Consider the following 111,601-nt stretch of genomic DNA (forward strand, 5'->3'; position numbering starts at 1 on the left):
GATTTGCAGAAGTGCGGAGCAGTCACCGCTGCATCGGAAGTCAATGGGAGCTGGGCTTTGCACACACAAATGCCATATAATGCTAAGTAAAAACCAGCCACTATCTGTCTCCACTGGGACACCCAACATTAGTGGAGACTTTTGCCCTTCATCTCTCTGTGCCTCAGCTTGCCCTGTGGCACACAGGGGTAATACCCCCTCTCACCTCAGCAGGGTCTTGGGAAGACAAATTAATGTGCAGGGATCTTGGCTTCCTGTCTGGGCTCGGAAGAGGTGAGTACTTCAGTGGGCACAGACTTCTGTTTCATCCCCTCCAAGGTGTCCCAGGCCTGTCTCTTTCCCAGCCTTGGGTCATCATTCCCCTACCATTCTTCTCAGCGAGCCAGGCCCAGTCTCCAGGTATCAAGCTTCCTATCCTAGTCCCCGTCAGAACCCCCAACTCCCAGGCACATTTTCATTTGCCCCAGCATGGTGGCATCAAAAGCAGGAGTCATAAACCTATGGCACCAGGCCAGTCCAAGTCCCAATCTGCATCCTACCAGCCTCAGCCTTCTCCCCACCACCCCAGCTCATTGGGGCCAGGCCAGTGTACTACTACTCTCTACCCCACCACCACTCCAGCTCTTGGCCCCCTCTGCATTTGAATCAGGCAGCTTCCTCTTCTGTGGTGCCTGGGGAGACTGGTGTGTGTGTGTGGGGGGGGGGCGGCTCATGGAGAGCACAAGAAAGACAGGCCCCCTGCTCACAATTCCAGCACCCAGCCTGCAGCAGCCCAGAGCTGCAATTCCGGGGAAAGCCCTGCACCCCAGGCTGGAACATGCTCAGGGTGGACAGAATCTGCCCAGAATGTAGCTGGAAAGCTTCGAGCAAGTTTACTGTGCGAACTGCGATTCTTCAAAGGTTTATAACTTGGCCAAATTCGGGACAACGTTGAAGGGATGGCAGAAAGCACAGCCCTGGCACACAGGCCAGCCCCTGGCCAAGTTTCACTGTGCAGAGTTCCTCTCCCGTTCCATCCTAGCCCCACTGCAATCCCATTCCACCCCACATGCTCCGCTGAAACCACTCTCACGCAGTCTCTAATGACCTCTTCTTAGCCAAAGCTCAGAACCGGTACTCCAGCCTCATCACCCTTCAACTGGCAGCTGCCTTCAACACCATTGGCCATGAGCCTCTTCTTGAGATCTTGTCCTCTCCTGGTTCCCCTCCTAACTCTCTAATCATTCCTTTAGTGTGTCCTCCAGAAGATCCCCCTCACCCCCACCTCTCCTGCTTTCTGTGGGTGTTCCACAGGGCTCTGCCCTTGGGCCCCCTTCTCTTCTCCCTCTTCCCCTTAGTTCTGGGTAATCTCATCCTCGAACACAAATTCAACTACCATCTCTATGCTGCTGACTCACAGATCTACCTCTCTGCTCCAGCCCCGTCCCCTCCTGTCCACACTGAAATCCCAGCCTGCCTCTGCCATCACTTCGTGGCGGTCTAGCTCAAAATGGCTAAAACAGAGTTGGCTACCCCCTCCCTGCTTCCTCCTTTCTAAGTCACTGACGACACCATCACCATCTAGTCCAGGGGCGGGCAAACTACGGCCTGTCAGACCATTTAATCCAGCCCTCAGCTCCCGCCGGGGAGCGGGGTTGGGGGTTTGTCCTGCTCTGCGCGGTTCCCAGGAAGCAGCCGGCATGATTGCGCTCCGGCTCCTACGTAGCACGCGGAGGCGTGACCAGGCGGCTGTGCGCGCTGCCCTGTCCGCAGGCGCTATCCCCACAGCTCCCATTGGCCGTGGTTCCTGGCCAATGGGAGCTGCAGGGGTGGCGCCTGCAAACGGAGCAGCGTGCACAGCCGCCTGGCCACACCTTAGAGCCGAGGGGGGGACATGCTTCCGGGAGCTGTTTGTGGTAAGCACCGCCCGGAGCCTGCATCCCTGATCCCCCTCCCACCCTCTGAACCCCTCAATCCCAGCCCATAGCCCCCTCTTGTACCCCAAGCCCCTCATCCCCAGCCCCACCCCAGCCCTCACCCCCCCATGTCCCAACAGCCTGCCCCATCTCTGATCCCCCTCCCACCCTCCGAACCCCTCGATCCCAGCCCAGAGCACCCTCCTGCATGCCCAACCCCTCATCCTCAGCCACACCCCAGAGCCCACATGCCCATCCGGAGCTCTCACACCCCTTCCCCGTACCACAACCCCCTGCCCCAGCCCTGATCCCCCTCCCACCCTCCAAACCCCTCAGTCCCAGCCTGGAGCCCCCTCCTGCACCCCAAACCTCTCATCCCCAGCCCCCCAAAGCCCTCACCCCCCCGCACCCTGACTTCCTCATTTCTGGCCCCCACACCCCTACCCCCAATTTCATGAGCATTGATGGCCCGCCATACAATTTCCATACCTTGATATGCCCCTCCGACCAAAAAGTTTGCCCTCCCCTGATCTAGTCTGGCCTCATGTACAGCACAAACCAGAGAATTTCACCATTACCCCTGTATTCGGCCCAATCACTTGTGTTTGACTAAAGCCTCTTCCAGAAAGGGGTACAGTCTGAATTTGAAGACACCAAGAGATTACTGATTTGCACCACTCACTCCATCAATCACCCTCTGGTTCCTTATTTCTAATGTGTCTGCCTTCAGCTTCCAGCCATTGGTCCTTGTTCTGCTTTTCTCTGTTAGGTTAAAGAGCCCTTTAGGTCCCAGTATCTTCTCCCAGGAAGGTGTTTATATCCCATAACCAGTTCACTTCTCACTCACAGACTGAGCTCTAAATCCACAGGCAGCTGTTTTCTCCAGCCCGCAAGTAATTTTTGCAGCTCTTTTTTGCATCCTCTGCAATTATTCAACATCCTTTGAAAAATATGGTCCCCAGAACTGGCCGCACTGTTCCAGGATGGGTCTCACCAATGCCGTAGACAGAGTAAAATCCCCTCCCTGCTCCTACTCACTACGCCTCTGTTCAGGGCCGTCTCCAGGCACCAGCCCACCAAGCTTGTGCTTGGGGCGGCACCTGGAGGGGGGCGGTGTGGTGCTCCGGCTCCGGCAGCCAGGGAGAGCGGAGCCGCAGTGGGCTCGCCGCCCTCGCCGGCGCTCTGTCCACCGGGGAGAGCGGAGCCCCGGCCGGGTTCTCTGGCCGCCGGGGAGAGCGGAGCCCCGGCCGGGCTCTCTGCCCTCCTCCCGGGGCTCCAGCTGCCAGCGTAGCTGCGGCGGGCTCGCCGCCCTCCCCCCGGCACTCTGGCTGGTCGGGGAGAGCGGCCCGCAGCCGGGCTTGGCACCCTCCCCTGCCGCGCTGGGGGGGGAGGGGGGCGGCGGGAGGCTTTTTTGCCTTGGGCGGCAAAAAAGCCAGAGCCGGCCCTGCCTCTGTTTATACAGCCTTGGGTTGCACTGGCCTGTTCTGCCACAGCATCAGTTTGTCTATTCTGCTCCCATGATCACCACTGTCCAGGATACAGTCGTGTGTGTGTACGTGTGCATGGGAGCTATGATCTAGGCCTCTGGCTGCAGTGGCTAGGGACAATTACATCCCTGATGTAGCTTCCTGAACTTCAGTGGCATTGTTGGTGCACCCAGCAGGGTGTTTATAGAGCTAGTTACCAATGGTGAAAGCAGTTTCTTGTCCCCACAGCTGAATTATCGGCACCCAGGTAGTTTGTCTCTCTGGCAGCTCCCTATTCACATGCAGGGGGCTAGTGTGATGGTAGAATGAGCCAAGATGCAGAGGCCAAACTGGCAGACACTAGGTCCAGCTGGCACCGATGCTGCTCGGAGCTGGGACAATGCAGGTTGCAGCAGCTCCATGGGTGTTTTTCCATACATGGCCTGGCAGGTGGCATGGTCTGGCTGGCGGTGGGTTGCCACTGTATGGTGGGAGGGGCAGGCTCTCTCCCCCACGGAGTGGGGTGGGGCATCTCTCTCTCTTTGGCCCAGAGGGGAGCATTTTCCCTCAGCTGCAATTCTCCACTGCAGCCAAGTTTGAGCAGCAGCCCTAAGACAATGGACCAGGTAACAGGACCCAGCAAGAGAATGGTGCTTGAATGGTGTAGTGTCCACCATGGGGATGGGGAGGGCAGGCCAGGCCCAAGGCCATCATACTGACTGGGGCAGGGCAGGGGCACTGGCGCTAGGGGTGAGGCAGCACCCCCTAGCTTGAATAATAGCAGCAACCAAATGCCTGGCTCCCATCATATAGAGCAGGGGTCGGCAACCTTTTGGAAGTGGTGTGCCGAGTCTTCATTTATTCACTCTGATTTAAGGTTTCATGTGCCAGTAATACATTTTAACATTTTTAGAAGGTCTCTTTCTATAAGTCTATAATATATAACTCAACTATTGTTGTATGTAAAGTAAATAAGGTTTTTAAAATGTTTCAGAAGCTTCATTTAAAATTAAATTAAAACGCAGAGCCCCCCAGACCGGTGGCCAGGACCCAGGCAGTGTGAGTGCCACTGAAACTCAGCTCGCGTGCTGCCTTCGGCACGCGTGCCATAGGTTGCCTACCCCGATATAGAGGGTTCACAGTTTAGTTCAGTGGCTTCCAGCACACCTCCCCACCCCAAATAGTTCCAGTGCCCCGGGGAAGGGGCTTCTTCATTCTGCACGAGTCCGAGCAACCCTGCAATTCCAGCTTCCTCCTGGCCTGTCCCAGCAGGGAAAGCAGTGGGAGTCTCTTGTGAGCAGTGTCGAGACAATGGTCCATGTCACACAGGGTATGTCTACACCACAATGAAACACCTGTACCTGGCCCGTGTTAGCGGACTCAGGCTCACAGGGCTCGGGCTCCAATAGAACCCAGGAGTCCTGGCTCCCAGCTCTGACTCCCTGTGGACTGGGGAGCCCCCTGCGGACTGGGGAGCCCCCTGCAGGGTTCAGGGTGAACAGACACGAACTGATTAAATAAAGAAATGACTTCTAAGAAATAACCACAGTTTAATGAAAAAACTCCAAAAAAAGGGGGGACAGCAATTCCCCCAATAAAATGTGTCAAATACAACAGGGGTCTCTCCCCAACCCCGGACAATGATCCCAACGTGGACGGAGTGCGCAAACCAAACGGGAGAGGCACGCACTTATACACACCAGCGGGCTATGTACACAGTGCCCTGGGGGGGGACAGATGGAGATTCCCAGCCCACATAGGCCCTGAGGGCCGGCCCAGGCCCCTTCCGGCCCCTATGTACTGGACCAGAGTCCTGCTGGGTGTTCGTGTGGCTCCAGCCTGGAGCCAGAGATCCCTGGGGCCCCACGCAGCTGGGGGAGTGCAGGGAGTTTCTGGAGTGATTTGTGGGGACACAGACCGAGATGGGTACCCCACCGGCTCTCATAGAGATTGGGGTGGTCTAGAATGTTCTGATGACTCTGGCTGTGGAAATGTGTGTTGGGATCATGTGGGCCTTGGGTCCCTCTACCCCCAGCCTGAGGGGACACCAGAGCTTTGCTGAGATCTCCTGGGGGCTCTGGAGTGCCTCAGAGCCCAAGCCTAGTGCGCAGGCCTGGGAGACACCCTGTGCCCAGCCCACTGACCTCCCCCTGCCTCATGCCAGAGGCAGCTGCAAGGTTCGGAGCACAGAGGGACAGGGAGCCCTGGAGAGAATCAGGACTGAACAGGCCACGTTGGAATGCAAAAGGCAGAGAACGCCGAGCAAACATGAGACCCCTCTGTGGGGCCAGCGCTGGCTGCAGCTCCTTGTGCTTGGGAGAAACTGCAACCGGGGGGCCAGGCTGCAGCGAGTGAGACCAGAAGATGGATGGGACACACTCGCTCAGCAGGGAACAGCTGGCCTGCAGGGGCTCGCAGTGGGGCACCAGACTGCGCTGGCGATTCGGCTCGGGACTTCTGGCCCCCCAAGCACCAGTTGTTCGGCGCTCGCCCAGGCCACCTGAGCAACCCTCAAAAGGAATTGCCAAGCCCAGGTGAGTGGCCCACAGTGCAGGCAAGCGCTGTTACAGACACTCGCTACCCGGCTCTATCGCTCGTAGCTCCTCTTGGAGCAGCCAGTGGCCGGGACTCAGACACAGGGACCATCCTGCAGCCTCCCTGTGACTGCAGGGGTAGCAAAGCAGCTACTGACTCAGCCAGCAAATAAACATCTTCCTGGGGAAGCCGGGCAGGCCCGTGGGTGCCACCTGTCACAGCCCAGTGACCTTCCTCCTCACCCAGCCAGGCTGGCACAGAGGACAATGGGAAATCAATGGAGGCAGCATGGAGCGTGGTGTTTGTATGTGTGTGTGTGTGTGCGCTTGCGGGGCAGGGGGCTCTGCCAGGCTGCTAGTGATGCAGCTGGCTTTATTGCTACCAGGTGGGTGGGGGAAAGCATCTGGAGTCTCATGCTCTCTCTTCTGCCTGCTGCACTGAGCGATCAGGGCTGGGTGCTGGGGGAAGCAGGGTGTCCGGGATGCCAGAGGGCTGGACTGCGGCTCCCACCTGCTCTTTAAGACCCCCCCACACCCCGAGAGCGTGGATGCCTATTGTCTGAGGCAGTAGCACTCCAGGCCCATCAGAACAAGGCCCAGGGAGGCACTTTACTGCCCCCTCCTGATAATTGTGGCTCTTTCAGAGCTGGGATCCGGGGCATCCTGCTCAGGGCCCAGGCAGGATCCACAGGGCCCAGGACGCAGCAGTGACCAATGGGAATTATTGGACACATTCCTGGACCCACCAGACCCCACTTCCATGGACTGCGGCTCCCCGGCAGACGTGTGGGGAGGAAAGAGCGGAGCTCACAGTGAGCCTGCATGGGAAAATCCAACTGCTTGGCTGCTGCCTGCTTGGGGCCGGGGGGTCAGAAAGACAACAGCTGCGGGGGGAAGGGAGAAGCAGCCCAAACCTGGGGCTTGGTTTAAGGGGGGTTCGTAATGAAGGTACTGGCTCGAGATGGAGCGGGAGGGATGAAGTGCAGCCAGGAGGGAAACTGGCGTGGGATGGCCAAATGCCGCTTCCTAGCTCCTGCCAAACCTGGGTGCTAAAGAACAGGGTCGGGAACTCAGTGCTGTGAGGGGCTCAGGGCTGGGACCCAGCCGCCTGCTGCTTCACTCTTAAAAGCCCAGCCGTGGACTATACTCCCGCCCCCACTACACCCAGGATCTCCGTCTGCCAGGCTCACAGCTGTAATAAACTGGGCCAACCCCAGTGACCTGATCCCTATTGAACCATCCTACTCTGGGCTCGGAGCTGGCCCGTTTGGAGCAGACGATATTCGGGGTCCTGGCTTTGGGGAAAGAGACACCAGCTGAAGCACGGCAGCTTTCTAAGCAGCCGCTGGCAGCATGGGGCAGGGCAGAGCTGAGCGTGGGATGGGGGGAGGGGCAGTGGGAAAGCCAAGCCTGCAGCGACCCAGAGCTGGTTGCTGGCCTGTGGTGCCTGGCTAGGCAGCGTGATGTGGCAAAGGTGACAGGCACGGGGAGGTTTGGGGGGGGGAGAGGGGAGCACTGATGCAGTGGGGCAGGGATAAATTTAAGCAACTAGGTCTTGGCAAACATTTAGGAGAGAGACAAACACGAGTGCCCAGGGGATGGTTACACAAAGCTGGAGGGCGGAGCACGCCCCTGCCGCAGGCCAGGCAAGGCAGACACCCCTCCCCCACCTCCAAACCCCACTGCCCCATCTCTGGCTTCACCAGCAGGGGGCTCCCCTCATGGGCTCATCTTCCAGCTAGACACAAAGCCACCAGTGGCTAGAACAGCTGCAGCATCACATACCAGGGCTCTCCTCCGCTTGCGAACACGTTGCCTGGAGTGCAGTGGCCCTGGGCATCAGCGAGTGCCCACTGCCTCCAGGAGGGGGCAGGCTGTGCTGGAAGGGCCCCTGTTTCCACATGCTATGCCAGGGCAGATGGCAGTGGGGACCCAGCCTGTGGCCTGGCTGCTTGTGCTTTTGGAGAAGGGCTACAGCAGGGGGTTAGGGGTGTGTAGGCCACAGGCGAGGGCAGAGCCGCTGGCCAGCTGTCCCAGGCAAGAGCCTTCGCACACACTAAGCACTCCCTGGCTTGGCTGTTCAGGGAGCCACGGCTGCTTCGGGCTGGAGGGGGGAGCGTGTCTCGGGCCGGCTGGGGTCCCTCCCTGCTGCGCACGGGGATCCGCCCAGACACAGACACACACACACACACGCACACGCATGAGGAAGCGGTCGGTGGCAGCTGGAGACAAAGCTGGTGATGGGGGGATGACAGGTTGGCACTGGAGTGCTCCCTCCTCCAGCCCTCCCAGTGCAGAACATACCAACACAGTTACGTAAGGAGAGTGGGATGTAGCCGAAGAGGCTTCCCGCTGGCTGAGGGTTCGGCCTGGCAGGTGGGCGCTGCCCAGCAGCAGGGCAGGCGCTGTCACACTGGCTTTGAGCCAAAGAGTCCGACGGGGAAGTGCTTGACGTGCGTGGGCCACTGCGCGGCCAGCTGGAAAAACTTGATGTCGCTCCACTCCACCCCGTCGATGGACACTGCAAAGGAATGGGGCAGGTTAGAGCAGGGCCTAGCAGCTGGCTCGGGGTGCAGGGGGTGGCCTGGGGCAGCTAGCCCCTGCTGAGCTATAGCTCCGAGGCTCCTGTGCCCCTAGCCCGCCTATGCTGCCCCCACTGGATGGCAAGTGACACTGTCCCAGCCCTGGAACTGAACAAACAGACTGGATAATTCCCACCTGCCTCCCCAACACTGGTATTGCGGGGTGGTTGTTAAAGCGCTGCCCCACCCCAGAAGTGGCTGCATTTCCACGCTGGACAAGAGACCTCTGGATCAACAGCTGCCTCACCTCAGAGCTGGTTGCATTTCAGCATCCTTCTATAAATATCCCTGCGCTCCCACCCAGAGGTGGCTGCATCTCAGTGAGAGACGAGGGACTCCTGTATAACCAGCTGCCTTGCCCCAGAGGTAGCTGCACTGCAGAGGCAGGCCTTACCTTTCATCATGGTTTGCTGCTGCTTGGCAGAGCAGATTAGCCGGCTGATGCCCTCAATCACCTGGCTCTTGGAATCCACTTCCTTTTCTTTGGGTTTCTTACTCAGAAAGATGGTGGGGACTGGAACGAGAGGCAGGGGAGCCCGGATTAGCGGGCGGTCAGCACAAGCCTTTAGACGGCAGTGCTGAGGGGAGGGCAGCTGGGCAAGAGGCAGGATGTGGCATCCCAGAGGCTGGTGGTGACACATGGACCCTGCACTCAGTGCCCAGCCTCGCCCCAAGTCCTGCCGTGGAGGGATGGAGGAACCGGCAGCCACAGGCTGGGAATGGCAGAGAGAGAACGCCCCCGGCTGGGTGCAATTCGAGCACTGGCTGTTAGAAGTACCTTGGGGCCCTGTGCTCAGCCCCCCAGAGTCTCTGAGGGGTCAGTCAGGAGCCCACGTGGGTGCTAGTGGGTCACATATAGCTCTCAAAGCACTTACAGAGTCTGCGCCCCATCGCGTGTGTGTGTGTGGGGGGGAGGATTGAGGCACAGGGGTAGTGATGCGCCCAAGGTCACGCCGTGAGTGGCAGAGCCAGACCCAGGCATCTGGGGCCCCATCTATTGCACCCCAATGTGTTTCTTAGGGCAGTGACTCAAACCTGGCTCGACTCTGGCTCACAGCTCAGAGGACAACAGCTGGTAGCAGGGGGGGGGCTGGACACCCCAGGGCCAGAGGGCAGCTCCAGAGAGGGGGCTGGAAGCTGGAGTTGGCTGAAGGGGCCTCACCTGACTCCTTCCTGCCAAGCTCCAGACTCGAGGCAGGGCCCTGCACTGCAGCAGCAGGAGCAAGGGGTAGGCTAGGTTTGGCCAGGGAGACACTGTCCCAGCCCAGAGCTGCCAGGAGGGCTGTGGGGGAGCAGAACTTGCCCTGGGAGCCAGAGCAGGACTGAGCTCAGGGCCCCATGCAGAGATGCTGGGAAAGCCTCAGAGACACACACAGGTGCCAACTTCTCCTGGCGCCGGTGGGTGCTTGCCACCCTGACTCAACCCCTGCCCCGCCCCCATTCCAAACCCTTCCCCAAAGTCCCCGCCCCAACCTGCCCTTATTGGACCCCTTCCCCAAATCCCCACCCTGGCCCCGCCTCCTCCCCTGAGCGCATTCCCGCTCCTCCCCCCTCCCTCCCACAGCTTGTTGCTGCGAAACAGCTGTTTCGCGGCAGCAAGCGCTGGGAAGAGAAGCGGGGACACAGCGTGCTCAGGGGAGGAGGCGGAGGTGGAGGTGAGCTGGGGCAGGGAGCTGATGGTGGGTGCAGAGCACCCACCAATTTTTCCCCATGGGTGCTCCAGCCCCAGAGCACCCACGGAGTCGGCGCCTATGGAGACACATAGCTGCACACCACCACCCTATAGCCATGGCCCCACTGTGAGTCAGCGATGACATGGGGAAAGAACCCAGGAGTCCTGGCTCCCAGGCTCCCCCTCCTCTGGCCAAGGTGGGAGGGGCATTTCAAGGACCTGTAGTGGTTAGTTCAGCAGGCTGGGGGCTCAACATAGCCCAGTAGGCCAACCCCCCCGCTCCCCTCTCCAGCTCCACAGAGCTGAGGCCCATTTCCCAGGCAGGGTGCCCCATGTCCCTGGCCGAGCCTGGGATTGAGGACAGATGGGTTTTGCCTGGGGCGGGAACAGTCTCTGGACTGGATTGTAAACCCTGCACTGCTGGAGCTGCCCCCACATCAGGGAGCCCTGGGGTTCATTCGGCCCCTCCCCAGCCCCGGACGGGGGAAGGGAGCCCTTCTGCCAACACCAATGAATGGTAAAGATGGATTAAATTGTACTAGAGCTGTCAAGGGCCAAGGGCGTAGCCTGAGCCCCCAGGCCAAGCCGCCCCATCACTCAGGGAGGGCCCCCACGCCACGGCCTTCCCAGCCAGCCTGGGGCTAACGCCTTCCCTCTCGACTGACAGACAGCAGCCGCCCGCCCGTCTGCGCAGTGGGAAAACTGCAACCCAGAGCTGCACCTTCAGCGAGCCTGAGGCCAGAAGGGTGTTGTGAACCTTCAGCCTGACCCCTGCCTCGCCCGGCCCAGGGAGCCCTGCCTCATGTCAGGCAGGAGTGGAGCTTTTACAGAGAGACGTCCTGTCTGGATTGGGAGATGACACGTGCTGGAGAACCTCCCCACCCCCGTCCCTGGGGCAGTTCTTCCAAGGGCGAATCCCCCTCCCTGTTAAACACTGGCCCCTCGGTTCCAGGCGGAATGTGTCGGGCCTCGCTCCCAGCCCGTGGCCTGCGTCTGCGCCATTAGAGAGCTTTAGCTTATCATCATGGTCAAGAGACGACTCAGTCCTGGGTCTGAGTACCACCTCCTTCCTATGGGGCATCTCCATTCCTGGCGCCTTGAAGCCACGGCAGCCCGTTCGGTACCATCCTCTGCTGGTCCCTGCGGACGAACAGCTCCTCAGATCCACCCAGGAGACGCATCATCCAGCCAAGAGCTGCTTCCTGCTCTTCTGCCACCAGCTCCCCTTCCAGCGCCCGCACACAGGCAGCGCCCGCTGATCTCGTCAGATGTGCCCTGCAGACCGAATCTGCCTGCCAGAGGTAGCTAATGGCTGCTGAGCTCCAGTCGTCTCCAATACTTGTCTGCTGGTCACTCAGTCTACCCGTCCTGTCTTCAGAATTCCTCTAGCGCCGTACTCGCGGGACTGTAAGGACATTCCCAGGAAGAAAACCCCAGGCACTATCGGGCTCTTTAACGTAGCAGAGAAGGTGGAACGAGAACCAAGGGGTGAGAGCTGAAGCCGGACCCATTCACACTGGAAATGAGGCATCAACATTCCTAGTGTGGAGGATTAACCATCAGGGGGTGTCTCCGCATCCACCCTGGATGCCTTTGGGGCAAATGCTTTTGTCAAACCCACACGCCTGGGCTCAGGGCAGGAGGTCACCCCTGGGAGTGGGGTGACGTTCTCCGGCCCGGGCCATCCAGGAGGTCAGACCAGATGATCTAATGGGCGCGTCTGGCCTTAGTGTCTATGACCGCACTGTCCGAAAGCTCCTCCCCACCCACGGAAGTACTCGTAGCTGTGAGTGAGTCTCCTCCGAACTGCTTCTGCCCACGTTCTTGCCATGAACTAGACTGCGTGCATGTTCCATTTCTCGCTGTCGGCCGCAGTGAGAAAGGCAGAATCCAGTGCCCAGTGCGAAGGAGCAGGGGCCTGTTTAGACTGACAGCCTCCCTGTGACACCCCCGCTCAGTCAGCTCCTCCAGAGTATGGGGTGAACAAGGGGGCTGGGAAAGACGTGGCAGTAGCAGAGCCGCCAATGACAGAGAGTGGGGAGAGAGGGGCGCATTTGCCGCTGCCTCCTGAAGAGGGAAGGCAGAGCTGGGTTGCAAACAGCAGCACCTTGCATGCTTAGCCCCGGGCACCCTGCAGAGGGCAGCGTGGGAGCGTCCTGAGGACACAGCCTTGCCGCTTGCAGCCCCTGGCACTTTTTGTGGGGAGAAGAGGGGCTGGCGGAGCCCCTAGCTCAGAGGAGGTTCAGAATGGGCTTCCCCCTTAGCTAGCAGGACTTCTCTGCGGCCCACACACAGGGCCTAGACAGTCTGCTGCCCCTAGCATGTCCAAGGGATGGGCCAGTTAGTGCCAATTCCGGAGACGACACATGGACAATGTTCCATGGGGACACTGTGATCAGAGGACTTGAGGTCATTACTGCCCTGGGGCCAGATTGGAGGCAGCACCCCTAGAGGGAAAAGGCCCCAGCTTCCGTTCCCCACCCTGTCACAGGGGGCCAGTGCTACCAGCCTGACGCCCGTCCATCCCCCGCGCACCAACCTTTCTTGTTCTTCTCTTTGGTGACGACTGTCATGGCCATGGTCCCCGAGGGCTGGCTCTCCCCGCCGCTGGGCAGCCGCGACACTTGCACCGAGCGGAAGACACTCTTGAGGGTGTTCTTGGAGCTGGCATCTCGCTTCTCGCCCTCCTTCCGGCGCTCCGTGGGATGAGCAAGCCAGTAGTCCACCTGCAGGCCAATGACGTCTCCGTACGGGCTGCTGGGGGACCTGAGGACAGTTGGGAAGCATCATCAGCAGCTGGGCAGAGCAGGGGTTCACCCCCAAGGGGCAGGACAGTACCATCCACATCACAGAGATGGGAAACTGAGGCATGGTTGGGAGGGCCCTGCCCAAAGACCTATAACAAGTCAGTGGCAGAGCTGGAAGAGAACCCAGGAGTTCTGGATCCCAGTGCCAGGATACTGGGGGCCCAGCAGAGCAAATTCAGTGCCAGACTCCTGGGGGATCCCAATGCCCCCTGCAAATGGTAACTAACTCTGATACATTCAGGAGGCGAGTGAACGTCAGCCTGCTTTGCCGAGGGCACAGGAAGCACAGAGGTAGTGTGACTTGACCCAGAATTAGGTACAGAGCCCATGTCCCCCTCCTCTAACCCACTAGACCCCATGCCCCACCCAGAGCCAGGGACAGAACCCAGGAGTCCTGACTTCCCGTGTTCTTGCTTTAAGCACTAGCTCAGAGCGAGCCCCAGATGTAGGACTCAAGAGGACTGCCTCACCCTGCATGAGTGGGGGCACGGGGGCACCAGCCACTCAAGGGCACTCATAGGGAAGGGATCTGCCAGCACCAGGAGCTCCAAGAGCTGGACAGCCCCGACCCCACGATGGCAAAGGCTATTACTGAGCACGTGCCCACAAATCCACTCTACCACGATGGTCTCGCACACAACCGGGCACCCGGACGCCAGGGTTCCCCCAGCTGCTGCTGACTCCCTGTGTGGCTAAGCTCGTCCCTTCCCCCAACCAGGCCTCATTCTCCCCAGCTGGAACATGGCAGAAATTATCTGCCCTGCGGGATGCCCAGTCGCAGCCCTGCCCCAGCGGGCTAGGCCCTGCACACACACGGATGGTGCCAATCTGCCCGCCGGGGCATGGGGTTCCTCATTAACGACCACGGGGCCGGTGGCCAAGGCTGCCTCACCCCACGACAGCGAGCCCACTGCTCATGGACGGCGAGGATGGGGGGGTGGCACAGACGTCCTTCACCAGGCCGGAGGAAGAGGGTGGGGACGTGGAGGGAACCGTCAGGCTGACCACGGGCGCATCGTCTCCGTCTCCTGCCAAGAGAGCAGAGGGGGAATCTGGGGTGAGGCAGGTTCCAGGCCGTGCCACTCAGACTAATTTCTCCCCCAGACCTTCTGGTTCCCCACAGGGCGCCTCGGCCTCACCACAGGGGCTCCCTCCCCACCCACAGGGGCTCCCTCCCCTGTCTCCCCACAGGGGCTCCGTGGCAGGCACCAAGTCCGCAATGCTGGTGCATTCCTCTTCCCCAAGTTCTCGTCTCCAGCCATGCCCCAGTTGGAGCAGGCCCAGGCCCTATTGCAGGTGTGTCAGCCAGGCCCCTACCCACTCTGGGCTGGTGGGAGATGAGCTCGCTGCTGCCGCCAGCCGCCCAGTCACTCCTGTGGTGTGAGAGTTCCCAGGCCCTACCCAGAGGAGGACCTGGGGACGGGGGCACTCTGGGGGTACCAGGCTAAGGAGCGTCCTGAGCCACAAGGTGCTGTCTCCTCCCTGGGCAGGTTCCACAGCCCTGGTGACTCCCCTTCAACACCTGAACTCTTGCATTGCATCACCCCCCTGCCCCCCAGCCCAAACGAATTCAGCCCCCAGCCTCCCTGCGGGGATCCGGCCGTCACTCCCTGTCCAGCCAGAGCGAGAGGGGAACAAGCCAAGTAGCAGCCTGGAGCTGAGGGAGGGGGGATCCCAGGGGCAGATCCCGTTGCTTGGACAACCCCCCACTCCAGTGGCAGCAGGGGGTAGTAAAAGCCCAGCTGGAAGCGGGTCCCTTGAGCTGAGGCTGGGCTGTGGGCGGAGGGGGAGAAGGGGGAGGATGGGGGGGGGGGAAGGGGAGGGTGTCTCAGCCAGATGGGGCCTCACCCTGCCTTTAACCAACCAGGTTCCTGGCCCTGCTGACTGCGGAGGGAGCCCTGGGCCTGCCCAGCTCAGCACCGAGCCTAAGAGCAGCTCAGGGAGGTGGGAACTGTGCCCCCCGACTCCCGAGATGGCACCAGTCCCAGCTGGCCTGGACCCTGGCAGGGGACGTACCTATGGCTGCAGGGGAATCTTCGATGAGGCCCACTTTAACCACCTGCAATGGGGAGACAGAGATCAGCAATTCAGGCCGCGCTGGAAATCAATACTGCCAGCCCGCCCAGGAGGAGCCATTTGAGCCTGCTCCTCTTGGAGCCCCAGAGCCGCAGGGCTGAGGTTGTCGTTAACCCTTCCTGCACCATGGGAGAAGAGCGTACATCCCCACTCGCGCTCCACCAGCTCCGTGCAGAAATCTAGGTGGACGGGACCCCCCAGGATCTTTGCATCTGGGCTGCCCACAGGCTAAGCACCATGCACCCCTGGGGTGACAGCGAGTGGGGGATGCCCTCTCCCGGCCATCAACCCTAGCTGGCATCCCAGTGCCCAAAGCAATGGCAGCCTCACCCTCTGGGACATTGTGTTGGCGTGTTTACAATGGTAGGGCAAAGAGCCGCCCTGTCACTCCAGTGCGCTGAAAGTATCCGGACAACAGCGAGCCCCTCCAGGCACTGGGGGCTGCCCTCCCCCTTTGTTCCTTCGCTCAGAGAGCATCACCCAGCCAATGCCCCAGGACACTCTATGCAGAGCCAGTCAGGCTACAGCAGAAGCATTATCCCATTTTACAGATGGGGAAACTGAGGCACAGAGCAGGGAAGTGACTCGCTTAAGGCACCCAGCAGGCCAGTGGCAGACCTGGGAATAGAACTCAGGATTCGTCACTCTCAGGCCAGTTCTCTATCCACTAGGCAGCAGCGAAGGGCTGGAAACACTAACTCCAGTCCTGCAAGCAGACCTCTGTGGGGAAGGACACAGCAGAGAGGCTCTGATCACTGTTGATTATTCCCGAGGTTTAACCCTCGCAGGCCCACGCTCCTAGAAGAGGCCCAACCCTGGCATGTCTCTCCTCTGGGCAGCCTGGGGCCTGGGCGGAGGCCCTCGGTTTCGGCCGGCCTGCCTCAGGGCCCAGCGAGCTCGGAGCAGCAGTCCCAGCGCTCTATGGGGAGAAGGGACTCTCGTGCAAAAGTCACTGCATTCCCTGCTCAGTGGGCGGATGGCGCCCCCTGGTGGCCAGCAGAGCTCACACCCCTCGCAGCCACTGCAGTGAGTCTGGGGCTGAGCAGCGTGATCCAGGCCCTCTGGGTGTCGGAGATGCAATGGGGCTGGCACACCCCGGAGAGCCTGGCTCTGGAGCGGTTTTGCCCGCGTGGATCCCACGACAGCAGAAGTCCCGAGAGTTACCTGCTTACCAGGGAGTGGGATTAACCCCCAGAAGAACTGACCCAGGGCCAGGGCAGGGGGGTTAATTCCAGTCTGCTTTAGCACCAACACTGATGGGCTGGAGGCAGGGAGCCCTACCCTGAGTGAGGCAGGGCTCAAACTGGAGGGTCACAATGGGCCTTGCCCCACCCCAGCGGTGTTCCTGGGCCCCCACTGGAGGGGCCCCAGGGAGAACTAGATGCCCAAGGGGGCAGCCTTACCCCAATGAAAGGAATGAACTTCTGATAGGAGTCTTCATCCGGGCTGCGGGGAGAGGAGACGAGTGTTAGGGTCTGCTGGGGGGTGGGCAGTGAGCCGGGGCCCATCGGGCAGGGAATGCCTCACCTGGCATGCATGAGGGGCATCCGAAGCTCGCCGGGCTGAACGATCCCCCCCGCCCCACCACATTACTGACAGTGACCACGGTACAGCTCCCACCTGATGAGGCGGGTAAGTTCCCGTCCCCATGCCAGAGGGGCTGGGACACAAAGGGAACTGGCACTCCAGAAACACACCCACAGTCGGGGCAGCCTTGAGAGAGGTGGAAACAAGACAAGGCACGGAGAGGGGAAGTGATGTGTCCGAGGTCACACACTGAGTAGTGGCCAAGCCAGGACGAGAACCCAGGAATCCTGGTTCCCAGCTGCCTGCTCTAAGCACCAGTCTTCACTCCCCTTCCCACTCCCAGAACAGGGACCAGAACCCAGGAGACCCGATCCCAGCCGCCTTGGCAGTGATCTTTAACAGCTTTGCTATCCCAACTGAAAGGGTCTTTTGGGTGCCTGTAACGTGCGACCAGCCCCCTGCCGCAGGAGAGTCGCCCGGGCGACACTTACAACTTATGCTTGCAAGTCAGCATGGCCTCGGCCACAGGCAGCTGGTGGGTCGTGCTGGCTCCGCCCACATACTGCACGATGCGGCCCACCACATCGAATGGCTCTGGGGGCAGAGGGGAGAGAGGGGTGTGACCAGCAATCCCCACAGAGCCCGCTCCCTGCCTCCTTGTCCCCGAGCCCGCAGCAGGGGTGAGCCGCACAGCAGAGCCAGGGCACCCCCCGCTGGCTGAGTGGCGGCAGAGGAGAGGGTGCTCTCGTTGCAGTGGGGAAGGGGGTGTGTGGGTCAGAGGGGATTCTGCCCCAGGCAGGGGCGGCCGAGGGAGAAGCAGGTGGCCAGGCAGCAAGGCTGGAGGGCCAGAGCTTATGCTGCAGTAGGAAGGGGGCAGGACACGTTCTCACCCAAAGCTCCCGCTGGCCCCACTGGAGACACCCCCCTCCCCCTCACTGCACACCGGGCTGGAGCTGTGACCCCTTCAATGACCCCTGGTGCTGGGGGCAGGCCCCAGGGACTAAACCAGGGCTCAGGAAGTAATTGGCCAGGCCTGCTCTGTGCAGACAAAACAGCCATTGCCATAGGGGAGCCCAAGCCACATCGCAACAGCCGGGCCCACCCCTACCCCACAGACCGTGACCAGCTCTAGCTGCTCCCTCGCTAGACCCTGGGGAACAGCGACCCAAAGCCCTCCCTGTCCAACAGCACGGGGGCCATGGACACAGTGCTTGGTGCTGCACGGCCCCTCACCTGTCCCGGGGGGCTCGGCCCTGCCGAACAGCTCCCTCCAGGCGGAGTCCAGGAACGTGCAGCTGTACCTGCTGTCCACCGAGCCCAGGTACTTGGCTACGGGGTGGGAGCCTGAGGAGGAGAGAAAGGGGGGTATTGTTCTAGCGCCCCCTGTGGGGGTTCTTTGCTGTGCACTACAGTGCCCACAGGAGGAGTCCTTCAGCCAGGTGCTTCCGAGGGGCATGGGCAGCGCCCCCTACAGCCCCAGGGATGCTGTTACAGGAGCGATGGTCTAGCTGTCCTGTGGATGCCATACCCGAGATTCCCACCCATCCTGACGGGCCTTTACGCAGCTCCATAGCAACGCAGAGACCTTTCCCAGCTGCTGTGTTGGTATCCCCAGCAGGAGGCGGCCACCACCCAGCGGGCACCCGCTACAGACCCAGATGTGCTTTGCTCAGCCCCCCCTCTGTGCACCCCTGGGTGTCAGCATCGGACCCAGACCCGTGGCTTAGCCACACTAACAGGGAGAGGCTAGAACAAGGCCTGCGCCGACAGCCTCACTCTGGCTTCAGGGGGGTCAAGTAGGACTCGCGCCAGCTGGGCGGGGTCTGGACAGAGGCACCTACCCAGCGGGACGATGAGGAACCGCATGTAGCTAAGCCAGTCTGGGGTCTTGTTCGCCAGCTGCTTCACAAAGAAACGGAGGATGGCACTGAGGTAACTCTGCCCCCCCACAGCCACCACCTTCACGGGCCGTGGCACGGAGGAGTTGCAGTTGCAGCTGGAAAAGAAAGGACAATGGGAATGTGTGTGCTTATTGCACCCCTCTGCCTGCAAGATACGACGCTTAAACAGCTAGGCAGTGAGTCCTCGCCTGGCACTGAGACCTGATCATCTCTGGGCTGGGGCACCGGGGCCGTTTGTACAGGGATCCGTCACCCTGTGCTGAGATGCAGCCAGCTCTGGGGTAGGACACAGGGGCCATTCATATAGGAGTCCCTTGGCCAGCGAGGAAGACAATGAGTGCCCCTCCCCATACACTGAGGTAGGCAGTACAGGCACGGAGGGCTGGTGCTCCTGCCAGGCTGCAATGCACCGAGTTGATGAGCGGCTGCTATCTCCGGCACTGCCGTGCCCAGCCGTAATTACCATGCCAGGGAGCAGGCAGTAAATCCCAGCAGAGTGCTCCAGCGGGACTCGCAGATGAAAAGCTTTGCCCTGAGCAGGGCAGCAGCCCGTGGAGCAGTGACGACAGCAACCTGCCAGCTAGACAGAGTGGCTGCTGCCCGCACTGAGGAAAGGCCCCTCTGAGGGAGGAGCCAGCAGAGTCCGCGCAGCGCCTGGCATTGCTGCTCTCTGCCACATGGAGCATCCTGGGGGTCCTGACGCCGCTCCAGCCTCTCTCAGCCCTGGGACCCAGCGTGCCCCCACCAAGCTGTGGAGGTGGTTCTGGGAGCAGTTCCCGAGGGCTCAGCCCCCTGCCAGGCCCAGCACATGTGCTCAGGACCAAGGACCCCTCCAGCATTGCTAATGCCCAGCTCGTCCACGGGCCTGGCGTCCTACAATCCAGCCCAGCACTGCGCCTCTCCCTGCTGATCTAGGGCAGCTGCAGTTAGACGTGCCACATAACAGCCATCACTAGAGGGCACCAGAGAACCACCAACGTCCTTTAGGCAGCTAATAGGGCCAAAGAAAGGAGCTACCAAAAGGCTTGGGGAAAGCCTGTCCCCAGGCGAGGGAAGAGATCAGCGCTACAGTGCAGTGTCATGGGCCCTCCCAGCTATGCCATCCTAGACCCCCTCCCTGTATTTCACTAGCCCCTCTGCTCCCCTTTTCACCAGCATGCAACTGCTGGTGCAAGAGCCTTCTCCTCTGCAGTTCCTCCCCATCTCACCTGCCTGAGCTGACAGCGTCTCCTCTCCCCTCCTCCGCCAAGCAGAACAATGCTAGACCTCTTCCTTCAGGAGTGTAAGTGGCTGTGGGCATTGCCAGCCTCCACGCCCTCAGTACTCAAATCCCCCTTCGTGGGGGCCACCAGATTCAAGGCCTGGACCACAGGCATGAGAGCAGGGGAGTGATTTTGCTGGAAGCTGTGACCCCAGGGGGTGCAGTGGATTCTGTGACAGCCTGCGATAGCAGGAACAGGACTTGATGGCTCAGGGGGCCCTTTCTAGTCCTATGTCCAAATGCAAAGAGGGCAGGATGTTCACGCTCACACAGGTTGTCCTCTCCCGGGGAAAGGAGCATGGGCTGAGGTTTCCCAGTCAGACAGACCCCTGGGGGGGAGGGCTGCAGGCTGACAGGGTTTGGGTGATCTGTAGAGGCAAGCAATGGGCTTCCAGCCTTTCTTGCATTTTTCTGATCTAACCATCCAGGTTTGCTTTCGGCACCTGTCCCTGCAGGATCTGATGCACAAAGGCAGGCGGGAGAAACAAACTTTCAATTATCTACTTCAGAAGAATGTGAAGTCTGAGTGTTCCTGAAGGAATCCGTGGGCGCGCTGGAGAGGTGGATTGGGAACTCACTCCCCTTTGGTGATGGGAGGGGGTGGAATTGTTAGGAAAGAACATTTCTCCCAGCTGTCTGTAAAGCACCTAAGGCCTTGTCTACACTATGAGGGGAGATCGATCTAAGTTACACAACTTCAGCTACGTGAATAATGTAGCTGAAGTCAATGTACTTGGATCTACTTCCTGCGGGGTCCACACTATGCAATGTTGATGGGAGACGCTCTCCCGTCGACTCCTCTTGCGCTTCTCGTTCAGGTGGAGTACAGGAGTCGACAGGAGAGCAATCTGCGGTCAAGACATGCTAAATCGAACGCTGATGCATCGATCACCACGCATCGATCCCCCAGGAAGTGTAGATAAGCCCCAAGTTGCAGGTGTTACTACGTCCTGCCCGTCTGACTCAGCCTGCCCCTTTTTTGGTACCTGGACTGGTAATTCTTTTACTAGCTCTCCAGTTGCCCATAGAGTCTCCTGGAGAGAGACAAGGCCGATGGGACCTGACTTTCTAACAGGCACATTTTGGCTTGGTTTTTTCAGGGAAATCTTTCATATCTTTCTACATCTTAAATAACCCCCAAGCTCCTGTCTCTCTGCCGTGCAGGCGGAAGGAGAGATGGCTCTATGGAACAGTTAGCCGCCTGCAGTACAATCGGCTCACCTGAAAACAGCCCCAGGGAACAGACAGCATTTTAAGTGTGAAGACGGGCAGAAAGAGTGGGTAAAAATAGCCCGGCTACATCCCCAGCCAGCTGCTGCTGAGTCACGCTGCGGCGGTCACTGAAAGGCCTGTGTACCTACACTGCTGGCAGCATCTGCAGAGCACCTCTGGCTGCAGGGAAGCAGCCCTGTGGCGGATCTGCTGGCAAGGCACGACCTGGGTTAGGAGCAGAGCCGGCTGGGGAGCAGTGGAGATTGCAGACTGTAGGCAAGGCCTACGCGGCTCCACCTGTGCATGAAGCAGGCTGGGGTTTGTCCCTCAAATACCACAGTATTCAGAGTCATAGGCAAGAGAACCATGGGAAGACTCCAGCCCTCACGTTCCTGCACTATGAACTAAGCATCTTACACATCTGTGGCAGCCTTCACCCTGCAGGCCCCTGCTGTGCTATACAGCACCGCACGAATCATCCACTACTGGAATGCAGCCTTCTCTGGGGTGGAACACTGCAGCTATTATATAGAGATAGTTCATCTAGCAAGGAAATGCAGCCAGTTCTGGAGAGAGATGCGGGGAGGGAGTAATACAGGGAATGTTTGCCCAGCAATGAAATGCCTCTGGGGTGGGGCAAGGGGCTGTTTATAGAGGGATCCCTTGCTGAGGGCTGAGATGCAACCAGCTCTGGTGTGGAACACAGCAGTCAGGGATGTTTTAAATGGGTGGAATATAATTACCATGCTGGACTCTGGGCAGGACCCTGGGAGATAATGGGCAGGAACATGATACCGTCAGGAGCCCTTGAATGAACACAAATGGCCAGGATCTTATTTCCCATCTGAAAACAGCATCTCAAGTGGCACAGGACTAGCATCACCCTGGGTCAGTGGTTCAGTCCTGGAGCCGAACGAAGAGCTCCCCCTACTGGAACAACAGCCCTTCCTCCTACTTTACCACACTCCCAACTACTGCCCAGTCACTGGCACCAGGAGTAGCGTGGAGGAGAGCACCCCTTACTCAGGTCCCCACCCAACTCCCTGCGGGAAGCCGCAGCCAGCACATCCCTCGCCCGCGCCGCTTCCCGCCGCCCCCATTGGCCCGGGACGGCGAACTGCGGCCAGTGGGGGCCGCGATCGGCCGAACCTGCTGCGTCAGCAGGTAAATAAACTGGCCCGGCCCGCCAGGGTGCTTACCGTGGCGAGCCGCGTGCCAAACATTGCCGACCCCTGTCCTAGTGCCATGCTGGGGCCTGCATTGACTGTGAGGGAAGAGCACCCCCAATTGAGCTCCTGCCCCACTCTCTGCAGCACAGCGCCCCCTAGCACCACACTGAGGCATTGGTTTGGTATCAACTCCGAGGGGAGAGTGCCCTCTAATGAACCTCCAACATCACTCATGCCACACTTTGGTTTTGCCTAGAGGCCTCACATTCCAAGCACTGACCTGGCCTCACCCTGCTTAGCTTGCGAGAGCTGACTCATAACCCCCAGCAGGGTTAGCTAATAGAGCAACTCCACCATACTCATATCGATGGGAACCATCTGCCCCCAGAGCCGGGACCAGAGGGCCACCGTCCTTTACTCACTATCTCTGGATCCTGGTGAGGACAGCAGACAGGACGGCCTGTACCTCCACAGTGGAGCACGTGCACACGACTGGCTTCTTCTGATCCTGAAGCAGCTCGGCCACATACTGGCAAGGAGAGGAGGAAAGGTGAGCACAGCATGCCTGTGCGTATGGGAGCAAAGGGATCGGTTACAACACCTGCCACGCAATGCTCCTCCTCTGTGCTTAGCAACCAGAGTTGCTGGGGAGAGGTGGGTAAGCGTGCACCTCCCTGCGCCAGCTGGCTGTTCCTGCCGAGGGCCGGCAGGCTGTGGGGGCACAGACAGGACAGGTGGCAATGGCCACGGGGTGTGCGTTCATTCCAGACTGCCAAGGGCCGGAAGTGCTGTGCCTGCCTAGTGAGTGGGAAGTGGCAGCTGTGAGGCAGCAGAGGCTGGTTTGCTCGGGGCTTGGCAATCTCAGGTGTGAGATCAAGGCAAGTCAAGGGTCACAACGACAGTGCTGGAGACTCCCCTTCATGGCTTGCAGAGGCATGCTGCTTACAATGCCCACACAACAGGCACCGGTGAGGGACCCGCCCGAGGGCAGGGGAGAGGAGTCAAGGTCTCTCCACAGAGTGTGCAAAGAGGAGTGGGCCTGTCAGCTGCAATTCAGAGGGTGCTGTGTACTCTGGGGGCGCCTGTGCAGGGCGGGAGGACTGGGCCTCGACAGGTGCTTGGTATTGCAGTGAGGAGGGCTGGCGAGGGACACGCAGAGACCCAGAGCCGTCGGAGCCCACGCTTGCCCTGGTCTGGACTGGAAAAGATCAGCATCCGCGCCAGAGCTTCCAGCCCACCTATAACCACAGCTCGGGGAGACTCCATGCCCAGTCAAGGGGGATGCTCAGATGGGATTCAAACTCTGCCACCCAGTCACAGCAGCAGCACTGATGCTCACCTGTGGGGCAGCCAACCCAGCCCCTCCCCCTGGCATTTCCCATTCAGCCCCTGCCCCAGCTCAGCCCAGGCAATGCCCTGCACTTCCATTGCTCGCACAGACCGGAGGACCACCTAACAGGCTCCCCTGCCGGCACCAGCTCCCCGCAGAGGCTGGCTCCAGGCGCCGGCCCCTCTGCGGAGCAGCCAGTTCCACTCCCAGGGCAGCAGGGCTCCGAGGGCCCGGGTGACCCGAGCTGTCACTCAGTTTGCATTGGACAAGGCAGGCACTGTGATGGCAGCAGAGCCCAGAGACTGGCAGGGAGGGAGATAGGCCCCATCCCCTCGCTCAGGGCTGAGGCACGTCAACGGAAGACAGGGAAAGAGAGGGGCTTCATCTCCATGGGTCATTGCCACCCCTGCCCAGCAGCACTTGCAGGGTCCCGTCCCAGGGCCGGCCTCCCTACCTGGCCTTGCCAATCGGCCGCATTCACCAGGATGATGTTCTCGGGCAGGGCCGTGTCCGACACCAGGATCTGATTCAGCTGGTCATAGACGATCTTGCGAGGAATCTGTTGGGGAGGGAGGGCAAGGGGAGGGCTAAGTCTTGGCAGGGCACAGGTGACACACACTGAGCTGGGCCAGAACCCTGGAGGTTCCCCTGGTGAGCAGCTGTTACCAGGAGCCCGGCTCTCTGCCTTTCCCTCAGCTCTGCATATCCAGCCACCTGCCATGAGGCCCCTGCCGCCCCCCAGCACAGCAGGGAGAGGAGGGAAGGCGACTCCGGCAGGGGGAGTTCAGGGAGGGAGATCCATTAGCTGAACTAGAACGTGGCCAAGACACATTCTGTTATACACAGTGCCTGGGATCTGTGCGGGCACGACACAACGGTACAGATCATCTGGAAGATGGAAAGCTACAGCACAAAGCGTCCCCTAGTGCTGTGCTGGGGCATTGGAGCCAGGACTGACCCAAGGGAGAGTGCCCCCTACTGAGCACACACACCCCCTACTGAGCACTGCACCCCCTAGTGCTGCACTGGAACCAGCACTGACCGAAGGGAGAGCACCCCGTACTGAGCATCCCCTCCACCCGCCCCAGCACTGCACCCCCAATGCCATTGCTTCAGTACAGTTAGAGAGAAGCTCCCCATTGATGTCGCTCATTGCAGCCCCTGGCCCTCTGTACAGGACTCCCAGGCAACCGACCGTGTTTGACTAGATCTGTGATGAGCTCCCAGCTGTAGGTGGTGCAGGCTGGGATCACCTCTCCATGGAGCAGTGCCTGGGGTTGCATTCACATCACCTGTGTGCTATGGCCCAGGTCCGGGGACCTCTCGCTGTCCGAGCTGTTGGTCCGTTCGCTTAGGGGCTTGGAGAGCTGTCTCTCCTTCAGCGGGGTGCTTCTCTTCTGCCGGGGCGTGTGCGCGGCACCTTCCATTTTGCTGCAGCAGACAAAGGACAGTGCTGTTGGCCTGGTTCCCTGGCATGGCACAGCATCCAGCTCGGAGAGCAGGGTCCTTCCCCCACGCACCAGGGTGTCTCATTGCAGATACACACACAGGCCCCGCTCAGGTCTGAGCCACGCCCTGGGGCTTCTGTGAGCGTTTGCACCAGGACAACGCTTGTCCGCTGGCAAGGGAACAGAATGGCATGGCCAGGTGACGGGTTTCCTGGCACATTGTCAAGAGTGGGAGCTGAGCAACACTGCTGGGTACAACCAGGACTGGGTGGGCTGGTCAGACACAGGGCGAGCCCACGTACAATCTGTAGCCAGCACAGGCTGAGAGGGAACCCCAGGGGCGGGCTGTCCCCCCTCCTCTACCAGCAGATCCAAGGCGGGCTCCTAGCCAGGAAGGTGCCCACCCTTTGCCAAGGGTTCAGAGGGCAGTCTGCCATGATCCGGATTACTCCAGCAATCCGAGAGCAGCAGAGGGGGCTGTGCTAGGTGCTGGGGCTCGATCACCACAGGAATGCAGAGCCCACCAATGGCTGACGGGTTTGGCATCTCTCCTGGAGCACCGAGACCCTGAAGGGGTGAGGACCATGCTGTGCAAGCCTTGGACATACGAGCTTACAAACCAAGACAACAAAGCAACATGGGGGGCGGGGGACCCAGAACATGGCCAGTTTAGAGCACAAAACTCCACGCTCCTGCCCACACCCTCCTCCCTCAGTAGGGCAAGACGGGCATGCTCTCCAGCCCAGGCCCCTGTGGGATGAGGTTGGCATTCACACCAGCTTACACTCCCCCCCACAGAGCCGGGGATAGAACCCAGGAGTCCTGGCTCCCAGCCCCCCGCTCTGACCCAGTAGACCCCACTCCCCTCCCAGAGCTGGGACAGAACCTGGGAGTCCAGATCCCCAGTCCCCTGCTCTAACCATTAGACCCTGCCACTGCATTGCTAAGGGATATTTGCCAGTTCCCCCATTAGAGAATGCCACTCCCCTGAAACGTGACCTTGGTTCAGATGGCCCCACCTTACTGCACAGCCCAGCTTGGGTACTGGAGTCCCAGCTCTTCCTTCACGGACTAGAATACCGTTTTAGTCCTTGCTCCTAGATTCAGACGTGTGAAGGCCAGAAGGGCTCGTTCTGATCGTACAGTCTGAGCTCCCCACCAGGGGCCAGCCCAGCCAGCTGATCTCCGTTAGTGCCCGAGAGCCAGCCAGCTCCGGGGGGAAGAGAGGTGGAATGTTATCCAGCTCATGCCCTCCCCGCCCCCAGAAGTTCAGACTCTCCCCTGCTGGAGGTGCAAGTGCCGGGAGCTTGCAGTGCTGGCAGGCAGGAAACCAGAGCTTTTTGCTTGTAAGCCTAGCAGCAGCGCTCCCAGGAGCCCGAGGACACAGCCCCCTCTGCTGCCACCTGACAGCAATTAAGCAAAGGCATTAATTCCAGGACAAAGCAGCCTGGCGCTTTGCTCCAAGAAGGCACTGCTCAGCGTCAGAGTGCAAGCAGCAGCTTCAGCACTATCAGGGAGACTGGGGGGCGGAATATCGATGGCTAAGCGCTTCCCCCCACATAGCATCTGGGAACGGGGCCGGCATGGCGAGCCTGCGTCACACACTGAAGATGCACTTTTGGCAAAGCAGGAGGCAGATGGGGCAGGTTTCCACGGGGAACAGAAAGGCCTTTGAACACACTAGGTATGTGGATCCAATCCTTCACTCAGTGCAGCTCCAGTACGGCCCCACTGCCTTCACAGCGGGAGAGGCCTAGTACCCACAGGGGATGGGGGCCCCACACCATGCAGTCAAAGGTTCAAATCCAGCCACGTTGAGATTGAGCCCCCAGCACTGGATGGTCTGTGGGCAGAGCCACGAGGCATCACCGCCCTCTCTGGCCTGGGATGGAACGGGCAATAACAGACCAGACCAGAAAACTGGCCAGGGGAAGATGCCTAATGCTGGGAACTGGATGCAAAATGCCACACAGTCCTCTGAGCGCCCAACATCTGATATGCGAAACTGAGGCGACATAGTGAGAACCACACATTCCAAGGGCAGAGCCAGAGATGCAACCCAGGCCTCTTGACTCCTGCAACATCCCCTTTCTCTCTGGGAGGGTCTCAGGCAGTTCAGGTGCAACACACCAGGTTGTTCTGGCAGGGAATCTCAGCAGGGCTGTAACCAGCAGTTTGCTTTAAACCTCTCCAGTTCAGGGCCAACTCACTGGAGAGCACAAGGCAGGGGTTGCCTCTGGGGGGCAAACCCCACTGATCCTGGTGATCTCGTCCCCAGCCTGCCAGTGTGCGACATCAGTGACCTGTGACAAGCGAGGGATAGGCACCCCCGGGGTTCTGGGGCTGGAGTGACAGTTTGAGTAAAGCCCGCAGAGAGCCTGTGTTCAGGGAGAATTCAATAAACCAGTTCTAGAAGAGAAATCGAGTTCCACCAGCTGTGAGATCAAGGAGCCTCCTCCCGGGGTGACGAGTAGGATCTGAACCCCAACCCTGCAGAGTGCTGAGGAAAGGGGCCTGCCTGGGAATGGACAAGGAGGTGGAACCTGTCTATTAAGAGCTACATCAAGACAGGTCATGGAAGGGGAGCAGTGGTTGGTAGCTATCAGCCTGGCTAGGAGCCAACTCTCTAAAGGGGAAAGGGAAATGTCCTATTCTCTGCCCCCTGAGCCAGCCAAGCCCCCTGCCCTGGGCTGGCCTAGAACCAGTGCCCCCTAGAGGCAGTCACCTGTTGCCCCGTGCCACCCATGTCTCCCAACCCTGGTTTCAAAGCAGGCAGCTTACCTGGGTGATGCCATGCTCTGAAGCTCCCCCTTGCTGCTCTTCATGGGTGTTTTGACTTTTTCGGGGATGATTAACATGGTGCTGGAGTCTCCGAACGTGTCCTGCTCGCTCGCTTCCTACGGACACGGGGAGGGAACGAGGAGGCTCCAGAGCTCATTCTGGCGATCAACAGCTGGGGCCCTAATGGGCGACAATTCGCAGCCAAAAGCCACTGACTATGTCGTTCCAAGCAGCCACTGACTGTAGGTGCCAACTTGAGACAAGTTGGGCTCCACTGTCAGAGGGGCTGTGTCCCCCCATCCTGAGCTCAGCTTTGCGGCACTCTACCCACTAGGCCATGCTGCCTTGAGTGGCAAACAGGCACCAGCACAGGGTGTTACCTTGGGCATGTGAGCACCCCCAAAAGGGAGAGGCCTGTACGTGCCACGTCCCCCTGGCTCCAGCTCCTAAGCCAGGAGGAGCACTGAGGGGAGAGTGGGCCAGCGCAGCTGGGGCATGTTACCAGGGTGTCTATTTCGCTGAGGCTGTCGTCCAGGTTTTTACTCCGCGAAGGTTTCAACTTGTCCCCGACAGCTGCGTCCATCTGAAAAAAAAGCCAAGGGCAGAAGGATTGGGGAGTTACAGGTCTGGGGCAGCTGTGCTCGCCCCCCCTCAGCCACCCCAGGGGCTGCTGCTCAGAGCCACTGGCCCAGCCAGGATCCCAACAGTGCTTCCCAGCTCATCCCCGGAGTCCTGCCCCCTTGGCTGAGTGCTCCGTCCAGACGGTGAAGCTCTTTGGGCAGGGTATGAAGGGCCAGGCCCACTCCGGGCATCTCCTGGCAGCACTGCCACTGTGCTGAGCAGGAACGCCTCACAGACTCCTTGGGCTTCACTGCCCATCTGCCTGTGTCCACCGGCCGGCTCCTGGTTGACACTGGACTGGCGGCTCTCAGTGTTCGTACAGCACCTAGCACACTGGGGTGCTGGGCCACGAGTGAGGGTACTGTGTGTTGGTGAATACAGATAATCAGTGCTGATAAGTAGCAGCTTGGCCTTTTACAAACACTAGTGTTAGAAAACCCAGTTTGTATGTGCCAGGCTCTAGGGAAGCAAACTCTGCCTAGGAGCTGGGGAGCACCGCGGTGCCAGAGGGGAGACCCCACCGCCCTTCTGTGCACCAGAACTGCCTGGACTGAGGGAGGGTTGGGGGCAATTCCAAGGGGCCAGGATAGGTGCTGGCTAAGATTTTAGTGACTACGAGGCACAGGCAGCTGCCCCTTGCACTGACAGGCCGTGCTGCTCTGCCTCGGCCACTGAGCCAGTCCCCAGGCCGAGCGGAACACAGCACTTCAGCACTGCTCAGGGAGGAGCGGTCACCTGCCCCCGCCCAGCACTCCCGCAGCCACCTGGCTCCAGCAGAGCACAGATCCTGCGACTGCATTCACATGCATTGGAAGTCGAGGTCACGTACCAGCTGCGAATCACCTAGGCCTATGTCCAGCACCCCCCGCTGGATCACGGGACCCACTCCCTCCCTCTGCGATTACTCACCGGGCTGGTGGCATCTTTGCCCAGGCTCCCCTTGCTGTTAAGGCTTCCAATTTCTGTCTGGGAGCTGGACTGAGACATTCCCTCGAAGAAAGGCCTGGCAGGGAGAGATGCAGCGGGTCAGGGAACAAAGTGCTGCTGCAGACCCTGGCCTGGGGTGAGGAGAGGATCAGAGGGATTCAAGCCTCAGGGATGGCCTGTGCGAATCCCGGGCGTATTTTAGTGCCTATGGGCCGGCCTGCACGGTAGAAACTTTGGCTGATATTTGAAGCCCCGTTTCCTCCCACAGTTTGCACTGCTCTGCAAGAGGCCCTCCAAACTGGCACAGGAGAGCACAGCAATGGGTGCTAGCGCAGGGCTCCCCGTCCCTTCCAGGTTCTCTGGCACTGTCTCAGCTACGGAGTATCAAACGCCCCAGCCTGGTTTGGAGCGACAGGCTCACCTTTCCCACAAGGGACTCTCTCACCCCTGGAAATGCCGTAGCGCTGCCGGGCCCCCTCCTAGCTCCAAACAGGGAAGGTTGGGGGCTGGGCAGACACACAGCAGGCCTCGTCTGCATGAGAAAGCTGAGACAGCGTCACTTACAGACGGAACTGAAACCGCTCTAGCTAGTCTGGTGCCAAAGGCCCTGTGGCCGCTGCAGCTCAAGTCGACTGGGAACAGGGTTAATTCAAACTGAGATCAGAGAGTGCCCACGTGGGGATTTGCGCTGATCTCCCTGACACCATGCGAGTGTGTGCGCCGATCAGCCTCGCTCTGGTACCAGAGGGGCCTATGCCAGGTAAGCCTGAGTCCCGGGTCACCCACACAGCTGCAGCACCATAACGACAGCTGATTTCACCCTGCAGGAGTCCAGACAGCACAGAAGCCTGCAAGGCTGGTTTGGGCTAAGCCTGGCTTCTCTCTGTTCGACTCGCGTTGGTTCATTTCCTGGGAGCACTAACCCCATCGCACCAGAGTGAAACGGATACAAGTCCACACGCAAAAGCTGCAGCGATTTCCCGCAACCCAGTGCGACGTCTGGGTGTAGACAAGCCCCTGCGAACGGGTTACAGCTAAATCGCAACAAGGCCTTCTCTTACATCCAGGCAGCCTGGTGCCCTGGCTTCCATTCACAGCTTCAGTCACACCGGTCCCCGGGAGAAATGTACACAGCCATCCGTCTCACACGCCTTCCCCAGGAGGCGGGGGAGCTGAGCTACAGAGAGGGGACGGGCGCAGCTGCCACGGTCCTTGGGTGGCAAGACTGGGGCAGGACAGAAGCAGGAGTCCCAGCATCTCATCCCCTGTTGTAGCCACTGTGTGGCCAAAAGCTTCTACCCAGTCAGGTACAGCTCAGTGCTGCTGCTCCGGTGTTTGAACCCTATCCCACCATGCCTTGAGCCCAGCAAGTCCATGTCAAACTCTGGCTCGCGGCAGCCCTAGGGAGCCACATGGCGTCAGGAATGCAGTTGGGGCCAATCAGAACCAGGCTGGTTTTTAGGAGAGCAGTGGTGCTGCGCCCGGGCTGGATCAGAGCAGTGAGGGCCAGGGGAAGCAAGGGACATGAGGAGCTGCAGCGATGCTGAGAGCTGGGCAGCGTGGGGACAGCAAGCACCAGAGTCGGGGGGGGCGAGATCACTGGCTTTGCAGGGGGAAGAGAGCACAGCTCAGGTGCTGGAAGGGGGGGGTTATTGGTAGGGCTAGACTGGCAGCCCACACTTGCTTTGGGAAGGGGAGTGTGTGTGTGTGTGTGGGGGGGGCTCAGATTACTATCGGTGCCTGATTAGGCACGTGCGACGCTGGCCTTGGCTGTGACTCACACAGAATATGGCCCACGATCTAAGCAGCCAGTTTTCCACAGCCGCTGACCAACCTGTCAGGAACAGTGGGCCCATTTGGCAATGCTGGAGAAGGGCCCCCATGCCCCTGCGATGGAACTGCACTCCCCGCAGACCGCCATGTGGGTAAGGCACAGGGCTGGGAGTCAGGACTCCTGGGTTCTCTTCCCAACTACGGGAAGTGATTGGGGTCTAGTGGGTTAGATCAGGGCGCAGCTGGCAATGAGGATTTCCGGGTTCTATCCCAGCTCTGGAAGGGGAGGGGAGGGGAGGGGAGTCTAGTGGTTAGAGCTGAGGTGCTGGGAGCCAGGACTCCTGGGCTCTGTTCCCAGGTCTGGGAGGGGAGGTGTGTCTAATGGTGAGAGCAAAGGAATGAGCTCCTTACCGGGGTCTGTGAAGCACCGTGACTGAAGCACCATCACTGTAGGCAGACGGCAGGAATCCTGCACGCGTCAAATACTCTGCTCTGCTCAGGCTGTCTCTCAGAGTGCCCAGGGGCTCGCGAGGGCAGATGTGGTACGGGGCTCTGACTGGGGTGTTGAGGGGGGGACACCCACAGGAGAAGGGTCTGCAGCAGCAGTGGCTGGCGTGCATGAGCAAAGCAGGGCGAGAAACAACCTAGCTGAACAGAACAGATCACTCCTCTCATCCAGGCATCTCCAAAGGCTGCACAAATCCTAATTAATCCTCAATTCCCAAGGGACGGCGTGTGACACCAGTCTCAGCTGCAGGGAAAGAAACCTAGAGCATCAGCGCTCTGATTCCAGACTGGCTGGAAGCACTAATGGAGATCCCAGGCCTTCAGCCCATTTGCATAGTTTCCATGAGGCTTGTTGGATGGGGGGCTCTGAATGTGCAGTCGAGATGCTGGGTCCTTTTCCCCCTCTAGTGTCCGTAGCCAACGTGCACCCTTTCGTCACTGACACAGCGGCTGCTGTGCTCCACCCCAGAATTAGTTGCACTTCAGTGCAGCTGTTTCCTAAAGCACTGTGGAGACTTACACTGTCTCTCACGGAGAATTACAATCATCTTCAACCATCTCAGGGTCACCTTGTGCTCCCCTCCCCTTGTCTAGACTAATGGCTGGATTGTGAGCTCTGTAGGGCTGGGAGCGCATCTGTGTTACAGGTTCATACAGCACCCAGCACAATGGACCTGGGCCCTCAGGGAGCTACTACAGTGTAAATAACAATAGTGTTTCACAGACAGTCACGGAGCACTGTAGATACTTGCTGTGTCAGTGTCCTATGGGAAGAGACTCCCAGAGCCCTGACTCTTAGCCCCACAGCCCACACTATTAGTAATATTACAAGAGTGCGTGGAGGCCCCAGCCAAGATCAGGACCCTGCTGTGCCAGATGCGGCCCAAAACGTGTGGCAAGAGAATAGCCATGGCCCTGAGGAGCTCTCAGTCTAAACAGACGAGACAGAGAGAAGGTGAGCAGGGAAACTGAGGCACCGAGAAGGGAAGCGACTTGCCCGAGTTCACCCAGCAAGGCAGTGGCAGAGCTGGGAGCAGCTGCTGTGTCCCATGGCTCCCACCAGCCCAGGCTCGCTCCCTGTTGCGGCTGTCGCTCACCGTGCTGCCCCACCCCCAGCACTCACTTGAGCTTGGGTTTGGGCGTGCTGAGGATGCTCTCCGTCTCCTCCATCTCTGGGCCACTGTCGCTGGGGTTGTACATCTCCAGGCTGTCGTACAGCTCGTCCAGGTCCTCCTCCACCTCTCGGATCTGCTCCCTGGAAACGTGCTCCAGGCCAAAGCCAACCTGTGGGCAGGAGACTCCAGGCTAGATGGGGGGCCAGGCAACCGGGAGCAGAGACTGCGTATTTTGTGGAAGCCCACGGGAGTGAGTGCTGGAAGAAGCCTCAAGGACCTCCTCCTGCTCTTGGCTCTCCCTCTCCAGCCAATGGCATGTCAAGGGTCTAACACCCCACCAATCAGCTGTAAGTCTGACATCTCCCAGAGAACATGGAGAGTCACCCACAGAGCAATGGCCTGGCCAGTCCCGGATCCCGTGTTACAAGAAACTTCGGAGGCAGATGACAGACTACACTGTCTCTCGCAGGCACGTCTAACACCCAACTCATGGCTGCTTTAGCCCATGAAGCAGGTGGAGCCCCTACTTAGTCTCATTCACCTCATGAACCTTTGGTTGTTAGAAGGGTGGAGGGGAGTGGGGTCTAGTGGTCAGAATACAGGGGCTGGAATGCAGGACTCCAGGGTTCTATCCACAGCTCTGAGACAAATGGGGTCCAGTGGCTGGAGCCGGGGGTAACTGGTAACAGAGGTCAGACTGCCGGAAGGGGAGTGAGGGAGGGAGAGGTGGGCACCTGGAGGGAGCTGGTCTTGTGATTAGAGCAGGGGATTGAGAACCTGGCACAGAGGTGATGTGATTTGCCATGAATGACTCAGTGGAGGAGCTAGGACAGAACCCAGAAGTCATGGCTCCCAGCCCTGCTCTAGCCACTAGACCCCACTCCCCTCCCTCCCAACAACAAAAACGAGACGAATTCATTGAAGGACTTGAGCTCACACTGCCATTCATTTGGAGGAGGGAGGAGCAGTGATGAGGGATGCATTTCACCTGATCTGGATCACAGCCCATCCAGCACTCCAACTACCAACAAGAAACCACTGAAATAGCAAAGGCATTTGCAACAAGACGGAAGGACTGCACCTACCTCGTCCGACACCTTGAACCTCTTCAGTAACGCCACAAACTTCTGCTTTATATTTGGCTGCTGTGAAGAAATGGTGCCATTGACTCGTTACAGTGACACCAAGAAAGGGAACAGGAATCGGGGGCCCCAATGAGGGGGCACAAGCCTTTGCCGTAGGTGCGACTGAGGGGCCAATGGAAGGAGACTATCACATCGCCCCACAAATCATCCCAGTTACCCTAATCAGGGGTTCTCAGGACAAATTTTTTGGTGGCCTCAGACTGTGGCCACCAACTCTTGCTGGTGGCCGCTTTCACACTTTTTCCTAAAATACTTAATTAATTTTAGGAAAAACAAATAAATATGCACATATACACGGCCAAGTCATTGTCATTTATTGCTAGCTAGTAAGACCGTTGTGAAAAGTGATATTAACAAACATACAAGTATCACTTTTCACAGCAGACTTACTCGGCCCTGGCAAGCCTGGGGACAAATTAAGCCCTGGATGGGGGGCCAGGAGAGGCAGCAGCGGGCTACAGCCTGAAGCCCCGCTGCCAGAGCCTTCCACCTCACCACCCCAAACCTGAACCCCACCGTCCCTGGGAAGGTGGGGAACTCACTGGGTGCCACAGTGGCCGCAGTTGAGAAACTCTGCCCTGAGTGACAGTTCAAAGTCCACTAGAGTTTCCAAACCTGATGCAGGGCTGGATGCAGGGAACATGCAGAGTGCAGCACAGCGCTCCCTAGCACCATGCTGATGCACTGGGGTTAGCACCAATCCAGAGGGGAGCACTCCTCCTCCTCCTCCTGAGTCACCCACACGTTTCCATGCTGCACCTCTGGCTCATCCTCCAGAGGTCTAGCCCAGAGCCCGCCTGCTTAGCTTGCAAACCAGCCAAGCTCACTGCACGAGATGGCGAAGCTGAAAGCATGTATAGCACCTACATGCAGCTCAGAGGCTGTCATCACAGCTAGGTGTTAAAGGAGAGGCATGCAAGCAGCTCTTGTAACTGCCTTCTGAGCAGGGCACGGTGAGAGGCAGCATTACTGGAGGCCAGTCCCTAGAGACAGGGCAAAGCTTCCCAGCCACAGCTGAGGTCAAACAGCCACGCCTAGATGAGTGACAGTGTGGTGGAAAGGGACAACCTGACAGCTCTGGAGATTGCAGCTGTGTAGCTCCCCCCACCCCCCGCAGCGTGTCTGAATCTGCTGAGCAGCGGTCACTTCGAGAGGCAAATGGCTCCTTCTGCCCCATCCCAAGTCCCAGAGCCCCCCAGTCCCCCGGAAGCTGCTTATGACCAGTTCAGAGACCCCCTTGGCACGAGGCCTCACACCAGACAGGAGCCAGAAGGCGGCCGGCCAGCCAGAGCACCCTCAGAACACACTCACCCGAGTGATCGCCGAGGCCGAGGCCAGTTTCCTCCTCGTTTTCTTCACCTTCCGGAGATCCTCGTCTTCATAAAACAAGTCCTTGTGGGGCGGGGGAGACAGCACATTCAGAGAACTCATACCCCCAGGCCCTGGGGCTATGGGAGCCAGGCCACACTGCCACAGCTAGCTCTCTTAACCAGTATCTCCCTAGTCCTTGGGGCGCAGCAGCCTAGCTCCAGGCAGGTACAGCTCTACGTAGGCTGCCTCTAGCAGCAGCCCAGTCATAGGTGACCACTTGGGGCAGCCAGCCAAGGGATCAGTGGCCTGGAGTCCACAGTCCTCAGCTAGATCCCAAAGGGGGATGCTCACAGAGCCAACTCCCAGCCTGGCTTGCTCAGCACCACCTCTCGCTCCTTTTGCCCCCTGGAGGTGCAGGCTGGAAGGGGGAGCCACTTGGCATCTTTTTCCAAGCTCGCTGGGGGCACTCTGCCTTGATTCAGCCACTGAAGTACGCTGGGCTGGGGAGGGTTAAAGGCAGAAACCAGGTGAAAACCCCCCCGCTGAGGAGAGATCGGGACTGGAGGAAAGCCTGAACCCATGGAAAGAGGGGTTTGCAAATGGAGGCAGCCAGACCCAGCCAGCCTGGTAATGCCTTGCAATTGAGCTCTGCCCTGAGCGGGCAGCAGACTGGGAAGGGGGGTGGGGGGTTACCTGTCCATGTAGGGGATCGTCGCTGCCCTCCTGCTCCGAGGAGAAGCTCTCCTCCTCCTCTTCCGAGTAGTTGTCGATGTCGGGGGACCGATCTGGAAGACACAGCTGGGGTTAGGCTGGAAGTCCAGCTTGAGAGCTTAGCGCTGTCAGTGGGATTCACATAAGGTCCAGGGCACCACACAACAGTCTGGCAGGTCAGAGGGTGCTCTGCAGTGCAGACTGGTCCTCCAGCGTGGTGCAGTCCAGCCAGGGCCCTAGTCTCTGTATAGCCTGGCCTTTGTTACAGATGGGATAGCAGGCAGCCGGCACCGGGCCTCTCCACCATCAGACAAGCACACCCCTTCTCCAGTGGAAAGTACCACACCGCCATATGTAGCCACAGAGCGCTCAGGACTCGGTTTTAAGGGTGATCCAAAAGAGAAGCTTGTGTCCTTTTTTGGTCATGCACAATATAGAGGAGAGAGGCTTTAGTGGCTTGGCTTTCCATTAGAAATTCAGACCTTGTCTACCCTCGAAGGTTCTGTGGGTGACTGGAGAGCTAGGAGGGCTCCGGCACCATGGGACCCACCGAGGCAGGTCTGCTTGAGAAGGCCTTTGATGCAGACTCTTTCGAAAGCTGGGTTGTGCTGCAGTAGTGCCTGGATGCCCTGCTGTGCTGGGGGGGGGGGGGGTGGCACAGACACTGGGGGAGCTAGGACCCAAAGGACTTACGGTCTAAACAGGCAAGAGGCTGAAGGAAAGCTGGATTAGTGACCCAGCTGGGGAGATGGGGAAACCAAGGCACCACCATTTGAGTGGCTTAGAGTCATAGACTGTAGGAGCAGAAGGGACAATTGTGGTCATCTAGTCTGAGCTCCTGCATAGCCCAGGCCTCAGGGCTTCCCTGCACTAACGCCTGGCTGAATCTTGGTTTAAGAAGTACCAGCGACGGAGAATCCAACACAGCCAGTGGCAAGTTGTTCCAATGCTTAATTACCCTCCCTATGAAAAATTCATGCCTTATTTCTCGTCTGAATTCATCTAGTTTCAATTTCCAGCCACTGGCTCTTGTTAGACCTTTGCCTGCCAGACTGAAGGGCCCATTAGCCAATTTCTGTTCCCTGTGTGGGTGCTTACAGACCAAGTCACCCCTGAACCTTCCCTTTATTAAGCTAAATAGCTTGAGCTCCTGGAGACATGTATCCCCATCCTTTAATTCAGAGCGTAAGGCCTTCCTTCCATGGTAACTCGGGCACCTAGGCACCTAAATTCCAGCGACTTTCAATGAGACTCAAGCTCCTAAGTTGTGTTTGAAAATGGGACTTAGGCATGGTTACCCTCAGGGACTTGCCCAAGGGGCCCAGGGAGTCAAACCCAGGTCTCTTAGGCAAGTGCTGAGCCACCAGGCCAGCCTTCCACTGGATGAACAGCTGGTAGAAAATAAAGTCTGTTGAAGATTCAAACCCCGCCCCCCCCACTTCATTTAAGGGATGAGAAAGCTCCCAGGCAACTTCTCTGGGGTCTCCAATCCACAGGGAAGAGCCATTCCTGATACATCTAAGGTAAACACAAAATAAAGGAGCAAAAAAACTAGCACATGCCCAGTCGATCCTCCTCTGCCCCTCTCCTTCAGTCGTGTCCTAAGACAGCATCCCCATGGCCCATAGCAGCCCATAGTCCTTCTGATCGCAGCCCTGCCTGCATCTAATGACTGGAGAACAGTCGCCCCGTGCAGGGTGTGGAGAAGTGTGAAATATGGAGCCGGCCCAACATCTGAGATGAGCTGGCCATGGACTGACTGATGAACTTGGGAACTGTGCAGATTACTGGGATGCAAACAGCTCCCAGCACTCCCTTTGGGACCATCTGGTATTTCCCGTCATTTGACAGACAGTTGTTTGTATCTGGTTAGATTCTTTTGGGGCTGGGCAGTCGTCCTTGGACACTATTAAAATAAAATCATTGCTTAAATTCCCACTCAAGGACAAAGATCAGCTGGTGCTGGAGTTTGAGAGAGAGAGAGAGAGAGGATTTCATGGCTCACAATATTTACATTCCTGTTTCCTCATGGAATCTAGCGGAGTGGAACCACCTTTCCCTTTACAGCAACAAGCCTGGACCCCTCTTTAGTGCCTTTCATTGGAGGCTCTCAAAGCACTTTACAAGCATTAACACACACACACACACACACACACTTCCTAGAAGATAGGGCCAAGGGGCATGGCACACACACCATATACACACTGGGGGGGAATGTCTCCACTAATATGCTCAGCAGCTAAATAGTTAACCATATTGACATGTACATTGCCATCAGTATGCTTCAGAGTTAACACCCTGTTGAGATAAATTAGGTTCCATTTGACGATGCTTGTTTCAGGCTGCCTGCAGACTCAGGCAGACACTACTACATCCCTCACATGTGGAGGGTTTACTTAGCAACCATAAGAGCTGCACAGATTTGTTTTTAATGAAAGCTAGATAAAGAAGTACAATTCTGTGGCAAGGACTAGATTCTGCCACCACAGAGGAAGTTAGGCTCAGTCTATGAGAGACCTGGACTGATTTCTATTTGCCTCAAGATGCCAGACAGGAAAGGGTGCAGATTTCCAGATCAAGAGGTGTCCCCCCCACCCAGTCAAAGTGCCCAGCTGCTTTCCCTTGTCAAGTTTCAGAGTAACAGCCGTGTTAGTCTGTATCCGCAAAAAGAAGAACAGGAGTACTTGTGGCACCTTAGAGACTAACAAATTTATTAGAGCATAAGCTTTCGTGGACTACAGCCCACTTCTTCGGATGCATATAGAATGGAACATATAATGAGGAGATATATATACACACATACAGAGAGCATAAACAGGTGGGAGTTGTCTTACCAACTCTGAGAGGCCAATTAATTAAGAGGAAAAAAAAAAAAAACTTTTGAAGTGATAATCAAGCTAGCCGAGTACAGACAGTGTGATAAGAAGTGTGAGAGTACTTACAAGGGGAGATAGTCAACGTTTGTAATGGCTCAGCCATTCCCAGTCCTTATTCAAACCGGAGTTGATTGTGTCTAGTTTGCATATCAATTCTAGCTCTGTAGTCTCTCTTTGGAGTCTGTTTTTGAAGTTTTTCTGTTGTAATATAGCCACCCGCAGGTCTGTCACTGAATGACCAGACAGGTTAAAGTGTTCTCCCATACCATCAGGGGCTCGTTCACCTGCACATCTACCAATGTGATCTATGCCATCATGTGCCAGCAATGCCCCTCTGCCATGTACATTGGCCAAACCGGACAGTCTCTACGCAAAAGAATTAATGGACACAAATCTGACATCAGGAATCAAAATACTCAAAAACCAGTGGGAGAACACTTTAACCTGTCTGGTCATTCAGTGACAGACCTGCGGGTGGCTATATTACAACAGAAAAACTTCAAAAACAGACTCCAAAGAGAGACTACAGAGCTAGAATTGATATGCAAACTAGACACAATCAACTCCGGTTTGAATAAGGACTGGGAATGGCTGAGCCATTACAAACGTTGACTATCTCCCCTTGTAAGTACTCTCACACTTCTTATCACACTGTCTGTACTCGGCTAGCTTGATTATCACTTCAAAAGTTTTTTTTTTTTTTTCCTCTTAATTAATTGGCCTCTCAGAGTTGGTAAGACAACTCCCACCTGTTTATGCTCTCTGTATGTGTGTATATATATCTCCTCATTATATGTTCCATTCTATATGCATCCGAAGAAGTGGGCTGTAGTCCACGAAAGCTTATGCTCTAATAAATTTGTTAGTCTCTAAGGTGCCACAAGTACTCCTGTTCTTCTTTTTCCCTTGTCAGGTCACGGAGTTGCTGGTAATAAACCCCAATATTAAAATAAATCCAACACAGAGTTTGAATCTCCATCAGTTTCCCTGGCAACCAGATTTACTGCCTAGACAGCCATCCGCGACAGTATCATAAACGGAAGGATTCCAAGACGCAGGGCTAAATATAGCCGTGTTGGAAGGAATTAGCCTCCACTGTCCAAACAAGATCTGATGCGAATGGACGTGGTGGAACTGGGCCCTGGGCAGGGTTTTGCCTTCACTTCTGCAGATTAGACACATTAAAACCCGAGACCAAATCGCCCTACAGGTAACCAAGAAGGGGCTGATACCCAGCCGGCTGCTGCTTGCACCTGGGCTGTGTCACAGAAGCACCAGGAACACGTGTAGCTGCGCAGGGATAGAATGTAGCTGAAGAGGCTCCATGTGCTTTCTAAGGCACTGCCTCCAACCATGCATACAAGAGACTAGCAGAGCTATACAATGCAGAATGGAACCAGCAGGCATGTGGCTTTTACAGCTGGTAAGTTTCAGGGACCAAGAAAAATCTGTTCTGCTTCTGAGACGTTAGTCAAGCCGAGTCTCTGGAGAAAAGTGGTTTTGCCACAGTGTGGAAATGCAGCTCCCTCTGGGGAGGAATGTGTAGCCACACTCTACAACAGCTCAGGTCAGGAAGGAAAGAATTTTCAGTCCCAGGGAAAAGGCAGCGCGGGGAGGGAATTTAGGGAGGTGGAACATAATTCCCCCTGGTGGAATTTGGCCAGGACACTGGTTCCAACACCCCAGTTCTAGCAAGTGACTCACTCAGGAACTTTAATGACCAAGTCAGGACACTGGTTCCGTTTCATCTGAAGGAGGCATCACTTCCAGCACAGCATCCCCTGCCAGTGAGCCACTCACCTCTCTCCCAGCAGGGAGGGAGGGGGGCACATGCCCAATGGAGAGGATCGAAAACACCTGCAGGTCACCGTGCCAACTGAGTATTACCGAGCTGTGCACCTGCCTAGTGATGCTGGCTCCAGGGCAGCTAATGAGCTTCCCCTCTGGATACCCCACGCCCAATCCCCCCTCACCCCAAACTAGACCCCTCCTTACCGGACAGTTTCGACTTGAGCCCTTCATGGTCGATTGGCTGGCTGGACAGAGAGTAGATTTTAATCTCAGCAACGGGCACAGATACGTCCTTCACGTTACTGTGGAGTCCAAGCACCAGAGCTCCTTCGCTGGGGTGCTGCATGACCTGGGCAGGGGAGACCACGCAGCATGTACTCCCAGCGGGCCCCGTGGAAGGCTGCTGAGAATACCGAGCCAGTCACCCGCACCGAGACCATGGCCCCGCATGGGCCGAGCAAGGAGGACCCAAGCTTACATAGGAGTGAGACAGCTCAGCTGCTCTAGGTGTCTCTGGCTAGGTCCCACCCTTGAGCCCAGCCTAGCCACAAAGCACTCTGCCTCTGTCTGAGCTGAAGAGGGGAGAGGTTACATTTAATCACTTCTTCCCCATGGCCGTACCTGGCGCCTCCCTCCTCCTCCTCACCTCAGCCATGTTGATGAGCCCAACAGCCAAAGTCTTGTAGCCCAGGATAGTCCGGTTTTTGTATCTCTTCCTTCTCTGCAGCATGATCTGCAGTTTGTTGGCATCTCGCTTCAGGAAGTGGGGATACTGCAAGGGCAAGTGACAGTCAAGACAGCAGCAACGACAGGGGGCCGCGCGAGAGCCCGGTATGTTTGGGGTTCCATGTGGCCCAGTGTGAAGGTGTGGGGGGCAGAGATCTGCCCGGGGGCTCCCATGTGGGTACTCAGGAAGGCTGCTAAAAACCCCATATCCAGCACTGCTAGAGAGAGACTCTCCCAATGCACATCATAGGCTGATGGTGAGTGCGGGCACACTGCTGAAGACCGGTCTAGCGGACCCTTGCTCGCCCAGGCTGGCAGGGAGCCAGGAGAAAGCGTGGTACCCTGCTTACAGCAGACATGCAGAGGGTGGTCAATACATTCCAAGGCTTCCACTGGAGGAAGAGCGGTGAGGTCATGAGAGCCTCTGAGGCTCAGGAGAAGGCTTGTTATCGGCCAAGCTACGATGATGATCACATCTCGCGTTTCCAGGGGTTCAGAGGAGAGCTGTGGTGCTCAGGGAGGCATCCCCCCATCCCGTCCCTCCTCCATGGACAGCACTGGGCAGCAAAGCCTAACGTATCTTCCTCCCAGGCACCAAATAGCAGCTCCCACCTTAGGCACAGGGCTTGGTCTGATCAATAAAGGCAGGCGGCCAGGCTACATGGGCTGGTGCTCGGAGCTGGTATGACAAAGCCATGGAAGTGGGATCTAAGATCCCGTCCACATCTGTTTGGTGATAAGCCCCCTGATGGGATTCAGCTTGCATGGCGAGCAGCAGCCAAGGCTCCACAAGACCAGAAAACGCACACATTTACAATGTTCAGCGCTCCTAACTGCCCGTCCTGGGAAGCAGGGATTTCTGCAGCACAGCGGACAGTCAGGCACAGAGGGTGAGCTGTTCTGTCCGGGGGCAGGAGGGCTGCAGCTCCACTGGTAGGAGAAAGAGGATGGGAAAATCTCATGCCACTACCTGCATGAGTAACATGAGCGGAAGTGCCTTCTCTGGAAACAACCCCGGCTAGGTTTGCAGACAGTAACTAGCACTGCGCAGGGAGACCAAGCAAAGAGAGGAGGAATAACGTTCTGCCCTCCTGTCGTGTCTTCCTCCAGGAATCCAAGTGCTTTGCGAACTTTAAGCCTCCTCTCTCTTTGGGAGGCAGGTAAGTTATTCCCATCTCACACGTGGCAAAATGGCAGCACTGAAAGATGACATTTTCAAAAGCACCAAAGTGATTAAGGAGCCTAAATCCAACAGAGTCAGATTTGGGCTCCTAAATCACTGCTGAAAATGGGTCATTAGAGCTGCATTTTTAAAAGTAGTGATTTTACCCTTTAGCCAAGGACAAACTGAAGGAATAGCAGAGCCAGGACTAGAACCCAGGACTGCTGGATTTCAGTTCCTGCTCTGGCCCTTAGCTCACACTCCTGCCCAAAAACCAAGAACAGAATCCAGGAGTCCGGCCTGACAGTTCCCTGCCTTCCCACGCCTCCCACTGGTACGCCTTCTTCCTGAAAGAAACCAAGTTGATTTCAAGAAGTGGCTGGAAGCTAGCTGTTGAAAAAGGCAGTGTTCTGGCTGGCCATTCTGAGCATACCGCAGCTTCCAAAAGCCGCTACGCCAGAGAGGCTTTAAGGAAGGGATCAGACAGGTCACGAACACCTTGAAATAATCCAGGATGACAAATGTGCTATGCTCAATGTCTGAGCACAACACACAGCTCCAGGACACACAGCCCAGGGAAGTACTTTATATTCACTGGCAAATGAGGTGTGGCAAAAGTTTCATTGCCATTTTGAGACTGTATTTAGAAAAACAAAGGGAAGATACAGTGTCCCTCATGAGAAATAACAAGGCTCTTTCTACGCCACTCTCTTGGGTGAGTGCAGGGAAGAAAGGGACATTCAGAACTACTCCAAGGACCTGTCCCAGGCCAGGACTGCCTGCAAACACTTCCAATTGCTAAAAGAGATGGAAACTGCCAAAGGATGTCGTTGCAACTGTTTAATTAATCAATTCTTATTACTGCCCACTGTGCATTTTCCTGCAGGATTAAAATCATTTGGAAATCCTTTTATGCTGTATTATAAGCAACACTTGGGTGTATTTAAAGAGAGCAAAAAACTGGGGACGTGGGGGAAGCTACTCTGCTTTGTGCATGTCACTCAGCTGAGGAAGTTATAGTAGGCTGGTCAGTTTCACTCTGTGATCATATACTCTGGCTCATATATTCTAGGGATGCTGGTCGGTTCCCCACATGAAAGGGGAAGGGTCACATCTCAAAAAGATACAAAGCGTATCAGGAAAACACGAGTCCCATGGTACAGGGCTGGAATTTGGGGCCTGCTTCTCTGCTGCCAAGATCTTACAAAGGTGGAGGGAGTTGTCAAAGGGGCAGCAAGGACGAAACATGGCAAGCTGCATGGAGAGCGCAGCTGTAAGCCACTGATTTTTGGCACTGCTGCCTCACTCAATCTAGGTACTTGTACGGTCCCAGCACTGGAGTATCTGAACCCTCCATCATTAATGGCATGGCAGGGTTCCCTCCAATACCACGGGAATGGACTCAATGACCCAGGAAGTTCAGTTCAATCCTGCCCGTTCCTAAGAATGCTCTCATTTTATAGATGGGAAACTAAGGTATAGAGACGGTAAAGGACCTGCCCAAGGTCACACCGGGAATATAATTTCGGTCTCCTGCCCAACTGTTAGACTGGATTTAAGGCAGAGGGCAGGCAGGGAGAATGTCAAACAGGAGATGATGGAATTGTCATTGCTTGGAGCTTTCAAGGAAACCTGGTGTTATTAAGTGCAATTGTGCCTGTTTAGCTTGCCACTTCCAAGAGCTTTGCAGCCCTGTGGGCATTAAGGACTCTGGAAGGCCTCTCTGGCCAAGAGTAGAGGCTGTCTGAGCTGCTGAGAGACTCCAATTGTAATTCAAAGTTTCTCTCTAAAAACCAACTCAGGCTGTGTCTACATTACCGCAGTAAATCAACCTACGCTATGCAACTCCAGCTATGTGAATAATGTAACTGGAGTCAACGTACCTTAGGTCAAGTTACCGCAGGATTATCAACTTACCTTACTCTTCTCGTACAGGGGTCGACTGGAGAGCGATCTGCCGTCGATTTGGCAGGTCTTTACTAGACCCACTAAATCGACCGCCGGTGGATCGATCTCAGAGTGTGGATCCCCGCTGTAGCATAGATCTGCCCTCAGGTATATTGGAAGAGACATAACCTTAAGCTGGTGCCACACAGGAGTTCCCACCTGTCAAGGAAATGGCCTCTCCAGTTCAGTGCCCCCTACAGCTGCACACGCTCACCTGTAGCGAGAAGGTCAGCTGAAGCTCTGTTTCTACAAGTCCGCTGACCGGCAGGACAATCTCATTGGATCTCAGGATCCTCTTTGAGCCCTGTAACCAACACAGAATGGACAGTGTTACATGTTCACCTGCGTTCAGGATCCAGACAGGCAGAAAGTAGTGCCCAAATCAGCACCAGCAGGGCAACCTTGCCCAGCAGTGCCTCCCATCAACCTGCGCCAACCCCACCCTGGAAGGCCCAACTAGAGGGAGACAAGGTATCGCAGCCTCCCACTCACTCTGATCCTTGACCACAGCTGTGAAGGGGGCTTGGGGGCAAGGACAGGATTGAAATCCGCCCTTCATCTTCTGTCCCAGAGGCCAGCTCTCCAACGCACTGCCTGGCAGATCTCCAAAGGAAGCGCCAACACCACACCTGCACATGCCCTGTAAGAAGCAGGCATTCCCCTGCTGCTGTTTCACTTTCAGCACCACGTTAAATCCCCCCATTACCGAGCTCTGGATCCAGCGGCAGCCATAGAGCTCCTGGAGACAGACCCAGACATAAGAAGTGCTTGTGCTGTGGGAATAACACTGGCATTTTCCAAGTGCCTGTCATCCGAGATCTCCTAGCTCTTACCCAGCCCCCTGCCCCCACAGCATCCGGGCACCTAAACAATCTTTACTGGGAGTTAGGGAAGGATTATCTCTGCTGTCCAAATGGGGAACTGAGGCACAGAGGCCCAAGGTCACACACGCAGTCTGTCGGAGCAGGGAATTGAGTCCAGGTCTCCCAGTCCCATGCTAGCACCCCGACCACCAGAGCAGCCCTTCTCCTCCAGTCTCAAAGCTGCTTAGAGACATGAAGGCTCTGGGGATTCTTCCCGTTCCCAGCAGAGGGAAAGTCACACACTACAGTGGCAGAGCCAGGAATAATACCCAGTATCTCCTGCTCTAGCCACTCCTCCCGGAGCACACAGACCCACTGGGTGGCAGAGCCTCGCCTTTAAAGCCCCAGCGTTACTATGCGCACAGGAATCTCAACTCCAACTGCTCCCTGCTCTTACCACAGACAGTGGAAGGCTTTGGGTACATGTGGCATGTCCCCCTCTGGGAGCTGATCCACACAGCAAAATAGACTCTTACCCCAGCAGAGAAAGATTGCATGAGAGCCAATGGCTGAAAGCAGAAGCCAGAAAAATTAAACTGAAGCAAGGCACAAAGATTTAACAGTGCGGGTGATTAACCATCGGCATAAACTGCCAAGGGAACGGGGGGGGGGGGTGGAGAGGGAGGGATTCCCCATCTCTCAGTGTCTCCAAATCCAGCCTGGCTGTCTTTCATCAAACACACGCGTCTGGGCTCAGTGCAAGGGGAACAGGTACTCTGGGCTGGGCCATCCAGGAGGTCAGACCAGATGATTAGGGCCCTACCAAATTCGCGGCCACGAAAAATGCACCACGGACCGTGAAATCTGGTCTTTTATGTGCTTTTACCCTATACTATACAGATTTCACAGGGGAGACCAGTGTTTCTCAAATTGGGGGTCCTGACATAAAAGGGAATTGCAGGGAGTTGGCAAGGTTATTTTAGGGGCAGTTGCCACCCTTACTGCCTTCAGAGCTGGGCGACAGGAGAGCGGTGGTTGTTGGTTGGGCGCCCAGCTCTGAAGGCAGCGCCCTGCTAGCAGCAGCGCAGAAGTAAGGATGGCAATGCCGTACCATGCCACCCTTACGTCTGCGCTGCTCTTGATAGCAGCTCTGCCTTCAGAGCCAGGCTTCTGGCCAGCAGCCGCCACTCTGCTGCCCAGCTCTGAAGGCAGCACTTCCGCCTGCAGCAGCGCAGAAGTGAGGGTAGCAAGTACTGCAAACCTCCCTACAATGACCTTGTGACACCCCACCCCCCACAACTCCTTTTTGGGTCAGGATCCCTACAATTACAACACTGTGAAATTTCAGATTTAAATAGGTGAAATCACAAATTTTACAATTTTAAAAATCCTATGACCGTGAAATTGACCAAAATGGACTGCGAATTTGGTAGGGCCCTATAGATGATCTAATGGGCCCTTCCGGCCTTCCCATCTCTGAATCCCCTATCAGCTTATATGGTTACAGCTTTAGCTTTAGTGTTAGAGGCCTGTGCTTTTGTTACAGAGGGTTACAGGATCTATCCCCTCTGATGACCTGTAGTGGGAGTCAGGCCAATGCTGCTTAAAATGAGCAACAATAGGAGCTCCCAGATTCATTGGACCCACAGCCCGTCTAGCTCAGAATCCCACCTCTGAGAGTGGCCAGCACCAGGTGCTGCAAAGACAGATGCACAAACCCTGCAGCAGACAGGCAATGCCAACCAAATCTGAGATAGTGCTTGTGAGCTTAGCAGAGGGGCCCTTAGGTGAGGCGCTCCAAGTGCTGTCTAGATGTTCAAGGCCTTGCTCATCAAAGAAAGTCCTGAGCGGAGACCCACCATGCACCTCGCATCTCACTAGGCACCCGCACATTTGGCAGCCTTGTCAGACCTCAGCTGACACCCTTAGACTGAGAGGAAGGTGCATTGAGTTGCAAACCAGGAGACCATGAGTTTGAGGCTTGCCGCTTCCATGGACTGCTGTTAATATTTCTGCAGGCTGCCTATACTGCTATCTGGGAAAGAGAAGCCAGGTCTCTAATAGGACAGACCCAGATCTTGTCCCCCTGAGCCACGTGGCTTTTCAGAGCGAATATGCCAGGTATGGGCTCTTGGCTTTGTTGTCAGGAACCACCGCTCAAGCCTAGGGTTACCATTTTCTGTGCCTCCAAATGGAGGACACTCCACGGCCCACGGCCCCTCCCCCAGCCCCGCCCATACCCCGCCCCAACCCCGCCCCCTCCCCAAAGTCTCCGCCCCCTCCCCTGCTTCCCGCGAACATTTGAGTCGCGGGAAGCCTGAAGCAGGTAAGGGGGGTGTGGGGGGAGGAGGCGCGGCCCAGGCTGGCCCCCGGCGGCTCCAGCCTGGGTCGGCTCGGGCCCTGGGGTGCCGGCCCCGGCCGACCACCCCCGGCCCGCCCAGCACTGCCGGCCCCCGGCGGCCTGGCGCACCCCCGGGCTCCCCGCGGGCCCGGCTGACCGGCTCCCCGCCGGCCCGGCTCCCCGCGGGCCCGGCTGACCGGCTCCCCGCCGGCCCGGCTGACCAGCTCCCAGCCCGGACCCTGGCCCGGCCCCGCGCCCCCGGCTCCCCGTCCGGCCCTGCGCCCCTGGTTCCCGGCCCTGCGCTCCCGGCTCCCCGCGGGCCCGGCTCCCCGGCTCCCAGCCCGGATCCCGGCCCGGCCCCGCGCCCCCGGCTCCCCGTCCGGCCCTGCGCCCCTGGTTCCCGCCCCGGCTCCCCGCCAGCCCGGCTGACCGGCTCCCAGCCCGGACCCCGGCCCGGCCCCGCGCCCCCGGCTCCCCGTCCGGCCCTGCGCCCCTGGTTCCCGGCCCTGCGTCCCTGGTTCCCGGCCCGGCACCATGCCCCCGGCCCCGCACCGCCGGCCCCGGCCGAGCACCACCCAGCCCTCCCGATTTTCCCGGACATGCCCGGCTTTTGGGGATTTCCCCCCGGACGGGGATTTGAGCCCCCAAAAGCCGGACATGTCCGGGAAAATCCGGACGTATGGTAACCCTACTCAAGCCATCAGATCCCACACTGCACCCAGAGCTAGGAGTCCCCATACCCACAGTGCTTCCTCACTGAGGGTAGGCAGGATTTGCATCAAATTCACACAAACATTTTCAAGTGGAGGTTTACGCTTATACGCTAATTAACTCATTAAATAATTTGCATGTGTGTCCCACAAGAGCATGGCCCCAGACTCACTAGTGATGCGAGTGCCTGAGGTCAGAGTTCCTCTGAAAGTTCTTCATTGGCTCTCGAAGGCAGCGGTGTTGTGGGGGAAGTGCAACTCGGCCCCTGGCACTTGCAATCAGATGCAAGCTACTGCGCTCCCTCCCCCGACCTGCTGCGTGCTGTGATCCACACTGGTAAATAGCTGCTGCGTGTTGCAGAGGTGGCTGCATCTCAGCAGGGGCAGAGTGAGCTATATATAGTCCCTAAAGCACTTTGAAATTCTTCTGCATGAAAACCTAATAAACTCAAGTTATTAACAATGAGGAACATGATAAGGAAACAGCAGGAAGCAGACAGCAATAAAAGGAAACACTCTCTTGGTAACAGCTCTCTTTAGACCGGACACAAAATACTGGGTTAAACCCCCCAGCACTGGTTGATAAGGACTTATGGTGAGGTGTGGCAGCGGGGGGCGGGGGCGTTGCTATGACGTGGGATCATTTGTACGGTCTATGGAAACCCCAGAGGGGAAGGGTTAAAACCCCCAGCTGTCAAGTCAGTAATAAAAGCACATCATCTCAGCTGTAACTAATTCACACTGGGATAAATTTTTAATTAAATGCATAGGGCTCTCTGGTAGGAGTGAGGATGGAGCAGGTCATCCCCCCACTCCTGTGATTAGACAGATGAGCTCTTGGCCTGACATATTTGTTTCCCTCTTTGCCTTACACAGGAAATGTGGACTGAAGAGTTTCCTGGTCCAACGGGAGCTGCTGGAAAAGCCCCTGATGCAATGCTGGTTTGTCCCGTACTGCAGTGCTCTTTGGAGGGCCACTGCGGTCTCTAGGTCTCTCTCCAAATCACTGCTAGGCTGCTGGAGGAAAGACTCATACTCATAGTCATACTAGTTACACCTGCTAGATTAGCCCCATCTGTCCCCAGCAATGCAGCGTGGCTTCCACTTTGATTATGGTTAGTAATCCTGTTTATTGCAGTAGTGCCGAAGGGTCAGCCAAGAATGTGCTAGGCGCTGTACAGAGGGGTAGATGGTCCCTGCCTTGAAGAGCTGACAATCTAACAGACCAAACACAGGGTGAAGGGATGTAACACACAAGCAGAGTGAACTATGTAATGGCAGTGAAGGGACACTGAAGGGAAGGGGGCACGGGACAGGGAAGAACCCGGGAGAAGGGGCAGATGTGGAGTAGAGCCGAGGTGAAGATACTGTAAAGGAGGGAGAGAGTTGGAGCAAATCTCTAAGGCTTTGCCTCATCTCAAGGGATGTTTCTTAGGAGAGACTATTCCCCAGCCTAGCAGATCTGACCATTAGGAAGTTTATTGCTCCTAGAAAGAGGCCACAGAACTGGGATCAGCAACTCCATTTCCAATCCTGGCTCTCCCCCAGACTTTGTCCTGCCATCTCTGTGCATCCATGGGAGGCGGGGGATGGTATTCCTGGGGCAGGCTGTGAGAGTTAATGTTTGCAAAGAATTTGGAAGATGAAAAAACAGAAAAAAAATGTATTTGCACTTACTTGAAAATTCCCTTTTACTGAGCAACAAGGTCCCCACATCCATTACAATGGGTACTTGCAGAACCAAGCCTGACAGTCACTGGCAGCAGGGGAATGCCCCACTACATGAAGTCTCCTGCAGCCAAGAATTTTCACAGCCAGGATCATTCAGACTTAGTTTCCTAAATTACAGACTGTGGTAAATATACTTTGAGGAAAAAGCACAATTTCTCTTATTTCAGAGCATGGGAAATTTCAATGACAACAAATCCTAATCCTTGGATGTCAATTTCCATCTCTAGACTGGGATGATTCATTTGTCTCCTGGGTGGGCTGGATCTGTGGAACTTATTACTGGAAGAAAGGAACTTCTCAGGTAAGCAAGCATACACGTTCTTATACTTCTTCATGGCAAGACTATGATGGACTTTCCAGGCACCAGATCTGCTACACTGGGATTTTCAGAGCAGCATGCCCCCAGAGTGGGAAGCAGGATCATCCTTTAAGTACAGACATTGAAAACATGGTAGATAATATCTCCTCCATTTTCCCCTGAGCACTAAGGGATGGAGAAGACTTCTCGCACTGGCTAGGATGCAGAAGTTGACAAACTTACATATTGATGACCATGTGGCTGTCCAGCCAGTCTCAATACAGGAGACATCACTACTCTGCCGTCTGACCGTCTGTGCTCCTAGGGACTGGATTTGGATGCTTACCCGAAGGAGGCGGGGCCGGCGCAACCCATTAGGCGACCTAGGCGGTTGCCTAGGGCACTACAATTTGGGGGGCGGCGACCGCGGCGGTATTTCAGCAGCAGCACCTTCCGCCGCCTCTGTGGGGGGTGGCATTTCGGGGCAGGACCTTCCGCCGCCTAGGGCGGCAGAAAAGCTGGCGGCGCTCCCGGAAGGAGGACTATTTCTTCAATTTATATAGGGAATGAAATGACTTCTCTACATTAAAAGAACAAAACGGGATCTCGTTAGAGAAAGCTCCCAACTTCAAACACCGAGAAGCCTGCTCTACTGGACAGGAAGTATGACGCCACCTCCACAGGGCGTCAGTCTGGGTAGTGCTGTCAGGAGCAGAGTAAGGATCCAAGGTCATGGCCTACCACCTTGCAGGTTGGAATAAAGCTGATGCTCTAAGGAAGCATTTAATATTGGATTTGCACAAAATGTCCTTTTCTTGAACATGCTGAGAACATTACACTGCAGAGACTTGACCTTTTTGCTTGGACATTCACAATAACGCCCTCAGGGAGGTTCTCAAGGTTACATTTCACCAGGTTAGCATGGCAGTTAAACCAGGGACTTTGCACCCAGCCAGCAGAATACATTCTGTTTGCTGAGCTCTCCTTCGGGGTGCCTGGGGGCAATGGTCACTTCAGCCTGTATTTCTTTAAACCTGTCTTGTCATGGATGGGGGATTGGTCTTGCAATAGCAGACCTCCTCTGTGAGCTAAAGACAAGTGACGATCCAACACTCAGTTAATCAGGCCCGAGTGCCATTGCCTCTTCAGCCAGAAAGGCATAAAACAGTATCACCACCTCTATCTCCTCACGAGCTTTTGTACAGCCCTGGGGAGCAGTGCCATAGGTAGGAAAACAAAGCAGGGACCTCACCCAGTTTTGCAAGATGTCATTCACCACCTTACATTCTGATACAGAGAGGCTGCAGGGCACTTTATTTACAGTTTCCAGATGCAAGGCAGTTGATCACCAGCCCACCAAATTGGTTTACAACTAGAGATATTTCTGGGTGTAGGAGTTACTCTGCTAATCCGACTTCTGCCGCGGAAGTCTTGGTGCTCATCTCCCCCTTGGTGGGCAACGTACAGAGAGATAGCCAACTTTGCTCTGCCCAGGACAGGAGAGTTTCTCTCTAGGGAAGGGCTGATAGGGTTTTCATACACACTAGGAAAAACACAATCAGACACGCTGACTGTCGCGACCAGAACAGGTCTGTTATCCATGGAAGCTCTGAGACCTCAATGAATCACGCTGGTCCAGCTGGTGGATGCGGTTCTCATTCTGGTTCTCATTCCCTGAACCAAATGAGGAAGATCCCTTAAAAAAAAACCTGATTCTCTGCATTCTCTAGTTGTGGGGGTGGGGGGGGAAGGGGTAGAATATACAATTGGAGATAGATCTCTGCCACTGGATGTGACAAGGCGAGATGTGAAGGGGATACCCAGAATTACTGCATAGTAATCATAGACAGCCAGGATCTCTGAAGCATGCCTATCTAGGAGATCAGAATTCTGCATCGGCTCCAATAGGACTTGGATAATTTCTCTGGCACACCATTTGTTTTCCTTTATGGCTATCATCATCTTCTGAGAGGAGACCTCATACCTGCTAGCATTGGTCCCAAGCCCTAGCTTATGATTGACTTTCCAGGCACCATGTGTCTGTGTTTGTCCTGGAGCCAAGCTTCAGGAACCATACCACTCATGTGTTTGCTTTGGCTCTCTCTCTGTACAGAACCTGATCAGAAAAGTTCTCCAGAAAAAGATTAAGTGAATTTTCTTCTTTCCTAAAGCTAATATTACTGCTGCCATGATCCTGGAGAGGAAGCCTGGGAGCATGTGTCAGGGAAAGGGAAAAGGCTGCCATCCATATGCAAAACATGAGAATTGTCTGGGGATGGGAAAATGGGAATGCTCTGAAGTCAAGCCTCCTTCAGGAATTTATTTAGTTATTTCAGACAGTGCCCTGCTCTGCTCATTTGGGGTTTCCCTCAGCAGAGCTCAGCAGCAGGGAGGGATCAGGGTTGCTACTGCGGAGGCAGAGAAAACTGGAGGGGGTGCTGCAACCGGTGACTCTCAGGCTGGTCTGCCTCGAGCTGAAGCAGGCTGGCATATCCACTGGAATGGCTCTGCAGACCTTAGCATATAGAAGAATGCACCATATGTGCTTTTTAAAGGCCATCCTGAACAATTCCTCTTCCCTACTGGCATTTACAACCCCAGCCAGCAGCGCCGTGTGTCTCACATTTCCTCCATTCGGTTTTTCTGATTTTCACAAAATCAAAGGGTTCTGTCCACGGATGCCGAGAACACTCCCTGGAATTTTGGAATCTATTGGATGTAGCATTCAGAAGCTATCGCAATGCAGGCCAACAGAGAAATGCCATTGAGCTGGGTGTAAGACCTGGGTGGGCTTGGCCAATAAAGCTGCAGATACAGTTTTTAGTTTGGCTGTATTTCTACATGCTTTGCACCCAAAGATTTCAGAGCACTTTGCAAAGGGGGCAGTCAAGAGCCCCCTTGACAGATGGGGAAGGTAAGGCACAAAAAGGTGAGATAAATGACCTGCTCAAGGCCTCGAAGGGCAGGATCTGAAGTGGGAACAGAACCCACATCTTCCAGTTCTTATAGATGCAGGCGACCTTCAGAGTGTGAACCTGTTGTTCCACAAACTTATACAGGATTGTTTTAGGGGTTAAGACAAAGATGCCACATTTATTATGATAACAATTTGATTTATGACCAATAACTAATATTTTAATTCTAATACACACACATTATACCTAATACCTATAAACACACACACACATTTACACACTCACACATTCATCAGATGTTCTGCAGCTGCTGCATAGTTACCAGTTCTGCTTGAGTCTGTGGCTTGAGTTTGCAGCTTGGGTTCGTAGCTTGTGGCGGCTAACTAGCCAGGAAAGCCAGGCACAAGGACGAGCTGGGTTTTTGTTGGGCATGCACCGATGCCCTTCCATGTTGGCAGCAGAATGTTACCCTCCTCCAAAGTTTTTTATTTTACCCATTTTTTTGTAGGCTTTAGTTTGAATTCAGAGTTTATAGGTTTTGCTGTGTCACGCTGCCTCTGGGTTTGGTGATTGATCACCCGTCAATTGCAGACATGACTTTCAGCCTCGGACCGGGCTTTGATTTTTTTTTTTTATTGTATCTTTTTTTTAGGGTGGATTTTTTTTTACTTTGTTAGGGCTTTTGTTTGCATTTTTAGTCGTTGGTGTTTGAACTTTATTTAATTAGGACAGGCTGGGGCTGGAGGTTGATTTTATTATTTATACATACCTTATTTACACATTTAAACTAAACTAATAAGATTACAGCAGGGTTTGCAAAAATGAAGGTTGCAGCAAGCCCTTACAAAATGGAGTAAGCGTTGTAAAATGGAGTTTGAATTACAATATGGCAAACAGTGAACAGCAGTTACACTGTAGGCAAGTGTAATAAATGGTGAACAGAAGTTACAATACTGAAACAGTGCAAGTCTCAGTGATTTAAGCAGGAATTGGATTGATAGTGAAACTTACAAAGGCAGTTGACTGAACAGCTATGGCTCTTAACAAGCATCTTAACTGTTACTTAGCCAGTTATTGGGGTAACCGGTTTTATGAACGAATATTGTTTTATTCATAAAACTTTACTTATGAAGTTACATTAATAAAGTGAACAATTAAAAACAATTTCATTCATCAGTTCTACAAACCCAGCGCGAGTCCAAGCTGCACAAGCCTGGCAAGAGCCTAAAACCACAGCAATAGGAGGTGAGACTTTGCCCCACTTTCTCAGCCTAGAACGTTAACTCTGGGTCCTAATGATAGCAACACCAACTATGTTAGAAGAGGGAAAGGTCGATCGTGAAGCTCTGGACAATATATTGTGAATGGATTCTCGTTTTGATGGCTCAAGTGTGCAGAGTGTAATGTGTGATGGAAATCCTGAGGGCACCCATTTCTCCCCCGTAATTAAGCACCCAAAAGTGTCCTAGCTAAAGGGCTGCAGACATAGTGACACTGCCTGAATTAAACCCCCTGAGCTCCTGAAAGGAGGGATTAATTTCTTCATGCCCTTTCAAACACAGAAAGCAGCTGCACTTATAAACCAAAAGTGATTCAGCCCTCAACCTCCTCTCCAAGGAATCCCCACAGGGCATCACAGCCAGAGATCTGGATCAGGCTGGCTCTCTCAGACAACGGGGGAGAGAGACAGCGGTAGGGAATGTGTGTCAAGCATGCCAATGATCTCTTGCAAAGCTGACAACCTGAACGGTAAGCAAGAGCAACAGCTTTTAGCGAGACTCATTACGGGGGAGTGGGAAGGAAGAGCTCCCGGGCATCACCTGATGTAGAGCTGCAAACATCAAAACTGGCAGAGAAAGATGCACGACGACAGCTCGGGTTATACATTTTATTGATGGTGCAGGGTTTACATAACGTTAGCAGATCAGTAAGCAGTGGGTGGGCCGACATTCATTCCTCATGCGCCAATGCAAGAGGATTACCAGAAAGACCACAGCAAGTTACATCTGTAACAGCATTCACCTAACTGGAGCAGGGACAACACTGACCTCCTAGCGTTCCCCAACACCATCTCTGTCCCAAGGGCTGGGTGCACAGAGGAAGTCTTGCTGCTGCTTCATCTCTCGGCTCCAGACTCTCTACTGCTAATGATCCCACCCAGGTCCTCATCTTCTGGCTTGGATGCTGTAACCTCCTCCCTTCTGGGCTCCCTGACACGTCCTGTGTCCCACTCCACCACCAGGAAAAGTGCAGCTGCTAAGATCACAAGCCTGATCTGACCCCGTCACTGGCTCCCCTTTCTCCACCGCTACCTTTGACTCTGCAGAACACCGCCATCGCTCACTTAGTCACTCTGCTTCCTGCCTGCCTGTCCTCTCCATTCAACAGCCTGTCTGGTCACTTCCCCCAACCACACACACACCAGGTCTGCATGGGGGTCCTCACCCAGGCCATTCCTCTGCCCATCAGTCAAGTCCCTCCTAGGACCTGCCTCTTTCATGACACCTTAGAGAAAATTGCTCTTTAAATATTCTGGTTTGATTTACATCCTTGCCCTGCTGGGCTGCTCCTCACTGCATGAATAATGTCAACTCACTTCCACCACCTGCTGCTTTGTTACACACACACACACCCACGCACATACACACACACCTCATTGTAGCAGCCCCTTGTCAGCATTTTCCAGTTCTGGCGGAGGAGAGATTGCCTGGAGGGCAGATAGTTCTGGAGGGCAAGGACCTCGCATGTTAGAGATTTCCCCTAAATTATACCTGTCTAGGTCTTACATAGAGCTCTTCATCTGTCAATCGCAGTGTGCATTACACTGGTGGGCATAGTTAGCCTCATTTTCAGATAGGGAAACTGAGGCACCAGGTGGGGAAAAAGTCAGCAGGAGATCTGGGAATCCAGCAGTGACTATTTAGCTTGGAACGCCTCCCACCCTACTCCCATGTGCAAAACACACCACCTTCAGGCCGCTGACTGGGCACACTGACCTGCAGCTTCACAGCGATCACTACCGAGTTTAGGTCCTTGTCCATCTCCTTCAACATGATAAGCTTCTTCAGGGTCAAGCTGAACAACCTGTCAGGAGAAGAGAAAGTGTCAGAAACAGAGTGGAGCAGCTGGGAGATGCAGGAAGAGATGAAGCATTCCTGAAGCTAAACAGGGAATCAGAGGTTGTGACAGATGCAATCCACTCATGGCTTCCTATTCCACTGGGGCCAGGAGGCAGCTCTTCAGAGCTTTGCACTTCTTTGGGCTACAAGCAGGTTGGAGTAGACACTCCCCAAGCTGTCTACATGCCCTTGTGCATTTCTGTGATGCAAATATTTTCCCAGCTATGTGCCTGGCCCGTCCAGCCTCCTGCAATGCAAACAGTGCTCAGGGAAAGGGAAAGGAAGCTCGTGGGGGAGTCTAGCAACACTGCACTGACCTGCTTTGAACTTATGATCTTTGAAGGCAACTCAAACCTGTTCCATTCAGCCTGAGCCTCTGGCCATTCTAGGCTTGATGTAGAAGTTACAGGGTGAGGTGCTATGGACTGTGATCTGTAGGAGATCAGATTAGAAAAGAACAGGCCTTCTGGCCAGAACATCTATGGGCCGCACTAAATGCGCAGAAGGCACATAGGTCAACACACAGGTAAATTATCCAGAGCCAGGTCTTGGGGGGCCATGCCAAAGCTTTGGGTAATGGGGGTTTTGGCTACCAGTGATTTTCACTGGTTTGCACTGTCTGTGTGCTGTCGCGAGCAGGGGGTGGTAAAGTGCAGGCCACACATTAAAGAATCTTTGAAAATAGATTTCAAAGGACGCCCATTGTGAGAGACACTTTGTACTTTACCAACTGCCTGATCTGTCCCAGAGAAGTCGGGAGATCTCCTTTCACTGAGCAATCAGCTCCACACCCACATTACAGTGGGTCTGTAGCTTTGGGGGGAAACCTGACCTGCCAGTCACTGCCAGGAAGGGGTGCAGCCCAGGCCCCAAAGACCTTCCTGCTCTGTGGAAGTTACCTGCTTGGCTGACTGACAGAATCCTCACACAAAAACCTGAAAAAGTTCCAGAAAAACTCAAGACAGCTACGTACTGCACAGCTTAACAGAAACAGGCGCGTTTCTCCACTGAGCCAAACCCTGCACCAGATCCTGTAGCAACATTCTGGGTCTGTGGACCTCACTGTGCAGAGAAAGGAAACCTTCAGGTAGTTCAGATACACTCTCCTCTTTTCCCTCTTATTAAAGTCCTAAGATCCATTCCTGTGGGACTCTAATGGCAGTATGGACTTGGGGAGGGAGACTGCCTACGTACAAAGACTGAGTGGAGTTTTCAACTGCGTTGAAGTGACTTAGGAGCACAAGTCCCATTTCAAGAGCACATCACTGGGGTGCTCTGAAAATTTCATCCACTAACTCCATTCTCTGTACTGGAGGGACCAGAGATTGGAGCAAAGGGAAAGAACTTCTAGTAGATCTCCCACTAGGACGCATGCAATTGTCCTCCAATGTGGCCACCACTGTCCCCAGGCTGTGAGCTCTGACATTAGCCACATAACCTTTCCACTAGAGACCCAGAGAGACACATTAGAAAATGGCAGGCTAGGAGGCGCTCTCTCCTTTTGACTCTTGTTGGAGAATGCTTTCAAATGGCAGGACAGCCTAGGGTCAACCTTGAGGGCCGGTTCTGGCCAAAGGACCACTTTGGGAAATGGGCTATAGTGTTCACAGCCCCAGTGCGCTTCTAGGGGTAGAGAGAGCAATGAAGACTCCAAACATAGTGGAGGGGAGATAAACAGACACTTCTGTCGCGGTTCAAACATGTTCCATGAGAGCGGTGGGGACCAGGTCCAGGTGCCAGGGGGCTGAGACTGACTGACTCTGCCAGAGATGCTGCCTTCTGGGCTAAGGATAGTGACTAACCACAGGGATCTTTCTGCCCAGGCCAGGTACAGCTGCACCTCCCTCCGGAGGCAGGAAAGCCTCCTTCCCAGCTGTCCAATTAGCACATGGTAAATGGAACTCTTCACTCCACAATGTCTATTGCTCATGGAGGGAAAGCTGGGCCTTGGGCTCCAGCCACCTCTACCCTGCCTCCTCTCCAAGGACAAAGCCCCAGGACTGGGCACCTCCCTCAGATGGACACTACAATCTTGGAGGCGCCAGCGAGTGCTTTCCAGCTTGCATATGAAAAGGCCATCTAAGAGTGCATCACTCCTCAGCCACCAGAGAGGTGACTGCAGAAAGGCCCCTCCTGCCGGGGAGCACTGGAAGTGCCAATCTCGGAGCAGTGCCGTTAGTCAGACGGGCACCACCCCTGTTTGCTCTCAGGAGCAGAGCTGTGCATGTGGCTGGCAGACTCTTATCAGGACACAGCAGTAAGTCCTCCGTGTGAACCCCTAGGGAGCGTCTGCCACTGCTGTCTCTCAATGGTCGCCCACTGTGGCAGCCCAAGAAGCAGTAGATGGGGATACCTTCCTGCCAGGGTTCCTTTCATGGCAAGCCCTTTGTGAATACTCTGGGAGCAGTGTCCGGAGCAAAAGGAAAACCCTGTGCTGGGAAATGCTGTCATCCTAAAGTAAAGTGCAGGGGCCTGCATGGCATCAATAAATGTCAATATGGAGGAAGCGTTCGTCTCATCTCTAGGCAACGGGGAAATCCCCTGGGTCTACTGGCGCTGGAGTGGATTTGGGGATTTTGTGTTAAGGCACTTGACAAGGAGCTAGGAGGTCTGGGGTCTAGTCCCCGCTCTGCCGCTGGGCAAGCTTAAGCAAATCACTTCCCCTCCATGCCTTGGTTTCCCCATCTGTATAATGGGAGTAACAAGACTTCCCTACCCCACAGGGGCAAGATGCTCAAATACTACACAATGGCAGGATGAATCCCTATTGCTCAAGACCAAGCCAGAGGCTCAGCCACTAGACCACAGTAACTTAAATGCCATGGTTCTGTAGTTGTGCATCCCTAGATTTCTGTCAGATCCAAGTTCTCACTTGCAATTCTTAGTGATTACTTTGCTAACTTCTCAGATCTACACTTGATGAGTAACAAAGCCCCAGGACACACCTAAGGCAGCATCTTCCTCATTCAGAGATGAAGGGGAAATAGAAGGATGGAAGGAAGAAACAGATTATTTCCAGCGTCCCTCACAGCACCACCTTCACTCTGCAGGCTACGTCACTGAGATAGAAGCCCGCCAGAAGCATTGCTACTAGACAGGAAGCCAGCAGATCGACAAAAAAGGAGGAGGGGGGAAAAAATGGGTCAGAAGGACAAAAAATAGTTTGCAGGGCAGATGGTCCCACCTAGGACTCTTTCAGAGCTGAGTTCAAGCAGTCATGAAACCCAGCTTGAGGCCTCACAGCTTTTCCTTTCTCCAACTGTCCGACCTCCATCACCATAGATCTGAGCACCTTGCCCTCTTCAATGCAACAGATGTTAACCTGCACCCATACCACAAAAAAGGGAACCGTCGCCTCTTTGCCGAACGATCTGACCCAACTCTCAGCAGCATGAAGCCTCTTAAAGTTCTCTCCTGATCAACCTCTGACCGGACATCAGAGCCACCACCACTCTAACTTTTTGCCAGGACCAGTTTAAAAGGTTAGGTCTGTGCAATTTATGGACAAGCTAAGGAGGCCAGACCAGATGAACGTGTAACAAGTTACCATGTTCTATTAAGAAAGGTGGGGGTCACCACCGCTGGGAATTTAGGGGAGATCTGCCCCAGGGCCCTAATCTGTAGCACAGCCAGGAACTGAATTCAGATTTCCCAAGAGCAATCCCGTACTTTACATCCCACCAAGCCCATGTCAATCTCTAGCAGTTGGCAATAAAGAAGCAGAAGAGGAATAAAAGGCAGGTGGAGCCAGATTTGGTTAATTGCAAAGAGAAGCCTCTTGAGATGCTGCATGTGTACCAGGCACATGGTAAGTCATCCACAACGCATTGTTCATCTGCATAGATGAATGCACCTGTAACAGTAGCACATGCCAGAGCTCAGGAAGGAGACAGGTAAGTGCAGGGGGTTCAGGGAGGACTAGCTTTATTGCAAAGATGAGAGAAACTGGGTAAGGACCTGCTGCCAGCTTACAGAAAACACATCAGGTGCTGACTGAGGAAACACATTGGGTTCCACTTCGCTCCTGTGGCTCTAAAAAGGTCACACTGCTTGAAAGACAAAGTTGTTTTGGAAATGGAAGCAGCAATGTGGGAATATCTATTGTTATGTGCACAGCTGCTGCGACAGATAAGAGGCCAGCACAAGGGAACTCCAAACCCGCAGCCTCTTTGAACCTCACAAATGCTAAGTACAGTTGCCTATATTCTGCACTTACATGGGAACTGCTGGTGCATGTATTTCCACACGCTCTGGAAAAAGTTAAAAAACAAACAAAGGCAATTCCCAGGCAAAAAGCTCTGTTAAAAGGGAGATAAGGTTGAGCAGATGCACCCTAACCTTTACCCAATACTGTCCTCGAGCTCCCAGCATTTGGAGAGTTAACAGAAGACGTCTTAGTCAGAAGAACGATTAGTGCTGCCCCCAAACGGATCAGGCAGGATTTGAGGGGTGGGGGCAAGAGTGCATTGTTCTTGTTTTCAGAAGCAAAGGATAAAATCTTCAGACTTGGGTGTCTCTAGTTAGCCAGCTCAGAAGTGGCCTGGTTTTCAGAGTTGCCCAGCTGCCATTGAAGTTCAGTCCCCTATCAGCCCCACATTACAGTTTGGAATGAGCTGCCCCAGGGATCTCTCTTGCTCTCTCCATGTCTTTCAAGTGCTTCTACCTGCACTTCTCCCAAAAGAACCCTGAGGTTCACCCCACTTTAGAGAAGATCACCAGGCTACAATACTCCCTGTTTACCAACCATATAACCTCAGCCAGCCCAACTGGGTTTGGGTCTGGCTATAGACTCCTCTATGGGAGCTTGTGACCAGTAAGAAACAGCAGTGACTCAGGATAGCTTCATCAAAACCAAGTATGATTTATTGATTCATAGAAACTTAAGTTGAGAGAAATAGGGTTAAAGCAATAAGCACCTACACGCATCTTCTCTCACCCAATCCGTATACTGTCCTTGCTCTTTTAGTTGGGTGTCCCAGCCACCTCTTCTGAGTCTGAGGTTCAGCCTGCATCTCTCTGCAGACCCCCTCTCTCTATCCAAGAGTCACAGGCAGACTGTCATTCATAAGATCATAGGACACAGAACAGCAAGGGCCTTCCTGGGTAACCAAGTCCAGTCCGCTGCTATTGCAGTCAACCCTGGCATAGAATCCCATTCATAAACCTCATTTCAAAATTCCTTTTTCTTCCGTGGACTCCTGGTCCTGGTCCAAGCTGGGTTATTCACCAGGAGGTCGAGGTTGGACTTCACAGCAGTAGGTTCTCTGTTTTGTTCTGTAACTACCAGTGAATAGGTGGGAATTAGAAGCATTAGTCTGATCTGCCTATGTGCTTGCTAGTGTCCGTCTAGATGAGGTGTTTGTGTGGAATAGCTAGTGTGTGAATTTGGTTCCATGCTAACTCCCTTTATGGGCATTCTTATTCCGCACTACGAGTGCCTTTGTGCACTTTAGCTTAATCCACTAACCACACAAGGCATGAACGTGGGATAAGAAGGTTCACATGGGAAGCTTGTGCACAACAGCTATTGTGGGCTATTTCCCTGGGTTGACAAGCCCTCAGCATCCGCTGGAATTTACCCCTCGTGATCCCATAACCCCCAACACAAGAGCAAACAAACAAGGACATCATTTTCATAAAATACTACAAATATCTACCACATTTTTCACAGCCCATATATACACTGAGCAATGGGGGAGGTAGATGGGATCTTTTGACAGCCTTTCATGACTGCACCCTCAGAGAGAAAGAAGCGTGTTCCAAATACCCTTGGATGGAAAGGAATAGCCAAAAGCAGACTCATCTACTGCAACATCTACTCATCTACAAGAGTCACCGCCGCCTTACGATCAATAGTACTGAAGGTGGATCTCACTAGTTCAGCATGGACACCTGATTTTAATCTCCTCTCCAAGCGGAGATCATCTACCAGTCTCCAATCCATGCCCATGTCTATTCCCAGATGAACAAAATCTAGGAGTTCTGAAGCTGTTTAGACAGAGCAAGAGTTTTCTTGCCACAATGCCAAGAGATACCTAAGATTACCATGGAGGAAGTCGCAGGTCACTTCCAAGACATGATTGCAAATTCAGGGAAAATTACTACTCAGGTGACATAATCCAGGCCACCTCATGCATTACACTTCTCTGGCCTAAGGCACACAGTAAGCCGCCCCACATCAGCCCGGAAGGTAAGTGATTGACTAGACTGCAAACGTGAACTGTGATTGTTCAGAATCCTCTCCCCATCCCACTAAGTTTAGAAACCACCCTGGAGTAATAACCTCACTTTCCTCACATGCGCCACAGAGGGAAAGGGAAAACATATAATACGAGCCACAACTTCCAAAGGAAGATCTATGATATGTTGCAAACCCAGGAGTTCCTGATGTACGGGAGCTGCTGCAGGAATCCATCATTGTGAAATCTTTTGGGAAACCATACAGCTTTGTCATGCAGAAAACTATCGCTACGGAGTTCCTGAAAGAGCTTCAGTCAGCATCACTGAAGCTTTCACAACTTAGTCACGTGGGTCAGGAGCGAGAGAGCAGGCCTGTATGGGATTTTTCTACACTTGGTTCCCATGAACAACCCCCCTGAAAGCTACCAGAGTTGGAATGCAGGTCATGATGATAATGCACTTAGCTCTTTACCAGCTTTGTCCACCACCATCACCTCTCCTCTCACCCCAGCTCCTTGAACTTAAAGTATTACGGCACTGAGGAACTCAGCATCCATGGGAGGCAGGGGTTGTCCCGATGTTACGGAGACAAAACAGAGGTCTGAGAGGTTAAGCAGCTTCCCTAGGTCTGTGGCAGAGCTGAGAGTGCAACCCACACCTTACTACCCAGTCCATTGCTTTAGCCACAAGATATGGCCTCCTTCTTATAACTGTTAGTGGTGGCAGCAGGGGACTGAGGGGCTGGATGCCTGGGTTCTATTTTTATCTTTGCTACTGACTTTCTGTATGACCATGAGGAAGTCACTGCAGCTGGGATTTTCACTGAGGCATAAGTAGGACTTTCAAAGAGCCCGAATTTCCCCATCTTTCAGCTGGGTAATATCCAAGTAATAGGCGTGCCGCCAGGCTGGAGCAATTGCTGTTTGTCAAGCTCTCCAAGATCCCGGAGTGAAAGTTACACTGCTGTTTGCACAATAAAATAGTAGAGAGACTTAGCCTAGAGACACTTGAACATTACAGTCCTTTGGTGCTTGGAGGCATGGGAATAGTTCCTCCCCCATGCCTGTTTGTGTAACACACTGGGCCTGTTTACTTCCAGTGGGACTGAACCCCAGACCTTCAGCACCAACCCCTACCCTTGGAGCTAAAGGAGTCACTTTGTGTAAGTAGCAGGCTCCTATTCTCAATGGCGGGGTGGAGCCAAAATATCCTCAGGCACCTCTTTGGTCTGGACTTCCACTAATGGCAGCCTTTGAAATGCTCTGGCCTAACGGTTTCCTGCTTGGTATTTAATATAGCCAAATGCAAGTCACACATCTGGGAACAAGGAATACAGGCCGTGCCTAGAGAGCGGGGCCTGTATTGTGGAGAGCAGTGACTCTGGACAGGATTCAGGGATCATAGTGGGCAAACAACTGACCAGCAGCTCCCAGTGCCACGCTTGGCAAAAAGGGCTAATGTAACCCTTGGCTGTATAAACAAAGGGGTGGTGAGTAGGAACAGGAAGGGGATTTCACCTCTGTATACAGCACTGGGGAGACCCGTCTAGTTCAGGGGGTCACATCTTAAAACAGATGTTGAAAAATTGGAGGCGATGTAAAAAGGAGGCATGGAAACGTCTGACTCCAGGGCTGGAGAAAATGCCTTAGAGTGAGAGACTTAAAATGCTCAATCTACTTAGCTTATCAAAGAGAAGATCAAGAGGTGACTCAATCATGGTTTCTCTTTATGGGGAGAAAATGCAGGATACTCACAGGCTCTTTAACCAGCGGAGAAAGGCAGAACAAGAACCAATGGCCGGAAGCTGAAGCCAGCCAAATTCAAATGGAAAATAAGGCATAAATGTTTAACAGCCCAGGTGATTAGTCATTGGAGCAACCTGCCAAGGGAAGTGATGGACTGTCTTCAAATCTGCCTGGCTGCCTTTCTGGAAGATGCTATAGTCAAACAAGTGCCTGGGCTCAGTGCAGGGGTAACACTGTCTGGCCTGTGCCATACAGGAGGTCAGACCAGATGATCGAATGGTCCCTTCTGGCCTTAAAAACTATTAATCTTGAAATTTTAGGGTAGCCAGTTCAATAGGTAGGAGGGATACATGCTTCCTGCTGTGGAGGGAAAGGCATCGGTTAGTCTACATTACATCAGTTGTCTGTCTATGTAGCATGTAGACACACCTTAATGCACATAATCAAACTGGGATGCCCAAAGCAGCTCGCCAGAGGACTGCACCAAACATGTGTACCGTAAATACTCGCAGGCCACAGGAATTAGTTGCAATAATTAGGCTTTTATTGAACGCTGGCTAAACTGAGCCTCTCTTGCACCTTTTTGTCACACTAGTTTGGATGTCAGAGTCCCTGCAGAGCACCGGGGTGTAGCATTACTGGTGGACAAGTGGGGACATGCTGCAGCATGGGTTTCACCGGATCTAATGCTCTTCTCTACTAGCCAGAGGAAAAAGCATTTAAAAAGGAAGATTTCTAACCAGAGGAATGAGGTTCTGGAACAGCCTTCCAATAAGAAGATTATTTGTCCCTGCTCCAACTAGTTTGAAGATGGAGCTCGACGTTTCTGACCAAGATTCTCTGATGGGGTTGGCTGTGATAGCAGGGACTAGATTTGATGACCCTGTAGGCGCCTTCTAGTCCTATATTCCTAAAAAGGTCATCTTCATACCAGGCAGTTTTAAACGAGCAAAGAACTATTAATTTTAGAGCATCTTCCATTTACCAGTTCCATAATAATTAGCTTCTAGTGCATCTCACTGCTAGATCTCAAAAAGAAAGACAAGGACTGGTGCCCTTGTACAGATGGGGAAACTGAGGCATAGAGGCTTGTTAGAGGTTAGTGGCAGAATCTGGAATGGAACCCAGGTCTCCAGCTATCCAGTCAGGCTCCATGTCATCTCTAAGTCACCCACCACTTCAGAAGTAGGGAAGGATTAGCTATCCCTGTTTTACACAGGGGGAAACAAAGCAGTGACGTAACTGGTGGAAGTCTGTGGCAGGGCTGGGAATGGAGTCTAGACCTCACAAGTCCTGTCTTTTAACCACAAGATCAGCCTTATGTCTTGTGTTTAGAGAAATAAACAAAAAACAGACCAAGTTCAGCTTTGACCTAAAAAATATGTAAGCAACATACTTGTCTTGGCATTTAATTAGGCCACTAGGTGGGGACAATCTTGGCACTCTGACTATTTTCCTTTGAAAATGGTGAAACTGGTGCATGAATATGGAAGGGCTGTAATTCAGCCAGTAATGTTTACAGGCAGTTGAAAGTTAAACAGAGCAGAAGCAAATCAGAAAAGGGTTTCAGGAAACAGCCACTCTCTATGACAAACAAGCTAAATAGTGATATACAAAGGATAACCAGAAGGGAGCTGCAGACACAGAGATTTCACAGGCTGCATTATTACAACGCAGCGTATAACAATCATGCAGGGCGCACGGGCAAACTAGTACTCAGGCCTGGCTAGGAGGAATCTATGGTGGTCAGGTATAGGGGACATGTTGGTGCTCAGCTCCACCCACTGTCCCAGAACACCTACAAATCAACATGAGCTCCCAGTGCGATGCTTGGCAATTGAGGGCCACTGTGACCTGGAGCAGGGATGGAGCTACCTTTGGATACGGCACTAGTGGGAACAATACTCAAGTACTGCGGCCAGTTCTGGGGGCCACGTTTTAAAAAGGATGTTGAAAAACTGGAGAAGATGCAGAGAAGAGCCACAAAAATGATCTGAAGGCTGGAGAAAGTGCCTGATTGAGCTGTAAGTCTTGCCCTCTCTTTTGGCTTATCAAAATGAAGACTGAGCGGTGATGATTACAGTGCATAGCCACCTTTATGAGGAAAATGGAGCGGGTAGCAAAGGGCTCTTTAAGCTAACAGAGAAAGGCAGAACAAGAAGCAATGGCTGGAAGCTGAAGCCAGGCAAGTTAGAAATTGAGGCACAAGTTTTTAACAGAGACAGTGATTAACAACTGGAACGAACCGCCAAGGAAAGCGGTGGATTCTCCATCTGCTGGTGTCTTCTGATCAAACCTGGCTGCCTTGCTGGAAGATGCTTTAATCAGACACAAGCGACTGGGCACAATAAAGAGTGAAATTCTCTGGCGTGGGCTATCCACAAGGTCAGATTAGATTATATTGATGGCTCCTTCTGGCCTTAAATTCTACCAATCTAGATGCTTGAGGGGGTTTCCAAGCTTTTAATTCTAAGAGCTCCACATTCCTTCCCAACTCCACCATAACTCAGTCCTTATATTTTTTCATTCTGCTGAACACACTTTGCAAACCCCTGCTCTGGTTAAATGATCAGCAATAAGAGAGTTAATGGTGACATTCAACATTTCACCATTCGGCCCTTTAACTAGCACCTGCCTTGAGATTAAGGAGAGCATCTTGTGGCGCTCAGAGCTACTGTTACCTGCTAGCATGCGGAGACAGCACTATACCTACCCATGCTTGGAGAGACGGGTGCCTGAGAAGTGCTGCTGTGGTCTGCCACACATATACTAGCAGAGTGCCTAGGATGGCAACAGATGTAAAGAACTCCATTTCCCCAGGGATTAGCCAACGTGATCAGAGAGAACACAGAGCCGAGTGGCTCTTGGGTGGGGTCTTGTGTTTGTTTAACTCCGTACAAGCTCGCATTCAGCCAGTTGAGGAAATCCACAGGCAAGTCTTCACACACTCAGTTGCTGGCAGCGTGCAGCCTTTTCGGTGCCACTTGCATTGAAAAAGGAGGTCAGATGGGCAAACTAAAATAACCAAAGTAAAGACAGACACTTTTGAACGCCTTGATTTATAATCCTTGCTTTCTCTCTCGTGGTCGTGCTGCTGTACGGAAGAGTAGAGGCGCCGTGGCTTCCTGAGTACTGCTATAGATGCTAACATATGCCAAGCATGTAAAGATGATTGACATACAGAAACAACACCCACTGTGAAGGGCCCTATCTTTATCCCAATAGCCTTTTACCCAGTCCTTCAGTGTGTCAGCAGCTAGTCAGAACAGGAAAAACACTATGTTTATTATAATAATCCCATATGGCTCTTCCTTTTATGTTGATTTAACATGGTTAACATGTTACTGTTTAGAAGAAGAGCTACAGGTTTCAGCTTTAGCTCTGTAATAGGCTGTGTTAAAATAAATCTTCCACAGCTTGATCATTATCTGATGTCAGCAGGATGCAGACAGATTCAGTTCTTCCCAGAGCGAGCAGCTGAGCAATGCACACACAAACTCACTGGGGATTATCTGAAAATGCAAGAAGAGCACAAAGAGAAACATACTGTTCCTCTGCAGGGATGCCCAGCTGCTGTATGCAGGCTGTGTAAACAGAGCACTATGCAAGGACAAAAGACACAGGAAACCATCACACATTGCTACATTCTGCTCTGCAAGTGTGAGCCCAGTGATTGGTAGGGGTGCTTTTTTTTTTTTTTTTTTTGCTAGGGAGAATTGCAAGATGCCACCAATATGAACAAGCCAAACCAAGTCATTACTGCTCACTGGAAAGTGGTCATAGATACCGCAAAATTCCAAACCTAACAGTCACACATCAGGTACCTGATCTGTACAAGAGACGGGACCTACACACTCCCTTGGTAGTGATTTGTACAATGGTAGCAGCTAAAGGCCCCGGGCAATGGGATCTAGGCTCTTGAGTCACTTTGGTACTTTGGAAATATTTACTTTAAGTAAGTCAGGGATCGCGCTAAGCTAAGTCAATATAAGTCATTCTTATAACTGGCTGAAGAGTCTGCGCAAGGAGTCTGCAGGGGTTTCGTTAAACTGGTGCAACTTGTGAGGTTTAGACAAGCCTTTCATATGAAGTGTCCCCTCCACCAATGTAGACGCGCACAGGGCTGCATTGGTACCCAGTGCTTAGTAGTGACCCTGAGAAAACAGAAGCATCTATTGCTGGTTACGGCACCAGACAGTGAGTCAGGACCCATGCTTCCATTCCTCACTCTACCACTGTCACTATGTGACCCTGGGCAAATTACTTTCCCTTTCCTGTCTCAGTTCCCATCTGTAGAACGATACCTTCCTTTATGACGTGCTTGGAGATCTCCAGATGAAAAGCACTGAACAAGCAGCATGTATTATCACTGAATCACCACTAACACACCCTGCAGGCCTGCATCTCCAGAGCCAACAAGAGGCACAGCAATGTTGGATACTCCTGTTTTTCATGAGTCTCTCTGTGAAAGCTGTGGACGAAGGGGCTACATTTCAGAGATCTGACTGCTCTGAGACATCACATCTGCTCAACTCCATGACTAAAATATTCCAGGATCTTTGCATGCCTTCCATTCATGCTACTATCCCTATTTTCTCCAGCCTGTCTCGTATAGTCTTAACTGCCTTCTACTGCTATGATCTCCAGTAGCAGCTAAACAGAAAGAAATCCCCATATTACCTGTACCCATCCTTAAATGCACAATGCCACAACTAGCAAGGAAGAGATCGTACTGTAGCAAAGCACCTGAGATAAAGAGAGGTGTACCCAGGAAATCATTCCCCTGTTGAGGTTATTCTACCAGGCAAATCTTATTGTGTATGTGAATGACCATGCTGCTGTGGAAGTGTTTGTTTGGGGCTGTTCAGTTTCCTCTGGAACAATTTTAAAGGAATCCTCGGATAACAGTAGTTGTTTCCAGGCAAAAGTAAAGGCGCAAAGGACAAGAGAAGACATCACTTGCTGTCATCTATGGCTTTATTAAGAATTACGCCCAACTGTCTCCCCAGAAAAGAAACCCTCCTGAGCTTGCAGTCATGGCAGCTGATCACCCGTTTAGAAAGCAAAGCCATTTTTGATATCTACAGATCATTAGCATAGTTTTCCATAGTGTTGCTAACTCAGGATTTCATCATGCTATTCAATGTCCTGGAGTCACGTCAGTTTGTGACAATTTCGGCTTTCCAAAAGCAAGGCTTCATGGTTCTAGCAAAAAGCTTGGAAAATGTGACACCCTAAAGCCGTGTTTCCCAAACCGTGGGCCCTGACCCACCAAGTTACAGGAAAGTTCTAGATGGGTTGCCATAGGCAAACATACATTTGTCTCAGCTCGGTAAAGTGCAGGGGGGTTAGAGAGCAAGTCCACCCTGTATTCACCCTGCAGTGGCAGTTTGTCCAGGCTCCTGGCATTATGATCTGGTACCCAGGGCTGCAGTGTCACTCAGGCCAAACCTAGTGGTGCTGTGATCCCATGCACCAGGTCATAACGCCCAGAGCGGAAGGCTGGGCCCAGCCTTGTGGGAAAGGAGCCACCACTGCGGAGTAAACTCACTTTCCAACCCCACCGGAGGCGACGTGTGTGTGTAGAGGGGTCATGCAGGGTCACGCCCCCCTCTCCCCCCCGATTTTCTGCTTGGCTTGTACTGAGCATGCTCAATAACACCACTGAAGCTGGCTGCCTTCACTCTGTCCCCCCTCTCCCCCCATTAGCAGGCCTGGGTTATCTCTGAACCCCACCATACCCCCCCTCGGCCTCCCCTCCACACCAGGCCAGAGTTAAGATTGCAGTGCCAGGGCGGAGGGTGCATATATGTAATAGTGAGTTGCAAAAAAGACAAAATGCAGTTGCCTTAGTACCGTTTGGGAGCCAGTGCCCTAAGGCTCAGAAACCAGACAGCCACAAGAGAGCCAAAATTGTATTTTAAAACAACTCAAGAGTTTGGAGAGCCTGACTCATGATCTTTGAATGCTTGGGATTGGCAGCACTGTGTGGAAGAGCACAGAGGCCCCAGTCTAGATCAGCCCCCCATTGTGCTAGGTGCTGCACAATCACAGGAAGACGATCACTGCTCAAAAAGTCAAATGCGCAGAAGTCCAGTGCCTGGGTATAGCAAGAAACAGCCACACCGAATGCAGACTGCAAGCATCATATGACTGACAACCAAGGGAGATGTACAAGAAGGACCACAAACAAGACAGACACCATTTTAAACTCGCTCCCCAGATCTGAAGGCGGCCTATTGGAATGGAACGGAGAGAGCTGTTACAGGTTGGGCGTGGGGTCAAGCCATTAAATCCATAATTTTGTATGGATCACGAACAAAAACAAAGATTCAATTTACTTTGCAATTCCCTTTCATTAAACCGTGTTTAATCACATGTGAAGAAGATAGCCAGGGCCCCACATAGAAGCATCATCAGCTAATGAGGAGACTCGCTAGTCACAGATCTCTTTTGCTTTGGAGGCTGAGAAGGCGGCACCCATACGAACTAATGCTAGTAGCAATAGCTGCACATAGCCATCACTAGAATGGAATTTAATTAACTCTTAGCTTCCAGTCCCATTTTAAACAACCCCAGAAATCTGCACCACCACTTTGCGTGGATCTCTCTCTGCTCTGCTTGGTGGTTAGCTATTTTTCAGATCTAGGGGAAAGTGAGCTAGCAACTGTGAATGCTTATGGAGGCGCCACAGAGAGACCTTGATCGGTTCTTTAGTATTATTTATTGGTACTGTGGTTGTGTCCAGGCAGCCCAGCCACGGACCAGGACCCCGCTGTGCTAGGAATTGTACAAACAGAACAAAGACAGTCCCTGATCTAAAGAGCTTACAGTTACTCTGTAATTAAGAAACATCTTTATTGTACTATCAGATGTAGTCCGGTTTGGTTTGTGGTTGCAGTTAAAGCAATATGACAGCAGACAAAGATCTAAAAAGATCCAATGGCTGGAAGAAGAAGCTAAACAAATTCAGCTACAGACAAGGTGCAAATTTTTAACATGAACCATTGGACCAACTTCCCAAGGGCTGTGGTGGATTTTCCGTCACTGGCAATTTTTAAATCAAGACTGGATGTTTTTCTGAGAGATCTGTTCTACTTCAAAGAGGAATTAATTCAGTGAAGTTCTATGGCCTGTTTTACACAGGAGGTCAAACTAGATGATCACAATGTCTCTTCTGTATTTATAAACTATGACTATATGACATACAGAGACAGTGAATTTAGTTCTAGTCTAGCCTGTGTAGATGAAACTGAACTAATCAGCTTTGTACATCTTTAATTTCTCTGAAAATCAAATTTGTAGACTTAAAAAATTCTGTAAGAACTACACCTTAGAGATACACATAATAACAGCCTTATATTTATATTGCTCCAGAAACAAGGTGTTCATGAAACAGGAATCCGTTCAACTCTGAAAAGCAGCCAATTCTGGGGTGGAACATGGCAGCTGTTTAATAGCTCACAGCAACACTATGCAACTGTTTTTAGGCCCGGGATGTCATTCACAATTCAACTGCAGGACAAATCAGGACAAGTAGAATGTAGTTCCCTCGACAGGACAGCACAGCTAATGCTGTAATGCTCTAGTATCATGCCAGCCTCCCAACTTCCCAGTAAAGTTTTACTCAAGTGTTAGCTACCTAGAGGGCTGGCAGTTTAATGGTTTCTCTAGCACAGTGGGGGGGAGGGGGGAGGGAGGAGGGGAACCCCCTCCCCCCCCCCAAAGCCAGGCGAACCATGTTGGAAGTCTGTTTGAAATGTGAGCATTTAAATACATAGCTACAGTTGGTACCCCGGAGTGGGTCAGGCACCTGCAGCCTTTGCAAGTGTTTAAAAGACCAGCCTTTGCTTTTTTATAACGGAGACAGCGTGAATGAACCATCCTCCACCTGCCAGCCAATCTGCCTTGCCTGCAACCAACTTCTCAGTGCTGGGAGGAGTCAGAGGAAGTGCTGCTCGCCTTGATAACAGGAAGTCTGCCCTCTACCACTCCCATAGAAGAAAGGCTGTATGAATTCTTGGTCAATTTCCTATTTACCCCTCACAGCAACTTCTCCTCCCTGCCTATGGCTTTCATGGGGAAAGCCTGCAAAGCCAAAGAACTCTCCAAGGAAAAAAGCTTTCCTGGGCAACATGAATTAACTGATAACTTGATCAAAACCCCTTTCACCTAAAGTAGCAACATTGCATAAGAGAATTCAGGAGTATAAGGGCTGGTCCACACTAACCCCCCAGTTCGAACTAAGATACGCAACTTCAGCTACGTGAATAAAGTAGCTGAAGTCGAAGTACCTTAGTTCGAACTACAAGGTACTTACCGCGGGTCCACACGCAGCAGGCAGGCTCCCCTGTCGACTCCACGTACTCCTCTCGCAGAGCAGGAGTACCGGCGTCGACGGCGAGCACTTCCAGGATCGATTTATCGCGTCTAGACAAGACGCGATAAATCGATCCCAGAAGATAGATTGCTTACCGCCGAATCCGGAGGTAAGTATAGACGTATCCTAAGGTTTTATACTGAATAGACTGGAGTGGGACGGGTGTGATAGAGACACTTGGCCTTTGTCTAAGGTTAAAGCAGGCATCAGATTCAGGCTAACCCTGACAAGCGTTTAACAAAGGGGAAAACGTTATTTTTTAAGACTGCTGAAGGAAGCTTTTATATAAAAGGAAAATTACAGTCCAATTATCTTGTAAAACTTCAAGCTGTTAGAGGGCGGCAGCAGGAATGAGCTCTTCAACAGAAGCAATTTTAATAGCTGCATTATCTGTAGCAGCCGGAGGAAAGAGCTCGCGAGAGAGTATTTGCTAGAAGCAAGATTCACATCCTCAGGACCTTCGGGTGCACTGAGGCGCTTTAGATGTTTGGGGGAAGAGAATTATTCCAAATAAAGCTGCTTTCTCTAGCAGACACCTGCCCTCGCCGGCTAGAAGGTTCTCTTACATTTCCAGTGTGGTTTACTGTGAGCAGTTGGATTTTTGCAAAATGAAAATACATGGAGAAATGGAAAGGGGATGCCTAACCTGTGTGTATGTGCATGATTATATAACTGATTTACTACTACCCTTGTAGCCACGAAATGTATATCACTACTCTGCAGTTCAGCTCAAAGACTCATCGCTGGGATGCCGAGTTGACAAACGTTCCCGATCTATTATTTTTCAAAGCGTACGTCCTTTCAAATGTCAATGTCAGAAATATGGAACGGAGCCAGTGATCAATATTGGGCTGGGAGAAATCCTTCTCGGGCTGCAGAATTATTTCCCAACCACTGGAAGTGGGATGACCAGGAGTTGGGCCTGCTCATTCATCTTCTCAAAGACAGACTTCAGTCTTTGTATGTGGGATATTTTGTACAGATCAACTAATGCAGCGGTTTTCAACCTGTGGGCTACGGACCCCTAGGGATCTGCAGACTAAGATTTCCAAAGGGGTCTGCACCGCCATTCAAAATTTTGTAGGGGTCTCCAAACGATAAAAAGGTTGAAAGCCACTGACTCATGTTTCCCTTCCAAAACCAGGAAAGGAGGATACAAGCAGAAATCCCCTGGCTGGCTTGACAGGAATGATAGCCCAGCACTGTGCAGCCGGGCAATTGTTCACATGGGACTTTTTTTGTAGCAAGACCCATAAGGCACCTGATCAATAACCACTGTGAAGTGAAGGCACCATTCACAGAACAGACACAGTAAAGGTAGCAGCTGCCACACATATCACCTACCCTAGGGTTACCATTCGTCCGGATTTACCCGGACATGTCCTCCTTTTTGTGCTAAAAATAGCGTCCGGGGGGGAATTTGTAAAGCACTCAAAATGTCCGGGATTTCCCCCCTCCCCCGGCAGAGCAGAGCGAGCAGCTGGGAGGGCTGCAGGGAAGTCACGGGCTGGACTCCAGAGCAGCTGTAGAGGAGCCGGATCCGCCCTGCATTCTGAGCCGGCAGCTCTCCCCTGCAGCCCAGCTCCGGCAGCACTGTGCAGGGCCAGGGACCGGGTTTTGTTGTGCTGGGGAGCGCAGCCACGTGTCCGGCTCGCACAGAGCCCAACACCCTGTTCTGAGCAGCAGGGTAAGGGGGCAGGAGAAGGGGCAGGGAGGTTCTGGAGGGGGCAGTCAAGAAACGGTGGGGGTTGGGAGTTCATGGGGGGGCTTTTTGGGGGGAGTGGAGAAAGTTTTGGGCAGTCAGGGTACAGGGAGGGGGTAGGGTCCTGGGGGGCAGTTGGGGGGAGGTCTTAGGAGGGGGCAGTTAGGGGACAAGGAACAGGGAGGCTTAGGTAGGGGGTGGGTTTCTGGAGGGCAGTTAGGAGCAGGGGTCCCAGGAGGGGGCAGTCAGGGGACAAGGAGCGGGGAGGGGTGGGGGGTTGGGAGTTCTGGGGGGGAGCTGTCAGGGGGCAGGAGTGGGGAGAGGGATCGGAGCAGTCAGGGGACAGGAAGCAGAGGGGTTTAGATGAGTTGGGAGTTCTGGGGGGGGGGGCCTGTCAGGGGGTGGGGAGTGGTTGGATGGGGCGTGGGAGTCCCAGGGGTCTGTCTGGGGGTGGGGGTGTGGATAAGGGTTGGGGCAGTCAGGGGACAAGAGGCAGGGAGGCTTAGATAGGGGGTGGAGTCCTGGGGGGCAGTTAGGGGCAGGGGTCCCAGGAGGGGGCAGTCAGGGGACAAGGAACGGGGGGAGGGTTGGGGGTTCTGGGGGGGGTGGGAAGTGGGAGGGGCTAGGGCGGGGCTCCTCCCGTCCTCTCTTTTGCTTGCTGAAATATGGTAACCCTAACCTACCCCAGCACTAGCCTACAGGAAACAGATCGGAGTTCAGCCTTTGGCTCCTCTAACTAACCTGCGCCAAGTAGCACCAAATATGTCTGCATTCCAAAGCTGCCATTCTCCCTGTTCAGAAACCCACCAGCTCATTCTACTCTGCCCACTGAACAGAGTATGGGCCTGCTTACGCGTTCTCTACTGGCAGGATCCTCTCTGTTAGGGCTGCGATTATTTACCCATCTATTTACAGCAGTACACCCCTAGTGTGGATGCAGCAACACCGGGATCAAAGTGCCTTATACCCGCATAGTTTATTCCCCTTCCCATACGGGAAAACACACACCCCTGAGTGACATACGTTTCGCCAGCATCAGTGGTAGTGTGCACAGTGCTATGTTAGCAGGACAGCTTCTCCCACCAACACAGCTTCTGCTGCTCATTGAGGTGGTTTTATTATGTTGACGGGAGCGCTCTCTCCCATCGGCATACAGCGGCTAAACGAGAGATATCACCGCTGCATTGGTCCAGCTGTGCCGCTATAAGCTCACTGGTGTAGACATGGCTTAGGACTAAAGATACTGGATTTTGAGCAGGCCCTATACAAACAGTTGATATAGTTTGTTTACATTTCCTCAGCAATAGCAATGGTATATTTACACCCACAACCACCCTCACCTATTTAGCTTAACAAAAAGAGAAAGTTAAGAGGTGACCAGATTCCATTCGGTAAGTACCTAAGGAGGAGATTTCTGGTAGCAGAGGGCTCCCAAAAAGAGATCCAACAGCTGGGAGCAAGCTAGACAAAGTCAGGCTAGAAATAAGGTACAAATTTCTCACAGGGAAGGTAATTCACCACTGGAACAAACTCCCAAGGAAAGGGGTGGCTTTACGACCTCTTATTCTCTTCAAATCCAGCCTGGCTTCCTTTCTGGCAGATCTGCTTTAGTCAGACATGTGACTGGGTTCAAGGTAACTGAGCGCAATTCTCTGGTCTGTGCTGTACTGGAGTCAGACTAGATGATCTAATGGCCCCTTCTGGCCTTGAACTTCCAGAATCCATAAAGCAAGGATTTTGTGCTCCAGTGCGTTCAGACAGCCAGAAGCCCAGTAGCTATTTGCCTCACGGCAGCAATTCCAGAGCCAGAGCATGAAAAAGGAACAAGAAGTCAGACAAAAAAAAGACAGCTTCATGCTGCACCTATTCAGGCCACAGTTTGGGAAGGAAAACAGCTCAGCCTTCCCACCAAGTCCATCTATATCTCAAGCCCTTCCAAAGGCTCGGTGTGCACACTGTAAACATGGGCCTAGGATGCCTCCATCTAGCACTTCTAGCGCACCAAGCACTGCAGGATTTGGGAGGCAGCAAGATTACAAAAGAGCAACAATCTGCAGGCCTCCATTAGCCTCACTGATATACCATGGAGTGGGTAGGAGGTTCATTATAGGCAAATCTCATTAACTTGCCATCAGGAAAGTAACAACGGGCCAGTTTCCCAGGGCTGTCATAGAGCAAGCTCCATCATTAATAAACGTGCAGCATGCCACACCTTGAGAGATTCAGCGCCGTCAGCTGTCATGGTGGATAACAGAGATGATCCTGAAGACAGACCGCCTTGGAGGATCAGGACAGTGGAATGACATTAGCACAGCTCGTAGGGCACTGGCTGTAAAAGTAATTCATAATGACCTATCAAAGGAAACCTGTTCAACACTTTCAAAAGACAAGCCTGGGAGCTTAAATTCATAACTCTGCTAGACTCTAAAAATCATGGACTGAACAGAGACCCTGGATTAGTGGCTGATTACAACAATCTGTAACCCACTAACCCCCCCTTTTTGTGTCCTATGACTACATGGGTGTTAATGGGCCACTTCACCTTGAATGGTCCCTTAGAATATGTGCTTAGCTACTTATGCTAAACTAGCCCTTCAATCTTGTATTTAGCTGTGACACACCGTTTTCCAGACCTGAAGAAGAGCTCTGTTTGGCTCAAAAGCGTGTCTTTCTTCCCAACAGAAGTTGGTCCAATAAAAGATATTACCTCCACCCCCACCCTGAGTCTCTCTAAATCAGGGGTCAGCAACCTTTCAAAAGTGGTGTGCCGAGTCTTCATTTATTCACTCTAATTTAAGGTTTTGCGTGCCAGTAATACAGTTTAATGTTTTTAGAAGGTCTCTTTCAATAAGTCTATAATATATAACTAAACTATTGTTGTATGTAAAGTAAATAAGGTTTTAAAAATGTTTAAGAAGCTTCATTTAAAATTAAATTAAAATGCAGAGCCCCCGGACCGCTGGCCAGGACCCGGGCAGTGTGAGTGCCACTGAAAATCAGCTCGTGTGCCGCCTTCGGCACACGTGCCATAGGTTGCCTACCCCTGCTCTAAATAATTCACACATTTTCACTGAACATTTTGGTTATAATTATAGTGTCTCCAATTCCTAATAGGACAGGGCTTTAACGGCAGGCTCCAAGGACTGAATGGCTCCACTCATCTCTCTCAGCCCCCTCTAGGGCAGCACATGACAGAGCCATACCCTGCGTCACCTGTTCGGGAGCCAGGAGACTGGTCTGCAGAGGCTGCCAATCCAGCAGAGTATTTTATTTTTTTCCCAGTGCAGCTGAAAAGGAAGCACAAGCCCAAAATGTGTTGACCGATTTAGCCAGCCAAGCTGAGCATTGCAATTACAAATCAGAGTGTTTGGCCTCAGAGATTCCTTAATTGGCCATTACTAGGCCAGACGAAGGGATCTCAAACTGCCGCACTGCTTCGACGTGCCCACAGCACACACTATTCTCTTCTTCTGCACTTGATGAGCTGGGCAAGCCTCCAAACTTGCTTCCCATTCCGGCCTGGAAGGAGCGTCCATTTCTGAAGTTATTTCACACCCTCCGGCGCCTCAGCTAAGGGCAACGGAAAAGCACAGCAATGGCAGTGAAGGGCCCAGCCATAGCAGAGCTTCAGCCTCAGTGGGATGTGCAGGTGGCCCGGAGAGGGACTTAAAGCACCTGCGAGTCCCGGCCACGGTGGTACTGAAAAGGCAGTTTTGTTATCTTGTTCTCGTCTTACCGAGAGCTTTTTGATGACGTATGATGCTGGCTATTAGGGAGCTCTCTTCACTCCAAGCTACTACATTATTATTTGTATTGACGTGGAGTAGAACCCCACTGGGCTAGGTGCTGCCCAAACACAGAACAAAGACGGCCCCTCCCCCCAAAACATACACCAAGTATGTGACAAGACAGCGGATGAATACAGACAAACAGGGGAGGCTCAGGGAACCACGAGGCAGTCCCGGTCAGCACTATGGGCAGTGGTCAGCACACTAGCTGCTTAACCCTTGTCAACTTTTTTATAGGCATCATGGCAAAGGAGAGATTTGAGGAGGGATTTGAAGGTAGACAATGAGGTAGCGTGGCAGATGTTTATGAAGAGCACCTCCCCACTGTGTGGGGCAGCAGGGGGAAAACACAAAGGGAGATTTGACAAGTGGGCAATGAAGACAGGTGAGGGAGACAGGACTCAACATCTCAGTAGCATGGGAGAGATGACAGTAGGGTGGGGATGGGCCATGAGGGGCACTGAAAGAGATGACAAGTGGCTGAGGTTTGATGTGATGATAGCGAAGGGGGAGCCAGCGGAGGGATGTATGAATAGGGGAACACGGTCAGAGCAACAGGCTAGGACAGTGGTCCCCAACCTTTTTCATCTGGTGGGCGCCAGATGACGAGCCATGGAGGACCGTGGCGGCAGACAAGCATCCGCCGAAATTTCGCTGACAAGCAGCATCAATAGGCGTCGCCGCCAAAATGCCGCCAACAAGCAGCATCATCCGAAAATTGGCAGCATTTTGGCAGCAACGCCTCTGGATGACGCAGCTTGTCGGCGGCATTTCGGTGGATGCTCATCCGCCAGCCAGTACCCGGGTGCACTTAGACACCCCATGGCACCCGCGGGCACCGCGTTGGGCACCCCTGGGCTAGGGAAATGGATCTTTGCAGCAGCATTTTGAATGGACTCAGGCAGGGCAAGGTGGGAAGAGCAGAGGACAGTGCAGTAACCGAGATGCAAGATGAGAGCCTAGAGGACAGTTTTAGCTGTGCAGCCGCATAGGAGAGGACAGCTCAGAGATGCTGTGCAGAAAGAATCAGCAAGATTCAATCTACATCAATCTTAGAGTTGAGACTTTTACAGCAGCACATAGCCTGTCTGCCTTCCAACACACAGCTGGCTGCCATGAGCACTATTCACAACATTCATGGCAAGCCTGAAATTATATTATTAGTAAAGCCATTTACACACTGCACGGGTGTTTAATCCTCACAGCCTGGTGGGTCGGCCAGACCAGTTGGCCGTCTAGTCTGGTATCCCATCTGACAGTGGCCAGTACCAGATGCTTCAAGAGGAAGGTTAAAGAAACCCGTACAACTGACAATCATGGGGCAAGCTGCCCACAGGAGAGACTTCCTGACTCCTCTAGGCCATGCTGCCCTCTCTCTGGTCAGCTCCACAGGGCACCCTCCTCCTTCACAACACCCCTGGGCAGGGCAGTATCCATTCTCTAATTGGAACTGCACTGGGGCAGAAGGGGGAGACTAAGCCAAATACAATCACACACTGGAATTTGGTTGGGATTCAGGCTCTGCTAACCATCTTTTACAAAAACACCACAGGCCCTCATGACCCAAGCAACCAGCATGCATGTCTTACATCTCACCTGAACGATGGGTGCTCTACCAGCACAGCACCCACTAGTACCACCCTGGGGACAGTAGTCCTAGGGAGTCACTCCCACTGCTCCCTGCAAAGTAGCACAGCCTCTGGGCATGGGGTTCAGTGCTATACTGGTTGGTATGTATCATCACCACCACCTGCAGCGCCATGGGGACCGCTTGGGGAGTTCCCACAGCCAAGTATCAGTCCTGCCCCTGCGTACTTTGTGAGCTCACAGTTCAAGGGTTAGCCAGGTTGCAGGCCCCACCTGACTCATCTGAGTGACAACAATAAAGTGCCTGGAAGCTGGCTGGACATGCTGTTGGAAGTACTGCAGTGCTGGCAACCCAAAAAGCTAAGCTCTCCTCTCCCCCTTCCCACACATTCAAGTCTTTGTAGAATCCTTGATGAATGCAGTGTGGGAAGAGGACTATGAGAATCAACACATGCGCAGTGCACGCCTAGAGGAAATGCCACAGTCTTCCTTTAACAGCAACAAAAACCTTTGCAGCTGCAACAGAATCATTCTGGGGAAATAACAAAAAGGGGCAACCAGAGCACAGAAGGGGTTTCCTTTGACCAGGCCTTGCAGGGGTAGAACTTGCCTCTTTCATTCTCCAACCACCATTGCACCCACCCCACCCCGCAGCCTCATCCTCTTACTTGGGTGGACGGTAGCAGCAGGGGATCTCAAAAAGCCAAAGGAGAGCTATGAGTGTAATTAAAACTTCTCTTCTCCCTCCACTCCCCAATTGGGTCCAGTGCGTCACAGCGTTCTGTTCATTCAATCTCATCCAATTCATTCACTCTACAATGCCACTGTGCCTCTCACATATTTTGGTGTGTTTCAGCTATAGCTTAGATGTAAATGCAATATGTTCCAATATTTCTAACGATCAGCAGCACAGTTGGGTAGCTGCGCCGTTCACAGAAAGGCGTGGTGAGCCGTGCTTCAGTATGGGGGCGAGGATCTCATGAGACGACAAAAATCTCTTCTCCAGGCACTGAAAAGCATCAATCACCCTCTTCTGTTATCTTTGCTCTTCAGAGAGTTACAGGCCCACCCAAGCTTTGCTCTTCGAGATCATGGAGTGATCCTGGCGCACCAGTATATCGCGATCCTTATCGTTTATAGTTGTCTCACTCAGTAAAGAGGCTCTACTCTGGAAAGCAGCATCAGGGGGTTCAGTTAATTTTCTCAGTTGTTCCTGATCAAGTCTGTTTGGCCTGAACAATTATTTTCCTTTACTTTGTAACCCGAAGCCCTGCACATTATTCAGCCTGGGATCTGAGAGCTGAGTTCCTTCTGGTTCACATATCAACAGTAAAAGATTCTGCAAGGGACACATTTCGTTGGCAGATGAAGTTGAGGGTGCATCAGGCCAGGACAGAATGCAGCGCTCTCTCCCACAGTTCTACCCACAGCACCATGTTAACAATGGAAGTCACAACCCTATTTTTGTCACTGCAAAGGAAATTCTGATCCCCCAGGCAGAAGTCAGTGTTGGATTGACATCCATTAGAACTACATTTTAAAATCTAGTGTCTTGGGTTGGGTTGGAGCAGCAGCTCTGGGAGCCAGCACTCCCAGTTATGTTTCTGGTTCTGCCACAAACACTTGCTTTGAAAACCTTCCATGAAACGATGCTTTCAAAGCACTGTTAGCACTAAGGGAAAAAGCACAAGGCACCGTTAATAGCTACATCCATATAATTTTTTTTAATTTATTTTCAGATGGCTTGTTCTTGACCATATGCTCATCGCAGATAGTGCTACGTAACCACCTCTCGTTATACTGTCCCTAATGGAATTAATTGCCGTCTAAATAATAGAACTCCTTTTGCAGCAATAGCTCCGCAAGGGTCCTCGGAACAGATGGTCTCTTCAACTAAACAAATTAAATCAGCCCAACTACCATGCCCAGACTGGAATCCTTGTTAAATTTCTTCCCTTTGATGATTGTAAAAATAAAACATGGTGGCCCCAGGTGGAAAATCTGGACTTGTTCAGAGCTCTCCCTCTGTCGCTGCAAGCTGGGAATCTAGCAGGAAATACTAAACTAAGACAGCTGGGCTAAGAATTGGGCAGTGCTTTGGAATCATGGGTATTCCAACTCTGATGCAGGCACTCAGATATCAGAGGGGAGTTCCTTAGACACATCACACAAATCTGGAGATGGATTAAAAGGCTATAATGCAATAGAGGAGCTCTGACAGTGCCCGAGACGGAAAGCTTGAGTAGTTATTGCTCTGCTCCATCTGTTTGCTAAACAAAAATAGCAGTTTAAAGTGTTTGATGCCAGAAAATTTCTGTGCAAAGATTGGCACTTTCTTCCTTAACATCTCAGCTCCCTGTGTGTCATAAATCAGATCTCTGGGTTTCCTGAGAAAAGTTTGCTCGCAGAAGCCATGTGAGTAGGGTGACCAGATGTCCCGATTTTATAGGGACAGTCCCGATTTTTGGGTCTTTTTCTTATATAGGCTCTTATGCCCCCCCACCCCCTGTCCCGATTTTTCACATTTGCTTTCTGATCACCCTACATGTGAGAGGCAATATAGCTAGCTTGAGCTAACTATCTGGACTTGCGAGTCATCCAAGCTGACCGCAGCTAGAGATTAGGGGACATCACTACCAATGGGGTGAAGACAGCTGTGTGTTGAAATCTTTTGGATGTATTAAACTGAGCACAACAGATTAGACAGAGCTGGTAAGAAAATGGAGAGGCAAGGGGGAAAGTCCGATGGAAAAAAATAACTTTTTGGAGAAATGTTTTGGTTGAAAACCAAAATATTTCATTTCAAAATGACATTGTTGTGCCTCATAGGAGTTGTAGTTTGGGTACCTTGTTCAGGAAGGGATAGCCCAGTGGTTTGAGCATTGGCTTGCTAAACCCAGGGTTGAGAGTTTAATCCTTGAGGAGGCCACTTACGGATCTGGGGCAAAATCAGTACTTGGTCCTGCTAGTGAAGGCAGGGGGCTGGACTTGATGACCTTTCGGGGTCCCTTCCAGTTCTAGGAGATAGGTATATCTCCATATTCTCTTCTATGGGTCAAGCTCTGTGGCTGAACTTCATTTCCCATGATGCACCCTCTTGGTGATGGGTGTTGGGGAGCTTCACTGGAGTCATGGGACTTGTAGTCTGTCCAAGGTGTCTGGTTCAGAGTAGAGTGGAAGCATGGTGGTGCAATTTTGAATCAAAATATTTTGGATTTGGGGCATTAGTTTGTTTTGGCCAAAAGCAGCTCGTTTCTGCAAAAAAATTTGGTTTAGTGGAAAACCCAGTTTTCTGATAAAACAGTTTAGACAGAAAGTTACCAGCGAGCCCTCCATTGGATATGGACATCGTTGAGAAAGAACAATCAGGGAGCCCCGCTGGGCCATTTTCCTGATCTACTGTAACCCTTAATACCTCTGTGGGGCCACTGTCCCTTTGATCTATTCTCGTGAGCAGTAGCACTGCTATAGTGAAGGTTGATTTATTTAAAAAAAAAAAAAAAAAAAGGTTCCCAGGAATTTGCGACTCTCGCTTTGATAGTCACTGTATTGTGCACCTCTCCTACGTCCCCTCTTATTCACCTCCTTGGTAGGCTATGTAATCCTATTCTTTTTAAATCTCCCCTTGCATGGAAGCCTTTCAATGCCTCTAATCAGCTTTTATTGCCCACCTCTGGGCCCTTCTCACTTGATTTTTCACTTCACTGAAAATATTCAGGTTTCAGAGTAGCAGCCGTGTTAGTCTGTATCCGCAAAAAGAACAGGAGTACTTGTGGCATCTTAGAGACTAACAAATTTATTAGAGCCCACGAAAGCTTATGCTCTAATAAATTTGTTAGTCTCTAAGGTGCCACAAGTACTCCTGTTCTTTTTGAAAATATTCAGTGCAAGGAAACTTGAGACAGCACAGCTTGGCTCCTGCCACATTCGGAGAGAGATACAAGCTCAAATGAAGACTAATGTTGCAAATATATGCAGCTTTAAAAACCCTTTGATAGCAGCCAGCCGCCTTCAAAGCAGTGATGATGAAACAGCTTCTCTCCAAGCTAGTCCAACGGAAGTGGAGCTTTTCTATCTGTGCTGAAGCAGTTGTTCCAGCAATAAAGTTCTGAAGCAATGTTCCATGCAGCAGAAAGGAAGATACCCACAGTTTCAAAGCTTTTAGCATTTTAACGGTCACCTGTACCAAGCCGGAGAAAGGCAATTATTCAGACTTGGAAGAGGTCAGAACTAGCCTGAAGGTATGTAAGGAATAGTGTAAAACTAGATAGTAAGGAAAGATTCTTAACAGCAAGAGCAATTATAAATCTTTCTCCATCACCATTCCTAGTATAGGCAAAGTCTGAGAAGTTTTAAATCTAACCATGTAGATAGCTAGTTATAACTGATTTATTGAAACCTTAGTCACCTGTGACAATACAAATTCCATCTAACAGATTTCCCTGGGTTCAGCTTACAGCAACACTGGGGTCATAGGCTGACACACAAGCCAATCATGCTATTTTAATTCAAGTGGTACTTTAATGAACTGTGGCTGCCAATAAAAACACCCCAGACATCTAAGCCTGGCAACTCAATCTTCAACACCAAAAGCATGAGTCCATATCACTTCAGCTAAAGGAGTAAAACGCATTTAAGCTGCAAGTAGGCCATTATTGTGAGGGCCAGCCAACCTAGGGAGACATACACACACACGCACTATAACATGCTGCGGGATCCTGTTTTGTATCCCACTGGTGGAACTTCCTGCCTGAGGAATGGGTATAGTTCCTAAAAGTTTATGCCCATAGATCAGCAAAATTCTAGAAAATTTATAGAGAACTGATAGTGCTTTTGTTTGTTGGAATACTGCCCAACTGGAGCAAGGAGTCAAAGCAGAGGTCGTTAAGGCTATGAACCAAAGCCCAAAAGTCTTAATGCAAATTTAGGGAGGATTACACGTAAGGAACCATCCACTCCTAATAGCATAGAGGGCTCTGACATCTAGCCATTTAGAAAGGCTAAATTCGACAGCTGTCAAATGTCAGAGTGTTGGGTTAGTGCTCCATCTGAAAGGCATATACTTGGGTTTGATACTAATGACATTTTCTATCACTCCTCCTTTACAGTGATCATGACAAGTACCTAATTTATTCCCAGGCTGCTAAGCATCAACAGAACATATCCCATGTCCTTCCCTCCCTAGCACCAATCTTTCCAAAGCCAAGCAAGGTTTACTCAGGAAACAGTTGTCAACCAAGGTCATCTCAAGGACTCTTCTGCCCACTGCAGGAGTCTCCTGCTGAACGCAATGGACCATGTTCCAAGCTCTGCCAGAGGCAATTAGCCACACTGACTCAAGTCAAAACCTGCTCCAAGTGGCAACAGGAAATTCACACGTCAGGATACTAGATGGAAGCTTTGTTGAGACTTGCATGCTCTGACATCAGAAAAAGTGACGTCTCGATAACCTTGACTGTTGACAGCAACTGAAAATGATCCTGCAGGGTAACAGGAAGCCTGTCATTCCTAAACAACCCAAACAAAGCTTCCTCCTTCCTTCTCAAAGGGTTTGAGGAGCTCTGCTCTATGTACAGTCACTACAGAACAGATACAGCAGTAACTAACTGGAGGGATGATCTGGCAAGCCCTGTACCTGGCAGCCATTTTAGCTTTGATAGGCTGCACTGTGCGTGTGTGGGGGGTGTTGATGTTCTCCGACACAGAGGTACAGTAGCAGAGATATGCTCCTGGCCTCCTTGTCAGATGTGCATGACAGCCTAAACCATCACGCTCCAGAATTAACAGATACATAGGTTTTAAGGCCAGAAGGGATTATAACCATCTAGTCCAGAAGTGGGCAAACTACGCCCCGCAGGACTGTCCTGCCTAGGGTGACCAGATGTCCCAATTTTATAGGGACAGTCCCGATTTTTGGGTCTTTTTCTTATATAGACTATTACCCCCCCACCCCATCTCAATTTTTCACATTTGATGTCTGGTCACCCTAGTCCTGCCCAGTCCTTGAGCTCCCAGAGGCAGGGGTATGGATAGGGGTCAGAGCATTCAGGGGACTGGGAACAGGGGGACTGGATAGGGGGTGGGGTTCCGGGGGCAGTTAGGGACAGGGAGTGGTTAGGGGACAAGGAGCGGGGGGGAGGGGCGGGTTGGATAGGTCGGGGGCTCTGAGGAGGGCAGTCAGGGAGCAGGAAGTGGGAGGGGTCGGGGGCCAGGCTGTTTGGGGAGGCACAGCCTTCCCTACCCGGCCCTCCATACAGTTTTGCAACCCCAATGTGGCCCTTGGGCCAAAAAGTTTGCCCACCCCGATCAAGTCTGACCTCCTGTATAACAGAGGCCAGAGAATATCCTCCCGTGGTTCCTGAGCCAAGCCTGTCACTTCTGGCTGAGCTACAGAGCTATCCAACTTTGATTCAAAGACTGAGCGATGGCACTGCCACCACATCTGCGGGTAAATTGTTCCAATGACTAATTACCTTCACTATTAAAAGTGTGCCCTTTATTTCTAGTCTGAACCTGTCCAGCTCCAGCTTCCAGCAGTTGAATTTCAAGTATACAGCTCCTCTCATGGCCCTGATCACACCCATATCTGAATGGCTCACAAACCCTCACAGCACTGCTGGATGATAAGGCAGTATTACCCTGATCTGACATATGGAGAACCGAGACAGAGCGCAAGACTTGTCCAAGGATAACACAGGGAGTTTATGACAAAGGCAGGACTTGATCCTAGTCCAGCGTCATCCTCTTATCTAAGTATGAATGAATACCAACTCCCAGGGGGGGTGAGGGGGAGAGGAAGTGAAGAACACTATTCACCATATTGTCTTTTTACCTAGCTCTACCTAGTAGGCTTATTTAGTCCTCTGGCTATTGATTCCTGGCAAGTTTTCAAGCCCTGGCCATTTCAGACAGTGCAAGTTTCCATACTCATTACTCAAGAACAGAAGAGTCTCATCCATTCCTCTCAGGCTTTCTTCCAAAAGGAAGAGCATTAGCGACAGCTCTCCAAGACTGATCCAGACAGCCCAGCACAACACCTCAAAATAGAAGTGAAACAGTCACCTCAACTTCTTAATTAGGCTGCACTGGAGAAAAAAATAAAGCAAGTCAATATCTGAAGGTAAAACTGAGTTATACAAGTTCTATAAACTAGTGCAAATGTTGGTTACAGAAAAGATCTTGAATCACAAACCTGCCTTCCCAACACACAAACCCCTCTCACCAGAATACAAATGTTTGTTTCCTCCTCCGGTCCCAGACCCATATTGACTTTTGATTAGAAAGCCATTTCCCGCCAATAATCCAGTTATCAGTTTAGATAAATTCTCTCGCCATGTCTGTATCAAGACACAGGCTTTGAAATGAGACATTATGTACAGGCAGAGAGCTCTAAACCACTACCAGTGCCCTGTTAATTTCATTAATCCTCCATTTCCCATAACTCCCCTGCACTCGCATTGTCAAGTAACCTCCGTGTGAGTAGCTTCAGCGGCCAGAGAGCACCTTCCCCTGAACGGAGCTCCACTAGCATGGAAATACCATGTGGTGCTTTTAAAAATCAGATCACGTTTTCCTTAGCTCTAAGAAGCTCTCACCTGTCTCGGGTGACTGAAAGAGGCCAGCTATTAATTCTGGAATTCGACTGCCAGCATTTCCAGTAAGGAGTGGCCTGGCAGCCATCCCAAATCACACCTGCCTCAGAGATTAGAAGGATTTGCATACACAGGTACCAATGTATTCAGTTCTCATCAGCTGAGCAGTTAGCACAGGTAGCCGCAGAGTCAGCAATGCTAAACAAGTGTCAATTGGAGAGCAAAGGAAGCTGCCTTGATGCAGGGGTATAAGAACCTATGCAAAAGAGAAACCATCACCATGCATTTCACGGTCTTGCCACCAAAAGCTGTGTCCAAATTTAACACACAAGAAATGCTTCACCCACTGTAGAAAAGCAGCTGTTGGGAGCGGAACACAGCGGCTCTCATTTCAACTGCATCTTCAACATCCCACCCACTCCCTCTATTTCCTTCACCCACTCTCAACTTTGTGCCTTCTTTCACACACTAATCCTGTATGCCAGACCAGTCCCCCTGTCGCTTTCCAAGCACTGCGAGGCTTCTCCAAATGGACTTCTGGAGACCCAGCCAGGGCCGGATTATGACATTCTGAGGCCCTAAACTGTGTCAACTGTAAGAGGCCCCTTACGATTAAAAACAAACAAACAAAAATATTATTTTCACAGAAAGGACATTGAATATATAAACATGAAAGCTTTATATTTGCATATATACAAAGGCAAAGTTGTAAAAATAGAATAATCATCTAACTGAAACATGTCTTGCAATATGCCTGTTTGCATTATAAAATAGTTTCAAATTAACATACTTCCATCTATGAGTTCTTAATTAGTAGATATGAAAACTTTGTATCTACAGCAACACAAAAGCAGTTACAGTTACACGGACCAGCTCACTTAATGGAAGCAGTGCAACCTGCAGTATGTCTGTTTGCACATCACATTAATTTTCACACTGAAATTTAAAACATTTTCTTTCACGATTTTTGGACAGCAAAGTCACTGATGATGTCTTCAAATGATAAGCTACAGAGTTTGTCACTTTCCATGCATAGAATGCTTAGGGCAGATAACTTTTCTTGCAGCATTTTCAAGGCAAACATCTCACTTCGCATTCGCTTCTCTATCCTCTGTCTCCCCCAGGACCACTAATTAATCTCGAGTAAACACCTCGGACACACAGCGTGACAACAAGCTATATGCGTGAAAGAGAAAGAGAATTTACCAGAAAAAAAAAAAAAAAAAAAAAAGACTGGTAATCTCTAGATAGGCATTAAGTGAGAAAAACTAGCCTATATTCAAGCAAATATAATGACTATTATAGGCTTTAATAGCCTATATATCATATATGCATATAGTTTAAAATAACTTGCTCACCAAGTACTCAGAATATTTTGATATATATGTATATCTTCCTTCACTTCTCTCAAAACCTTCTATTTATCCTTTTGTCAGCACACTCTGATATTTACTGTGAAGGTTCCCGAAACTGATGGAGGGAAGCCAACACAAATTTATCCTCGTCAAGATCCACTCAACCCAGGTCCATAAGACGATCACCTGCAAACTCAATCATGTGAAGCACGGATAATGCATGAAGCAGAAAGCGATGTGCGCACTAAAATACACAATTGTATGTATGTACAGATCGAAAGAAGCACACGCTAACACTTAAGAATAAGAAGAAAAACAGGAGCAAAGGCACTATATGACTAAGCGTGCTGGACCGTAAACGAAAGATGGCGGCCTTCCGGCTATTACCAGCCAAGGGGGACGCTTTACGCAATGTCACTCCTAGGATGAGTCCCATACGAGTATGAGCTTGGCAGGATTGCTTCATGACACTGCCATCTAGACCGACCTCACATTTTTCCCAGTTTTATTGGCAGTGAGATTATTTCTTTATTTAAATAAGTTATGAAGGCATGGCCAGGATTTTACCAGTAGCAGCTGGCCAACAAAACACTGCCTTAGAAGACGGATATAGCAGACTTACTTATAGAAATAATAATTTTACAAGTGCGATCATCATTTTTTCCCTCAGCCCTGGCCTCCCGGCTGTCAATAATGAACAATTAGTGAAGGTAAGGGTAGGGTAAAAGTATTTGTGTAGCCAGATGTGTATATTTGTCATATTTGAACGAAAATGTCTATTTGGAGAGAATCTTCTTTTTCCCATATCTCCTTTCTTTATCAACCGATTTTGATAACATTTGAAATGGAGTCAGGTTTTTTGTTTGTTTGTTTTTTTAAGAAGCCCCTTGTATTGCAAGGCCCTAAACTGTAGCTTAGTTAGCTTATGCCTTAATCCGACCCTGGAGCCAGCTGGGCCAAGAAGTACTCCAACTACAAAGGCTATTCAATATTCCATTCAAAATGTTTCAGCTGTGAAAAACCAGTACTCCAGTGGCAGCATCCCAGCCCTAAGAACCACCACCCCACTCTAAAGTTCACCCCACTCCTTGCAAACTCTTTGGGGTAGATCTGTATTGCAAATTTAGCCCTTTGCATGCTTCTGGCATGACACAGGCACCCCAACAGGCCAAGATCCCTCACATCTCAATAAGAGGAACTGAAGCACTTGGTGAATCATCTTAATTTACTGCAATTAAGAGATGAGATTTAAGCAATATAGCGTGACAAGCCTATTTGTGGGAGATCACTGCACGCCTCAGATGCTGACTAGAGGGAGGAAGCCGAAGGCTCAGTGGCTTCAGCCATGCGAGACGTGCCAAAGCCCCCTAGTCACACTGCCAAGTGGAATGAGTGGCGGCAGGTGGTAGTGGTGGTGGGCACAGCATTCCCTGGGCCTTAGTGACTCCAGCAGGACACTAGCTGCAATTAAACGAGAGCTGCCATTTGTGACAAGCATTCTAAAGCCATTTCAGAGCAGAGCAGCTAACGGGGTGGGAAGAGTTCTTTTACAGGAGTTTGGCACTTTGGGTCTTTTAAAGAGATTCAAGCCCTTGGTGCTGTTCCATTTTCAAAGCAGGCTAACTTTTGTCCTAACCACCCCCCTGGGAAGCAGCTGGGTGTTATCCCGATTTTACAGCTGGGGACGCTGAAGAGGAGGGATTAAGTGACTCATCTAAGGCCTGAACAAGTCACTGGCAGAGATGGGATCAGAACACACAAGAATTTGGCTCTTGGTTGAGTGAGCTGATCACTAGGCAAGACGGATGATTAACGAGTGCCCAAGTGATTTAGGTGCAGGGTGGCATTGCAGCCATGTTGGTCCCATGACCAAGAGAAAGGATGGATGAGGCAATATCTTTTATTCGATCAACTTGGGTTGGTGAGAGAGACAAGCTATCAAGCTTACACAGAGCTCGTCAGCCCATTTTCAAATGTGATTTAGCAGCCTAAGATTCAAGGCTCCCAAGTACCTCAGTCACTTTTGAAAATGGGACTTAGGTACTTTTGAAAATTCTACCCACAGTTCCTTTCTCTGTCTCCTGCCTCTTGCCAAAAGCAAACACTGGAGGCCCTTTCCCTGTTACAAGAATGACACATTCTGCAGTATGCTCCCTGAACAGAAAGTTTTAGTTACTCTCCACTCAAACCACCACTTGGAAATTCTCAGTGAAATTCTGCAACTACAATATTTCAGAGCTTTATGAGGGGGACCATTTCTAACAGCCAAACTTTGTGAGTTCCCTTTAAAAAATAATAGGACTCATCTCAATCTCTCAGACTTCACATCTCCAAGGGCAACAGAGGAAGTTTGCTCATTGGGAATGACCTAACACCAGTGGCTCATCATGAATGTTAGGTCATTCTTGATGCGCCACTGCAGGATGATTCTCCCACGCACACCTGTCTGAACACCTTGCCTTGTAAGACTCCAGGTATTTGTCACTGAATCAGGTAAGAATTAAATCCTTCACGGAGCTGCTGTTAAAGAGTGTCTCTGACATCATCATTGGTCTTCAGACATACTGACATATTAGAACTGTCAATTAGTTTAATTAACTGACATCTAAATATTTCGCTACTAATTAGACAAAGACTAAATATTTAGATGCAGTTGCCTCTGGCAATGAAATATTTAGTCATGAAGTTGTGGATGACTAAGTATTCTCATGTGTAGCTGCTATTAACTAGTGTGCAAAGGAACTGAATTTGTTTGTAGATCAGTTACGTTCAAAAGTTATCTTATGCATAGAAGAAAAAAATCTAAGGACATGGCAACCTTGAAGCTGAAGGTTAGAATTATTCAGAGGACTCGGCTCAGAAATGCACTACAGTCACTTCACTAGAATCTAAAAGGCATACAGCAACTTGGGCATTTCACTGCAAACCTCCTGAAGTCTGAGACATGAGAATTTTCTGGGCCAAAAGAGGGGTTTTCAAAATTAAAGGAGAGGAGAGGTAAAAACAGGGGTTAATACTGACAGTACCCAGCTACAGAATTAAAGCTTTCCCCTCCTGTGCTGTGGAGTGCATTCCATTCTGTAACAGCATTCCTCCATAGAAGACCAGACCTCCTGTCCCCTAAGACAGTGGTCTCCAAACTTTTTTGATCGTGCACCCCATCAGTAAAAAAAATTTTGAGCACGCACCCCCTGCCGCACCAGCTCTACCATTTTTGCTGAAGCAAAAAAAAAAAAAAAAAAGCCGCTCCTCCTGCCGCACACCCCCAAGGATCCTCTTGCATACCCCCTGGGGTGCACGCACCCCACTTTGGAGACCACTGCCCTAAGAATGCAATAAAGGAGCCACGAGTGTATGCAGTCACATGGTCCCAAGCGCAAAGTGAAGAAACTGAAAATAACTGATCAGAGACATTCAAGCCGTTTTAAGTGTTACTTATAACGAGAGGAGGTGCGAAGTCTGCAGACGAGGGATTTTCAATTTGAGAGCGTGTCTTTGAAACTAAAAGACAACTTTTGCACCTATGTGAGCAGTGAAATGAGAATGACAAGCCTTGGATTTCTGAGCTAATCAGATCTTTCTGCGTTCAAGCCCTCCTCCCCTGCAAAGGCCACAGGCGGTTGCAACATGCCTAAGAGAACGCTCTGACATTAATTTCCAGTAGCGTTGAGCACCCACTTATCCAGCTGAAATCAAGGGGAGCTTTGGGATATGGTGAGATTCTCATACAGTAACATCATTGCCTGCCACAAAGGGCCTCGCTAACTGGGACTGCGATTTGCACCTTGCAATGCAACTTAGCTGATCAGGACTTTCACTCTCCACCACCTGCAAGTTCATTACACCAGCAAGTTCCGCTAACATACCATCAAACATGAGAGCACTATGTTGATGAACTGAAGATTAGCCACACGGAGTCACTGTCAGGAAGTTGTTTGCTGCATCCTGGTTAGTAGCTAGGCTCCCTAAAAGAGAAGTGATAGAATTATTATGCTTCAGGACAGCAGCTGACTGCCAAGAGGTCAGGAAGGAGTTTCATCCTCATGAACCACACTGTGCTGCTCTAGTGGCCAAGGGGGTTATGGGATTACCCTCCTCTAAAGCAGTGTGTCTCAACTGGTGGGTGGCAACCCTCAGGGAGCTCATGAAAAGCAATCAGTGGGGTCATGAGGCATTGGGATTTTAAAGCAAAGCCAGCAAAACATTTATATCCTTATCATTTTAATATTTCTATAAAAGAAACTGCATACCACCACCCAGCTCTTATCCAGAGCTGTTAATCAGTAGATCCCAATGCGCTTTACAAAGGAGGTCAGTATTATCATCACCACCTTACAGGGGGGGAAACTGAGGCACAAAAGGTCACCCAGCAAGCCAGTGGCAGGGCTGGGAGCAGAACCCTTACCATTGCTATTTTTGATATGTTTGTACTCATAGGAAATTAAGGAGGCTCTGAAAGCATTTGACTTTGAATAAGGGATGCCCACCTGCCATGGTTGAGAGAGACAGCTGGAGAGGAGCAGGTAGGTCCCTGCCTGCTGTGCTTTGATCAGCAGTGAAATAGTTAATGCTGGCATCTGAACTCACCATTAGGCTTCAGAGTTAAGCTCTGTCTAGAGGCAGGAGCAGTTCCCAACTCTTTCAGGGGCCGAGGAGTCACACCACTGCACCGGTTATGTTCTGTTGCCATGTGGCTAGAAAAGTCATTTCTTTTAAATGCCAGCGTCATTCGTGGAGCAGACAGCATTCTGCAGGGGGCAGTGCACACTGCCTGGGCTGCCCTCAACTGAGCCAACTGGGGCTGCTGAAAAAAGCAGGGCACTTTCACTGCTGGGTGTCACAAGGTCCCCATGTGACTTCTCAGCTGCATCCCAGCTGGGGAGACAAAAGGCAGCTCACTTGGGGGGAGGGGAATAGGGTGACCACATAGCAAGTGTGAAAAATCGGGACGGGGGTGGGGGGGTAATAGGCACCTATCTAAGAAAAAGCCCCAAATATCAGGACATCTGGTCACCCTAGAGGGGGAGCTGAGGGAGGAGAGCAGCCCCTGGAGGAGACTCCGGGTTGGGGAAAGGCTCTGGAAGGGGGGCTCACCACACTACCCAGGGGAAAGACCTGTCTTGGGATCCCTGCAGCAAGCAGCAGCAGAAGCAGGCAGAGGCAGAGGCCGTAGGAGGGTGTTTGACCAATACACACATGGCTGGGGAAAAGAGACAAATATCCACTGGGGGAGCTTCACTGACATTTGCAAGTAAGCTGGCCTGCCACCTTTGACAAGAGCGAGGTCCTCCGGGACCTTCCACGAGGGAACCGCTCTCACCCACCGCCTGCCTGGTGCCCTTCTGGCCCCTCCTCCGGGAAACTGCTCCCACCCGCCCCCCCTGCCTGGCGCCCTGCCCCCAGGGAACCGCTCCCACCCCACCGCCTGCCTGGTGCCCTCCCCGCACTAACATTTTAGGAAAGATTTGATTGCAGGAAGATCCAGCACAATGTACATGGGCAACCTTGGAACAACAGCGCAAACCTGGCTGGGAGTGTGTAACTGCACTGTTAGAGGGGGAAGGGCTTATTCAGGAGAGCCCCAGGGCGGGATTCGGATTGCCCCAACACAGGCTCCCCTTGTACACCAGTGTAAGCAAGCCCAGCAGAAGGCCTCCAGGGAGGAAGCTCCCCTTAACTGGCAAGGGAACAGATGTCAGAGAACCAGCCCAAGGAGGATTAATTACAACTTCCTCCTTGGCCTGCCTGCCTTCCTAGCTAGGAGTATGGTTCTAGTCTGACTGTGGAGTAGTCTCCAGGGGAGGCGCGTTGCCCTGCCCATTTAATGGTACCCTGCGCTTACACAGCCGTCTTTCAGACCAAGCTCCCTCCCTGCTTTACAAAGAGAGCAAGGCAGGCCCAGAGACACCAAATGACCAGTCACTCCGGACTGGAATCCAGTGGGGACCCCATTTTTATTTTCACTGAAGCCGGCCCAAAGCAGAGCTTGGGTCTCCTTCGTGAGAGGCGCTGCACCAGTGCTTGCCCATAGCACACCCGGCTAGACAAAATACAGGCAAACAAACTGCAAGGCACTGACAAGCGGGCTGGCCAAGATGACGAGGATCTCAGAGGTGTTACAAATCTAACTGCAATTTACCAAGCCTTCTGAGAGGATAGAATAGTAAAAATGCACAAGTCCTGTTCACACCGCATCTGGCCCTAGGAAGCGGGCACTGGTGAGAATTATGGGTCCTGTTTACGCCAGTGTAGACACAGCCAAAAAGGGGGCATGAGGTGGGTAGCACTGACTAGGTAGCAGATGCATAGTTACTGTTTCCCTAGGTCTGGGTGAATGCAGTTAGTTCTGCAGTGATTAGTTGAGTCACATTATCTAATATCACTAGAGATATCAGCCTTGTCTCAGGCTTCACAATAATGAAAGGTCAAAATCCCTCTAAACAGTGCCTGCTCCATCTGTTATCTTGATACTCAGGGTGCTGGGGAGGGGGCCAGGAACAGAGGAAGGGGCCGGGGCTGGCTGCAAGGCTAATTACTTGAATTTGGAGTTTCCTGACAGCGACACAATATGTGAGATGGAAATGTTTATGGCTAAAGAGGCAAGCAGAGAAATCGCATCGAAGTCATGTCTGTACAGAGCGGCCCTGTCCCGAGAGCTTACAGTCCAAATGCACAAGACAGGCGGGAAGGGAAGAATCATCATCCCCATTTACAGATGGGGAAACAAGACAGAGAAATTAAGTAACTTGCCCAAGGTTACAGAGTCTGTAGCAGGGCAGATAGTTTAACACAGGGCCAAGTCCCAACCCAGTGCCCTGATTCCATGTTAGGTTTGGAGCCAGAGTGGGAATAGTTCTGTTTAACTGAGAGGCAACGTGCCCAGGGAATAGAGAGCTAGCCTGGGAATTAGGAGACCTGTGTTCTGTTGCCTGGTGGGTGATGCTGGGCAAGCCACTGCTCTGTGTTCAGTTTTCCCCATCTGTAAATGGGGCTAATGATACTGACCTCCTTTGTAAAGTGCGTTGAGATCTGCTGATGAAAAGTGCTACCAGAAGAGCCAAGGATTAAGAACTCTCCCTTCCCCATCAAGTGAGACAGTTACAGGGAGGAAAAGCCAACACTTACTTCCTGTTTTTGAAACTAAAGCCAGCATTTTGATATATTTACCCTACATATGGGGAAGTAAATAGTGTGGGTGTTACAGAACCACCCTATGTGACTCTTAACTGACTGTATGTGCTGTGAGCTGCACAAATGAATGGAGGAGAAGCCTTCTATACTGTGCTGTTGAAAACCCGCAGGACAGCCAACATTTCTCCAATCAACACCTGCTCAGGCAAGATTTCAGAGCAGTTTAGCCAAAGAAAAACTTACCAGAAGCAACTTAGTGTGGCGCCATCAAACTGCAATGAATAAACAGAGAATGCTGAAATCTCGGTTTAGTTCCTATTTCCAATTCTCAGGAGCCCATTTCTGCAGAGTCATTCTTGCCGCCCAGTAATAATAATTTCATAAAATGTTTTAGTAATTGCAGTTTCATAAACAGTGCATTAAGGTTGGCTGACGATCTGCCACATCATTTATTCATGACTGGGAGAGTTCTTCGGCTGAGGACACCTTTGCCGTGACAGATAATGGAATCTGCAGCAAGGGAAGCATGGTAAATGTAGGCCAACATGCTGCAAAGAGGACCAACAGGGAGGGGTTATTCTGATTAGCCATGGAGTACTGAAAGAGCGCCTGGGGCAGCCGAGGAGATTTAGGTTAGACACGCAGCACCGCTGATAAGCTTTCACGTTGATTTTGCAACAATGATTTTAGTTTTGTGGTTATTAAGAAAAAACTCAATGGGAAAATCACTGTATTATTATAACTATACCAAAGCACTTAAGCATGTGCTTAACTTTAACTGCTTGAGTAATCCCACTAAAGACAACGGAATCTTCATGTGCTTTGCTGGATTGGAGCCAGAGCCCTCCGCACCTGCCACGACTGAGCCTTGGTTGGAGTAGATACCATAATAAAAATACACCGAAACAAAGCAACTCCGCGCCAGGCAATGGCACCACCTGCTAAGGACATGGCCAGCACTGGAGAGAATCAAAGCTCCAACTAGACAAGCATGCATCAAGGATGGGTTAAGGAGGATGACACTGACTCTTCCCTGATGCAGAGATACCAGGCAAGTTCCCGAAGGTCCCTCCCATTATACAGTGCTCTGGGCTGTTACAAGCTGGGGGCACTGCCAATGCTGCAGGGGATTCAGCTCCCCAGCATCATTAGCAGGCAGAGGAAAGTGCAATAAAATGTAACTGATAGTAAAGCTCAAATATATCTGAATATAGTTAGAACTGTATTTGATGTCTGAAAAGAGAAGAGCCTGCCTCACTCCCTAGCCCATGCTAATTTTGCTAATTACATTCCCCAGCAGCTTCAATTAGCTATAGTATTAATCTTCACTTCCTGTCCTAAATGGTTGTGCTCTGTCTCAGCAACTCCCACCTATTCACAGTTAAGATTCGGGGATATACAGAGTGCTACATATATTGTTCCTTTACTTACACAGAGACAAAATGTCTGTCACAGAATGCTTCACCAGTTCAAAGCAGAAATCAGACCGGAACACTGTATAGGAATGCGACTCCCTCAAATACACACTGGGACAAAAACCGCTTTGTTTGAATACAAACCTTATTACAGGCAGACTGTGTATTCGTGCTAATAAGGTCGGAGATCAGGCTTATGGTGGCGTTGGAGCACGTGGGCACCAAACCTGCTAGATGTGGCAACTATGAAATAGGCGACATACTTCTTTTTCATTCTGTCCTTCCTGACAGCATGGTTGTTACAGAGTAACACAGGGGAGCAGTACATTCAGGATCCAGAGGGAGCCTCTTGCATTGCCAGGGAGTAACCCAGCCTGGCTAGTGCTAGCAGCACTCGTGAGGGACTCCAGGGGCAGAGAGAGAGACAGGTCTGTGTGTGTCTGTGTACGTACATACGTAACAGCACAGCTGGTACTGACACCTATATTTACAGTCACTTTCCATCATAAGCTCTTGTTTTCTGTTGCTTATAACTTGCCAAACTTTCACCACTGAAGCTTTCCATACTTGTTCCCTGCCACAAGCTGAGTTTTGGGGTAAGTCTTAACACAAATGAGGTTAGGGAGTAACAGGTAGTTTTGCCAAGATTAAACTTCCTCCCACCACCACTCCTTTAAAGCACTGCCAGGGTTTCAAGCAGGAACTTGAAATCACACAGGGGGACAGTGCTGTGCTCAAAGGGGTCCTTCGCTGCCCCATGAAAATCTACCCAGATTTGACAGCATAACAAGCGGCTGAAGGAAAATCACCTTTTGCACATGCTCCGTACAGCTTGCTAGAAGCTTGCTGCTAAAATCTCTGAACTTTCCATCTTCCCTGAGCACACTCCTGGCCCCACCCTGAGCTCCCATGGAACAAAGCAGCCACTATCCCTTAGCTCAGTGGAAAGAAGTGCTGGGGTGGAAGCCAACAGGAAGCCATGAGTTCTAATCTCAGCTGCTCCACTTGCTGATAATAGTTATGTGCACGTCACAGCTCTTACTAGCTAGCAAAGCCGCTACCGTTCATTCCCTGCTACCTATGGGGGAGCTGAGAGGTCGCACACAAGGTCATTTCAGGCAGAACTGGGAACAGAATCCCATCTCTATTAGAGCAGACCCACATCTCATCTACAGGCATATTACCTTTCAGACCTGGCACATTCATTCTGTCATCACACCACGCTCCCCTTCAGAGCCAGAAAATTAAAACCTAGGATTCCTGACTCCTGCTGGCAAGGTCTGTTACAGACAAAGAAGGATCCACACAGAGGATTGCACCCTCCTACTGCTAGCAATCAGTCCTTTTGCTCTAGTGGTAGAGGTCCATGCTGTGAAGCTACAAGTCCTGCGTTCAAATCCTGCTGCTGACCCAGGCAGGGGCCAATATAGTTCTTTAGGATAGGTTTGGTTTTTTAATTTGCTTTAAAAAAAAATCTAGGAAATTTCTTACAAAAAAAACTACACTAAAAGAACATTGAAGCTGCAAAATCATGGACTCAAAAGTTAGGAATTAAGGTTGTATGAGCAGCCTTCATGAGCCCCCTTTGCATGTATGCAAGGTAGTCTTTAATGACATTCACATACTGTTTGTTCTGCAGGACCTCTACTTCATTCAGGGCACAGGATGAACAGGGACTAAGGCAGGGGGCTGTAGGAAGTGAAGATTAGTATCAGAGCAATGGTGTTCTCTTGTGATTAAGGCACTAGACTGGAACCCAGGACTGCTGCATGCTACTCCTGACTGTGCCACAGACTCCTATGTGGTGCTAGACAAGACTGTCACAATGCCCATAGATTTAGCATTACAGAAAGTGTGGCACTGTGGAAAACTCTAAGGCCTGGTCTACACTGGGGGGAGGGGGAGAGGGGGAGGAAATCGATCTACACTACGAGAATAGCGTAGCTGAAGTCGACGTATCTTAGATCCCGCCAGTTCTCCTTTGCTAATCTCTGTGTGCAAATCATTATTTAGCTTTGTGACAAGGCTAACGAGTTCTGACCAGGTCATTCTTTAAATCACTCGCTAGCCAAAATAAGCCTTTGGCTTTCTTGGCCTACCTTGTGCTGTGCTTCGGATAAGGACTAGCATACGCCGTTGTGTGCACCTCCATTTATTTACATTAATAGAAAATCATTTGAATGAGCTCATCATGCTTCCAATCATAACATTTGCCAGTGCTCTTTAAGACTCTACACGGTTATTGACGCCTGTAACATACCGATGGTAATTTATGGACAGACACAAACGCTCAGTAAAAATTATAATGTCTATAAATTGGTGCCTCCAGAATGGTTTTTAGAAAAGTGTGGGGGGAAATCACCTCCTACCATCACAGCAAAGCAGTGACCTTGGTCATGGAAAAGTTAACAGTTAAGTACAAAAAGACGACTGTATCCAATGGCAAATGCAAGGACAAACTTGCTCAGGATAATGGAGTTAACGTTCCGCCCTTTGAAAATGGGATTTCCCCCCTTTTCAAAAAACAAAACCCCACTCCCTGTAACACAGGGTGCCCCCCCAATCACCAACTGCCAGGGTACTGGGTTCAATACTGACTTAGGAGGAGCACCAGCTACCAAGCCACCCACTCTACTCCCTGCAGCCCCTATTTTCCCCACACAAATCTCCCATCCACATAGTGACCTCATCAGTCACTGTTTAGCTTGCAAGTACAGTGCTGACAGTTCCTCCATGCGATGAAAATAATTAACAGAACATAATGCATTAACAAGATCAGGCCGGTGCCAGAGTTTACCTTCAAACACCCTGGGTTAAATCAAACCCTGTCAATGGGAAGCGTGTGTGGTGGCTGTCTAGCATTACTCGTTCCCTTTGAAGACATTGGATCTTATCAGAAAAGCCATTGCCTCGAATGAATCATTAATTAAGCAAGTCGTCTGGTTACAACAAGGGAAATGCAAGAATGCCAAGGGAACATAGGCAGAGAAGGAAGAAGGTGTGTCTTCAGTTTGTCCCACAAGAGACCCTTGCTCTACCTTCTCCCCCCATCCATTACCTACCTCAGGGGTTAACCTCCCAGCCCACCTGATGTACCTATCCAAGCCCCATGACAGATTCAAATTCAGGCTGACATAGGTTCATTTTCTGAACCCTTCTTGTTAAAAGCCTTCTGAATGGAACCTGAACATCAGAGCTTTTAACAGCTCAAAGAGGGATGAGCTAATCCCGTTCATGTAAATGGGATGCTCATTCTGGCACCTAACATGGCATAAGGGGCACATTTTTGGGTGGGCTACTGCGGTGTCTGCAGCTAAAACCAGGTAACTGCACTGACAAATGGCCTGACAAAGGATAGAAATAGCTTAAGGGCCAGGACCTCCTGGATAACTATGATACATTGCGACACTTCATGGCTTCGGGAATGATTTCCCCTCACCTCACGCTCTATACCACCATGTGGAAAAACAACTTGGGCCAGTTACGAACATGCACTGAGGCTTAGCCTATCCCAGCAAAGCCAGATGGGACATGAAATATAGAACAAAACTTCTCTTCAAACAAAGTCAGTCTGCCCCCTACACAGTGCTGTAGTTTCAGCATTAATTTGTGTCCCTAAACTGTATTCAAAAGGTGAAATTAAAGGGGGTTGGTCTTCTTTATAATGTAGAAAGAGCTCAAAACTGTTCCGTACCCATTAAAAATTCAAGTCTTGTCTAGTCTTTTGTCCTGGAAGTCTCTATGGAAAACTAGGATATCATAGATAATTAGGAGCAACTTTTAATCAGAGTATTGAAAACGTTTGTGTCTGGGCCTATAACGGACATCCAGCAAACGCTTGGGAAAAGAGGGGTCTTAGTTACAGATCTGGACATCTAAGAAACCTCACAATTCACACATCACACCTCCCAAGCGTCCTCCAGAAAACCCCAGTTAGTGCAGACTTGCCCTTACCTAACAAATATGAGGCATGTCAAGTAAAGAGAAAACACTGAAAGGGATGGCTTTTTAAATACATTATTAATAAGGCACTAACCCAGGTTGCCTTACATTTGCAGGCCACTTATTTTCAAACACTGAACTATTTGACAACAGAGTGATTTTATAGCAACTGCTGGAACTTTGTTTACCATTTCCCCTTGTAACCCTGAGAGCAGAGATGTGCTGATCAGGCCAAAGTGAAACTAAATGGAAATATTCCCCACAACACCACCAGAGATCTCCACACTGTCCGCTTTTCCCTTGAAATGACCTTGCTCATAAATTCCACAGGCTGCATGTTTTTAAACACAAAGCGTCATTTCTGCACCATTCCTTGACAGAGTTAAGCAGCTCAAGACAAGCATCCATTCTGCTGCTCCTTTAATTGAGGTGTCACCTAAATTGGCAGAACCATTACAGCTATGTTAAAAAGCAAGCAACGGAAGGCAGAGGAGGTACTGCCCAAGAGGCGTGAAATGTTTACTGTAATAAGAACATATTTGGGTGGCAGTTTAATATTCAGTTTCAAAAGCACACTGGTTACTTTTCTAGCACACACACAACTAATTCACCAAAGGAAAAACAGTCCTTTTAAGCAGTGATATAGCAACCAAATTTGTGTGTTTCACACATTTTGCTATGCATCTCTCAGACCCCATCAGCACATTTGAAGGTCTTTTTTCAGAACAAATGAGTTGCCACACTGGATCAGACTAATAGTCCGTCTGTTTCCAGTTTCCAACTGTAGCCAGTACCAAATGCTTCAGAGAAAGATGCAAGAAACCCCCATAGTCGTCAGTAACAGCCCTATGTTTCTTCCTAAACCCAGATCAGTGAGAGATTGGCTTATAGGCAACATGCACGTTAGATGTTTTCATCCTCTCTAACATAGCTTTGGGTGTTATTAAAATAAGCATCTCAAACCTTCCTAAGATCTTGGTCTCAATATCTTGTGACCTAGTGTTCCACAGGTTAATTATGCACTGCACTAAAAGTTATTACTCTTATCAGCTTTAATTTGTCACCTTTTCATTTAATTCAGTGTTTTCTTCGTGTATTAGAAAGGGTCAATTAGGAGCATGTAAATTAACTTTTCAAAACCACTCATTTTACACACTTCTATCATGTCTTCTCTTACTCATCCCTGTGAGCTAGACCTCTCTCAGGGCTCTGACATTCTCTGTCTTTTTATACATCCTAAGATCTGGTCAGTCTGGTTTGATCTCCCCGGCACAGTAGAAGGTTTTTATTGAGCCTTTTGCCAGAACACCTTGATCCTTTTTTGAATGTCTACAATTAATCTAGAAGCCATCAAAGTTAGCTTTGCACTTTCACAATGCTTCATTAAATCCCAATAAGTGCTTTACCACTGAAATTTTTTTTTTTTAAACATACTAATACTCACACTCAGGCTTTTAAATTTTACAGCCGATAGCTTCACTAGCCTATAAAACAATGCAAGAAAAGCAGCTCTCTGCAACATTTCAGATGTTAAATATGAGATCAAATATTTGTTTAAAAAACTTGTGTAAACATTTAAATCAATATATTTATTGCCAATGACTTGAGACCTTAAGGGACACAATCTTAGAGTCATAAATTGAAAACAAAGGTCTTCATTATTAAAAGGGGCTGTTTTCAATCTGAAAATAACATTTACATTTTGGGCCAAATTTAAACAACCTGTTTCCCCCTCCCCCCCATTCCCTATCCTTCAAGAGCAGGATCTCAAATGCAATTAAAAATCTACAATGATTTCTCTCTCCCCACTCATTGATGTTTTCAGGAATGAAGAAACTGACTAGCCAATCAACTAGGCAGTGAAATAATGAAATTGACTATACACAACTCCCTGTACATTGCACAAATAAAAATATACTTGGTTACCTTCCTTCAGTTATAGGCCTTTTAAGTGTCACTTATCTACCAGAGGCACAACATTTTCAGACAGAAAGGAGGATTTTGAGTTCTTTTTAACACAAAGATCTCCTCTCCCAATTGTTTGAAGTGTCCACGTTTCTTGAGAAATTTGTATTTTCTTTTAAACCAAAGCTTGTTCAGGTTTGCTGACTAACAATACCTGGAGTCCGAGGTTGAGTTTGCTTGTTATTTAAGTTCCATGGAGTTTTTATAAAAGAAGTTTGTTCTAGAACAGCAAGATTTTATTATTTCATTTACAGCTGGGGTGTGTGTGTTTCTCATCTGCTCCTGTCTTATGGAGCAGCAGGACAATGAAATATACAAGGATTCTGCTCAGGTTAAAAGCATGCTCAAATTCTGAGTATATTATCACCACAGGAGGCTAAGACTTTCATGGCATCCTTCAGTATCAATACTTCCACAGCTCTGCATAAACATTACTCCTCACAATCTCTGGCAAACAGGCAAGTCGACCCGCTTCAGGGCCGGAGAAAGAGAGAAAGTGACTTGCCCCAGGTGACAGTTAGTGGCAGGGCAGGGATAAGACTCTGGAAGTCCTGGCCTCCTTTCCTCTGCTTCTTAGTCCATTGGTGTTCTACCAATTAATCCCAGAATGTGCTGCTTGCACATTTAGCTCATGACTTGACAACTCCTGCTTTTCCCACGCATTTGTGGGGGTCTGCATTTTTCATACTTTGTTCCCAGTCTGAAATCTGATCAGCCGTGTTGCTGTTTAAAAATGATAATTAAGGCTCTAAGGCATGGGCACGCATAAATTAAAGATGATTTTATGTACCTCCATAACTCTCCCTGGCGAGCAGACACAGTGCAATACGAACATGCTCTAGCAGGAGCCAGCCCCAGGACTCCTAGGTTCTATTTGCAGCTCTGGGAGGAAGGGTTAGAGCAGGGAACTTAGAATTTGGAGATCCTGGTTCCATTCCTAGCTCTGCTAGAAATTCATTTGATTTCTATAGGACTCCAATTCCTCCATCTGTAAACTGGGGCAAATACATGAAGCACGTCACAAAAATGGTTAAGTTGCTCAGGAACCAAACTCTCAGACAGCAGAGGACCCCTCTCATCATGCCACCTCTGGAAGGTAGGAAATGTGAAACAAGTTCCCACCAAGACACAGAAACAGGTTACAAAACCATGGAGGGCTTCCTTGTTACAGGATTAGGGAAGGGAGGGAGAGCAGACCCACCAAGGTTGATAAATCCCTGCCTGCGTTTATTTCTTAATGCAACCATGACAAATCACCATGTACGCTTGCCAATGCAGGCACATTTCCTCACTTTGCCCTTCACCACAATAACTGAGGATAATGGGGAAAAAATATTTCTTGGATTTATCTCCCCGCCCCCCTCGAGGGCAGCGGAGCTCTGCATGGCAGGTATAACAGATTCTGGTACAGCTGTGTTTCAAAACTGACGCAGGAGTCCAACAGCAGCAGCCAACAAAAGGAGGCCTGGCCTGCTGCATTTCCTCAGGAATTCTCTGCATTCCAGTTACATCTACCAAGCACCAGGGATTACCAGATGGGTGAAATACAAGAGACAAACCCAAGCGGCCTTAGAGTTTTATGTGAGACACAAGAACCAGCCTCTCAATCAGAACCATGCCAGCTACGGTGATGTACAGTAAATGGCAGGGCTTTGGAGCGGAGCCCGGAGCAGCTCCGGAGCAGTGGAGCTGCAGGTTTTTGCCTGGAGTGGAGCCGGACCACAGCTCCAAAGCCCTGGTAAATGGCAAGGCCATAAAAATGTAGTGCACAAATCACCCCGAGTCTATGGGGCACGAAAGGAGGTCCTGTCATCTTCACAGCAGAGGAAGTTATAACATGAGCTGAGATTTTATCTATGAATGGTGGATCAATGTAAAAGCAATTCTGGAGTAATGACCACAAGAAATAGCCCTGGAGAACAAGCCCCCAGTTTAGTCACAAGGCTGTGAGCATGCAGCACCCACAACCAACATGCCACAAACCTAACTCAGATGGACTTCCTCTAGGAGAGAAAGAAACCAGGCTCCATGATCCTTCGATTCCTGGGTCCCTAGAAACTCGGCTAGCTCAGTCAGTAGTGCCTCAGGGAGTCCCTGTTCAGGCTGTAGGTTTTCAATTGCTTTGTACATGAGAAGCTAAATTAATCCCTGTGATATCCTCACTGACTTAAGGTTCCTCATCCAGGGAAGTCATATGGCCTGCGATAGACAGGAGGTCAGAGCAGATGATCACAAGGGTCCTTTCTGGCTTTATAATCTAGGAAACCAGTTAGGAATTACAGCAGGCTCTCTGCTCCACACAGCTGTCCACTAAAAGAAGAAAGGAGACTTCCACCTTGTGAAGCCACTTGACCTGGCACTCAGTGTTCAGCCACAAAGAGCCAAGATCCCAACAAAGGGATGGTTCTGCACAGCCAAAGCAGTATGCTGAAATGCAGTACCGAACCCTGGTGCAGAACAGGTCTCTACAGTCTCCTTTAAAACTGACTAGGACCAAAACGTCAGCCATCTGCGGGTACTGGGAAGGCCTAGGCTAAGAGTCTGCTTTTCAGAGGTGGCAAGCTTCCCTAGCTCCAGCTGAAGTGAACAGGAGAAGGAGCTGCTCAGGACCTCTGGAGAAAAAAAAACTTCAGGCCCTAAATCTGCTTTCTTTTTGGATGGATGATGAAATAATGTAACTACCAGCCTGACGGGATGGGAGGTGAGGAGCGTATAGTGCAAGCCTGACCTTTGCTTCTCTTTCAGATGGGCTGCTATCACATGACAAAATGCTACAGGAGCTGATAATTGGCAATCAGGGCACCTTTCCTAGGAGGGTTTCAGAGCTCTTCATGAAAATGTCAGTGACTTTGACTAGGACGTGCACAATGAGCTAAGTGCTGAAAGAGACAGCAGCCTTTGCACATTCATCTGGAATGGTCCTTTTCTCCCAGGTAATCAAAGTAACCCTTTGACCACCAGAAACTGCATGCACAGCAAATATGTATTTTATAGCCAAAGCTCAGAGCAGGGGAGAGGGGAATGCAGACAAGAAAAGTTTGCCATGTGTGGCATCACCCAGAAATGCCTTAGGGAGGGCAAAGTATCCTGAGCAAGTACTCGAATAGTGCTGAAATATGGACCTTAATGGCCTAGAGGTGTCTAGTTATAAAGAGCAGTAGCTAGCTCTTAAAAACCAAATGCACCTTCCTACCTCTTATGGAAAGGTCAAGATTCAGTTTAGAGAGACAAGATGGGTGAGGTAATATCTTTTATTGAACTAACTTCTGTGGGTGAGAGGAACAAGCTTTCTAGATACACCGAGCTCTTCTGTCCTGAAGATCTCGGTGTAGCTTAAAAGCTTGTCTCTTCCCCCCTACCACCCCCAATAGAAGTTGGTCCAATAAAAAATATTACCTCGCCCACCACGTCTCTCTAGTATCCTGGGACAAACACAGCTAACAACGCTGCATAGATTCAGTTTAGTCTTAGTGAAAACATTATCTAACTTTGTTACTTGAGTAACAGTCTAGTATTTTTATAAGGTCCTCCTGACCATCACTTCCAAGTGCCTCAAATATTACTGAATTTGTCTTCAACGCCTTGTGGGCTGGGAGGTTTAATTCCTTATGTCAGGAATAGGAAACTGAAATCCAGAAACATTAAGGGACTTGCCCAAGGACACACAGGAGATCTGTGGCAGAGCCAGGAACTGAGCCCAGATCTCCTAAGGCACTAGCGCAGGACTGAATTATGAGACCTTCCTCACGTAAGCACAATTTAGCCTGGTATAATCACACAAAAAAACCCACCCTTTTACTCCATTTGCTTTAGAAGTAGCTTTCACCTAGAAGAACCAAACTCTGCATGTGCAACACATTAACCTGCCACTCCCTCAGAAATGGACCCCCATAAGAGAGAGGTGGAAGAGGGGGGGTGAAATAAACATTATATACCCCATCCGAGGCAGACCACAAGCTACCTGAGGGAGCCTGTCCCCTCTACAGTGAGCCTCACTCATCACTAGCGGCATAGTTTGCCAGGACAATAAAATACAATTGAATCAGTGTCTTGAGCAAACCGTGCAAAAACATGTAGACCAGTTACCTATTTAGACAGGGAAACCTGGAGGATCCACTGCTAAGTGTTCTCTGGAGAAGCAGGATCACTTACTGGAGGCAGACCTCGGTGCAGGTTTGGTTCTGTGAGCTACACGCATTGTTCTTAAAGGGGTGTTGAATGTATTTGAATACAGAGCAGATCCTAAATGCACTGGGTGGAAAAACCTGAATTCTCATCAAAACATCCAAGAAATCAACAAGAGCGGTTGGCTGGTTTTTAAACCCTCCAGTGGGGTGGGAGGCAAGTCTGAGGCCAATGCTCTGTGAGCTGAGAAATGTGCACGTAAGTGTGTTCTGCCATCACCCTGTTTGAGATTGGGGTGCCCTTGAGCATGTAGGAAGCCGCCTTGGTGACCACAAATCGCCACAATCCAGCAACAGCCGGATGTGTTGTCTGAGATATTTTTCTGCTACCAACAACAGATTAGCACGGCAATTACGATCCCTGCCACAGCAGCAGCACGGGAGCAGAATGACAACGAGTCACCTGGACTCTGGCAGCATGGAAGGAATGGCGCTAAAAATAAACAATCAATGAACTGAGAGGACTGATTATCTCCCAGTAGCCACACACCTCTCCCTAGCCAGGCACAGCCAGGCAGCAGCCCCCATCCGCCAGCCCACCACCACCAATTGGGCTTTCACAACGACTAGCATTTTTAGGAAGGGGGTGTGTCCCTGAGGTGTCCCTGGTCCAGGCAGAAGTAGAAAGGGAACAGGATGGGCCCCTGGGCACACACCTGAGTGAGAGAAGGGTGCTTTCCCCTGAGGTGGCTGTGGCATGTCGCACCCACAAGATGGGGCAGGTGAGGGATGTGTGGGGCAGAGGAAGTTGATCTCTCTCCTGGGTACTTGGGGGACAAAACAGAATTGGATTTCACCTTGCTTCAAGGGGGGTGGTTCCCATGGGAATGGATGGATATAAGCAAGGAGTGGGTGCCCCATGCTGGTCCCTCTGGGCTCAGAAGCAGACATATGTTCCTATGCAGGTTCTGTGGTTCAGATGGGCCCCCAAAGCAGCGGGGCCCTGGTATCCTACAGAGACCACCATTGGGATAGGAGTGCCCGGAGGTTATCCCAAGGGGCTGGCCACTGCTAGGCTGAGTAGAGAGCTGGGTCCAGGGGCAGGGTCCCCTGCGGTCTCTCCATGGAAGAGCAGGATGATGGCAGCCCATGTGGGCGGAAACTAGGGAACAGCAGCAGGGCAGAGAGAGGAGACCCCCGTTAGGAAGGAGAAGCAGGACAAGGTGGTCTGGGGGAGAGAGAGTGAGACAAAGTAGGAGAAGGGAGCAGGGGTAAGTGAAGGTGAGACTCTCCATGGGCGGGGGAATGAGGAGGTCCGGTCCGGTCCAGCCGGGTCTCTCCGGGGAGGGGGGTCAGGAGTCCGGTCCAGCCGGCTCTCTCCGGGGAGGGGGAGAAATGGGGGGTCCGGTCCGGCTGGTCTCTCCGGGGGAAGGGGGTCAGGGGTCCGGTCCGCGCCCCACCAGCCTCTCACCTGGGCACGCAGCTGGGCGAGCTGCGATCCACCTCCCAGGTCGCGTACAGGTTCATCTGCACCGGGCGCCCCGCCGGCCCGCCCGGGGCCGCCCCGCCAGGGGTGAGGGGCCCGGAGCCCGGCTTGGGGGGCAGCGGCGCCGCGCCCGGGGGCTGGGCCGGGGGCTGCCCCGAGGGACTCTGCTGGGGGAGCGCGGCCGCCGCGGGCTGCGGGGCGGGGGTGCGCTGCCCCCCGCCGCCGGGACCCCCGCGCTCCGCCATGAAGTCGAGCCGGACCCGCACCGCTGCCCGGCCCTGCCTGTTGCCCTGCTCGCGCTCCCGCCCGCCGCCAGCGCCGCCGCCGCCGCTCGCTCCCGAGGGCAGGAGGCGGGACACGGGGGAGCCCGCGCCGACCTGATTGGTCACAGCGGGGCTCGCGCCTCCCCACGGCTCCACCCCGCAGGAGCGCCAGGCTCGTGCCCGTGCTGGGGGAGGGACGGGACGGGTCGGGAAACAGATGGGAGGGGTGGGCTGAGCCCTGCGAGGACCCGCTTAGGGGAGCGCGCCTCCAACTCCTGCCCGCGGCTTAAAGGGTCGGAAGGGACAACCTGAGCTTCCCCCCACCCCCACTGTCCCGGCCAGGCCAGACCCCTTCCCACCCCCACACTAAATCCCTCTGCCCCCCTCCCATCCCCACACTAAATCCCTCTGCCCCCCTCCCTACTAACCCGGCCACCAGCCTTCCCTGCCACACCCCCCCCACTGCCTCCCCCTTCCCACCCACACTAACTCCCTCAGCCCCCTCCCTGTCCCCTCTAATCCTCTCTGCCCACCCACCCCCTGCCTCCCCCCATTTCCTCCCTCCCCACTGACCCAGCCCCCAATCCTCCCTCCCACTAACCCCGTCCATCCCCCTCTAATCCTCTCTGCCCACCTACCTCACTGCCTCCCCCCTTTCCCACCCTACCACTAACCCCCGCCTCAGCCTCCCCCCCACTAACTCCCTTTGCCCACTCCCAGCCCCTCTAATCTTCTTCCAGTCCACCCCATTGCCTCCCCCTTCCCACCCTACCACTAACCCAGCCCCCAACTCTACCCTCCCCTAACCCCCCTGCCTACCCCCTCTAATCCTCCTGCCCACCCACCCCACTGGCTCCCCCCCTTCCACTAACCCTCTCTGCCCCCTCCCTCTAATCCTCTCCCTTCCTTCTCATCCTCCCCCGAACCCGGAACCCTGACAAACCCGGCCCCTAGTCCGTCTCCCACATTAACACCCTCTGCCTCCCACCTGCTAACCCAGCCCCTGTCCCTCTTTCCACACTCCCCACTAACCCTCTCTGCCCACCCCACCACAGTGCCCTGGCTGCCCCCCACTAATCCTATCCACACACCCCCACTAACTCCCTCTGCCCCTCCTCCCCTACTACTCCAGCCCCCCCACCCAAACCTCCAGCTAGGTAGAGCCCCTGGTCAAGCACATATTTCTCTGCCCTAGTCCCATCCTGCCCCTTACTGGCACCCTCCACTGCCCCACTTATGCCTGTGCAGGGGGCTGGGCCCATGCTGGCTTAGGGAGAGCCCTCCCCAGCTTGGGAGTCACTCAGCCCAGCTCTAAACCCCCTCTGTGCCAGCAAGGGAATGGTGGTGGGGAGGCAGGGCAGGAAAGCAGCCCAAATGAGGGTGCTGGCTCACTTTTCTCCCACTGCCATAGGTGCTGAAACTAGGGGTACTGCTGCACCCTCTGGTTTGAGGTGGTTTCCATTATATACAGGGTTTAGTTTGGTTCAGTGGCTCTCCAGCACACACACCCCCCCCAATACAAATTGTTCCAGCAGCCCTGTCCACTGCCACGCAGCAGCTTGGGCTCCAGGCACTAGCCCCAGCCCAAGAGCTTCCCACAGCAACTGCAGGACTGGAGACTGAAAAGGGAGCAGCCTCTGGAATAGAGTGGGGGTAGGAGTCCAGAGGTCTAGCCCCAGCTCTTCCAGCTGTTCCCCCATTTGCAGGGGCAGAACAGAGGGCATGAGAGAAGGATCATAGGAACCCATCCTGAGCCCTTGCCATGCAGCCAGCGTGCTGCACAGGTCCCAGCTAGCACCAAAGGGCAACACTAGGTCAAAGTGTTTACTTGGCCTCAGCTTTCCCTTTTCTAGCTCGGGGGGGGGGGGGTCATGTAAATGACATGGCTAGCAGAGCTCTGGCCTGCAGCCACCTTGTACTAGGCAAGCACCAAGGCTGTGCTATGCACCTGCTTTCCCCAGGGGGCAAGCCCTAGGCTACAGCTGGCAAGGTTGGTTACTGCAAAGGGGTGGGGGCCTCTCCCCAGGGAAAGAATGCCCCCAGCTCCTTCAATGCCATACATTGCCAAGTGCCAGCCCAGCACTACACAGCAAGACCTATCCACCCCTCCTTGCTCTGTTCTCAACCCCAGTGAGGCAGCTACACATAGTCCCCTCTCTCAGGCACACAGCAAAGACCTGCATGCTTGCTGGGGATTTAGGGGAGGAGGGGCAGCACCCTTTTCCTTGAGCAGCTTTAGAGACACTCCCAGCTGCTGAGCAAGGCAGCTCCTAAACTCCCCACCTGCTCCCCCCCACACTGTCAAGGTGATGGGACAGTAGGAAGCCCACTTCCCCTGCCATCCCTCCCTGTGCCCAAAAGCTCCTGTCTAAGCAGAGCAGAACCTCACCCCTGTGCGAGTGCTGCACCCACTGCTCTGCATTGGGGTGAGTGTGCCAGGGTCACAGGCACTGCCATGTGACACTGCTGCAGCTGCTGGGACCAGCAGGAAGCAAAGCGCAGGCATCAGGGCAGAAAGGAGCTGGAGTTTGGATCCTACCTACCCAGCCACTACAGAGGAGAAGGCCTGGGGTGGGGGATGCCAGCTGGAGGGGCTCTGGTTCAGCGCACCCTGGGGTGAAACAAGAACCAGGTTTCCCAGCATGGGCAAGGGCACAGATCACCTGTGCTGAGGCCAAGGAAAAGTTTCCCCTCTCAAACAGCCACAGGCAACACTGCCCCAAGCTCCAGGACAGCTGGTTCCTGCTAAGGTGGCC

At 52.1% G+C, this 111,601-nt stretch overlaps 1 protein-coding gene across 2 annotated transcripts; it reads right to left on the reverse strand.

The window, feature by feature from the left end:
- Positions 1–4,891: 4,891 nt before the first annotated feature.
- PACS1 (phosphofurin acidic cluster sorting protein 1) lies at positions 4,892–108,873 on the reverse strand. 2 transcript variants are annotated; one of them, XM_054034348.1, is made up of 24 exons: positions 108,568–108,873; positions 56,068–56,155; positions 44,488–44,577; positions 41,085–41,210; positions 40,643–40,787; positions 35,754–35,845; positions 35,061–35,141; positions 33,690–33,746; positions 32,613–32,773; positions 29,192–29,285; positions 28,164–28,244; positions 27,662–27,777; positions 24,725–24,863; positions 23,887–23,991; positions 22,525–22,631; positions 18,401–18,555; positions 17,793–17,903; positions 17,051–17,153; positions 16,436–16,478; positions 14,973–15,015; positions 13,849–13,984; positions 12,689–12,915; positions 8,872–8,991; positions 4,892–8,416 (listed from the first exon to the last, which is right to left on the reverse strand). In XM_054034348.1, exons 1-24 carry the CDS (start codon positions 108,825–108,827, stop codon positions 8,304–8,306), a joined length of 2,793 nt encoding a protein of 930 aa, XP_053890323.1. In that variant the 5' UTR covers positions 108,828–108,873; the 3' UTR covers positions 4,892–8,303. The 2 variants fall into 2 exon arrangements, with proteins under 2 accessions (XP_053890323.1, XP_053890322.1); XM_054034347.1 differs by having other exon boundaries at positions 33,690–33,749; positions 108,568–108,872.
- Positions 108,874–111,601: the final 2,728 nt, after the last annotated feature.

Source organism: Malaclemys terrapin, chromosome 7 (genome assembly GCF_027887155.1).
Source record: "Malaclemys terrapin pileata isolate rMalTer1 chromosome 7, rMalTer1.hap1, whole genome shotgun sequence".
Lineage (NCBI taxonomy): Eukaryota > Metazoa > Chordata > Testudines > Emydidae > Malaclemys > Malaclemys terrapin.

What these genes read in the sequence shown, in the direction of transcription:
- PACS1 (XM_054034347.1), bottom strand. Translation starts at nt 108,827, where the DNA reads ATGGCGGAGCGCGGGGGTCCCGGCGGCGGGGGGCAGCGCACCCCCGCC. An exon ending in TGATCGCTGTGAAGCTGCAG is followed by an intron (nt 44,578 to 56,067) that starts GTCAGTGTGCCC and finishes TGTTGGTTACAG; the next exon opens with GGCTCAAAGAGGATCCTGAG. An exon ending in GCAAAGATGCCACCAGCCCG is followed by an intron (nt 28,245 to 29,191) that starts GTGAGTAATCGC and finishes CTTTTTTTTCAG; the next exon opens with ATGGACGCAGCTGTCGGGGA.